Here is a 122,824-nt window from a genome sequence, read left to right as displayed (position 1 = left end):
ACGCCTCCACCGTTCCCGGAAAAGCATCCGCGGAGGAGCCGTGGAGGAACCATGGTTGCGTTCCGATAATCCAAAAAGCAGCTCCTAAGTTCTAACCCTATCTCCTATTCCTTGACCTCTGAGTGAAACGTCACGAGGTTAAGGGATAGTGGATAGGAGAATTCAAAAGGACTTAGGAGAAGAGACTGCGGTACTTTAGAGAATCCGAATGCACTTTCACTATCCGACATGTTTAAGATGCGCCAGCGGACGTCATGAATGTGCGTCTGCTGCTGTGGGGAAACTATGGAAACTACAGTTTTCTATACAGCGGACTACAACATGGATGTTTAATAAGAAGGAGGGACTACTGTAAACTCATCTAGAGACTCTGCACCGTGCTCTGGTGCTGTTGTTTTATGCTTTATGAACGTGGACAACAGAGAAACATATTCTTCATGACCAAAGTTGGAATTGAAATAAAAAAGGAAAGTGAAACTTATGCTCATCACCCTCTCCCTCCGGTCCACATTAATACAAATGATCCAAATACGTATGATTGTATGAAAATATCTTAAAATCAATACAAATGTATTTATTATAAACGTTAGTCCTTAACATCTATCACTGTGTATATCACCATTCAAACATCTTTTAAAAGTTGACCAAACTCTACACAGCTCAGTAAAGACTGTGAAATGTTGACTTTATTTGATAATTTCAGTAAAAACTAACGTTCATATTTCTCTTTTTGATTATAATACTGATGAACGTTCAGAACAAAGCACTTTGGCAACTTACCACCTATGTTTTAAAATGCTTAATAGGCACCGTAACGTTCATGATATAATTTCTCGGTCATAATCGGTTGTTTCCGTGAACGGCGACTGTTGAGTGACGGCAAATGCTGCGGCTGCAATGCATTGTGGGGCAGCATTTTCTCCTCTCCTTTCATCAAGGGAGGTCCAGTGGTTCCTAAGCTAAAGGAGGTTATAAAGGAAGTTTGAAACCTCCTTTCCTTTCATTTGGAGAATTAGAATGGCACTTAACATGGCTGCCATTGACGTACTTCCGGGTCATTTCACTTGGTTAGGAAGGTTCCTAAACTAAATGGACTATTGGAACGCAACCCATCAGTTAGAAATTAGAGAAATGAGATGTCCTTCAAAATGGCAAGCTGAAATTCATTTCCGGGTCACTACCGGAGGACCGAGGAGTCGAGGAGTCGAGGAGGGGAAATTTGAGTATTGAGAAGCCTCTAATGTCTTCTGTAACAAGTTGTTCCTGCTGTGCCCATCTCATTAGGTTGAACATAGAAAACAAAATGTCCCCAACAGGAGAGGGCTCTTGTTTACAGAACAACCTTGACAGTGTTGGAATGAAATACATTGACAGTGTTGGAATGAAATGAAGGACATTTACTCAAGATCTGTAAGAACACATTTTAGGTACACCATTTTTATTTTATGCTACTTTATATTTCTAATTTGCTAAAATGTTTAAGCAAATGTTGGACTTCTTTCTCCAATACATGTATTTGATAGCTTGCGTTACTATAGTTACTTAACAGATCCAGGTTATAAGCTAATACAGAATGTAAATAAATGAATAAGTAACATGTTGACATATAATTATAGGTTACGATAGCCAGCAGCAGTATATAAAGTAATTAAAATGTGCTCTATCACAAGTACTTCTGTACTCTTATTTAAACATTTACTTATAACTGGGTATTTGTACGTTTACTTTAGTATTGCTATAAGCAATCTGAGTACTTCCTTCACCTCATACATTGTTAATATAACATAATGCTTTTCCTGTCTGTGTTATAACAGTTTGTTGTTTGCTCAGCATGGACACATGTGAACGCCCTGCAGTGTGAGACTGTTGCTCTGCGTTTCTGCAGCCCTCCATTATTGATTATGTACTCACCATGTACTTAGCTGCATCTGGGCCGGTCACACTAATCACTCTTATTACACAGGCAGAAATACTGGACTGCACACAAAGGCTCATCCCAGGCACTGAGGTTACAGCCCACTATTGATGAACAATAAGTTTGGTAAGATATCTGCAGGGCTTTTATGTGTAACGGATGTTGAATATTTAATCATGTGTTCTGTTTCAATATCTCTGTCCAATTGCCCTCTTTTTGTTTGTACTGTAGGTGACCAGCAGCCGGGAGATTGACATACTGCCAATAGAGACGACAGGCATTTAAAATCTTCACTGAACGCAATTGTGAAAAATAATATATTGATAACAAATTAGAAAACAAGATACTTTGATCAGAAATAGTTACTCCAAAAGTTTTAAAATTCATTAAAGGTGCAGTCAGTGATTTAAATCCCATAGCTCTGTAAAATTCAGCTAATATTTCCTCACAATTGCTAGCTGTTTGAGCTGAAAAATTAATGAAGTTATTTGCTTTGGTGTTAAGTTCAAATATCAGAAATGTATCTCCAGAATCACTGACTCTACCTTTTTAATACACTGACAATGAAGATCGATTCCCGAAGTATAGATGAACAGAGATGTGCTTCCATTTTATGAAACGTATTAATCTACACATTATTTGTGAGATGCACCCCAACTTTTGACTTCTTAGGTCCATTTTAGTTAAAATAAAGAGCAGTCTGTACGGGAGCTTGCTGGTTTATGCAATTTCCTTTTGCTTGGAATGATTCACTATACCAAAGCTGTTGATTTCTTCCCACTGAGCCGACATGTAAACTATTTCGGTTTAGTAAACAGCAGCTTGTGAAGGCAGGTTACCCAACCAACAGACACAAAGTTGGTGTGGATTCGATGATAGAAAGCTTACACACCGCTCATGTCTCGCTTTCTACCGAAGGGGATTCCCAGTTGCTGTCAAATTAGTTGAATTGTTTCCTATGAAAGGAAAAAAAACTAACAAAACAAAGAACAGTAGGCTATCACCACTGAAAGATCAGGATTAAGTTCAGTAATTGATTAAGCTAACCTATGGACTATAGGCCACAATTTTTGAAATACTGTCCTGCAGCCCCCCTCCACCCTTGATAGCCATTACATTACTGCTCCAGTGAGGTGTTGATAAAAGATGCGTGGCAATTTATTTGCTTTGTCACGAATCTGACAAAAAGGTTGATGTAACAGCTTTAGCTTAACTGCTATGAAACTGTGCCAGTAGGAGTAGCTATAGCAACATGTTCAAATAAAGCAGACTGCTATTCATTGAAATGCTGATATTGAAATACAAAACTCTGTGTTACTCCAATGCGTGTCCCACAAGAAGTGAATCACTTGGGTGCAGTCTCGGATATTGACTTTCATCTCCGGTCTCAAGTGTGAACATGAACATGTGAGAAGGTGTCCATGCACACACACATACACAGGGACACACACACAGCATACTGTATGTCGTCTCCTACATACATTCACAGAGCAATTGTTATACTTCCTGATGCAGTCACCCTATCCCTCTTCGTTAATTATGCACACAAAGAAGGGCCCCCGTCTGAGGTTTGGGTCCAGGTGATGCTGCTCCTTGGTCTGCCTGTTTATTGTCAGCACCTTCTGGAGTTAACTGCGCGTCTTTATTTTCAATATTATTATTATTCTTTTTTTTAAATTCCTCCTATAATTAATCTACTGTCCCATTGCTCGTGATTTCACAGTTCCTGGATATATTGTAAGTACTGCATGCTTTCATATATTGAAGTATTATATTATCAGATCTTCAAGGTAATGTTAAGAGATGGAACTCGAGAAAAATGATTGTGTATTTGCAAATGACAAATAGATTTTGAATCTATTTTATTTGAATTAAAAATACTTTCTTGACAGTTTACATTTGATATTTATTAACCATCAAAGCCTTACTTAGATATAAAACAATGTTTTAATGTCATGCGTATTGGAAACCATTGCCATTAACAGTTGGAATGAAAGCAACAGATTGCTAAGGGTACTAAATAAAATGTATCTGGCAAATAAAACAATCAAATGTATTTCAAAGGTTTTACAGGTTTATATTTGGTGACAAATTAACTTAATATGACCTATACGATATTACTTTATTTGTCAGATCAAGTCTGAAATTTGACTTGCGTCACAGCAGCTCCATGTCCAACATCAACAGACAAATATCCAGACACAATACATGAAACACAAACAACAAACATTTAACATAACAGCACAATCAGTGAGAGAAAACATGCTCAAAGAGCCTTCAGCGTGCATTTGATCTGGGATTTAGCTCTGTATTTACTGTGAGGATTGACTGATGCACAAAGGAGTGCTTCAGTTATCTTTTAAAACTCTAATTATGTTAGTTGTTCACAAAGCTTCTAATCTAACTTCTTGCATATACATCTAATTAGGACCAACATCTAATTGTCTGTGTAGTATTTATGCTTTAGAATGGCATGGAGCCTGTGAGAAATCAGGAAGGTTACCTGAAGCAGGATATCATGTCTCTCATAACTCTAAGAACACTTTCTCCTGCACTCTGTGCGGGCTACGCTACTGATGCTGACGGGGCTCCTGTTTCACCACATCTTGTTTTTTATCCAAGTACTACAAGCTGCGGCCTGAGTTTGTTATATTGACCATGTGGTATCAAGGAGGTCTCTTTGAAGATTACTTTGAAATCGTTTATTTACTCACTGCTGTGTGATACTCTGTGTCGCATTTCTCTCCAGAAGGGGTCCTCTTTTGCTCATTTGATCTAGTTTTTGTCACATGTTGTTATTCTTAATGTCATTTTCAGAAAGAGGAGTTCCTGTTGCTTCCAGAAGACCAGACTGTGACTGAGCAGAGCCAACATGGAGAACAGCAAGGTGAACAATCATCAGTGCAGCGATAGACAATTACAGTAGGAGAATATAACCTGGCAAACTAATAGAATCACTAATTCCTTCAAAGGTGCTGTTAATAATATGACCTGCTTTTTTTGCTATGACAGGTCAAAATGTATTCAGCATCCCAAGGGGAGCAAGGAGGACATTAATGAGAACTAATGCATTTGAGAACATCTAAATAATCTGCTTGCAGTGCCCACACCCAAAATATTATCAGCTATCAAAACATTTCCAAATTGGGATCAATAAAGTACATCTTATCTTATCCAACATCATTATTTTATAAAGAATATCAGCAAACCTTGTAATATTCACAATCTCATTCAACACCTCCCTATACTGTAAACGGTAATTACCAATGTAACCAAAAGTGAAAATAATTCCTAGAGAAAGGCATTTGAAGTGTTCCACTAAGCAGAACTGTCCCTTCAATGATGGATCACCCCGGCTGTGTGTGTCCCCAGCAGCCAATGAAAGAGGTGCTCCCCCTGCCTCGCAACCCTTCACCACTTCCTGGGACCTCACCCTCTGTGACCCCTGCCGCCCCTTCAAAGAAATACCACTCAGACACCATGCAGAATGTGCAGATGGCCTCCTCAGGTGATTAACAGGGACTATTACGTTATATAAAATGACATTAAACTGACACAACCACCATAAATTACACATACACAAATAATAATATTGATTCATTTTAAGATACAATTGTTGACATTTAGCCTTTGTTATGTTACAGTGGTGACATCGTTCAGCTACCTGAAGCCTCCAGACAGGGATCTCACCCTGATGTCCCACATGAAGTCCATTAAGTCTCTGAAGAATGCTGCCATCTTCACTGGACAAACGGTGATAACAACCTTCAAGATAAACAGTACTTTGTGCATAACAACATAAAAGATGGCTGCCTTCAGGATCAATAGGAATGATTAACAGGGTAATGTACATTAGATTACATGACAAAACCCTATATTATCTGAGACTAAATTGGACAATCACTGGTGTCCAATTATAGCTAGGGGAGGGATGGGAACATATTTAATTAGGCCTCGTATTCAAAATGACAACACTGTATCAAAACTAGTAAGTAATAATAACTGTGTGGATGTACAATGGGTGTTACATTAATAATGTTTTAGTTTTGACACATGGTATACAAAAAATGAAAGAACATCAGAAAAAATACTTGTTATTATTTATGTTATTTCACAAACCTTTAACACTGGCACCTACTGTCTCAGATGGTTGTGCAGTGTAATAGTCATGAACTGTTGGAGGAGGTACTGAACGCTGATGTGATCCTGGCTGACATTGACTCCCTGGTGCCGACTCACGATGAAGCCGGCCGGCCCATCGCGGAGTGGAAACGACAGGTGATGGTGCGGCAGCTGCAGGTCAGGCTGCAGGACGAGGAGGAGCAGAGGAGACAGGTATGTTTACTTTAGTGTTAACTCAGTAAAATCTGTGGTCGATGTATGTTATTGGATATGTCTGCATCTGCATACCCAATCCTATTTGGTAAGATTAAAAGGGAGGCGTGTAGTGCAGCGGATTGTGTGTTGGTGTTCGGATCAGGGGAGCACAGGTTCAAACCCCACTGCAGTCAGCATGTCGTTGTGTCCCTGGGCAAGACACTTCACCCCAAATTGCTCCTGTTGGGATTGCCCACAGTATTGAGTATGTAAGTCGCTTTGGATAAAAGCGTCTAACAAGTGACATGTAATGTAATAATGCAATTAAAAGAGGTAGGGAGTAGTTGGATCAATCAATCAATCAATCAATACATCAATAAACCAGTAAATGAATAAATCAATCAATACAAAAATCAATCAATCAATACAAATATAGCCACATAACAAATTAAACATTTGTCTCAGGGTGAATCACAGTGTGTACAGCATATGTCCTGAGTCATCGCAGTGGATCCTGAAAAACTCCTAAGAAACCCCATAGCTATTGGAGAAAAGATTTAAGAAACATCTGGGAGAGTGAAAGAGGAGGTATACCTCTAGGGTTGGACACACCAGGGTGATAATTGAGCTTTAAAAGACATGAACAAGGGGAACAAATAAAGAGCATGTAGAGTAGGCTTGTAGACCAAATATCAGCTAGAATCCTATCACTCAACATTATTCTGAACATCTATTCGTTCCCCTAACAGGACATGACTAATGGCTACACACCAGTGGACGGCTGGAAGTACTCCCAAACCCACAACGCCGTCTTGGGGCCCTTTGGAGAGCTCCTAACAGAGGATGATCTGGTGTACCTGCAGCAACAAATTGAGACTGTTTCACTGCAGAAACGCTGCCAGGCTTACGAGCTGGAGCTGACCAGGCTCACCGAGGAGCTGCGGTCCATTTTACCTGATTCCATCTTGAACATCTCCCTCAACAAAGAGGTCCTACAAAAGATGGACACTGAGGGGAAAATGCACCCTACTTTGCCAATGTGGTGCAGTCGTGTCTCAGAGATTGTTAAGAGTATGTCGTTGCTGGTGGCCAACCTGACGCAAACGACAGAAGAAGGGGGTGAGAGGAGCGTAATGAATGGAATAATGGGAGAGATGAAGGGTTTGCAGGGGGTTAGCAACAGTTTAGGAATTGAATTGGACCAGGGATTGGTGCAACACGAGCAAGAGGTAGTGCCTGCACATGATGAGACCTCCAGTGGTCCTAGGATTCCTCACATAGGAATGGCATCTACTTTCAGCCATCGACTGGAATCCAACAGCTACAGCCGAGCTCGGAGGGAGAGAGTGGTGAGGGAGATCCAACAGTCCGGGGTGTCGGTCAGAAACCTAAGATCCAACTTTGAGGGTCAGATTGGCAGCATTTATCCCTTTGCTGGGGTTATGAAAGGAGGACAGGTAATGTTTGGAGCTCCAGAAGTAAACAACCTGAATAGTCACTGCGATCCTCCCAAAACAATGAAACCTGTGATGGAGACTACCAGCCTAAGGAAAGAACGTATCGTGGTGCTGTTCCTGAGCCACTGGAAGAAATCTGCATATGCTATTTCAGTGAGAGCAGCGAGGCAGAGACAGGGACAGGAAGCACTGCCAGAGAGAGTGACAGACGCTTTGCCCCAACAGAAAATCACCTCCATGTTTCAATTCTGCCAACAACGACGTGCTGTAGACAAGGTGCTTCACTGCTGGAGAAGTAAACTAGGACTCAAAGAAAAAAAAAAGTCCTGTGTGTCCTCCTCAAACTGCTCTCGAGTAATATTCTCCCCAGAGCAATTTCTGCCAGACGTGGACGGTGTTGCAGTGACCCACGACAGCTTGACCCTTGACCTCTTCATGGTGGGATACTTCCACATTTTGGAACAAGAGCTTCTGCCCGAGGAGAGGAAGATGAGGCATCTACTCTGCTTCGAAGTCTTTGACCATGTCGGCAGTTTCTCGTGGGAGATGGTGAAGGACTTCCACAAGGCCGTTCTCCAGGAAATCCAGTCAGGGAGTCGACAGTGGAGCGACGGCTTCGAGGACATCAAAGTTCGCTTCTTTGGGGACTCCAGACCGTGCCACTGCCCATCATCATCCTTATTGGCAGATACCAGACTCCTACCCAAAGTTGTGGTTCAAACTGTGGCTGCAGATGAGTGCGGCAGGGACTCCAACTTCTCTTGTTTCAACAACCAAGACATTTGTAAATATATTGACCGTAGCTTTGCTTTCTGGAAGGAGAAGGAGGCTGAGCTGTTTGAATTTGCACATTAGTATTAAGGTTCCATTTGATAATTTTGCACAAAATAATGACATGTTGGTGTGTTTACAAAAGCTGAATAAAACGTTGTTGAGAATGCCTTATCGATGCATTATTACTGCAAACTGAGTTGATGATTACAGTTATTATTTGTTTATATCCAAATGATTGACAAGGCCTCCAAGAAAGGCATTGAATTCAACATCTATTTACTGAAAACAAACACTAAATCCTATTCATTTAATTTGATATCTAATGTGTGTATTCTGACAGCAGGACCACGGTAAACATCATACAATTCAATGACTTCGTTAAGATCTCAGATAATTTATAGAATGAGTAAGCACCCTATATTCAAATATTTTAAGTAAAAGTAGCAAAACAGTGATATAAAATGACTCCAATATATGTAATTACATGTTTGTATTGCTGTACTATATTTATGGATTATTGTCATTAATGCATAAACTCACATTGCAATTTTCAGCTTGTTTGTTTTCATCTTTCAAAAAGCATACAATTATGAAACATTTGATCACAAATGTTTTAATTTGTAAATCAAAAAATGTTATAGTAAAGTTAAAAGTATAATATTCGTCTTAGAAATAGGTTGAACCCTAACCCTATCATTAACTTAAAAAAACGTACAATGACTAAACAAATTACAATAACTGAAAATAAACCATTGACATTTGTTCTGTAATCGACCAAACATTTATTTACTTATGTTTCACAGTCGTGCACGTTGTTATTATCTTAAATAATACTACACTAAAAACAGTTTCGTTCGATTTCCTATAGAAAGGTGACGAATTAAAATAGGTGAGGTCGCGCAGGCGCAGTAGCTCTGCAGATTGACAGGAGGATGCTGAGCTGCATTCCCATCATTCTGAGAGGAGAGGAGGATCCCCCTGCGCACCCACAACGAAGGAGACGCCGAACAATAAGAACATATCAAATAATCCAAGTTGAGCTCTTTATCTGCCACCATGTCAGCTGGAGGAGATTTGGGGAACCCCCTGAGGAAATTTAAACTCGTATTTTTGGGCGAGCAGAGCGGTGAGTCAGATCTTTTGGGAGGTTTCGGTGTTGTCTTCCCATCTATTGCTTAACATGCGTATATGTAGAAGGCCATGTATGTTATCCTTGTTGATTTACAAAGTTTCAGCTGAATCTGAAAGATGTGGCCGGCTTTGTGTAATTTCACGCCCATGGACCCTTGGGCACAATATGTGACTGTAGAAAATCTGATTACCCGAAGAAGTAGAAAAAAAACCGCCTGCATGTAAATGTCACCCTTGGATTTGCTATAACTATCATGACCACTCACTGCTCATTGTACTGAATATCCCTAATGATTGTTTAGTTGGCGCAAATTGTCATAATTCGCATCCTAGCAGGCGATATGAATTCAGATGTTTTGATGTACTGCAGTGACCGACAAAATGCTCAGCCTGTTTTCAGATAACAGCTATAATTCCCTCACATCGCTTATTTCTAACGAGAACAATTGTTTAATCCATTACATGACAGTGTGTAATAATTTCCTCTTCCTCTGGGGTATTTATTTCATTTGGAAAAGATAATAAACAGTCCCTCATGTGTCAGTTCGGGACACACCCTAGGCTGGCGATGTCTGTAGCATCTCTAAAGCTCGCAGTCTCCGGTTCGCTCCCACACATAATAAAATATAAACGAGCTTGACAGCGCCACAGCATTATTTCTATGGTTTCAATAAGCCATCTTTTTTTAGGGTGGGGATGACTGTGTGTTATTTAATGTGATGGCACAAATTCGGGAGATCGATAATGGTTTAGCGCTGTAAATCTGCCTGAATACGTGTTCAGACAGCAGACATCCAGAGTGGTAGCAAAGGAACAAACATCCCATACAATACAGCTGTAGAAAACACATAAATAGGCTTAATATGACAACAGCTTGACTGGTGTGTGTGTGCTGCATGTCTATGAGGAGGCTGTGTGTCGACTTCGAGCCTCCCTGTGTGTGTGTGTGTGTGTGTGTGTGTGTGTGTGTGTGTGTGTGTGTGTGTGTGTGTGTGTGTGTGTGTGTGTGTATGTGTGTGTGTGTGTGTGTGTGTGTGTGTGTGTGTGTGTGTGTGTGTGTGTGTGTGTGTGTGTGTGTGTGTGTGTGTGTGTGTGTGTGTTTGTGTGGCCTGCGCTGCAATGTTGCTGTCCACGGGTGCTGTATCAAGGCCTGGTGTGGCCACTGCCCATCTCTGGATTCAAAAGCACAGCTGTCTGCCCTGAGAGGCTCTGCATGAGGGCCTGGGGCCTGCTGCAGAAGTCCACTGCTCAGTCACGTTGTAGATGTGAAGTAAAATGGTGCTAAAGATGGTGGTAAAATGGGATGTAAATAAGATCCGGCTCACCTTGATCCTCTGAGGAGTCACCATGACTAACACTGCCACACATCCGTCTGCTTTAGGAGGGCCTTGTGCATTTTTTTGTGATAATTATTAGAAACAACTGATGTTTTCCTCGTTTTTCTTTCATACAAATGTTCGTGATCACCATAAAAGAAAATAGAGCTGAGTCATTAGCCCATCAATCAATCAGGTGGTTAGCAGAAAATAAATCTGCAACTATTTTTTTCAATATCTAATCTATAATGTTATATTTATAGGGACAATTAGATATATAGGTTGGACTAAGGCCACATACCACAGCATATGGGCCATTATAAAAACATACAACATTTGAAAGTACATACAAAACAAAACATAAAACATCATACAATAATACAAAATATAAATTAATTTGGTAATCAACAATTCCTTTAAATTAATAGATTGAGTAAAAATGTAATGTGAGGGGTTAGCCTCTTTAAGGTGAGGATTGCCTGCTAATCTATGTTTTGTATCACTTTAAACTTCTCAGTGTTGATGCGACAAAACATAACATTTGAATTAGTCACCATGGTCGACATTTAAAAGGCATTGACTATGATGAATGGAATAATTAAAAAAATGATCTATAGATACTGATGTTAGTTTTAGCACATTTATTTCTTACTTCTTCTCTTTAGAACAGACAATGTAGTCATTTCTTTGGTCTACTAACATTACAATGAAATGCATTGTGTTGTCATGAAAGGGAGGTTACTTAAAATTAGGTTATTATCACAGATCTTAGCCAACTTAACTCCATATAATATGCATTGTGGATATATTGTAGACACTGAAATGGCAGATTTTTACTTTTCATGTAATATTCTTATTTTGAAATAGAAATGAAATATATTCTTTCTTTTAAAAGTGAAGGTTACAATGACAGTGATTGAATGCTATTGCACATCTTTTAATATCTTTCTGTCACTTCCTGAACACACCAACTGTCATATCGTTATGTTCAATTTACTCAGGAAATTGTGTTTTCATTAGAAACCCATATTACTGTTTATTATCTGAAATAACACATAACTAAAAATATACTTCTGTTTCTATTCCAGTGGGGAAAACATCTCTCATTACTAGATTCATGTATGACAGTTTCGACAACACGTATCAGGTAAGACTCGGGCCAGCCTCACAAAAAAGAAGATAATGCATAATACTGCACTGAAGAAGTTACCAAGGACTCCTTGCCATATTTCTCTAGACAATAGTCTTCTGATGATAGATTAGAATAACACTAGTTATAAGTTATTAAATAAAGCTTTCAATTATATTAAGCTCTTTTTGGTCAAATGGGCAGACTAACAGAATAATGTCAAGTCTGATGTGCAAATTCCAAATCAGGGTTTTTATAAAATAATGTAATTTGCACTGCAGTTATCAAAAGGAAATGCTATGCAATAATAGACTGTTATTAAAAAGAGAAAACAGATTATTCTGTCTCTGCCTTTCTTAGGAGTTCGCTACATAACAAGTCTGAATGATTGAGCCCTGAGGGTAATACAAATTATATTAGTTTTTCAGTCTGATTCAATTTCAAGGCTTATTTGCTGTTCTTCTTGTGTTTTCCTTCATCTAAACAACAGTCAATCTGCTTTGAACAACTGATAGTGCAGGGAGACATTTAGCTTTTAAAGTCTGTGTAATACTGATGATCTTTTTTGCCCTCCTTTGTTCTTTCTCCACCGCAGGCTACCATTGGAATAGACTTCCTATCTAAGACAATGTACCTGGAAGACCGAACAGTAGGAAGCTTTTAATATCATTTAAAATTCATGTAAACATGTAAAGATGAATTCATGTTTTATAACTAGTGTCGTTTTAAGCCAGCAAACCTCCTGAGCAAGACATTTCCCAATTTCCACTCTGGTTTCACTAATCTCTGATTTAATTTCCTTAATAACTTCTCACTTCACAGACTAACACGATTATACTTAGCTTATTTCTGCTATTAATAGTCTTTGCTCTTCTAGCCCTAAGAAGTCAAAGTCCTTTCCTGCATGGATCATCCATTTAGCTTGTATTAATAATATATTTTTTGTCAGGATATAAAGCTCTGTAAGCCTGCACGGGAGCTGATACTGGCTTATCACTTTGGATGTGTACTTATACTAAGGCCTGGGTAGTCTATGTGTAGTATGATGTTGAAACAGCTACTGAAGTGTGTGTGTGTGTGTGTGTGTGTGCGTGTGTGTGTGTGTGTGTGTGTGTGTGTGTGTGTGTGTGTGTGTGTGTGTGTGTGTGTGTGTGTGTTTGTCTATGGTGTAAATGCAGGTAAGGCTGCAGCTGTGGGATACTGCTGGGCAGGAGCGTTTCAGGAGTCTCATCCCGAGCTACATTAGAGACTCTACTGTAGCTGTAGTCGTTTATGACATTACAAGTGAGTGGTAATTTACTTATGAGCACGTATGCATTGTCTTGTATGTGTTGATCTGTCTGAAAAACATAAAAACCCAGCAAAGAAGCACTATTTTTCCATGGGATTCTAACATAACAACACAAAAAAAGACTGGATTTGAACGAAGAGTCTTGTCTATGCAGATGTGAACTCGTTCCAGCAGACCTGCAAATGGATCGATGACGTCCGGACAGAGAGAGGAAGTGACGTCATCATCATGTTAGTCGGCAACAAAACAGATCTGGAAGAGAAGAGGTGAGTATGTCAAGTACAACATTTAGCTAATGTAGTCTTTGACAGGAGGATATTTTGTTTACTGAGCAGAAAGCAAGTCGTAAAAGTCAACATGTCAGTACTGAATAAATTATGCTTCGATGTCATGTTGCTGAGCCTGGCCTGATTTTCTTGCAGGCAAATCATGATCGAGGAAGGAGAGCAGAGAGCCAAAGAGTTGAACGTCATGTTCATCGAGACCAGTGCCAAGACAGGCTGCAATGTCAAACAGGTGAACCCCGCAGTTTCACCATATTTCTCAGCATTTTGACCAAGCTTTTTCTGCCACTCCTTTGTCTATCCAAGGCGATTCAGATACCAACTTGAGTAGATAAAGAAAGATGTACATATGTAAAAAAGTCTTAACTATAGCGTGGATGGTGTGCACATACGATAATAGTGGGTGCGGTGCAAACGTAGCAAACAAAGGAAAAAGACAGTTAGCCTATACATATTGCAACCTCTACAAAACAGAGCTGGAATGTTACTTAAGACTTGATAAAAAGATTAAATGATTCATTCTATATGTAAAACTAATTATATCTTCACAAAAAGGCTGGAGTTCATAAAGGATAAATGTAACCCTACTCTTGCTATCTCTTCAATGCTCTCTCCGTTTACTTTGCCCTCTATGTTCATCTTCTTTTTGAATCCCTAACCCTCCCTCCTCTCCTCCTTTTCTCTCCTCATAGCTGTTTCGTCGTGTTGCAGCAGCCCTACCTGGAATGGAAAGTTTGGACGATGCAAATCCTGAAGGCAGTATCCTTTATAGCCGCTGTGAATTGCTGTGCCAAGAGCTACACAGCCACAGCTAATCTCTTAGAGGTTGTTGGCACTAGTACAAACAGACCGCCCAGCCTACTGTCTACTGAGGCATCAGCCATTAAAGCTTTTTTGCCTAATTGAGGAAATGCATAGAGCCAAGAAAGTAGTGTGGATGCACAGGAACAGCACCACATAGTGGTCGTCTGGGAAGTGACACACATTGAGGATATGTGATGGAGGATGGATAAGGGAGTAATTGAAAAGAGATACTTATCAATACATGTAAATTATTAATGGAAACATTATACATGGGACTACTTCATTCAATTCCTGTAATCTGATCATTCAAAGCTCTATAACTAGTTTTTTCCTTTTTTATTACAGCCGATCAAATATTCAGTACATACTATGCAGAGAATGTACATACATGAGGAGTATTATGCAAAACAAAAGCTCTATAAAGCCTTTTGTATGTACAGAATAAACATGTCAAGGAGAAGCAACATACATTCATAATGGTTTAGGAACATATGCAATTGAAGCACATTTTAGGCACTAATTTAAAGCATCTCCCATCAATAATATTTGACATTTCTCTCACCTATCCCCTGACTTTCCTTAACTCCTTTCTTCCCAGTGATTGACATCAAGCTGGACAAACCGGCAGAGCCCTCTGTCCCCGAGGGCGGGTGCTCTTGTTAATGCAGAGCTGAAATCGGACAGCTCCCTTCACACCATAGGCTTGTTGTGTTGCTTACTACTGGTTAGTTTCCAGTTGACTTCTCTAATTGGATATAGGATGCGGGCCTTGTATCTGATTGGACAAATCAAATGTTATCTTTCAGTCTTGTTCAGTTGTAAAATATTGTATACTTTGTCAATATGTAAGTGACTGGAGGAGAAAAGAAAAAAAAAAAAAGCCCAACCAAATGAGGAAATAAAAAACGAACAAAAACAGTTTTGGAAAAATGAAAAACGGGACAACCAACGGAATTCTTTTCGCTGTTATGTTTTGTATTTTTTATATATAAAAAGGGAAATCACCGAAAATGATGCCTGAACACAGAGGAAGAAATAGTGGGGGGTCGGCCACTCTCAATGGCCGAACACATTTGAATGTCTGCAGCACGCATGCACGTTGATCTGATCTTTGACCTTTGGCCTGCCATCCAGGGTCTCCACACTCTGGAAGGAGGTTGACTATCTTAGAATGTTTTATAGCATCTCTCTATAGCATCTCATGACAAAATGTATCTCACTTGATATTCCCACAAGAGTCAACTTTCAGTAGGTTCACCTTACAGTAGCTGTGAAAATGTGGCACTCTATCTCTCTATGGGTTTAACTTTTATAGAACAAACTGTACTGTGGTTGAAAAAAAAAAAGTAATACAATACAACTTAATATCACAACTCCCACTCCCTTCAAACACTCCTGTACCCTTTCCTCAAACCCTCTCTCCTTCCCAGTCTCCCGATCCCTTCATCCCGTTAATACACATATAACGATCCACTGTAATGCACTGCACTGTATATAATAATGTAATATGTATGTTGTGAACGTCCCTCTGTAGAAGTGGTCCTTGTTCACCAGTATGAATAATGTAATAATGTTTAATGATTAATAAATTACAGATTAAAGGGCTTCACTCTCCTAACCATTTACCTGAAAGCAAAATGGTCTATTTAATCTATGATTTTATGTTTGGTTTTATGGATACTTCTTACACACAGTTTTACATCCCTGTAGTAGGCTATTTAGGAAACAACTAAGACAAATAGAATAGGCCTACCTCATATAAGTAGCCTATAGGCTTTCTCTAAAAACACACATTTCATAAGGTAGGCCTACATGTTTTTGAGTAACAAATGCCCCTTTACGATTTTGATTAGCTGTTTGCCAAGCAGCACTTGTCATTTGCTCATAGTTAGCAAACGTTAGTAGTTAATTAGCTAGTTCATTACAGTATCCACATGTTAACCTTGATACAAACAGACACAGTTAAACTATTTTACATTCTCGGAAGTAAACTTTTCTGCTATATCACCTAGACTCCTAGAGGTTGACGAGAAGGAAGACCACTCTCATATCTGTCAATTCAACTGGACATGGTTAGCTTAGCTTAGCAAAAATACTGAAAACGGTGAAATAGCTAGCCTGGTGACACTATCCAGAGTCAATACATGTTGGGGTAAGTCACTGGCTGCTGCAAGAACGTTTTGCACATAAGCAATTAGGCATTTATGCTAGCCTATAGTATGGAAGCCTGTTTGCGCCACAGGAAAAAATTAAGAAATCCTGTAAGTCAATATAATGACTTATTATAATTTGTATTTTATTTTTTATTGAAACAATGTCAAATACAGAATAAATAGACATACATAGACATCAATGTTCATCATATAAGTGGTACAACTTTATATTAAGGTACACAAATTCACCATCAACTAGTTGTTAATTAACATGCATATTAGCAGTATATTGGCTCTTTATTAGTCATTATAAAACACTTATTAATACCTTATTGTTACAAACTCAGACACTTAGGATGTAGGACCCAATTGCAAGACCCGGGAGACAGAGGTAAAGTATTGGTAGGATACTTTATTTTCCAAAATACAGCAAAAAAAGGGTCACTAACTAATCTCAGGATGAGATGACCTGACCAAGGCAAAAGACAAGGAGCATAGATGACCTGACCAAGGCCATAGACAAAACGTATAGACCTGAACATGACATGAGACAAAAACGAACTGACACTGAACACTGGGAGAGAGGGGAATTTAAACACAGGGTAACAAGACACAGGTGGGAACAATCAGGGGCGGGGCTGACGCTGATGAGCAGAGACACAGAAGGGATGACAGGTGAAAACAATCAGGAAATTAGACACACCAGGGAAACTAACGACAGACAGGAAAACACGGGGAGAAAGACCAGACAATACACAGGGAGGAAAACATGACAAGGAGAACAGAAAAACACCCACTACCAGACACACAAACTTAAAACCGTGACACTCATTCTACATGATCCTATTCTACAAGTAATCTGTGTATGTTACACTTGCATGTATGAGATCATTAAGTGCCTTGTTACTTATTTTTTTATAGTTTCACTGCGTTTGAATGTCAGTGGACTGCAAATAAGTCAATAAAGGAGCATGGCTGCTCATTCCCATGGCTCTCAAAAGAGTTTGGCTGGCTGTTTAATCTATGTTCACACTGAGACAGTACAACACAGAGAGAGAACAGTACACCTATTGTGTAAGTACATACAAGCAGGTCACACGGTATGATCACAAATACATAAACTCTGTTAAAAATGAGTTTTATTAAAAAGTACAGGCATATATGTTCTCAGCTTTGGAGAAACTTGACATGTTTTGGTATGTGTCTGAACCTCTCTTTAGTGGTTTATTAATAAAACAGATATTTCAACGTGGGCCTACTTTGTTCATGTACTGTTGAGGTTAATTCCAGTAGTTGTGTGCTATAATGTATTTACAAAGTGTGAGTGTGAAGAGGAGGCGACTTTAGAATAGGGAACCTGTTCAGGTCAATTAAAGTCAAACTACTAGCTTATTGTTTATGAACAAGACTTCACTTTAAAATAGGGAACATGTTCTTAGATAGAAATACCTTATAGCACACAACTACTGGAATTAACCTCAACAGTACATGAACAAAGTAGGCCCACGTTGAAATATCTGTTTGTGTACCTCATTTTGAGTTAGACATATTGAGCAGAGCATATTAAGACCAAAACTCATGTACAACAACAACAACTTCCTTACTTGCAATAAATAAGGACTAATTAGAGGGTTATTGAGGGAAAACTCTCAACTAATGGCTTATTACTTGTAGAATATGGTCATGTAGAATAAGGCATTAATACATGTTTTATAATGACTAATAAAGAGCCAATTTACTGCTAATATGCATGTTAATTAACAACTAGTTGATGGTTAATTAAGTCAATATATTGAGATGGCTAAGTCAATATAATGAGATAGCTAAGTAAATATAATGAGATAGCTAAGTAGATATATTGAGATAGATAAGTAAATATATTGAGATAGCTAAGTCAATATAATGAGATAGCTAAGTCAATATAATGACTTCCTGTGGCGCAAACAGGCTTCCATACTATAGTGAGCCTTAACTGATTTTTGAATGACAATTAACTGAAACATTAGAGCATCATTGGAATAATGCAAATATGTTTGACGTTGTGTTGAAACATCCATGCTAAAGAAACTGATACGGTCAAAGTGCAGGTGAAGTAGTTTTGGGACTCTATGGTATGCCCACTACTTAATGACCATTTGCAATGGCTTTCAAAGATAACCTTAACAATGTTTTTGTATCTTTAGTGAGAGCCCTGTGGTCCCTTATGAACATTTAAATAAAGTGATACATTGTTTGACAGATAACAGCAATCATCAGAAAAGTACCCTAACATTCATTTTAATTTAGAAAAGGCTCGCAAGAAGAAACATAATAGAACATATTGCTCCAGTGTCTTTTATTGTTGTTAAGTATTGGCTTCAATCAAAACAACAATAATGAAAATAATATAATAGAAGAAACTGCACAGTTTGGAAAGGCTGTCTTTATTGGTCTTGACTGAACGAAGAATAAAGTTACACAGCAACAGCAACCAACCATTTCATCAATATGTCGATCAGTGAATTGTTTACAGTGTTAATTTTGTCATAATTATTGCACCAATCCTGAGCTCCACGCAGTGAGTCAGTGTCTGCACATCTGATAGTTATGGGGAAGTTGTGGTGGAAAGAACCTTTTAAGAAGGAAACTGTCACATGACATTTTAAAGACACTTACACCAAGTCTTCCCAATACAAGAGGACAGGTATTCCCCTAGATGGACAGCTTCTCATACAACCCCCATGAGGGTCAACAGATGGAAGGAGACAGTTAGTGCTGTTAGTGGACACATGAACTCCGCAGAGAAACACTCAGACAAGAGGTCGAGGGGGAATTGGTTCGATTTCCACAATGGTGAAACCTTTGTGAAAACCTCAGCCAGTCGAAATCAGTGGCATCAGTGCTATACATTTGCATGGTAATGTGTATACGTTAGAGTTGCAACAAATGCCCCTCAAATATGGCGATGTATTTCTTTTTTTATGACGGCCAAAAAATAAAACATTTAAAGACATCGCCTTGGACAAGCTGATGGCATTTTTCAGTTTTTACTAACATTATTTATATTTCATATATTAGTAAATAATGAATCTTGAAAATAATCAGCAAATGTATCAATAATGAAGTAATTGTTAGCAGGAAACGACACACCTGTGCACAATGTTGTTCCTCCCTGAAGGACACACCTCTTCCATCCATAGTACTTCTTGTATGATCTCGGATCACTTTGGAGTTGATTCACACACAAAGTGGATCATGTCCAGAGTGGAAGCTTTTCGGGACACAAACCTCCGCTCCATGCTGAGGGGGCTGCGGACAGATATCGCCATGGCTGTAGATGACCCTTTCCCTCTTGTCTACGGGTTGGTGGACACAAATATCATCACTGACCAACTACTGAAGGTAAGTACAACATTATTTTTTCACTTTGATTACAATCATTTGCCATTTTCGACACAATCACACACTGAAAAGCAATGTCATGACTAAGTGATAAGGATGCCTTTTTCCTCTTTATTATTCTCCTGTTGTTTTGTAATTTAGACGATGATCCAGGAACACCTTTTTAGATTGTGACATCAATTCAGACTGAAGAGTTCACACACCCCCTGTTGTTTATAGGACACTCTGGAGAAGGAAGGCAGTGAGGGGATCCATAAGGCCATGTACACCCTGCTGTCCTGGGTCCTGGAGCAGAGCAGATCCACCATCCAGGCCTTCTGGAGCAACCTGTCAAAAGACTACAACCTGGACAGCTACCCTAAACTGCAGACGCTGCTCACTAACCTACACTCCAGTGCGTAACATTCAAGTTTCACCAACATATTTATCAAAAGTTATAGTATGCATTTATCATTTGCTGACATTTTTTGGACAGAATGGGATGCTGCAGGTGCCAGAGGTGAGAAGAAATTGTCTAAAAACACAAAAACACCTCACATCAAGAAGAGGAGCCACGAGGACAGAAAGACAAACTCACACAATCTGCAACCTCAGTATCATGCCAAGACAAGCGATGGAACAGGTTATTTCCCATAATGCATCTCCTCTGACTCTGATTTCTAACTAAGAACATGTTAAAGCTGCTGATGATGATGATGATGATGATGATGATGATGATGATGATGATGATGATGATGATGATGATGATGATGATGATGATGATGGTGATGATGATGATGATGATGTGTGATTTTTCCAGGGGGCAAAGTAAGACTGTACAGAGTGAAGAGTGGAGCTGCAGCCCCACGGCCAACATCTGGAAATAGTAATTACAAATCAGTTATATTTTCTACATTAGATGTAAATATAATTATTTAATGTTACCGAAACATTGAACCCTAGTTCTGCCACAGATGCGGTGTCGTCTTCTGTCCAGAGACCAGTCACTCTGTCCTCCTCTTCCTCCTTAGCTGAGCTGCCAGTCAGCCATGAAGCCACAGAGAAGATCCATATCCAACAGATGTTTGTTTCACATGGTAAGCCTGGTTACTTTTATGGCTACAAATATCGATAGAACTACCCAGCAGGTTGGAAGGGTAACTTTACAAAAGGAATCCAAGACATTTACTTATTACCTGTTGAAAAATAAAATCATAAACCTTATCCAACACTCACCATATAAAAGTATCCTGAATACTTGATTTACATGTAGGCTGGTGATGGATTTTTTTGGAGTATTAAAGGCTCTGAATGTGTCGCACAGATCTAACCATCACTTGTCTGGACTGGTGAACTAACATGCAATGATATGACCTTACAACAAAAGGAGAATCTGCAGAATAACTAATCTTTCTGTATCGCCTGGCCTTAACAAGAAAAAGATAGTGTAGCAAACTTTAGATTTTGTGTATATTCTGTTTGATACAAGTACAAAATAAAAAAAACTGCAAATCCACAACTTAGTGAAAGTAAATGTGTATCGTTCTGATGATTATGATATTCAAATCAAGAATTTGACTTTGCTTAAATCATATTGAATCATTGAAATGATGCATCGATCTAGATCTAATGGCGAAATAAGCAACTACTATTTTTAAAATAAATGTTAAAAAACCGTTGTCATTTAACAGGAACTGTCAGACAGTGCATACAAGTTGGTGAACAGTTTTACCCTGAGCAGACAAATGGAGCATCCCAAGCTGCTGAGAACATGTTTCACCACCAGGGGGAGACACACACAGGCATGGTAGAGATCCTCTCAGCATTCACTCATTCACATGTCTGTCCTTTGAAGCTGCTTTTGTGTCCTAAGTGTTTTGTATCTCTGTGTTTAGGCTCAGTATAATGATGATGAGTGTGCAGTGTGTAAGGACGGGGGGGGAGCTGATTTGTTGTGATGGATGTCCTCGAGCTTTTCATCTGACCTGCCTTCTCCCTCCACTCACGTCTATACCGTGGTGAAAAACCAAAGATTTTAATCACTCTCGTTCTCTGTGTCATTTGTTGTTATGTCAAGTTCTGCTTTGTAAAGAAGTTTAAATCTTAAGTTACATGTTTTATTTGCAGTGGCACGTGGCAGTGTGACTGGTGCTGTGGCAACACAGTAAAACGAGAGAATTCCCATCTGCCTTTACAAGTAAGTATCTGAAGGATATATAAAAAACAAATATATATATATATTTAATCCATACATTATAATTGTTTGTATTTAGTGATTATATTTGTATTAAAAAGTTTCCACACAACATGATGTATAATATTTTCAGATCATAATGGTTATTCTTAATGATCTGCTTCCTAAAATAAATATATACAGTTATCTTCATGATGTTGAGATAGTTGGTTAGTTAATCAGTTGTTTAATTGGTTTTGTATTCTAGTATAATACATTTATTTTGGTTGTTATGGACATCACAGTAGCATTGAATACTCTCCTTTTAAAATATTTACTATCTGATGATATTGTATTACAAAATTAGTTTTTAGACTGAATGGTTTGTGCTCTATATTTTTCCACTACTGATCATGGTCATAATATTTTATATTACAGCCACTCATTGCCCAGACGCAGCACACCACCACAAGCTCCAGTAACTCCATCATGGACGTCTCCTTCTTCTCCTCGCTCTCATCCTCGGCTCTTACGGCTGTCGCAGCTCCTACAAATGAGCTGAGTGGCATGAGCCAGGTAAAGACTCGGTGATCTGCTCGGTGACCCTTCATATTGTCACCCATTTTGTCACACTTGTTAAACAATAACTCTGCTATTACTTCCTCTGACCATTTGGTAATTCTGTGCTGTTCTCTAAAATTGCATCACATGTGAGTCCAGTGTTCAGGTGGAGAACTGCTCAGTGTGAGGGAGGTGTGCGGTGTTTGTAACCGAGGAGGAGAGCTGACTCACTGCCTCCAGTGTTTGCAGCGCTTCCACACACACTGCCTCTCCTCCAAGTAAGACACACACTCCTCACTATCATCTCCTCTATACCTTTTCAGAAGATGACATGCATACTTCCCACAAACGTGACATTTCTAATCTCAGCCTCAATGTAATCCATGCATCAGTGTGTAAATATGTCCTCACTGATAAAGACCTTCCTCTGGACTCCTGTTTGTGTTTGTATTGATCAACAATGTGCATTAACGCTCTGATCCTTATCTTGCTAATGGTGACTAATGGGTTTAAAATGGACAGTTGCAGCAGGGTGTGCAGTACACTGTATCCTCATGATCTGATTATGAGACAATGGGCCCCTGGGCACAAACATGTAAAAGGACCCCACCCCTCCTACATACAGTAAGAACAAGAGCCAGAGATGTGGTTGTTTGGGTCTTGGCTTGTTGTGTGCCTCTTTGTGGACTTTCTGTGTCTCTTGTGACTTCCCGATAAGAAATCTCTGCAGTAACTTCAATCAGAGGCTCTGGCCCACTAGGTCCTTTAAGTAATCTGTCTATGTGTATAATGCAGATAAAGATCAATGATATATCTCAATATTACCAGAGAAACAGAGAACAAATGAAACTTTGGTGATGATCTCATGTACACATTTGACTGTTGTCTAAGTGCTTTTGTGTGATAGTTGGTGATGAAGTTAAGATTCCTTTACCATTTTTAGCAGAGCATGAAATGTTACCTGAAACCTTTTTTGGAGTTTGCAGCATTTTATCAATGCCATTTGATTTAATATCATTGCATACTACGTTTGACATGATGAGCAAACAGTTCAGTCTTCCATCTGAAACCTATTGCTCTGTTATCCTCAGGAGTGTTGCTCATCACATATTGATTGAAGGTAACATTCTTTACATAGAAACACTCTGACTCACCATCTGTGTCTCTGTGTGTGTTAGAGGGAGATCCATCTGCTCGTCCTGCTCCGGGCCCTGGGGCGGCTCCGCAGGGAGGGAGGCTGAATCATCCAGAGTCCTACAGGTGTGTCTGCACGTGTGTGTACACATGATATATACACCTTCATTATCTGAATGTGATTGATTGTAATCTCGTGTGTGTGTCCAGCTCGCCCCAGGGGTTCATGATCAGAGCCCCCCCGTCCCTGAGCCCGGTCTCCACAAAGATGAGCTGGACTCCATCCTGGGAGACGTGAGTGAGACACAGTTATGTCGATAAAACAGATGTAGACATGATATATGAATACATCATACAGCCATGCATGTCACAGACAAGATGACTGCACAGGGAGGGAGTTATCATGAAGCTGCTTGTGTTTCCACAAAACAGCACCTCTTTATCAAACTGCAAATAAAAACACATCATAGGTAGTGTGTGCTGAGAAAGATTCAAACAGTTTTAAATATTACGCATTTATTTTGTACTATAAGCTAACACTGCTGCGTTTAAGGTGTGATGATTAAGTTCTTACCCATGCAATATTACAACAGTTTCATTAAGTTTAGGTAACATTTAATGAATGTCAGGAATGCCAGATTCATTAACAGCCATTGTTCTAATAGTACCAATATCCTCTTTGTTAGTTGTTGAAAACAGAATATATAATTAGTGTTTCTCTCCTTCTGGTTGTAAAAATGATTTTGCACTCAAAAAACTATAATTTCTTAACCAAATTTATATATAAGGATTAGACCTTTTCAGGGCCTCATATTCACCTCATCTATCTAAAGTTGTGGTTCAAATACATAACTCTAACACATTAAGGATGTAAGATGATTATAACGAGGACATATTTGATTTTCTTTCCTGGCTGAACCTTTCAGTTGACTCAGATCCACATAGAGAACTTGGAGTTTCAGGCTCTGCACTTTCCCTCCTCACCTCATACCTCAAAGACCGCACCTACAGGGTAACTTGGAGAGGGTCCGAGTCCGACCCTTGTCAATTAACTACAGGGGTCCCTCAGGGCTCTGTTCTTGGTCCCCTCCTCTTCTCCCTGTACACAAACTCGCTCGGATCTGTCATTAGCCCGCATGGTTTTTCATACCACTGCTACGCTGACGACACCCAATTAATTCTGTCCTTTCCCCGCTCAGAGACCCAGGTCGTCGCACGCATCTCTGCTTGTCTAGCTGACATCTCTCAGTGGATGTCCGCTCATCACCTCAAGCTCAACCTTGACAAAACTGAACTGCTTTTCCTTCCGGGAAAAGATTGTCCCTCTCTTGACCTGACTATCAACATCGGCACCTCTGTTGTTTCCCCGACTCAGACTGCAAGGAATCTGGGTGTGATCCTAGATAACAACCTGTCCTTCACGGCAAACATCGCTGCTACAACCCGCTGCTGCAGATACACGCTTTACAACATCAGGAGGATGCATCCCCAGCTGACCCAGAAAGCGACACAGCTTCTGGTCCAGGCTCTCGTCATCTCACGCCTAGACTACTGCAACTCCCTCCTGGCTGGTCTACCTGCATGTGCCATCCGACCTCTGCAGCTCATCCAGAATGCAGCGGCTCGTCTGGTCTTCAACCTTCCTAAATTTTCCCACACCACTCCGCTCCTCCGCTCCCTTCACTGGCTTCCGGTAACTGCTAGAATTCACTTCAAGACACTGGTACTTGCGTACCATGCTGCAAATGGATCTGGCCCCTCCTACATCCAGGACATGGTTAAACTGTACACCCCAGCGCGTGCACTACGCTCTGCATCAGCCAAACGACTCGCTGCACCCTCGCTGCGAGGGGGACCCAAGTTCCCATCAGCAAAAACACGTGGGTTTGCTATCCTGGCTCCTAAATGGTGGAATGAGCTCCCCATTGACATCAGGACAGCAGAAAGCTTACACACCTTCCGGCGCAGACTGAAAACTCATCTCTTTCGACTCCACCTCGAGCGATATAATTCCTAACAAAGAACTGCTAACAGAGCACTTATATACTAATAAAGGACTGGCTTATCTACAGCCAGTTGAGTAGCACTTGAAATGCTTGGCTCTATGAAACCTGATGTACTTATATGATTCTGTTTTCTTCAAGGTTGTGTCTTCCTGGTCGAATGTACTTATTGTAAGTCGCTTTGGATAAAAGCGTCAGCTAAATGCAATGTAATGTAATGTAATGTAATGGAGGGAGAGTGCATGTGCTGACCGAATGACCTACAACTTCAAACATGCCCTGATGTACTGTCATTTGATAACAGCAGTAATAATCTGATAAAGATTGTAGCATTATCGTTGTCATGGACATCATATTGTACATGTTTTCCAAATGACGTCACCAGGACTCTGCCTTTTGTCCAGAGATTGATCCGGCTGTTTGTTTCTGCTCTCTGGGTCTCAGCAGGGGTCCATTGACAGCATCTTGCAGTGGGCTTTCCACAACATCTCTCGGCCCCTCCCCGACTCCCAAGGGTACTTCCAGTGACCGACAGACCACCTGCTCTCATGTAGGAAATCTCACATGGGGAGGTTATGCCGTAAAGTAACAATAATGATAATTAAATGCAGACTATGAAGTAAATGTCTGTTAGGGGCTGATTTCACGTCATTATTTGTTTTAATATTTTTTAAATCTCTTTCTTTTTCAAGTTAAAACATTGCATCCTCTCAAATCACACATTTTAGATAATATGTTTGTTCATAGATATTTTATCGGGGACCCTTCTGACCCTCCTGCTCCTGCCCTCTGTGCAATGTGTTTGTACCATGATGCCTTTGAGTTCCACTCGCTTTATTTCAAACAGCACTCAGCAGTGTTTGAATAACACTAGTATTCTTTTTCTGGAGCTTTTACTTGAACAAATCTTATTTAGGAACATGAACCATGTGGGCAATGTATGGACGGAAATAACAGAGCTCTTAAAACGCTTGATTTTCAACATTCAACCCTCTGCAAGAAAACATTTCCTAATACCGCAGGACATACTTTTGTTGATATTGTTATACGTGTCACAAGTCCGCGATAAATCTAACTATTGAAACAAACTGAGATATAGTGAGCTTTGTACTTTGTGTCTCAGATGTTGTGCGCCTTGCCTGGTTGTTATAATGCTTGAACCAAAGGACATTATTGCGTGATATGAAGTTAGATCGACTTTTTTTTCATGCTTTTCAGCTTCAATCTTCACTCCATCCTATTTAAGAATCGTCACAACAAGACTTATCGTGCAGGACGTGGGGTCAGCATTAACGTAGGGGGCTGTCAGTTAGCCTTGGACATCTTTTGCAAACTTTGCTTATCAAACTGGAATTCATGTACGTTTAAAAAAACATTTCTAAAAAGCCATACAACTAGAAGTGAATCATTTATGTTTTCTTATGTCTTACCTGTTCCCCCGTGTGTGAATGTGTTTATTTTGAAGAAGGCAGTGTTGGAGAAGTTATTTTTCTCACTGGTTAACAATTTAAAATCAGTTAGCACACTAATGTCAGAGGACATCGGTTTCTCATCCCAGAAAATTATAATAAAGACAAAGCAAACTTTCACACATGCACAAAGATTCCAGATTCACACGTTACACCAGATGGTTTCAATAGGATGAGGTATGCAAGCTGAGAAATGCCTCTGTTTAACAGGAATTCCTTGAAGACTATCACTTAGATGTGGAATGTTGTTTTTGTCATGGGATTCAAGAGTTTTAGCATGACTGCCAGAGGGATGGAGCTCGGCCAGGCAGATTTTTCTCCCCTCGGTATTCGGTTGCCATGGCTCTCAGCTCCTACAGGCCCAAAACAGAGGATGATAAACACGTTCCTCTGTGTGTCTGTTTGTTTATGAATCCACTTTCTAAATGGTTCATGAAACATCCTGCATACTTTAGAGCTGTGGATCCCTGCAGGGAAAGCAACATCACTGACAGAGATACAAAAGTTTTATTTGAATCTTTCATATAGAGAACATCTGACATACATTGGTGTCAATTCTGTGTAAATGTCACTTAGTTAGCACTGCTGTACTCTGTCTTAATAAGTCACTAAACTAACAATATTTCTCCTTCTGTTTTTTTCTCCTGGCAAACCCCTTCTCACCACTAGATGGCATCCACCTGATTGATGGGATGTAACACTCATCTATTCTGCAGTACGTCACTGAACTCAAGCAACCGTCAAACCGTGATCAGGAAAGTATTTCCTTTTACAAAACAATGTTTGTGTCGAGTTGTGTGAATTTCTCTGATTTAATCAAAAATAAAGAGATACTTGTCCCAACTATTTAGAACAAACTATATGTCCTACTTTGTGTTTGTCTAATTTAATAGATTTGCGAAAAATGAATTCTAAGACAATACAATATACACAGTAAATGTATTGATGCATAAGTTATAGCAATAACACAATACTCTGGAATAGGCTGCTGTCTTAGCAAACATGCTTTTACTTTTAAATGTTTTGCTCCTAATTATTTTGTACTTATATTTAAATTGTAAAATATCTTATGTCTGCAGCTGTTTTTTTTCCTGTGAATTGATGCTTTTGACTGATGTTCACTTTATCACAGAGTTTTAAAGTATTTAGAAGTCTGAGTGCATAAATATATGGTGTATAATAACATATACATTTGGTATACTCTCAGAGTATTATGATGTACTTTGTGTTAGGATTCTTGCTTATCACCTCTGTTGCATCATCTCTTCCTTCTAATCTTGCATATCTTATGTCCCACCCTGCTGCATTCCTGTATGATGTCCAATGAAACAAACATGTCACCAATAGTGTTATGTGTAGTTCATGGCCTCGGTCATCATGTACGCACTTCTGCCAGATGCTGCTTTGAAGAAATAGTTTTGTGCCCCATGCTTTCTTTCCAAGAGTTGATGACACAACCTCTAAAGCTCACACATTTGTATGTCAAAACTACACATTTAAAGACTTGGATACACAGATTTCTTAAATATGGTAATGGTTTACAAAAAAGAAAATACACAACACTTTCAACAGGCTTAATCTAAATCTCTTAACATGTACATTCTGTCTGTTCCATTAGTGTAAAGACATATTTTTGAATTTATATTGGGAGTGATTCTCAGACCGTTTCTTGTTTGGAAAGTCAAAAAGCTGGAGTTCCAATAATTAGTAAGACACGTATAAACAGTCAGTTTCTGTGAAGGTTAAATTCCTTGAACACACATATCCTGTTACAACTCTATTGGCCACAGGCGAGGAATTCTTTGGAAAACTGTAATAGATGAAATTCCCACGCTTTGGGCATCCTCTTCTCACATTTTTGTGCACTTCATAAGTGTGGGCAGCGGTCCAGTGTGTGTTCCTGGCTGCTGATGGTTTCTGAGAGGTGAAGCCTGCACTTCCAGTCAGGACCCTTCGCCTTTCCCTCATGCTATTGTTGTGGGCAGGAAACGGCGAGAGGCCCTCCATTGTCTTGGCTCAATCTTCAGAGCAGAAAGTGTAACTCCCTGAAAGTCATAAGAGCTGGAACACTTTGGAAGTTACTTTGCAGTAGCAAAATATTGGCAAACTAGACAGTCTACTTTTTCATAATATGTGAAATATCTTCATAGCTAAAGGAACCTTTTTTGTCAATATATTTTTCCACAAAGCAGTCATCTGAAGGTCATTTTTATGTTCCCCCTTTTGAAGAGAACATATAGGATGTTTATTAGATAGGTTGCTTTATTTATTATTTACATTCTCTAAGAGCTGTCTTTTGTTATAAACAGGCTTTTAAAGTTATTTTGGCTCAGTGCTTTCTCTGAAGTCACAGAAGGCTGAGGTGATAGACACTTTAATGACAGGATAATAAAAAATGACTTAGATAATATCAATTCATAAAATGTGATTAGCAAACAGTATATTAAGCTGTCAAACCCCTATCACCACCGGCTGAAATCATTTTCTTGAGCATTAATAATGCAGTAATATAATGTAAATATGTATGCAACGTGCTGAAAGGGGCCAATCTGCAAAGTGAGAATTTAAAATTTTGATAACAAATATATGTAATAAATATTTCAAAGTCTATTAGTGTATTTTATTGCAATTCATTTGAAAGTTTTCCTTTGCAACATTTGTATCTAGTGAAATGTTCCAGGTCCAACATTCCTGCGTTACATAAGAGAGGTCTGAAGTCAATAAGGTCTGAGTTCTTATTTGTGTTTCTGATTTCACTGAAGTATATCAGAACATAATGTGAGCTGGGGGTGTGAACGAACACACACACACACACACACACACACACACACACACACACACACACACACACACACACACACGTCACACGCTTTTCCTTTTCTGCCAAGAACCATTAAGCGTGTTCTCTCTTCTGACGTGAAGTTTCAACTTTTAGTCAAATGTCAGGGTCAGCTTGTCTTCTTGGGTGGGTGATGTTCTATGTGTAGCCCAACATAAGGCACAAGTCCAAAAACAATAACCACTTTACTTAGCTAAACAATGATTAAGTGTCTTTTCTTTCACCAAGCAGAGCAGCCAAGAACACTAAGTATCTGTGACGCAAAATAATAAAGTGGCATGACAGTGGCTGCTCAGCATCTATTCGTCTAGACATCTGACTAATTGCACAGCAATTTATTAGAACTAATTTACCACTGTCTGTGGTCGCCTCTTGTCTCTGTCTTCAGAGCTGACCATTTTGCTCTAAACAGCAAAAACGAAGACAAACATCTAAAATATCTACTTAGGGGGAAGAAAGCTCCTCAAACTCTCCCTGAGTCCCCAGAGAGGCCAGATAATGATACGCTGGCAGCACAGATTGCAGGGTTGTCATCGGGCTGGAACTGTAAACACAGCGGCGAAACCTCGTTAGGACATTCCAGAAAGATCCTCAACTGGGAATTTCTTGGAAGAGCTTCTCTAGTGTTTGCATTCTTCCTTTGGGACAGCAGTGCTAACAGCGTCTCCTGTGATCACGGCCCTGTCCCGAGAATTATATGAGGAGGAATAGAGGTGAGCAGATGTTGAACATTCCTCTGCAAACTGTGAACTGTGGACAGCAGGTACATGTCAGTACAGTAGATGTTTGTCCTGCTTTTTTAGATTTAAAAAAAAAAAAAACTAGGGCCACCTGGGTGGGTGGAGGGGGTCAGGAGGACGGGTTTGGGCTGACAACCCAGGAGCACCGCGGAGGACCCGGAAGGGATCTCGGGCAGACGGCCCGGGGGCAAGGCAGAAGCCGAGAAGGGGGACTCGGGTGGACGGCCCGGGGGCAAGACAGAGTCCAAGGTGGGGGTTATGGAGGGGCGAAGGCCACCGCGGGCGAACTCAGGGGGCCGAGCATGAGGGCGAGGACCGCGGACGGAAAAGTCAGGGGGCCGAGCATGAGGGCGAGGACCGTGGCCCTCCGGGTGCCGGGCTCGAGGGCGAAGACCGCGGCTCTTAGGGGGCCGGGCTCGAGGGCGAAGACCGCGGCTCTCAGGGGGCCGGGCAGGAAGACGCCGACGGGACAACGCCGGAGGCCGGGCAGAACCCGGTGTCGGCCGGACAGGAACCGGCGCCGGTGGGACAGGCCTCGGCAGGATCCCCCACGGAAGAGGACCAGGAGTTGGCAGGACCCCCGGCAGGAGGGCAGTCGGCGGGACAGGACACCGGATTGGCAGAATCCCCGGCAGGAGAGCAGTCGGCGGGACCTCCAACAGGACAGGACACAGGGTTGGCAGGACCCCCGGCAGAAGCGCAGTCGGCGGGACCCCCAACGGGACAGGACATAGGGTTGGCTGGACCCCTGGCAGGAGAGTAGTCGGCGGGACCTCCAACGGGACCGTACATAGGGTTGGCAGGACCCCCGGCAGGAGAGTAGTCGGCGGGACCCCCAACGGGACAGAATATAGGGTTGGCAGGACCCCCGGCAGGAGAGTAGTCGGCGGGACCCCCAACGGGACAGGACATGGAGTTGGCAGGACCCCTGGCAGGAGAGTAGTCGGCGGGACCTCCAACGGGACCGTACATAGGGTTGGCAGGACCCCCGGCAGGAGAGTAGTCGGCGGGACCCCCAACGGGACAGGATATAGGGTTGGCAGGACCCCCGGCAGGAGAGTAGTCGGCGGGACCCCCAACGGGACAAGACATGGAGTTGGCGGGACCCCCAACGGGACAAGACATGGAGTTGGCAGGACCCCCAGCGGAACCTCCAACGGCACTTCAGTAGGAACTTGAATTGGGACTTGAGTAGGAACTTGAGTTGGGACTGGAGAGGGAACTCAACAGGGGACTCGAGAGGGGGCTTGAGAGGAAAACTGGAGAGGGGACTCGAGAGGAAACTGGAGAGGGGACTCGAGAGGAAACTTGAGATGGGACTAGAGTTGGGATTTGAGAAGTGACTAGAGGAGGGACTAGAGAAGAGACAAGAGATGGGACTATGGCAGCTGGGGCAAGAGCTGGGTCTGGAACCATGGCTGCGGGGGCCGGAATAGAAGCCAGAATCATGGCTGTAAGGACCGGTTCTGGAGCCGGAAACATGGCTGTAAGGTCCGGTTCTGGAGCCGGAAACATGGCTGTAAGGTCCGGCTCTGGAGCCGAATCCATGGCTGCCTGGACCGGTTCTGGAGCAAGGACCATGGCTGCTGGGGCCAGAACTGGGTCTGTAACCATGGCTTCTGGGGGCTGAACTGGTTCTGGAACCATGGCCCTTTGGGCTCGTGCTGCTAATCTGGCCTTGCGACTCCTTCCTTTAGGAGCCGTTTGGAGGCTCCGTGGACCTCCAAAAGCCAGACGAGTACCAGCGAATGGCTCCTGGACTGTAGCAAACACTGGGGCAGAAGCCAGGGTTGACTCCAAACGGACCACACCGATGCGTGTGGTGTCATAACGGGAGTTGGGAGGCCTGGGGCTGTCAGGCAGGGGATAACACACCATGAGGAAATCCAAAATCCCGCCCGGCACGAATCTCACCAAGCCTGGTTTCTCCATAGTTATCTGGCGCGCCGCTGCCAGAGCAGCCTCTCACTGCTGAACCCCGGACGCTCCCATCCATTGATCAGAGCAGGTAGCCAAAGAAAAAGTAAAATCCAACAATTCCTGCTCAAAAGGATCTGCTGGGCACATATTTGGTGAGTTCCTTCTGTCAGGGTTGAGTGAGGCAAGCAGGACCCAAATGCAGATGAACAGAAAAAATACCTTTATTTCAAGGCTACTGGAACAAACTTCGACAAAACAGTACTCTCACCCCGTGAACAACGTCCAAATACGACAAGGAACTCACAAAGACTAACAGAAAACACAGAACCTAAATACACTCAGGACTAATCAAACAAACAAGAGACAGGTGAGGAGAGAGGAGAAAACACAGGGGCACCAGGTGAACACAATCAGACAACTAGACACACCAGGGAAACTAACGACAGGAGGACACAGGGAAAAGGACCAGACAATATACCAAGAGGAAAACATGACAGGGAGAACAGCAAAACACCCAAAACAAGACATACAAAACGTGACATAACACAATAATCGTAACAAATAACAATTATTCATTAGAAAGATTCAATGATTTCGAAATCGAAATCGAAAGCATTTTCTGATTCTGTTTTCCAACAACAACACAGCTGACCTTTATCTATCTGGATCAATGCATAATGTGTCCTTTCATTAACTTTGAAGCGTTTCAAATTATTTATTTTTCATTTCGTATTTATGGCTATTTGAATTTGTCTCAGAATAGAAACTTTCCTCTGGCTTTCCCCCCTAGCCTTAAAAATAGACATTCTGTGTATAACAAGACAATAGCCTTCTTTTGATCGACACAATGCTGTCTTTGTGTGTCAGCAGACCCTACAGGCCTTGAGTTGCACCATTAGCATATCTCACAGCTGAATCATCTTCACTTACTGGCAAAAGCTAGAAGTCATTCATACGATAATGGATTTTTCCAGTTGACACTTTAAGAAATTCTTTGGTTTACACAATACTTAAAGCAAGTCAAGCCGAAGAACAAGCTGCCAGAGGAAGTTAACTGTTACAACACTTCTGCGGTGTGTAAGTGTTAAACATGTCATTTAAGGCCCAAACTACTTTCCAGTGTCAATCAAAGAAAAGTAAAAGAAACAGTTGGGTTCATTTGGTGACTTTGAATGCCATAGCATATCAGTTTAATCCTCATTAAACCATTTAGTAAAGTCTTGTGTACAGACGCATTTGTTACATTTCTTCACATAGGCAGTTTTTCTTATAAATTGACACCACTTATGTATCATAAATGTCTTTTACAGTATAATAGCTTATTGGTAAAAATAAAAAGGTTTAGGTCAAGTGGTTGTTCAGAGTTTGATGGCTCAGTATATATGGTTTTATTGCACAATATAACCACCCAGTATTGCACAATGTCAGTATGACAGTTGAAGGAGTGTAAATAGCTGAATAGTCGCCAGTAAAGAGACATAATATAAAACAGGTTAATGTTTCAACTGTAGATTTAAATGCACCCAAAATTCCTGAAGTGCACATTATTGATTCAAGATGGGTTTAGTTTTCCCCTTGTCCCTGAAAAGGTGCACACTTCCCTCTGTGCTGTGGAACAGTCAGCAGGTGGTGGAAAAAAAATAATGACTAAATGAAACTGCTTAAAATAAATTCTGTGGATTTTCTTGAGGAACCATGTTTTCTGGAAAGACTCAGTGCAGTTGGTACCACAAGCCTGATGCCTTCTAGTTCCATAATAATGAAGAGAAGGCAGACATCTCTTCGGCTGATATCTCCTTCACTTGGCACTCACACGAGCCATCTAGTTTGATAAATAGCACCAAGAGTAAGAGGAAAAATATGTTAAGCTTACAACATGTCCTTTATTGAGAACATGCCATACTTTTGAAAATACATCTATATGACATAACCAATGCTGTAAACTGTAATGTCACGATCACATTTTCTGCTTATTTCGGAGTTAGGGGCTCAAACTCACCTTGCTTAAATGACCATCCTTCCATCAACTTGAACCCCCCCTTCAGTCTACTATGATCATTACCTACCTGCCTTTCCTCTCACACTCAAACACACACCACACCCAGCTCAGCATCCCACCCAACATTCCCCTCATTGCTGGACCATGGAAAGCCCCTGGTACATTTTCAGAGCTGCTGAGCGGTATACAGACACAGAGACCCCTCTCTCTCTTTCCACATTGCCACTGGCCAAAGCCAGCCATCAGATCACATGCTATGTGCAGCCTCAGCAGCACAGGAGCTATTCGCTGGGGGCACACATGCTGGGGCCCGAATGAATGACTGGCATTCTTGTGACCTCCCAGGATGGCAGCGGACCCCCGGGGTGCAGGGCTGTTTTAGGACAGGGTGTCAGGGCTGGTTGCTGTGTCATTTGTCTGCAGTATGCATGTTGTCTCCAGGGCCAAAGGCAGCGAATATGTTTTCACACCTCTAAATGGCAGCTACGGCTGGTATTTATAAAGGGCCTCGGAGCTTTGCCTCAGATTAACGGTGCTCAGTTTGGTGCAGTCTCGCCCTGAAGGTCAGGATGACTGAGACTGAGGTGGGTCCAGAGACTAAATTATTAGTCACTCTACAAGATGAACAACGTCTGTCTGCTAGCCCTGTGGCAGAACAGCTTTTGTTTTACAACTTTATGACTTGTTTGCATCTTGACGCTTGACCTTTCAATTTTCCTGTCACATACCAGAAATACAGTTAACCTAAAGCTATGCTGAGTAAACTCAAAGAGAACTGACATAAATGAGGCATGAGAAATAAAGGGATGGGAAGAAAATGGAAAAGGAACATGATTACAGTGACACTCAGCTATTTGTATGAGTAATGCGTCTGAGAGCAGAGGCCAAATATTCAGAGTGTTTTCAGACAGAAAAGAAACAGTCAAATTGCCATGGCAGTATAAACATGTACATCTCATAATATGTTTAAGCTGCAACATGTAAGCGTTGAATGACCCAACAGCAAAACAAATCCAATAAATCTTATGTGAAACAGCGATGGTGATAAATACCTCCATTATTAGTAAACCAGATCTGTGAGAGTGCTTGGTTTGAAAAGTCTACATTGTTTGTTTTGTTCCATCAAAATTTCACATTTACAACCGCCCAAACAATAATTAAAGGATGTGGGTGGCCAGTGTCACAGGACATTTTGAAAAGGCAGAACATAAGTGCAGTTTTCTAATGCATGTTTTGTGAAGTATGTAACCATACTTTCTGTTGACCATCTGATCTAACTAGCTTGCTCCTCTCTGTTGAATTCTGAGACCATGTTGTGTTTTGTTGGTTCATATTACGGTCTTTCATTTGCCAAGAAGTTCCCCACAGCATTGTTAGCTTTTTTTTTTTTTTTTCAAATGGAGCATATCTCATTTAGTCCTTTCACTTTCAGATGCTGGTAACACAGGCTTCTCAGCAGTAACAAGAAGACTTCTCCAATATCATGGATGAGGAGAAAAATGTGGAATTTCAGGTCCAGCAGGCAGTTGGGGTTGGGTGCATGTGGTCTTTATGAAAACACACCTGAGCATTATAGATAGGGTCTACTGAAGCAATTCAATAATGTTAGATTTAAACATATTATGTCAACAAAAGTTACTATTGCCGTACAAAATTCTTAGTTGTACATAGCAATACTCAGTCATTTCCAAATTCATAATTCTTTTGAAAAGGGTTTTATTTGTATTTTTTATGTTTTCTTAAATTTGATGAGAATATAAATACCCCTCTCTGAATATATGCAGCTACAGCCAGACATTTAACGTATCAAGAGAAAACTGACAGCCTCGATTCATCCAAATCTACCAGCACCTTAATCTTACCAATACACACTTTTAGTTCAATACAAAAACTGCCTCAAACATTAAACACAAAATAACAAGAAAACTCCAAGGTTTCATCAAGAAGTACAAATAATCCTTATAGTGGACTCCTGATGCCAAAACATGTTGGACTTTCTCTTCATGCCATGACAATAATTGCTTTTTAGTTTGTTTAAAATAGTATTGCTGGTATTTTCTGTTCTGCGTGTATTCGTATTCAAAGAGAACATCAAACAAACTTTATTTGAGAGGAAGAAGCAACTGTTCCCAAACATTTTTTGTTGTGGCTTCATGGAAGGGTTACAGTATGTGCTGTTTCCAGTATTTCTGCTAAGCTAAGCTAACTGGCTGGATGTACCTTGATATTTACTATTTATTTTTAATTATATTACACAAAATGCAATTTTTAAGCAACATCTGTTGCACAGAATCAGATTGATTGCTTTCATCTCACTTTCAATCAGCTCTTAAGCTGCCTTATTCACATCTGTTTTGTACAGTTTGCACACTTAACAGATTCATCTCCCGTGACTCATGTCTGAAGTCTGTTTGCTATGAACGTCTGGAAATTCCCATGAATGCAGCCTTACCTGCTGCAACATGCAAAGAGTCCCGGACTCATCAGTTTAGGCGAATACTTAACCGCTGGACTATTTTTATTTTACTTCTGCTCTTCACATGTGTATTAATGATATAATAACATGCCTTTGCCTGCTTGCCTTGGCAAATATGAATCTAAAAATCAGCCCTGGCATCACAACCCTGGCTGTGGCGAAATACGAATACATGGGAAGCTGGTTGTCAGTTGTTTCCTGAGAACAGGATACCGCTTGAATGCAGCTCACCTTGTCCTTGTCTATTGTATACTGTGTGAATGAGGAAGCCCTCCATGGATGTGAGAGCCAGGGAGAGGAATCCATCCCACTCCTTCCAACACTATCAATTACATTCCTCACCAATCCTTCCATATCGGATGGCCTTGTCTGCTGTTCTGTGTCTATTCTTTCCCACAGGGCCCGACACCGTAACATACATCCTGTTAAAAAAACAACAGTCCCTTTAAATCTTGTCTAAAGCCAGATACCGTCACTCTCAGATTGTCTGGAGTAATCTACTCAAATGCATGAGGGAAACATCTTGTTGTTTGGTCTTTACTTTAACACTGTGACTAATCTCTCTTTAAATAACCACGTATCTTAACTATGACAAGTGAAACAGCCTTCAGCTTCTATATATCGTTTTGTGATATATGAGCCTCCATCTCTTTTTAAAACATCCCAGATTAGAATACATAAAATAGGTCTTAATTACAACGGGGTGTAGGTTATTACACGCTTGTTGAGTTGTTGTCTCAACTGTGTTAAGGATTGATTGTTTGTCAATACCTTGATGTGGTTAAACAACTGCAGCTCTTAGTTGACAGGAAAGTAATTGCCATCATCATGTGCTATACATATCTCCACATGTGAAGCCTCAACTGCAGCAAACAATCTTACATTTAGAAGTAAGGATATTTTCATCACAGTTGAAAGTGTTCCTACATATTTCATGCACTATAAGTATCATAATCAAATTCTGTTTTTAACCTATGTTTTAAACATATGCACAACAATTACAGTGAATTAGATGTTGGCCATTACAATCCTTAGATCTCAGGCTCCCTCCAACACCTAATTAAATATGTAAAAAAAGGAACAATTATTTTACAAATACAGAAATAGTAGTTTGTACATTTAAGGGCTCCCCCACCCACGTTGTCTTCTTCACTCCCTCCCTTTGACCAAGACATTTTTATACTGACGGGTCAGACGATTACATTTAGACCCAGACAGTTTCCAAATGTGTAACTGGTAGTTTGAATACTGTCACTGTTGCCTCATTTGTGCTCATGTTTCCACCAAAACCACCAAAACCAAAAGAGCAATATGATTTTACACAATTGTGTTTAATTTTCCTCCAACCCACTCTTCTTTTAACAAACAAGGCATAACTCATGAACGTTTTGTCTGCTTTGGGGTTTTCTACAGACAGTTAGAAAGGTATTTTAGTGGTACGCCATTTTAGATGTTCATCTCCTGTAATGACTTTTTGAAAGCGTCTATAATTTTCAAAGGGTCAGCCTTGCATTCCTTTGGAAGTTCACAGGAAATGTGGTACAATGGAGGACAAAATGGCCAGAGGCGTTATCCACCAGCACACACGCACACGCACACGCACACAGAATAGAGGAAGTCGTGAGGTGGTGTTAAATGACATGAGCAGACTTTTAAAAAGGTGGAGACTGTGCTGCTTCACAGTTTGGATCTGAAGGGGAAATGCAAACATGTTCCACTTTGCTGACCATTCGCCTCAGTGTGAGTGCCGCCCACAGAGACACAGTGTCTGCATGTTTTTTTAAAAGGAGCCCGTTTAAGAGTATGCAGCATCTGAAACATGATGGGAATGTGTGTGTGTGTGTGTGTGTGTGTGTGTGTGTGTGTGTGTGTGTGTGTGTGTGTGTGTGTGTGTGTGTGTGTGTGTGTGTGTGTGTGTGTGTGTGTGTGTGTGTGTGTGTGTGTGTGTGTGTGTGTGTGTGTTAAGTAGGAAAAGGCCAGAGAGTAGATGTAGGCACATACCATGGTGAGTTTGTAGCAACTCATTGGGTCTATAGATTTTTGGGATTACTGAGATAATCAGCCTGAGGCCAGCGGCCACATGCTTTAGAGACAATCAATGACAGTTGTGCTTTGATTTCACCCCATTCTTTACCAATTCAATTTGCATGTGTTTGCTCATGCTTTGGCTTCTGGTGGGAAAAATGTAGATTATGCAAAAGAAGGATAGCATCTGCAACCCTCCCTATTGGTCGCTTCCTCCACTGCCTGAAGACATGATTAGTCTGTTATGACTAAAATCTCTGCTATTTAAAGGGCCCTCAGTAAAAGGCCCTGTCTAAAGTCCTCAATATAGCCGTTAGGTTTAAGCGGGTAATAAATAGCTCAGTCTTGTCATTTGGCTCAGACATAAATAAGACCTATCATAAAGATTTGCTTCTTCCTCCAGGCGGGAATTTTATATCTTCAAGGAACGACAAATGGATGTTCATGATGTTGTTTGGTCAATAATCTGGGGGAGATTTAGAAATATATTAAACTGTAAGACCAATTAGATCGAACTGCACCCTATATAAACTATAACATTATAGTGGATATTTTTATATGATTTAACTGTCAATTTTAAGGGCAGTTTGTTCCCTTTCTCATTCACAACCAATGAGAGTTGCAGATTGAGTTAGGAGTTGCAATCTTTATCCATAAAGCTACTTTGAACTAACTGTTAAAAGGATTTACTCAATAACTTTTACATGTAACCTACGGGTCTGAAGGAACCGGATACAGGTTAAACAGGGGCAAGCACACAACAAAGCTAACAATAAGGGGACCTTCAGCTATGCATAGAAAATGGAAATTCAAGGACTTGTGGCTCACCAAAGACTTTTACAAAGACTGGCTTGTTAAGAATCCACGGGACATTCATATGGCCCGATTGCAGAGCCTGGAGCAAGTCAATTAAGGTAATGTCCTTAATCGGTGTCTCAAACAATGTCGTGTGAGGTCCAAGAATTTGATGTTTTCAGTGGCGGATAAGAACGCTATTTAGACTTTTGGCTATTACATTAGGTGGATACTTTTACCATTCTAGCTAGCTTTTTTGTTTATTTATATTTCTTCCTTTTTTGTTTCATACACTTACACGTGGTTAGTGTTGTTATTGACTGACTGTGAATTTGTATATTATTTAGATTGATCAATTTATTTCAAATTAGTTGAGTTTATCCCAATTTGTAAAAGTACTTCCTGGAATGTAAGATTCCCCCAGGGTACAAGAACCCCTGGTTGGGAATTAGTGAATGCCATTACCTAATATGTAAATGGATATAGGGTTGACTGTCCTCCAGCCATCCACACATGTTGTGATTCGAGTAACCTGGTCTCAGCAGGAGCACGACCCCTGCATGTTTGGGATTTGTGCCCATGTGTGGCATTCTCCAGGCTCTGCTCTGCACCGTGTAGTGTGATGTCGGGTACAAAGAGCCACTGTGTTTGTAGTAATGGGGCACATGCAGACCTCAGATTCCAGTGGACAGCTGCCACACACCACACAGACACACACACACACACACACACACACACACACACACACACACACACACACACACACACACACACACACACACACACACACACACACACACACACACACACACACACACACACACACACACACACACACACACACACACACACACACACACACACACACACACACACCATTAAGGCATGCATAGTCTCAACACACTTTCACAGACAAGAATACTTTTTACTCGTGTCCAGCAGTGAAGAGGATCTTGAATTCCTCCAGGATACTAAATTACAAGCAACCAAACTTTAGGGGTGCAAAGGTCTAAATTGTAGCGCTTTAACTTTAGTATGTCCATTGTATGCCTCTTTATATTTTTACTACTGGTTTTCAGAGATAAATGTTATTTTCTTTAATCAACTATGAACAGCCAGTATAATTTCTCAGATTAAGATTCTAAAACATTGTGATGATTAAAAAAACAATGGTGTATAGATCAAATTAGGTTCACCTTGACCAACAACAACATTCAAGTCAAACTATCAATCATAAAGATCTAAGGTAACACTTGTTTAAGGTAGTGTTAGGTCATTATTTCCATGTTACTTTATACTTTATATAGGGAAATTATTGTAAATAAATGTTTTTAATCTACCACGTGGGCTATATTTATAATGACAGTTTTCAAATTAAAATTCTACATGCACAACATATAATCAGTTAATAAAACATGAGCTTTAACAGGGGGCATTGAGCGTATTGAGAACTATTACTAATACTTGTGTTGTACTACACAAGTCAAATATTGTTCAGATATTCCAACATTCCACTTTAAATTATCTGAATACCCCTTCCACAAAGTTCTTTATAGCAACACAACACAAATGGTGCTAGGAAGTAGATTGTGTGCCAGATAACGACACAGCTATGTTTCCCTTTCACTGAGCATTAAAGCATTTATTTCCAAGGCTCAAATGTCCTCTCCTAAACTTCTTTTTAACTCCTCATTGGTAATGCTAAGCGCAGTGCGGCCTCTCCCCCCTCCGTGTGGTTTTACGCTTTTGATCCCAGAGGGACCTCGCGTTTTACATTCCTGGCATTCCGACCTCAGTCCCTCCTCGGTTACTTATTATCGCCGCCTGCTCTTCACATTCATTTCACAGCGAGAGAGCAGCCCGTCGAGGGGGAGCAACATGAGACAAGTTTGACTCTATAAACTCATGGAAAAAGTGGAATTACTCTGACTTTTTTTACTTCGACATCGAGAACAACGTTTTGTTATCATGAGAGTGTGAGCTGGTAAGAAAAGCCTGTTTTAATCTTCCTTTTTAAACAATAGAAAAAACCGATCACAAACATGACGAAAGTAGCTTCATCGTAACTTCTGGTTCGAGTTTTTGGGAGTATTGTTTGTTGTGAAGGAGTTTCGAGTAGTTCACATTGTTTAAAATGGACAATTGTGTTTAAACTCCAAAGATGAAGTTATTTTAAAATGCGGTTTTGTGTATTTTTGCTCCCCCGTGAGATCGGAATGTTTGGCGCATGCATTTTTGTGCCTGCTGTGTAAAATGTCTCCACATCTCTATGTTGTCGCTGTTTGTAAAGTAGACAATGTTTTAATGTTATACTCCAGCTAAACATCAATCACAGATTTTGTATTAATGAGATCTAAAAAAGGAAATCTACAATCTCAGTGTTGATAGTGTTGTTGTTATTCCAAAATCCTACATTCCTCAAACACTGCCATTCATCTGTATATGAATCCATTAGTGTTAGTTTTTTTTGTTCAGTTGTCTCGTGTTTTATTTATTTGTTTCACTGATTATACTTAATCCCTTTTATTTTTTGCTCTGTTTCAGATTTACAGCTGATTTAAAAGATATATTTTCAAGAAAAACTCAACTCAAGTGCTAGAGAAGATAAACATACTCGAAACAATATGTCATCCACTGAAGAACCGTCTGGCACGGTCCTGCACCGGCTGATCCAGGAGCAGCTGCGCTATGGAAACCCCACAGACACCCGCACTTTATTAGCCATCCAGCAGCAGGCCCTGCGTGGAGGCAGTGGGAGCAACAGTGGACCCAGCAGTGGATGTGAACTGGGCAGGAGCCCACGCTCCTCTCTGGAGAGTCTCACCCAGGAGGAGCCTCCGTTCCCTCAGCTCTCTGCCAGGCAGGAGCCCCAGGGCCAGGAGCACCAGGGAGACTACCTTCACTCAGAGAGTGGCTACCAGCTCTACCAGCTGCACGGCGAGGAGCTGCCAACATACGAGCAGGCCAAGGTGCACTCTCAGTATCTGGCCTCTAACTGGGCCCCTACAGGCCCCGTCAGGCAGCTCCACGAGGGGCTCCTGCATGAGGGAGCCTTCCATGAAGAGGCAGATATGATGGAGCTGAAGTGCAGCCATGTTCGGTCTCTCAGTGAGCATTGCATGCAGATATCTCTGGAGAGGAATGATGCAGCTGCTAAAGCGGAGGCCCTCAGGAGCACCTCTCACAGCTACCCTGAGCTGCCGTACTACACACCGCCGGCCCTCCAGAGCCCGAGGCAGAGCATGGACAAACGCAGCCCCCCTCCAGACTACTCAGCCCCCATCCAGGGCCAAGGATTTATTCCTCACCAGAGCCAGGAGGTGCAAGCACAGCAGCACAGGTACAAAGGCCTCACTGTCATTGTGTGTATGTTTTTTAAACTCCTTTAACATTACATCATATTCTGTGGAGTAGTTTTTGTACTAGAGCCAATCAACTAGTACTCGTCATGGTGTTTTCACATGCGTAAACACATACTTATCAATGTGAGTCACACCATAGCCTGCGAGCCGATTGGCTTCTTGAAATACTTAACAGGAGAACAAGTCCAACCCTGCAGGTGTTTGTAATGCCAGGCATAGTGGAACAAGATATTTTCACATGCTTGTGTTCCCTGGGATGCTTTTACAAAAGTATGTTCCTCATATAGGCTTTGACATTCTTTGCAGCCACTGGAGTCGGCTTGTCTGCTCGCGGATAGGAGGAAATAGAGTGATATTTCACATGTGTTGCTCAAAAAGGAAGTTCTCATACCTTAAAGTTTAGCTGGCTACAATCTCTTTATTTACTCAGAAATGTGTCTCTCATAGGTATGTCCAGTCTGTCCAGCAAGCTGAACTGCCCTGCTACAGCACATTCAGCAGCCTGCCACCTGCTGGCTTGGAGGAGCCCAACCAGGTGGAGCTGCTGCTGATGGAGAACGAGAGGCTGAGGCAAGAGCTGGAAGCACACAGGGAGAAGACTGGCCGTATTCAGAAGGTAAGGAGAGGAAATCATATTATTTATTGCATTTGACATATCTCACAGATCTTGCTGAAGGAGTGAGAACAGACAAACTCAAGCTACATTTACATTTCATTCAGGTGAGTTAGACAATAACAAACACACTCATAAGAATATGAGTGGTTGGCACAACCACAACTCAATTCCAGAGGGACATAATCCAAAGTTCTTAAATGGTTGACCAGACAGACATCACCCTAAAAACTCAGCCACCTGTCTCCGAAACACAACCCCGGTCAACAGTTGTCTCCCAACGTCCAACTCCAGCCACACTCCCTCATCTGGAAGGGACAGAGGAGATCAGCAGCTGCTACCCTCCATACCACAGAGGCACAAACATAGGTCACAGCCTGCTTCTGTGTTTACACACTCCTCTCATTGTGGAGCTGACCTTGTGGAGGCCAGAGAGAGTGTGTGTGCGCGCATGCTTTAGTTTCATGGAGGCCATAGATTTTCAGCCTAATCTAGGGCTTGTCAGACAGCAGTCGATCGGGTTGTGACCCGCACACACAGCTGATGGGGGGTGGGGCGGGAGTCCGTGGCAGGTGGTGAGCTGCTTTGTAAAAAGTGAAGGTCCCTTTAGTTTTTTCCACCAAATAACAACCATTCCACCTTCTCTCTTCTGGTTTTTACTTTTTGATTGAATCTGGCCTGGTGGAACAACAGCTTCAGAGATATTTGACACCTCAGCCAAATTTTGTAAAAATCCACCCGGCTCTCTATTGGAGTTATGTCACATGGCCGTTGCCTCAGCCGTAAAGAATGATAATTGCCAGGGTTGGAAAGTTTTCTCCGTCAGGCCGCAGCCCTGGGTAAACATGCCTGTGTGACTGCTATAATGGTGGGTTTCTCTGTGCCGTTTCCTCAACCCAGGCACAGGCATGCACACCTTCCCTCCGCTGGCAGCCTTCCCAGACCTCTGTTTGTGTGGTTGCGTGTTAACTTGTGCGTTGTGGTGTGTACGTGCGCGCTCCTGTGCGCTCTCACACCTGGAACTAGAGCTATCAGCCCTCAGGAATGTAGATATAAATCAGTCTCTCAGGGAGTGGTGCGGGCTTGAATTCCTTCTCAGAACTATACCACATAGACACACACTGAGTGTACTGTATACACAGTCCCATATGTACCCATACAGGCCTATATGTATACTATATGCATGTACTGTAACAACACGATTCAACATTCCAGCTCCTCCCTGGCATGTGAAGTAAGTTAACCAAAATTCCTCTTCTTCTTTTCTGCGCTCCTTTCCTCCAATCCTCTCCATCTCCTCTTTCCTTGCTACTTATTCTTCCCCCTTTCAGCTGGAGCAGGAGATCCATCGTATTTCCGATGCCTATGAGACAATGATGCAGGGCAGCTGTAAGAGGGAAAACCTGGAGCAGACACTGAGGAAGAGGCTAGTGTCTGAGATCAGGAGGCTACAGGATTTCAACAGAGACCTAAGAGGTATGGATAAAGTGCTGCCACACATACACAAAGCTATGAAGTATTCTGCCATAATATCAGATCCAGTTTACAACATTACCTAATTCTCAAACTTTCTTGCTATACAGAAAACTTGGAAAATGCCAGATCACATGTTGCTAAAGAAGTAGAAGCAGCTGACCACAACCAGCACATCATGGCGAAACTCCTTGAACAAAGTGAGTATGTCCTTCTGTTTGGCTAGACCTCCCCCAATCCCCAGCTCTGTTATATCCTTCTTTGTTATCAACAGGCTTGATTCGATCAGATGGTAGCATAGCATGAGGCCCTTTTCGTAGCTAAGGGATCCTGCATGAAGGAATTTCACTTGCATAACCTCAGCTTATTTGGTGAGAAGGCTTGATTATAGGGAATTCGATCCACACACCTCTTTGCAAAGGGAAGCGAGCGGCCTCTAAATCCCACAGCAGCAGTGGAAATGAGGTTCCCCCACCTGTTGTTAGTGTGATTTATGTTGTCTGTTGAAGGAACTGGACTCAAGCAGGGTGTTGGTGTTTGTATGGCCTTGATGAGGAATGCAATGCGCTATGTGGGTCAAAGGGATAGGGCGGCTTTCTCCCCCTTCCTCCTCCTCCTTCCTCTCAGCATTCCAGGAGTGCTTCGCTAAATGAAGAACACCGGCCACCATGTAGCAACTCTGGTACTTATTACTGTGATTGGATTTAGGAGGGAGTAATTATGGATTGATGCACATACGTATTTGAGAAGGAACATCAGATAGATTGGGAATTATTTCACATTTCATACAATAGCACTTATGTCCAAACTGCTATAAAAAAAAAAATCATGCCGACGTTTATAAAACATGCAACTAACCGTCCCATCCATCTTTTTCTTTCCTTCAGATGAGGAGCAGAACTTTGAGAAGGAGCGCGTAGAGCGGGAGTTGGAGCGATTGCGATCCACAGTGGAGGAGCAGAACAAAAGGTCAAAGCATCTCGAGGACGCGCTGGACACAGCTCGTGGACGAGGCCGCCAGCTTGAAGACGAGTTGAGGAGGAAGAGGGCTTATGTGGAGAAGGTTGAGAGACTTCAGAGTGCGCTGGCTCAGCTGCAGTCCACCTGTGAGAAGAGGGAGACCCTGGAGATGAAGCTGAGGACGCGACTAGAGCAGGAGCTGAGGACTCTGAGGGCACAACAGGTAAACATCCTGTCTTAGGAAAACTAGGAAAAACGTTGATATCTCTAGTAGTAGTTTTTAGTTGTTTTTTGGCGTCTGTATTCAATATTTTCTCTCTCCACCTCAGAGGCAGACTCAGCCACCAGGAGTGACAATGGGCTCCCTCCAAGAGCGCCTGCATGAGCGCGAGGAGCGAATCCTGGCCCTCGAGGCCGACATGGTGCGCTGGGAGCAGAAGTACCTGGAAGAAAGCACCATGAGGCAGTTTGCCATGGAGGTGGCTGCCACCGCCGCTGCACAGAGGTAAAGAACTTAGCTTCACATTTCTCAAAACATTACAAGTACACGTTGTTGCTCATTTGAATTGGAGTTAACATCTGCACGTTGTCATTTCCTTTTGCAGAGACACCACCATCATTAACCACTCGCCTTGCCACTCCTCCAACAACAGCTTCAACGAGGACCTGCCGGTGGCCGACTACAGGAATCAGGAGATGGAGAACAGGATCCGTGCCCTTTACGCTCAGATCTTGGAGAAGGACGCTGTGATCAAGATCCTCAACCAGCGGCTGCACCAGGACCAAGGGAGGAAGGACGAGCACAGCCCCCGCCCAAACCTCCTGAATACAGTGGGGGCATCTCTCCGACCCGCCTCCTCCACCCCCTCCATCAGCACCGCCTTGAGCAACACAAGGAGTCGAGGTAAGCAGCAAAACGTAGCCTAAGGGTCAACTCTGTACATTATATTCAAACATTGTTTGTGGGTAAAAATGCGGATAAAAGACGAAAGCACTTCTGACAGACACTGTTGTTCTTTAGGTAAGAGTCTCTCAGACGATCAGACTTTGCCAAGCCATCAGTTCTCCGCTCAGTCTGAGCCTGGAACGCTCGAGCTGCAGGTGGAGGGGACGAAAGCCAAAGAGGCTGCCAGCACGACTAAGCTCAACAGTGGTGAGTGATCTATCAAATATGCATACGTGAGTTTGTTTACGATGCCAAGAAACCATCAGAGAATGCTCTCAGTATAAAACCTGAATGATAAATTATTTGCAAACATGAATAAACAAGCGTTCACAAGCTCAGAGTCCGCTATACAAAGCATACACACACACAGCTTTTTAATACTCTTCATGAAAGGAGTTTTGGACCCCGGCTTCATGGATTTTCAGATTGATTAACCACACTGCTGCTTAACCAGCCAATCAGATACCATCTGTCCAGGTCATGGTTCATAATGTGGGCTTTGAGGAATGTGCATGGTTAGGAAATAATGTGGATCTGTTGACTGAGCATATTTACCAGAGAGTGTGGAAAGTCTCTGTTAACCTTTAGTCATTAATAGCTGAGCTGTATGTGGGACATTTTTCCACTGGTTTAGCTTAAAAGGATTTCTAAAATTATTCATTCTCTCTCTTTTTTTTTTTCAGACAAGGCAGCGCCTAAGAAGTTGCTATTAAACCCCTTCAGAGGCCTGGATGAGCTGGATTCAGAGGCTGTGGAAATCTTCATTTAAAGAACCGGGAGGTGGATTTTGAATGATAAAAAATAACAATTCTGAGAATCTGTGAAGAGTGCAAGTCTTTGAAAAGAGTGGATTGAATATTGGATTCAAGAATGTCGTGGAAAGAGGCCAATGCACGAAAAAAATGAGGACCATTTTCACATTATTAGAGACAGAGCTGTGCTCCGCCTCACTCCCTCTCACTAAGCTGGACAGCTGCAGGCAGTCTGCCCGGCTGGGTGAGAAAAGACTAATCTTCTGAGGTACTTGGACAGTATTGTGGATTGTAATAGGGCAACATGTTTTCAGAGAGTGAATGCCTGAATATTTATATAAATATATATATTTGCTGCTTTCCCCCTTCATAACCCCCTTTATCTCTTCTCCCAACCCAGTGAATTAAGAAGCTACATATTTATCTTATCTGGTTTCCACATTCCCCAAATATTAACTTAAGCCTCCTGCTCTTCAAGACAAATATTCAATAAAAGGTTATCTATGTGACCTCTATTCCCCCCCTCTCCAATAAGAATTGTCAATCTGAGTAACCTCATTCCCATCACTTGGATCTTATCTGTGTGTAAGACTTCCCTGTGTTCAATAATTTAAGCTTATAACACATGAGACACTGCTGATTTAAATGCTCTTGCTGTCCATATTGCTGAAGCCCGAGCAGCTGGTTCTGCAAAGGTTTAGAGGTGTGTGTGAACTGTGAGATGCATAATATATTAAAGACAAACTGAAACAGACATGGTGTTGTTTGTGATTTTGAAAGGGTGTTGAATCTTGGTGTTGATTTCATCTGTTTTTCTGATTACTTTTTCCTTAACAAAGTATGTTTGCATGTGTGATTACAGTATGTGAGTGTGTTCCCTGATGTGGTGATTCTGCTGGTTTGGTCACCATTGTGGGATAAAAGCTGAAAAACGACACTGTGTTGTTTTGTTTGTTTACTGTGAGCTTTGAACTAACAAGCAGGTTTATTATTATTATATATTTTCTACAGATTTGTTTGTATTGTTATTTTAGGTTCGATAGGGCTTTGAGCAGGATGCCAAAGAGTTTATGTATGTTTGTCGTAAGTTATGTGCCGACAATCACGGTCATGTCAAGCTGTACACAACCAACCTAGTGTTGACTTCAAACAGACATTTCTGTGAACTTCAAACAATATGAAGGCTTTTACAGTTGAATTCATGCAACATTTCATAAAGCAATAAAATATTCTAATATACATTACCTGGCTCATTGACTTGTGTTTCTTTTTCATTTAGAGGATTTTGGCGAAACATATCTTCCATCTATTTGCTAGCATAAAGATGATCTCAACTTCGTTCATACTTCTTTAAAAAGGTTATTCTGGTAAATGTTGCCTTCCTTTTTCACTCCCTTCTCTCTCACTTTGTCACCCTATCTCCTCATTCTTGTCCTCGCTCCACCACAGAGAAGAGTGCTCTTCATTAATGAATACCAGAGCCGCATTCTTTTGGGTTCAACTTTCTCGGGTGGCCTGCTCTCTTGTTCTCTTCTTGCCATGAAGAGCATGCTTGACATAGATCACATTCTCATTGGGACACGTAACCCAATAATTGACAAAGACAGGTTTCTCCCAGATTAGCCGCTAATGCCTTTTGAAATTCCTGCATGCCTCCATCCACCTTGGCTAACATGTGCTGCAGTCATAAACGCTTTTATTGTCTCCATTTTAACTCACCCCCAGAGGTGTTTATGAACAATGTCAGGACACGCCATTGGATATGAAGATGAGAGAATGGAGAGCTCTGTTATGTGGTGTCTGTTTCAGGATGGATGCTTCTCTCTCTTTCTCTCTGTCTCTCTCTCACACTCTCACACACACAGAGCCACTGATATCGACTTGTACCAGTTTGGGGCGGTTGAGCAGCGCTGGCTGACAATGAGACCTCACAATGTTGCAGGACAATGAGAATAACAATGAATGTTATGGTGTCATCCAGGTCCACTCACATGTTTCACTAGTCATCCCACTGCATGCATTATGTGTGTGCAACACAAAATGTGCCTGTGGGAGAAAGATTTCACACATTTTACATGATATATGCAAAGCTGTTTCATTAATCAACATGTAACAGTCATATAGTGTTTCATTACAGAGACAGAGACAACAAAAGGGCTAGAGTTTTCATGTGCACTTCCACAAAAGCCCGGTGGGACCTTTGTATCAAATCAGGGGTGGCCAACCAGTCAGAGGTTAAGAGCCACATTTTTTCTCTGTTACTGCAAAGAGCCACATCAAACACACAGTCACTGATACCGCTTGTTTCAGTTTTTTGTTTTCTGGAGACAAGATTTCAACCACGTCACTGATGCATTTGTGTGGCATTGGGATATATTTTTTTTAAATCCTCTGGAGCAGAGAGAGGAGCTGTGGATTATTGTTATTGATTGAAACATCAGTGTTTCTTAGGGTCAAAAACACTAAACTCACAACTTCAAATGAAAGCGTTTAGTTTATTTAATGAAAGAGCACATGTTTCAATGTGAAAAGTGACAGTAGTTATAGATTATTTGCAATTTGGTGCTACATATATATTTAAAAAAAAGAAATTATATATATTTTTTAAACACCTTGAATTTCAGCGGGGGGCTCCGTTGGCGGGGCGCAGCGCCCCTCCAAGACAATGGTAGGGGAAACACTGGATAGTGTTTAATCAAAGATAGGTTTCCCCCCCCTCAAAGGTGATTGGTTCACTGCATCGCAGGTATTATTGTGATTGGCTCTTGGGCAATTAGACGCGCTGTCATCCTCTCATACTGACACCTGACACCACACATACACATGTAGGGAGAGCCGGGACGAAAGTAACACGGGACGAAAGTAATGGAGCAATTTTATCCGAGCCCAAACTACTTTGATCGGCCAAATTACGTCAGAATGATCAGCATTTAATACTTAACAGAACTACTAAATATCAGGTTTAACTGTCAGGAGTAGCTAGTGTTGTCACGGTACCAACATTTTGGTTTCTATACCAAGTCAAGAATTGCGATTCCGATTCTTTTTCGATACTTTTCTTAAAAAAAGGGAAACAGTCTTAAATGTAATTATTGTGCTTTATTTCACACCAGAACCATAACCATAACACAAACTTTTAAACAATGAGAACAATAAATGAAATAAATGACAATAATTCGTATTAAATAAAATATATTTCTTACAGACAGGCCTCGTGGTGTCCGTAGGAGGCTTGCCCTCACTGTCAGAGATATAGCTAAAATACTTCCACATTTCGCTTCTGGCGTCTTTTTTGTCAACAAGCCGAGGTGCAGCGGCAGTTGCACTCCCACTTGCAGCCATGCTTCTCGTTTTCTCACATGATCTGGCCGCTAGCGCGTGCACGAGAGAGGGGAGGGACTTAGAGCGTGCTTGAGAGGGAGGGACTGCAGGTAGGGCTGCAGTGCAGGGAGTGGAAGCAGAGCGCTGAACACACACGGCTCTTAAAACGGCGCTTTCTCACCGGAGTACTTTTCCCCGTCATTCTTAAAGTACAGATACTAATGAAACGGCGGAATCGTAGCGTTTTTAACGGCAGAGTATCGCGGTACCTTTCAAGTATCGGTACACCGTGCAACACTAGTCAGGAGTCAGTGTCTCTCCCCCAAACTCACACATATACAATTCGATATGAACTGAAGAGCCACATGAAACTAGGCAAAGAGCCGCATGCGGCTCGAAAGCCGCGGGTTGGCCACCCCTGGGCTAGCGGGTCCTAATTCACAGTTGTTCTGGCCCCATACAATCGTGGTTCTAGGGCCAGGAACAACCAGGCTGAGTATGCTAAACTAGAGAGAGAATTGCTGGCAAGGGGGCTACAACTAAAGCCAAACTACTCTTTGCTAAGCCCCGCCCCCCCCCCCCCCAAGCAACATCAGGGCCAAAAGTCTGAAAGCAAAAAAAAAAGATCTGAAAGCGAAAAAAACGATCTGAAAGTGAAAAACGATCTGAAGGTGAAAAGCTATGTGAAACCTGAAAAAACAAGATTTGAAACTGAAAAAATAATTGTTTTGAATCTGAAAACGAAAAATCTGCAACTGAAAAAAATAAGGATTCAAATATCAAAATATGTATAAAAGTAAAATCTGAAAATAAATATTTTATTCAAAAAAATTGCTGAACTGAATCAAAATAATATTCAACCTGAACAATTATTTCAAATACTTATTTTTATTTTGAATACATCATTGTATTTTTCAAAAGTTCAGGATAAAAACTTGAACTTTCAAATAAATTGTATTTTTTCGAATGATCAAAATGTATGACCCTGAAATATGAGGAGCTGTGAGCTCTGAGTGCTAACAGCTAACGGCTGTGTTGTGGGGCTCTCATCGAAGATGAGTCACGGCTCCGCCTACACTGCGTTACTATAGATACTACCCCAGTTCCTAAACTGTAATGGAAAATGCGCCATAAAGTGAGCCAGTCCTAACGAGGCCTAGCCATACCGAGCGAGGCCGTGTAGTGGAAATGCGCCATTAATGTCTCCTGTGTTGTGGTTTGATAGTTGGATGGGGAATATGTTAAAATGACTAAGCATGCCTGGGCTTGGGCAGAGAGGATATGAACTTGTGAGATAGTGCGGATGCTTGTATGGGAAAACACAGAGCGGGAACTGGTGGTATGTGAAACACCATCAATCTTATTTATGAACTCAGAGCTCTTATCTTGGCATACTGACTGACAATATTGTGAGGACACGCCAACATTCCTCTGTGGATGTGAAATGTAGCTTCCATGTTTCGACTGCAGCCCTCTCTCTTTCCCAGAATTAACATGATGAAGGAGGATAGAACGTAAATGGGAGTCAGGGGTCAAATTCCTGTTGTGCTCAAACACTCAAAAGAAATGTCATTTTCTACACTTCTCGCAACAGTTTTTCCTCCATTCTATGGCTTCAGTCACATGGGATTTTAATTGTGGCTGTGATCACCATGAAAGGGATGGGTTTGTTGCTGTGTAAACCGTGGAATTATATATTTTCACGCTGGGTGTTTGTGTGAACTGACGGGTTTATTGCCCCATCCTAATGTTTACAGTTTTACAGCACATTCCTGCTAAGCATCAGCCTTTGAAGTTCCAGCACATTCAGAAAATATGCTGATGGGGAATGATGATACCAAAGTAAGAGAGTTAAGAGGGATATTTTGAAATGCAGATTGTCCTTGACTCATAGTTCTATTGTAGTACTAGTCAGTTGACTAAACAATATGTCTACATATCACAAGCAAATAACCAAACCCAAGGATACAAATGAATTTTGATTAGTGCTGCTACTAATGATATTTGTTATTGTTGATTAAACTGCTCATTTGTTTTTTATATAGGGCTATAGGGGATCTGATATTCACTTCAATATAAAATAAACCTGAGAAAAACAGTATATCTCAATTTAAGTGGCTGAAGACACAATATATGCAGTACTCAAGTTGTAAAAAAAAATCAGGGGGGGATGGTGGATTTTATCATATGGGGACATCATTTGTGCTGATAACCCGCCGAGGGTGGGAGACCAACCAGCATAAAGATAATTATTATACTCCTAAAACAACATGCATGTTATGGATGTTCAGATACTCCTTTCATTGCTCTTGACCAAGGCACTTCAGAATTAGAGTCGGACCCCGGGCTGCCATGGCACCACTAACATTTAGGGTCAAATGCAGAGGACAATTAGTGCAAAAATCTTTTTTTCACTTTAATTTAAAGGTGGGGAGGGGATACAAAAATGTGGTTATAATGGAAGTCTATGGTACAAATCTTGTAGGTTAACAGTCCCTCATTTATTATTCAGATTGATCAACTGATTATACTAATAATAAAGTCAAAATAGTTTTTAGAATATTGAATTATAGTGTATTTTTTCAAAAAAGCAGTTACTGGTATACGATCAAAACTGGTATCTAACGGGTTACATTTGTATCGTAATTAATTAAAGGTGGGGTAGGTAATTTTGGAGAAACCAGCTCGAGTGCGCTAGAATTTGAAATTACACAGCCGGAAAAAATCTGCCACTTCCTTACAGAGCCCCTCCTCCAACACACACGAACGGCACATGACCAATGAGGGCACGAGATAAATGTGTGCACAGATGGAAGGCTGACAGGCAGGTAGGCCATCCAGTTATTTTAGCCGGGCCGGCTCAGATGATTGGTCGTGCTTTTTACAGTACTACGGCTTCCACAGATGACATTTTTTTATGGATTTTTTGTCAAAGCACTTAAGATATTCATTGCTATCGGGATGTTAAGAACATTCCATGGAATATAACACAAAGTGTATCTCGAGCCGGTTTCTAAAACTTACCAACCCCACCTTTAAATCATTATGTAAATTAAACACTTCATAAAAAATGTGAGGAAAAAAATTAGAAAAATATTGATCTGTCATCATTTTATTGCAGTTCAAATACAAATATTTTATGTTAACATTCCCAATGTTACTTTTTTTAACAGGGCATTAAGTGCAAATTGAAATTGTTTACAAAATATGAAAATATATTAAAAGATTATACAGATAATACAAAATAGGACCAATGTTGTCAATGGCTGCCTACTCCACTCTCCCCCATCTCATAGAAGTTTCCAAAGATTTTCATAATCATGCTTTTTGGTCTTTGAAGCCAAGTCTTGACATATACATCTGGTCTGAAGTTCTGAACTTGTTCAGTGGAGGGCCAACACACTTGATGAAAAGCAAGGCTGACATGCTTTTTACCTCTAGGGAGCTTCTAGTTGTGGTTAAAATGTTCATCTGACTTAACCCACGTTCACACTCAGCTGTGGAGATGACCAGAGTGTTCACTGCTTGAAGGAGGGGTTTCAGCTCTTCTGGTGCTGGTGGTATCATTTCATCAACAGTTTTGAGTCTTACCAGCTAGCTAACACGAGAGAAAAACGTAGCTAAACTCCAAACTAAGTTGTTATTGCTGCTTATGTCCATATATTCTACCTTTGGTGACTAAAGTAATGAGTAATGACTAAGATTACTGACTCTTGACTTAGCTGAAATGTTATTTTTAGTATTTTTAAATATGAAGTCCCTCAGATCGCGTTGTCCTCCTGGTCGCTTGGCCATTGTGATGACCGTTACCTGCGCTTCTGGCATCGATCAAACAGGCGCATCACGGCGCTCTGGCGCCCTCTAGGGCACTCGCATAGTATAGCGTCAGTGACTTGGTAAAAATGTCATTGCGTGTGTGCGTGCTCCCTCGCCCACAGTATTTTACTCAAAATGCGCAAAAATAATGTTGAAATAGCAGTAATGCCAGTGCCACGTTCATTGATAAAATTACATAAGGGATGGAAAGGGGGAATGGCAGTTTTAGAAGGGGGATGATTTTGACCGTTTTTATTTCAGGGGGGATGCCATCCCCCCTCATCCCCCCTCAACTCGAGTACTGAATATATAAAAAAAAAAAAAAAAGTTAAAAAAGCCTTTTATTGTCACTATACACAAAGTATAACGAGATGCAGAGTGCAACTCTGTCCCGGTATGTCATATATGTCATTTTTGCATAGGAAACTGACTAAATATGAATCGATCATCACGATTGTTGCTGCTCTAACATTGTTGCAGTGTGATGAGGTATTGATCGACTGGCCACCTAAGGGTGGATATGTTGCTATGATTAATGGACACATGGAACAACTTGTCAGATCTGCAGGAAGCAGACATCCTCCAACACCCTGAGGGAAAGTAAGTCAATCCACAAAGCCCTATCATTTCTTTCACATGTCATAAAGCCCTCTTATGTTTTTCGGACATTGGTGATGTCATCCCCAGAGGGACTCAGGAGAGTAACTTCACCACCTGCTACAAGCCTGATATAAAGGCTGCAGTTTGATTGGCATTCCTGTTTGTTTAGGGGCCGTGTGTTGTAACCCAGAAACCTGACTCTGAGTATATATTTTAACCACACGTCAGTGAAAAGTCAATATTATAAGATGTAACATCAGGCCAAGATATATACTGATTGAAAAGTAAGCAGGAGTGCTTAAGGTTACAGCCGCTCAACAAAAACATGCTTTTTAAAAGTTAAAAATAATTTCAGTGGAGTTTAAAACTGGGGCTCTTCACACTCCTATGTATACATTTTAGGATTCTAAACACATTTGTATGTTGAAATTAAAGGTGGGGTAAATAAGTTTGAGAAATAGGCTCGAGATACACTTTTTGTTATATTCCATGGAATGCTCTTAACATCCCGATAGCAATGAAGATCCATAAAAAAAAAATGTCATCTGTCGAAGCCGTAGTACTGTAAAAAGCCGTAAAAAGCACAACCAATCATTTTAGCCGGCCCGGCTAAAATAACTGGATGGCCTACCTGCCTGTCAGCCTTCCATCTGTGCACAAACTTATCTCGTGCCCTCATTGGCCATGTGTGTGTTGGAGGAGGGGCTCTGTAAGGAAGTGGCAGATTTTCTCCGGCTGTGTGTTTTCTAGTGATGGGAATTCCGGCTCTTCTTGGTGAGCCGGATCATTTGGCTCGGCTCACCAAGAAAAGCCGGCTCAAAGAGCCGGCTTTTGCTTTTTGGCATTCGCGACCGACACATCACTAGTATTTTCAAATTCTAGCGCACTCGAGCTGGTTTCTCCAAAATTACCTACCCCATCTTTAACCTTCAGCAAAACATTTAGGTACGATACATTACAGGAAAATGAGGACATGAATACAATGATAAAAATGGTCAAGTATGGTCAAGTTTTGGTTCTACAGACATTAAAAAGTTAAAAGATGGAATGTATTGACTCTTGAGGATTATTAATATTTACAGTTCCTCTGAGACACAAAACATGAGGCATGCACTGTAGATACAGTATGCTCCACCTCATGGAAAACAGATGTTTCTTGACTTGGGGGGGATTGAATCTGTTAACTGCTTTACAGTACAGAGCTACACAGTTCACCTTTTGGGAATGTATGACTAGGGAACTCAGGGGGTGTATTTAAACAGAGTAGGACATTGTGAGTTAAAACTGCGTATGTAGTTATTTGAAATCCAGGTGACTTTAAAAAGCCAATGCAGTATCACCATAGTACCATAGTAACTGCTGACTGGCCATGCTGACCCGTCCACACTACAGCGTCGACAACTCCAATCTGCCCATTCACTTTGAATGGGGTGACGTCACGTTGCCTCGCTTTTTTGCCGAACTGAATTGTGGGTAGCATAGCGGTCTGTCTCCGTCAGCCAGCGCCAGCCAATCAAATCCCGTTTCGGAAAATCTGACAGCTCAAGCCGTAGCCAATCAAACCGTGTCTAAGCTGGGAGAGATATCCCGCCGTTCATTTCTATATTTCAAAAAAAGTTGGAGGAGAAACTAATTATCGCTGTAGCAAATCACCCGGTTTTGTATGACCAGACCCTCTTCACCTATACCGGGATACAAACCGGAGGAACCAGGCATGAAGGGAGGTGGCAGAGACAGTGGGTGAAACTGGTAGGTTTTCGCCTGTTTGGGGAGTTATATATATATATATATTGCTCCCATAAAATCCCCGGGGTTTTTTGCTTTGTATGTCGGGGGCGGGAGATTCATGTGATTGGTTGTTGGTCGTGTTGCTTGAATAAAATCCCCAAGCTACAGACACGCCCATCTCCAAGCTTTTTTTGAAGCTGTAGTGTGGACGCTCCGTTAATGCGTGTGTGCTAGCTGTAAACACGGTCGGATGGGGGACCAAAACGTCCCTGTTTTCCGGGCAGAGTCCCTGTTTTCCGGGCAGAGTCCCTGTTTCCGGTGGCTGATACCCGGTTGAAACTCCCGAAAATGTTCTCGTTTTTGAACGTGCGTTAAAAAAAATAGAGCAAGGTGAAATCAAATGTTACATGTCAGTAAAAACAGAGTAACAGTGTTGTGCCTGTTTGTAGCGTTAGCTATTTCTTCTTCTTCTACTACTTCTTCTTCTTCTTTTTTCTTTAATGGCGAATCGCTTCCACTTGGAGCATATATCGCCACCTACTGTTGATTTATTAAATGTTTATATTAAATGCTTGTCCTCAGACCAGTGTTTTTGAGGAACTTGAAGATCAGCTTATTGACTTCATTTCTTGATTTACTTTCGTGTATTGACTTGAAATCCATGTCCTTGAAGTTAAGTTGTTCCAGTGCAGTTTTCAGAATGAGTCTTTGTCTGTTATAATACGGGCAGCTAAAAAATACATGATGTCATTTTTCTCCCCAATTTTCGGCGCCCCCGATGGGTTCATGCGCCCTTAGCATTTGCCTATACTGCCTATACCAAGGGCCGGCCCTGGTGAAAACAATATGACATCAACAAAAAATAAGACAGACAACTACAGATAGCACCACACATGATGGTTACTTGTTATTATTTAGGGCTGCCGGTATGGATCAGGTTTTTGCCAAAGCGAGCCCTTTTACTATAGTAATAATATGTTATGTATTATATCAACCGTATTGGTACAATGAGCGACATCTAGTGACGGATTTTAGAACATTAATTTGATATTTCTCATGGCAGTTAGACTCCAGAGACAAACCAAGGCAAGGCAATTTTATTTCTATAGCACTTTTCAGCACGTGGCGATTCAAAGTGCTTTACAGATTAAAAGCAAAAGACATTTAAGAACAAATACAGCATGAATACATTATTAAAAAGGCATTTAAAAACAGGCATAATAAGCAAAGGTAATGAAATAAATTAAATAAATAAACACAGCAGGTACAGAATACATGACTAAAAAGGCATACTGTAGTGAGTATGGGCAGCTCAATTGAAAGCAGCGGCAAATAGGTGCGGTTTTAGTCGGGATTTTAAAATAGGAATTGTTTCAGCGGACGTGCACGATTTCGGCAGTTTGTTCCAAATTGTTGGGGCATAATAACTCAAAGCTGCTTTTCCATGTTTAGTGGTTATTCTCGGAACAGAGAGCAGACCCGACCATGGGGACTTTATTTTTATTTTGAATCTGTGTCTGTCCATTTGGTGCAGTATTTGATCCAATATTACATTTGTTTTATATATTAGTCACTTTCTTATGAAATGCCAGGTTTTAGGCCTCGATTTGAACATTCAATCCTGGAAATAAAAAATCAACCAGATTAATGTTTCTTTAATCCTGACCTGACTAGAGGTAAGTAAATCTGTATATGAAGAGGAGTTAAGGGATAGAGGAGAAAAGGTTATGGTATAATTACAGAGCCTGTCAATTTATGAATTGAGGAAATCAAAGTTAGTCTGTTAACCAAAGTGCAACCATCTGATAATGGACTATCTATTATTAAAGATCAGAGGAAAAGAACGGAATGAGAGGGGCAAATTCGGAATAAAAATAAAGAAGCAAAGAGATTGTAGAGCAGTGAGAAGGAAAAAAGCTTGGTGTGTCAATTCATTACATTGCCAGTATTTTTTCGTTGTTGTGAAAAATAAACGCCCACTCGGATTTTTTATCAGCCCCCTCAGTCATTTCATCCTGGAGCCGGGCCTGACAGACACACACACACACACACACACACACACACACACACACACACACACACACACACACACACACACACACACACACACACACACACACACACACACACACACACACACACACACACACACACACACACACACACACACACACACACACACACACACACACACACACACACACACACACACACACACACACACACACACACACACACACACACACACACACACACACACACACACACACACACACACACACACACACACACACACACACACACACACACACACCAACACGTTCTCACTCCCATCCCGTCACATATTGACGGACGGTCAGGGCCCCTCCCCGTCGCTATATTACGTACAGGGTACCCCTTGCCCGTCAGGCTTCTACGGGCAGGGCGTCCCATAGACCTTCATTGCGGACAGCAGACCCCTTGACCGTCAGGCTTCTACGGGCAGGGCGTCCCATAGACCTTCATAGACCACGTGATCAACAACGATGGCCGACCTTCGTGTTATTCTCGGTGGGAAATGCCTATTTTAAGGTTCATTTGGCCATTAAAATGTGTTTTGATGTCATTTTATGCGAGTAATGAGTTTTTATTTCTGATTATTTGTGCAGTACATGTACATGATGTTTAGTTTGCTAGTTATGACGAAGATTACTTCATGAATGTGTACACATTCATGGTTGCTAAGGTGGTTGCTATGGACGCTGCAACAGCTCCCAGACCACGTGATCAACAACAATGGCCGACCTTCGTGTTATTCTCGGTGGAAAATGCCTATTTTAAGGTTCATTTGGCCATTAAAATATGTTTTGATGTCATTTTATGCGAGTAATGAGTTTTTATTTCCGATTATTTGTGCAGTACATGTACATGATGTTTAGTTTGCTAGTTATGATGAAGATTACTTCACGAATGCTAACGTTTTTTTGGTGGAACTGTGCAAAGTCACCCTCTGTACTTGGACTTATTGGGAGAATCTAAAGGCAAGAACATCCCAAATATTCATTTAGGTCTTTATTGTAGACCTTTAGTGTTGCCGTCTGTGAGGAAAATACATGGGGCTCAGAGCCTCGTATTTTTAAAATCTTTTTTTCCTTCTAATTTGTTATTCTTTTCAAAATAACACACTGTTATTTACTCACCAATAACACACAATTATCCTTGCTTTTATTTATTGGTTTAATTCCATAATCTCGGTCTTTTTTGGTGTTCGTCAGGAACTGAATTTCAAAATAAAAATAACCGGAAACAGACGTAGACCTATAAGGGACATTTCGAGCATCATTGCGATTGTCAACATTTTTGAGTTTAGGATGGCCGAAGACACTACACTACCCATAATCCCCAGCTATCGTTTAGGACTACAGTCCCCGTGATTACTCTTCAAGGTCTGGGATTGGATGTTGGAGTGGCAGTGCGCCAAGGTTACGCAGCGTCAAACAGCTGTTTGAAATGGAACGAAACCACGCCAGACTATCCAAAACTGGAATCGAACGCCCCCCAGAACTACACACTACACTATTGTGTTTCGCAAAATGTTCTATGGGACGTCTCTACTGAACGTTTTCGTTTTTCCCACAATTAGAAGTTGCCAGTATTAAACACATTGGTGTTATCAAATGTAAAACATATAATTAATAAATGGGTGAAAATCGCTGTCCATAATGCGCAGCATTAATATATAGCATTAATATATACCCACATGACAGCTCATTGATACTTTGTAATTCTACTCCACTACAATTCAGAGGTTAACCTGGTATTTTTACTCCACTACACTTATTTGAGTTACTTTGCAGATTCTGATTAATTATGTGAAATATAAACAACCCTTAAATCAGACTTTAGTTACACCTGAGTACAATTCAGGGAAGGTGATTGTCAAGTGCCAACAATCAGAAGAGATATTTGATAGTTGGTGCTTGAGAAGACTAAACATGTATCTGCAATTGACATGAATGAAAACGAGTAATAAAGTATATTAATTACTCGTTATTCTCTACTAATAGTTAATTAAAGACTATATATTATGGCTATTTTGCACATCCCTTTCAAGATTTCAAGATTTTAAAGGTGTATTGACATATCATGTACACAACTAGGTGTAGTTATGCAATGAATGAAAAACTTGGGTCACAGGTCTCTCAACAGTGCATTACAAGACATCTATCAATATGTGTGTACCTCCACCATTAAATTGTCATATTCTGCACATTTCTTATTCTATCTACATACATAAGAGTATAATCCATATGTATAATATCAGTTAAAATAAGTGCTTCAACATAGTTAACATTGCAGGAAAGCAATATATTAGACGTTAAGTACTTTGTCAGGCTTACTATTTATCTGTAGATAGATACCCCGAAAGTTTTTTTCTTATTTAAAAGAAGACCTTAATCTGTTATTTAATGTATAAATAAAGGTTAATTCGTTTTTCTGTTTTGCACCTCCTCCTATTCATATCGTTGTATATCCTGTACTAAACTGTTTTATTGTAGAGATCACTTACAGTATCTTCTTGATTTTTTATATTCTATATTTCTATCACAGACCTTCTACTTTCCCCCTATGAAAGTATGTACTCTTAATATTTTTTTAATAAAATATAACACATAAAAACAATAATTCAATAACGTGCTTTAACCACTAGGCCAGGGGTCTGCAACCTTTTTGACCAAAAGAGCCATTTCGCTCCTTTTTCCCAAAAAATGTTTTGTCTAGAGCCGCAAAACATATTTCATAGTTTTTTTATTGTTATATCAGACAAAAACTACAGTTTTTTTGCATTTATTAGGCTATTTATTACATGATATAAAACTGTTAACCTCTAATAAGAAACAAAGAACTTTTATAAGGAGAATTAAAAATAATACACAGGCCTACTTTAAAATAAATTAAACACAGCACTTGGGGAGTCCTCTGCACATTTGAAGGGGAAACAAATATGATTAAATGGGCCCACTTTGAAATAAATAAAACATATATCTGCACCCTAAAAAGAGTTAAAGGTAAGAATGGAGAAACCAGCTAGAATTTGAAAGTACACAACCGGAAAAAATATGCCTCTTCCTTCAGACCTTCTGGTCCCTCCTCCAACACACACGAACGCACACATGACCAATGAGGGCACGATATAAGTGTGTGCCCAGATGGAAGGCTGACAGGCAGGTAGGCCATCCAGTTATTTTAGCCGGGCCGGCTCAGATGATTGGTCGTGCTTTTTACAGCGCTCCGGCTTCCAGAGATTAATTTTTGTATGTATTTATTGTCAAAGCATTTAATATATTCATTGCTATCGGGACGTTAAGAGCATTCCATGGAATATAACAAAAAGTGTTTTCTGAAATAAATTACATACCCCATTGAATTATGACTGACGATCGTCAGCTGTCTTCCTCTCCCTCGTAAAGGCTGCACCACCGTTGACAACTTCTCTCTACATATCAAACATACCGGTAAACCAGCATGGTTTGCTGTGAAAGCATACAACTCTGTCCACGCAGAATTAAATCCTGTGTTCCTCCGGTACTTTTCTTTGATTTATCCATAGTTCGCTCATCGAGCCGGGGGTCAGGTTATTCGCCTCCAAGAAAAGGCGCTCGCGCGGGACCGGAGCAGGATGTGACGCATATTTTAGTTGACCTAATTAAAACCGTTTTGTTTTTTATTTATGTGTCACAGTATCACCTCAAAATACAACATACGAAACATTTTCAACCATGCAACAAAATATAAATAGTCCTACAAATACTTTTATTTTATTTCCTTCTTATTTTTGTCTAAGCTCATGGGAGCCAGAGCAGAGGGCTTAAAGGGCCGCATGCGGCCCGTGGGCCGCGGGTTGCCGACCCCTGCACTAGGCGGTGCACACAAGGTACACACAGCCATAATAACTTTGTATTATTAGTGTAGTACAACATCTGAAGATGTGTAGTTTTATTCATGCTTTCACATAATTTTACAGCATATTGCTATACTATTTCAGACTCAGTATTTACATTCTTACATTCAAAATTCAATCCAAATCAGTAATATCTTTAAAAACTACAAGTCGTTTTATATCAGCTGTGCACCGTTATGGAGTAAATATAACCTATCTATGAATTATATCAAATGTAAAAGTCATCCGAATTAGTGTTGATACTGCAAGGAGACGTATTGTGTGAAGAGAAATTGAAGATGTTTTTTAATTGTTGATAAATGTATGATCCACGTCAAGTATTCAGTTTCGGCGGCATTTCTTCAGTTTTTCCAAAGGTCTTCTCATCAGGGCTCTATAAATAAATAACTATGGCAGATCTGTAATATTTAATGCAGCCGAACCGTGTATTACAATGCCCTTATGTGATGACTTTCAAAGAGAAAAGCAAGAGCTCTCGGAATTAAGTATTATTTTTATTCTTTTAAAATGTTTTCCGGATTTCATATAATATAAACACCAAATCCCAGCATGCATTGCAGCTAAAACATCCAATCAGCGTAGCTGAGGATCTTGGGTAAGCCTGACGGTCAAGGGGTCCGCTGTCCGTGGTCTATGGGACGCCCTGTCCGTAGAAGCCTGACGGGCAAGGGGTACCCTGTACGTAATATAGCGACGGGGAGGGGCCCTGACCGTCCGTCAGCCGCGTTCACACTGCGGTACTTTTCCCACAAAGGTTCATGCGAACTTAGTTCATGATCGCGTTCACACCAAAAGAGCCGGTACTAAAAGTAGTTCATGCGAACCTTTTTACCCCCTCGCAAGTCCCTGCTAGAGAGCAGGGACTTTCGAACGGCTCTTTTTTGGAGATGGGTCTGTCTGCAGACCGCAGCAAGGAGGCGTTTCCTATAGGGGCGTTTCCTATAGGGGCGTTTCCTAACTTTTTTTATCCAATAGCAACTTAAGGGATTCCAGCTGCTTTTATAAATCCTCGCAGAAGAAGTCATTGTTCTAGTGATGGGAATTCCGGCTCTTCTTGCTGAGCCGGATCATTTGGCTCACCAAGAAGAGCCGGCTCTTTCGGCTCCCAAAGGGCTCTTCAGTTTACCACATATTATACCTTTTAATTAAATCAAATGTAGCGCTGTTTTGACTAATGATTTATATGTGTACACATATATCACTTAAATTATTCAAGACATATTGTACTAAAGTATTCAAAAGTAAAAATTACATGTTTAATGTAAATTATTTGCTGTGGCCAATTGTTTTCATTGCATTTACAGACCCGTGTAACTCTCTGATACCACCCAATTAATGCATTGACTTGCTTGTAGAACCACGCTACACAAAACAGATGGCAACACCTATAAAAACTATTTAAAAAAAGGGGCTACTGTATCAACCTATATAAAGTATATAAATATAGTTTTTCTCCCTGCAGGAGAGGGGAGCGTGCTTTGAGATCAACTGCTAGGCTGCAGCGGGGAGAAGAGGGGGACAAAAAGTAGGAAGAGAAGTAATGGGTCAGAAACCCTCCTTTTTACGCAGCGGTCCAGACATAGACATCATAGCTACGGCGACATATATTCAGTTGCCAGTTACTTTTGGCATTAGGGCAGGGATATCTTTCAAGGTTTGACATAATGAATTGTGCTACTTTTAAAGCAAGCAACGATGTTTTCAAATCTGTAATCAAAAAGCTCCTCAAAAACACTATAGAAGCAGTTCCTGCCGTTGTTACGTTAGTTCAAACAGTAACAACGGACTACTTTTCTTAGCGGATGCATGTCAATTTAAATCAATACTAAAAAACTATTTTTTAAATCAATAAAATCTTTTTCTAAATCCATAAAAGCATTTCAATTATTATTGGGAGTCATGTCGTTACTTTGTTGAGAATGTGGCCATGTGTAATAAGCGGGATAATGTCCACATTGCACATTGCATAATGTGCCTTCATGCCGATCTAGATCCCTCCGCAAAAACAAAACAAAAAACGTCTCGTTCGCGGACGAGAGCCGGCTCCCGTGAGATGGGTCTGTCTGCAGACCGCAGCAAGGAGGCGTTTCCTATAGGGGCGTTTCCTATAGGGGCGTTTCCTAACTTTTTTTATCCAGCTGCTTTTATAAATCCTCGCAGAAGAAGTCATTGTTCTAGTGATGGGAATTCCGGCTCTTCTTGGTGAGCCGGATCATTTGGCTCACCAAGAAGAGCCGGCTCTTTCGGCTCCCAAAGGGCTCTTCAGTTTACCACATATTATACCTTTTAATTAAATCAAATGTAGCGCTGTTTTGACTAATTATTTATATGTGTACACATATATCACTTAAATTATTCAAGACATCCTTTGTACTAAAGTATTCAAAAGTAAAAATTACATGTTTAATATAAATTATTTGCTGTGGCCAATTGTTTTCATTGCATTTACACACCCGTGTAACTCTCTGATACCACCCAATTAATGCATTGACTTGCTTGTAGAACCACGCTACACAAAACAGATGGCAACACCTATAAAAACTATTTAAAAAAAGGGGCTACTGTATCAACCTATATAAAGTATATAAATATAGTTTTTCTCCCTGCAGGAGAGGGGAGCGTGCTTTGAGATCAACTGCTAGGCTGCAGCGGGGAGAAGAGGGGGACAAAAAGTAGGAAGAGAAGTAATGGGTCAGAAACCCTCCTTTTTACGCAGCGGTCCAGACATAGACATCATAGCTACGGCGACATAGTTGCCAGTTACTTTTGGCATTAGGGCAGGGATATCTTTCAAGGTTTGACATAATGAATTGTGCTACTTTTAAAGCAAGCAACGATGTTTTCAAATCTGTAATCAAAAAGCTCCTCAAAAACACTATAGAAGCAGTTCCTGCCGTTGTTACGTTAGTTCAAACAGTAACAACGGACTACTTTTCTTAGCGGATGCATGTCAATTTAAATCAATACAAAAAACTATTTTTTAAATCAATAAAATCTTTTTCTAAATCCATAAAAGCATTTCAATTATTATTGGGAGTCATGTCGTTACTTTGTTGGGAATGTGGCCGTGTGTAATAAGCGGGATAATGTCCACATTGCACATTGCATAATGTGCCTTCATGCCGATCTAGATCCCTCCGCAAAAACAAAACAAAAAACGTCTCGTTCGCGGGCGAGAGCCGGCTCCCGTCGTTCACTATAGGAAACGCCCCTATAGGAAACGCCCTATAGGTAACGCCCCTATAGGAAACGCCTCCTTGCTGCGGTCTGCAGACAGACTCTATTGGCTCCCGTCGTTCACTATAGGAAACGCCCCTATAGGAAACGCCCCTATAGGAAACGCGTCCTTGCTGCGGTCTGCAGACAGACTCTATAGAGAGGCGAAGTCCCTCCCTTTCCGGGAGCCTCCATGGGACCCCGGAAGCGTAAAATTATACATTGAAGTCAATGGAGAGAGAAAGGTTATCTTTTGATCCTGTTTGAATTGTGCCACGAATGACACATATGATGTTTGTCAATTTAAAAGAATATTTTGCAATTCAAAAAAATTAAAATGTGTCGTAAAACTGTGAAGTTACACATTTTTTTGTGTGAAACCGCTGAGTGAACTACAGGTCTCTTGGTCTCGCACAATACGCGTCACCATCACAAAGATGGCCGTCACGTTAGCAAATGTCACCTGTTTCTTTCAGAATGAGAATAAAAGTATAAAACGAGGTGACTACAAGTCTGGACACGTTGAGAGCTGTACATACACGAAAGGGGAGTTATTCGGTTCTGTAAGAGCAGCGGGACCGGCTTTACAAGATGTTGGTGAGTAATATGAGTGCAATGTGTAACGTTAATGTCAGCTAGCTAACATTAGCTAACAAGGTACACTAACGTGTTTTGTTTCAGTAACTAGTGTTCTCCTTTAGAACTTCGTGGTCTCTGTGTATGCTGTGGATAACATTAGTGTTCACAAGAACAAGGTATACTCCCGTGTTTTGTTTTAGTTGCTCTTCAGATTGAAACGGACAGTTTTATATCGACTATACTGTATGTGTGATCTCCTTTTACATCTCGTTGTGTCATTTGAGTTTATTTGCTGTGTGTAGATTCAAGGGTTTTGGTTATCTTGTCAATTTGTTTGGTTATCCAGGCACAGCTGTGTGTGACTCCCTCGGGTACACTGGTATGTGTTTTCCTAATGTAGAGAGCATTGATTAATTAATAAACTACACACTGAGTCTAGATCCTGACCAAGTCCTTTTTTATTGTTGATCAAATGTTTTTCAAAAATGTATTCATACACATTTAGAAAAATACAATGTACAATCACAACCAGTACAACACACATTACAAAAAATACAGAAAAAACAAACAATAACAACAATCAGACAAAACTATGGAAAAATAACCCCTCCCACCCCAGATCCGGACCATCCTTGTATTATTGCTCATTCAATCTATTATAGCATGCTAACAAACATGGTACTTTCTTTATTTGTACAGATCTGCATGGGAGGCGATGGCGCGATGCAGAGCGCTGTCTGTGATTTTGCACGGGGGATGTACAAATGCAGCCACGCTGCAGCATTGGCAATATGTGCCATGTGGCAGATCGCTCCACAGATGTTGAGTGCCAGTGGAGGAAGCCTGGCACTTCCAAAGTAGTCCAGCCGGTGTCTCAACTCTACCAACAGTGAGAGGAGACATACAACCCACTGGCCAGAGACATCGCCACTCAGGATGTAGACTGGTTCAGGTCTGCACTGAGGGGCATGGCTTTTGTCACCTGAGCTAGAGCCGCGGCCTCAACATCAGGCCATTGTCACCGTGCCGGAGCTGGTGAAGGGGGTCGGGGGCTTGAGGCAATTCTTGCCTCAATGCGACTGAGCAGAGACCAGCAAGCTGCCATCCAGACAGCCACCGGAGGACAGCGGACAAAGTGGCAGTTACACAGGCGGGGCAGGTTGACAGCCAGCAAGTTTGGTTCTGTGCTGCGGTCGGGACTTTCATCCACTCCATGCGCGTCCCTCATGAAGAGGGTGCTCGGGGGGTACAACTTGGACGGAGTCATGGCTGTCAACTGGGGGGTTGTAAACGAGGCCGAAGCGGTGAAGGCTTTTGTGCAGGCCTATCAGGAGACAGTGTTCGAGTCTGGTCTCTTTGTGAGTGAGTCGGTGTTTTGGGAGCATCCCCCGATGGACTTGTGCAGCCATCTGCCCTGCTGGAGGTGAAGTGTCCACCATCATTATATAGGATATATATATATATATATATTTGTATACATATCTGTAAATTGTATAATTTTATTTGATTTAAAAGTATTTTTGATCTCTGTCTATAAACACAAACTGAGTAAGATTGACAATAAAGTTGACTTTGAAAAATATATATATTCTTTATGAAAATAGTTGACTGTTGGAGAAATGAATCCAAATGAAACGTTGGACTGAACTACAACGACGCCTTTAAATCTCTACGGACTGTTTTTCAGTGGGATGGCAAGTTCCTATCTTTAAACATTTATTAGTTTTTTCTCAGAACAGATTTGATTTTCTGAAGTTAACTTAACCATGTAAGGTCATTATTAAAAAGGTACAATCAATTTGTTTAGGGTTGAATAAAATAATGATAAACATTTCATTTGGATAATTTACTGACAGAATAAGAAACTCAATGATGCTCTACTCACCTGTTCCTTTTTATAAAGTGAAACAGTTGAAACGATAGATTTTAGTAAACTTAAAAACAACCTTCTCCAAAAGCTATCAAGGAATATACCTAATACTTGTTTTAGAACTTTATTACATATTTTTATATAAATAGTTTGAGTGATCCATAATTGACAGAAGCTTGTGTTTACACTGACCTGTCACTCATATATTAATGTCTTTGTAACTTCAGTAAACCACGACCTCACTCATTTCTTTCATCACGGTTCAGTAAACTAAGTGACACATAAACCAGTTTAATCATTATAATAACGTAGGATTGCAACTCTTTGAAACTGTAGGTGGCTCTTAAAAGAGCCGTTGTGTTTGGGTGTGCTGGTCTCAGGTCAGTCTAAGCCCTCTCTCGCGGATGCGGCGGGCCAGCTGGATGTCCTTAGGCATGATGTTGACCCTCTTTGCTTGGTTCATCTTACTGAGGGGCAGCTACATGGATGTCGGTGCAGTCCACAATCATTGTGCAGTTGAAGGCAGAATTAATGTATTATCGACTCAGAATGAAGCACAACTTCATGTCATACAACACATTGACTTTATTTGTAATTGTGTAAAAAAATAAAGCATTGATTAGCAAGCAGGACCTGCAGGAACAGAGCACGGTGATGGATGGAGCTGGGAAGAGAGAAGAATAAAGAAAACAGATCAACTTCATTATCGGATATTAAAAATTCAATTTCAAAACAAGTTGCCGCTCCTACAGTTTTCTAGTATGTAAAGATGATTTCACTTGACCTATGCACAATATCACACTCAATACATGTGTGTCTCTGGGGGGTGCATTGTGCCTTTGATGTATATAAATAATATACCATAACCAAATACTATTACGTACAGTGGAAATCAGGTTGCCAGAGCAGGTCAGTCCAGTGTGCATGTTCCTCAGGGTCTCAGCAGTTACAGGTGAGGTAAAGGAAATAAAAGAGAAAAAGGTCAGTAACAACACTTTGAAGTAACAACACTTTGAATAATTATCTCTTTTAATAATGTTCTATCAGTAATCACTCAACTACTGTCTTTCCAACAAACAGATTGACTCACTATCATCACAATGAAACACGTCCAGAAGAATGGACCACAGATGGAAATTAGCTATAATCTGGCATATTGCATCTCTTCTCTTTGCTGAGATTAATGTTTTTGTATGCATGGTCCTTCTATAAATAAATACATGTCATGCAAAGCTGCCTGCCTGCCTTCCTTCCTTCGACTCTCCCTGAACTGCCTGATCTTTTAATGTTCAATGTTAACCATTTGAGCAGATAGCATTAAGTAGAAAAGATCGCAGATGCTAATCTGCCGTTAGCCTACCTCCCGCCCCCTTAGCACCTGGCGATAGGTTCCTCTTCAAATGTTTCAGAAAATACTTAACATCATGACTACTCTTACTGTTTAACATTTGAGTTCACTTCATGTTAAGGCTAATACAAATGACAAGGCTAAGTAATGTGATGCTAACTAACGTGCTCGCTACTAGCTATGTAGCTAGCTTGACTGTGTTCCATGCACAACATGTGTATTACCTGAGATCTCTGATCCAGCGACTCCTGGTCCTTTCATCAGACGGGAAGTGATAGAACGAGCTATGATCTATAAGTATGATCACTTATGTGATTGCAACCTGGTACAAAGCACACAGGCATCTTGTAAAATTGAATTTATTTTTAGCAATCTCTTATTTATTGGAGGGAATAAATCAGTTATGAGATCTTCTTCTTTAATTACGAGTCGCAACCACTTGGAGCATTATCGCCTGTGACATCACTTATGCGAGCCAGAATGGGATTTGGGATTTGTAGTCTTTGTAGTCGCGTATTTTTCATAGTCTTATATTTCAACAGTTTTACGACAAAATGTGACTTTTTTTACATGGAACTTATTGTTTAAGATTGACAAACATCATATGTGTAGTTCGTGGCACAATTCAAACGGGATCAAAAGATACGTGTTCTCTCTCCATTGAATTCAATGTTAATTTTTCGCTTCCGGGGTCCCATGGGCCGGAAGTAGATGGGCGTGACTTCGCCTCTCTATTGCTTTTTTGAGAAAAGAGCTATATTTCTGATTGGCTGGGCGAATTGCAAACCACGCCCCGTAAAACTCCCAAAAAGTTTTGTGAAGCCGCCATTTTATTATCCTCGCATTAGCATTATTAGCATCAGCCCAGCGCAGAAACGCAGAGAGACTAACTTATGGTAACACAAAATAAAACATGGGAGCGGTGGAGATGAGGAGGTGTCGGCGTTCTGGCGATTTACTCGGAAGGCTTCAGTAGAAGCTGCTGGGACTCCCAGCAGCTTCTACTGAAGCCAGTCCACAACTCCGGGGACTTCCGGCCGGGGACTTTGGGCGGCAGTATACGCCGTGAAGTGGTTTTCGGCCTGCCAGTAAACCCAAAGCAGAAGAAGAAGAAGTGACGTCAGCGGCTTCATTTGCCTAATCCACCCCCAGGGACTTTTCCGGTGTGAACGCGATCTGTACTTAGTTCATGCGAACTAAAGAGTTCGCATGAACCTTTGTGGGAAAAGTACCGCAATATGTGACGGGATGGGAGTGAGAACGTGTTGCAACCACACACACACACACACACACACACACACACACACACACACACACACACACACACACACACACACACACACACACACACACACACACACACACACACACACACACACACACACACACACACACACACACACACACACACACACACACACACACACACACACACACACACACACACAGAGTGGGCCAAGGATGTGTACATACAATGGTAATTCCCTTGATTCCAACATGGGATTCCAACAAACCGGGATACGCCTTAAACCAAACCAAGCCAACCCCGCTATTCAACCCGGCCCACCCATGGATAAGAGCCAACCCAGCCGGAAAGGATCCGTCTTGTGTAAATATGACGTCACGTTCTCGTTGTAACTCTCGTTGTAATCGGAGCTGCTCGGAAACACATCTCCAGCAGTAACATGCAACATACACATTAATGCAGCAGCAATATTAAGAGAAACATCAGACATAATAGTGAAACACTGAAAGGGAACATTTTATTGCACCAGGAGCTATCTTGGGACTTTTACTCCGACAACGTTGACTTGCCTGTGAATAAAAAATAAACCATAGTGTTGGTGATCTACAGTGTTGTCATTCTTCTTTGAACAGCAAGATAACACCCTATTTCAACAATCACACTCCCTGTAATTGACATAATTAATAGATAGTTTAGCTTCTCACCATCATTTGCTGTGGCCCACTGATGTTAACGATCATAACTGAAAGGCTGCCTGCCAAACGTAAACATTCAGCCAAGTGACTTGCAAACTCTCGCGAGAGCTCTACACAAGGCGCGCGGATCCTTTCTAGCCATAAGCCGCGAAACCACCAGCTAGCCCTTAAGCTTTTTACTGTTTGGGACCTTGCGAGTCTTGCAGTCCCTGTACACATTACATTAACCCGCCACATTAAAACGGGAAGAGATCCTTTACCTCCAGGATGTGCTCCGTCCTCGGATGTGATTCATGGCGTCGTGGTGCCAGACGGTTTAAGATACCGGAGGATCCGGAGAGGAGGCTGCAGTGGGTTCAGTTCATCCTGGAAGCCAATGAACAGCGACTTAAGGAATCGTGCTGGACTAAAATCACCATTTGCAATGAACACTTTAATGGAGACTGTTTTGAACCCCTGCCTGGCACGGCCCAGCTCAGGTCCAGTGCTGTCCCATCAGTGTGTGCCAAGCATGGTGTCAAGTCAGAACCAGAGGAACCTCTGGAGAGCCCACAATATGTGGTGAGTCTGTATTTATAATAGACACACACATACACAAGTTACTCATTCCTATTTAACAGCACATCAACGAAATGCCATATATTACTTTTTACCATAGCTATTGACACTGCATTCCGTTTTTGGTGTGTTTGTTTTAATACCACATCTGACTGGGTAGATTGGGATATCCTCACTAGTGAGCACAGAGTTTATCATTACACAGGTTTTTTAAAAGGTTTTTACATTGCCATTCATTTCTCAATTAATACATAAATCATTTATATCTATCATGTGGCCAGAACACATATAATGTGCACATATAATTGTCAAGAAGAGCAATTTGGTTTGTTCATTATTTTATCAATTAAAGTGATGACACTGTGATATTAATGTGTGTGGGCTATATGCAACATGTAGAGTACATTGTATCCAAATGATTCACTCACTTTTCATTGTTATATGTTTGTATTGACATGTCTCAAATCATTGTAATAACCCCTATGACAGTTGATGTTGTATATTGAGCATTTGTCATGTCTTTGTTGGAGACAGTGAATTAAATTAGCAACTGCCACTTGCCAAATACAGGATGAATGTTGGCTGTAGCAGTGAGAAGAATTAGGCCATCTAGGCATATTTTAATTTAGTTTAGGTAATACACTTTTTGTAAAGCAATTCCTGAGTTTAAATGGTCAATTTCTAGTCTGGTTCCACTTATTCAGTCTTTACATCCTACATAGATTTCAGAAGTGACAGAAAATATTGTGTTAGTGGACGGCAGAAATGTTCAGTGACCTGCCATACTGCCATGTGATGACACATGTATTACCTGTGTGTAACCCTGTGTGTTACTTTGTGTAGAAGCCTGAAGAACTAAGAACATGTGATCGTCCATCTTACAATCCTGAAGAATCAGAACTAACTTCAAGGGGTAAGGTTTAACAATACAATTGGTTTTAATTCAAATGTATTTTTTTCATGTTTATAATGGTGAAGGTTACATTTAATCTGCAGATGATCAAGAAAACCCAGCACCAAGTTCTGCTTCAGAGATATCTGATTATGGGCAAATGCTACACAACATTGTGAACATTGATATGATTAGGAAAAAGTAAGTGAATCCTTCTTTACAGTTTACTTTGATAACACTAGATGAGACTTTCTAATGTTGTATCTCATATTTTTGATTCACTGATTCCTCAGAGCTGCACTTCTGCAGATGAAAGGGAGGTACGTTGTGAATGAAAAATGTCTCCTCCAGTTGTTCAGCCACAAGTGCCCGTCATGTGGCTCTAAAGTAAAGACAGAAAAGGTCATCTATGGGGTGCTCATCGTTGTGAACCAAGAGTGCCTTCAGTGTGAGTACAGGAACCAGTGGAAAAGCCAAGTCAATGCCAGTGTCCCCACAGCTGAAGTAGACGCAACTTCAGAGACCCAACAGGTAGGACTTCAATTGTCAGACAAACTAAAACATAACCAAACACTCTGCTAAGAGTTAAGTCTCCTTTTGTAATAGATTTGTGCATTCCAATTTTTTTTAATTAAATTAATATGCAAGATACACTCCAATATTTTCACAATTATGTTTTTTATTATTGGAATTTTATGCAGTGGATTTTTGTGTTGACTATTGTAGCCTAAATAGGTAGAGCTTAAACAATCGGTCAATTGACATACATTTATACAACAGTCAGTGTGGATTTTAGGACCATATTGTAAATCCGATAGTTAAAGTAATTGATCAAGCAGTGAAAAGATGCTTGAACTTCTCAATGGGAGGTTTTGATGATTCTACCTGTCATATAAAACTGTAAACTGAATATCCTTGGGTTTTGGACCTTCGGTTGCTTTGGACAGTTGTGAGTAGAACTAGTTTTGTACTATTATTTGATATTTCAAAGACTGAATGATAAATGAATGAATCAACTCTTTTTTTGTCTAGCTGTAATATTAATCCTGTACTGAACATGTTCACTTTTACTCATACCCATTCTTGTCCTTAAAACTTTTAAGAGCACTGTGGAGAGTGATCCCATGGAGGAATCAGAGGAGTCAGATGATGAAAGTGACTCAGACCAGGATTGGGTTCCAGAGGAGGAACTTTTACTGCTGAACGAGCTTCATGGAGAATCTGAAGGGGAAACCGAATCTGAAGAGGAAATGGATGGGGTTTGTCCTCCACTTGCCCTCAAACACAGTCAGCTCTGCACCGAGTGTGGCACGTTTTTTAATAAACAGAAATCTCACACATGTAAACACAAAACAAGACCCTATGCTTGCAATACTTGTGGCAGGAGATGTGTTAGTGAGGTCGCACTAAACGCTCACAACAGAATCCACGATGAAAACTATGAACATCCATGCAAATACTGCAATGTTACATTCAAAACAAAAGTGGACAAAATCACTCACGAGCAGATCCACATAACTGAACGAAAACCCTACAAATGTTCTGACTGTTCAGAGACATTTACCACAAATAACGCACGCAGATCCCACCTGAGAGTTCACCGCGTCTTAAAATGTCACATCTGCAATCTTGACTTTGCCGAGTCCAATGCTCTTCAGAGGCACTTAGCTGTGCACACAGGAGTGAAGCGCTATAAGTGTTCAGTGTGCCAACGTGACTTCAGCCAGGCAAGCCACCTGCAATCCCATATGCGTCTTCACACAGGGGAGAGGCCTTTTAAATGCCAGCATTGTGAGCAAAGTTTTAATCACAATGTGAGCCTGAAGAGTCATGTCCAGCGTTACCACTCATCCAGCTCAGGACCTAAACCGAAGAAGGGTAAAAGAATAAAAACGGTAAGCAACCCTGGTGATGGTCAGAAGTATGGAAACAAGAGAGACTCTGGGTTAGACAACAATATGGAAGAACATGATGAAGAAGAGGAGGTGCAGAAGAGGAGAACAGTTAAGCCAAAACGTAAAAAGAAGAGCACAGGTAGACCCGTAGGAAGGCCAAAGAGAAATGAAGCAGGGACTAATGCAAGGCCAGCGAAGAGAAGGCGCTGCAGTGAAAAAGAAAGTGAAGATGAGCCAACAGAAAACAACACGTCCTTTGACTCAACAAAGACTGATTGACCCCAAACATTGACTCTGATTTTGAAAAAAATGGCACAGCAGCCAGAACAATAACATATTAGTGAAGCAAAGGGGAGACCAGGAAATGATTGAAGTGAAGAAACCTAACATTAAAAAAAAAGGTTATTGAGTTGAGTATTTCTTATGGCAAAATCAGTTTAGGGTGCCATACAAAAGTGTGCTGTTTAATGTTGTATATTTGAACCAATCTTGAGCACAGTTTCTCTTTTCAAACTTTATTGTTTTTAAATTTTAAGACTCAATGACTTTAATGCAACACACATGCATGAATCCTGTTCACTGTTGTGTATAGAGACTGAGTACAAATTAAACTGCTTATGCACAGTGCTTGTTGGTTTTCTTTTTGGTTCTAAATGTGAAATATTTCACAATGTTGTTATTTAAAGTTAATCTCATATTTGTATTGGAAATGCTTTATAATTCTACATTGGTTTGGTGTAATTTGTTCTTGAATTTGTTTCAATAGTAATACAATCTACCAAATCAATGCAGCGTTATGACACGCAACTGGACAAATAGGAACAACTCACTAGTTAATTCTATATTTGAATGAATATTGTTATGAGAATATCAATGTTTACACATTAAAACATCACATTTATTTATACATAACAGCTTCCATGATAAGTGATCCACTGACTCCAAATCAATACTGCTTTACGAACTACACGAGACAAGTAGAAACACCTATTTTCATAAGATTTTAGTGGTTTTCCTAATTTAAATGAATATTTTCATGAACATTCTGCTGTTTTTTTTAATGAAAAAAATTAATTGAAATATCATGTTACCCAATGACTCGAAATAAATGCAGCATTATAGTAGGCCTACAATACTGGACAAATACTACAGGTTGATATGATCGAACATAAACCCTGCACAGGCTATTCTGATAAGATATTTAAAACGTCTTTTGTTTTTCCTGAAAACGACATTTGAGAATACACACATGCTATAAACACCAGTAATACAATCTCAGGACACTTCGATATGGCTTTGATTACAGGATCGTTTACTTCCAGTCAACAAATCCTTTGGAAAGACAAAAAACAACTATTCAATATCCTGCTTTACCGCGACCGCACTGCCGAAGATGAAGTCTATGACGCTATCGCGTAGAGCTACGTCGATCCTTGCGTAATGCGGAAGTGGGCGTGGTTAAATCTAAACTGGGTTGGAAAAACTATAGACGCAGCCGGGATACGGCTCTGAGCAAACCAAGCTGCCCCAGCCATACAACCCCGCCCCTTCCGTTACCTTAGCCACTAGCTAAATGTCCAACTGTTAGCTTGCAACTGTAAGTAGTGGAAGGCAGTCAAGTCCTCGTAAATTGTAAACATTAAACTGTCCGGCACTTTTAAATCTGGAGGGCAGATCTAACCCATAGACTGTATATATAAAGGTCTAACCCCAGCATGTGCTCCGTCCTCGGATGTTGTTCTTTGAGTCGCCATGCGCAACGCTTCAAGTTACCCGAGGATCCGGACAGGAGGCTGGAGTGGGTTCAGTTTATTTTTGAAGCAAACAAGCAACAACTTAAAGAATCGTGCTGGACTGACATCACCATATGTAAAGAACACTTTACTGATGACTGTTTTGAGCACCCGAGTACGGCGGCAGACACGGTCCAGCTGAAGCCCAGTGCTGTCCCCTCAGTGAGGGTCAAGGCAGAGCCAGAAGAGCTGCTGGAGAGCCCACACTATGTGGTGAGTCTAGTTTGATAAAGTCACGACATTCTAATAAAGCTCGATATATGCGGAATGTTAATCTAATAATCATATACATACCTTTGGGAGTTTTGCATGTTTTCCTTTAGTATAATATGCTAGATCAATTGTTAAATTAATTGTGTGTATGCCGTTTAAACTGAGTAAATCCATACCTCTTTTCCCGATAAAATCAGTTTAGAATTAATATCTGAGACCTATTAAATGGAATAACTAATGTAACTAAGTCCTTTTTGCATTCACGTCATAAACACTCAACATGCTTCATGACGCAATAACCACAGTGCAATGTGGCAATCAACATCTTTCATTTAAAACAGATTTGCTGTCCACTGTCAAGTACATCACGTCCACATTGTTTAACATTCTTAAATGAGTGTGCTAATTCACTTAACGTGGGGCACAGCCCGGTTTAAAGGCTGCTTGTACTCTGACAGGTGCTTAATGGCACATTGCCTCATTCCAACAGTGCTGTTGAGGTCACACACCGTGTAATGAGCACTTACCGTGTTACTGCTGCCCAGTCTGTGCAATTCTGTCATCCCACTGCCCTACAGGCTAATGTAGCCATTAACCATGATGTTGTTTAGTATACATTTTGTCCAGTTAGTACACACATATTCATGGTGCTCTCAGGTGTTCTGAAACAAATGTTTAATGTCCTAGTGTGCTGCTTGTTAGGAATGGAATGAATGCTTGGCTTGTGATTTTGCTGAGAACACCAGGGGCAAACTTTACCATTAAGCAAGGTAGGGACCTGCCTTTATTGTACAAATCTTTGTTCAACTACAATCCTTTACTTTTGTCATTTGTGTAGAAGCCTGTGGATAACCAAGGTGCTGCTCCTCAGTGTGGTGACCTTAATGATTCAACTTTAAATCCACCTGCTGCTTTGAATGCTGTCTCTTCTGCATACCCCCAGATACAACTCAAAGTTAAGAAAGTGGATCTGAACAATCAGGAGTGAGTTAAACGTTCTCAACGGTTTGTGGAGTTTTTTCAGTTTGCATTACATTTAACAATTGTTTTAATTTCCTTTCAGAGCTGCTCCTCTGCAGATAAAAGCAAAGCATGTTGTGAATGAACGCTGCCTCTTCCAGTTGTTCCGCCGTAAGTGCCCGTCATGTGGATGCAAACTTCAGATGGAGAAGGTCACCTATGGCGAGCTCATCATCTTGAACCAACAGTGTGCTCAGTGTGACTACAGACACCAGTGGAAAAGCCAAGTCAATGCCAGCGTGCCCACAGCTGAAGATCAACCCCTAACAGAAGATATAGACGTAACGCCAGAGACCCATCAGGTAGGATTATAATCACACAACATATCCACACTGACTGTAAATAATGACCTCCTAACCTACTCCATCCTAAAGCCCTAGAAGGACAAGAATATGTTTTTGCGTTTTTGCTTTGCTTTCCTTGTGATCTTGAGAGAAAGACTGATTAAAATAATGATGTATTATTTAGTAGACTGCCACTATGCCTTGGTTGTTATGCTAATGACTAGTTTACAGTATTACTTGTGTAACACTAAGTAAATGCAGGGCTTATTCTTGCTGAAGTTACTGTTTTCCTGAAGTTCTGTGGTGTATTAATACATCTGTTGCATCTAGTAGAAGCTCTGAAGGGTAAAATCAAAATGCCTGAATAATGTTTATTGTCTAATGTAAATAGCAGTTAAGAGTAGTACAATCCTGCTACCGTAGCCTTACCTATAGCATCATGGATACATCTACAAACCTGAGCACTAAGCATATTCATAGCCGAACAGAGCAGCTGCAGCTGTGCTCACAGTGGCTGTCTACTGTCAGGCTCATTATGAAAGGAGTGATAAGAAATAAATACATAATGTATAGTGTCACATCATCCCTGTTATCTGTAGTATCTGCAGAGCGTTTTCCTAAACTGGCAGTCTATTATGGCCTGAACTGTTTGCACATGGGCTGACTTCTCATATATACTGTATTTGAATACTAAATCATTAAGGTGACTGCCTCCTTCTTGGTCATTTGTCCATAATATCCTGGGCTGTATAGACTTTGACACTTTTCCTATTCCAGGTTGTCATTCTTGTCGTTGTATTGTTCACAGAAAATGTCTACTGATGGCAACCCCAGCAACACAGTTCGCTCTGAGATTGTTACGTTCAGTGATGAAGAAAGCGATCCGTCGGATGAAGGAGAGCAAGGGGATGAAGGTGGGGTGAGTTCAGATTTCGAATGGGAACCAACTGAGGATTTCACTGAAAAGCTCACAAAGGAGTCTGAAGAGGAAAGAGAAAGCGGAGAGGAACAAGATTTGTATAATAAAGGGCTCTGCACAGAGTGTGGACGTTTTTTTATGAAGTCTCACACATGTGAGCACAAAATAAAGCCCTATTCCTGCAATATATGTGGCAAAAGATGTGTTAATGAGCTGTCTCTGAAATCTCACAGCAGAATCCACGATGAAACATATGACCATCTGTGTAAATACTGCCACGTTGCCTTCAAAACAAAGCTGGACAAACTAAAACATCAGCAGACTCATGAAGATAGCACAGATCCCTATAAATGTCCTCACTGTCCAGAGACATTTTCCACCTATAAAAGACGCTTGTACCACTTGGCAAAACACAGATTATTAAAGAAGCCCACATGTGAAGTTTGTGGGAATGAATTTAGGAGTGCACGTCATCTTCGGAGACACTCTATTGTGCACACAGGATTGAAACCGCATAAATGTTCAGAGTGCGAACGCAGCTTCAACCAGGCGGGACACCTGAAGTCCCACATGCGTCTGCACACAGGAGAGAGGCCTTTTAAGTGTCTGCAATGTGACAAAAGCTTCAATCACAACGTGAGCTTGAAGAGTCATTTGCAGAGTTACCACTTGTCAAGCTCTGGCCTGGACGGAAGAATTGTAAGTTAGAAAAAACAGTCATGTCAACACAGCCACTGATGGTGATGCTGACGACAGTAGAAATGAGAGAGGCACGACTCTAGGTTTGACAATGTGGAAAGAGAAGAAGATACGGAAGAAGAGAAATGAAGACTGTGCAAAAAAGAAGGAGAAATACAGGAACACCTAAAGGAAGGTCTGAGAGAAATTCTGCAGGCAAACGTTGAAACTCTAAGACTGTAACATCTAGGAAAACAGGTTCCAGCGATGAGAAAAGTGAAGACAAGCAATCAGACTGTGACATATCCTTTGACTTGGCAGAGTGTGAAGAAGAGGATGAGAGTGAGACCTTCAGGAAGAGCATCAACGAAAAGGAGACACAGCAGCCAGAGCAGCGGTAAAAGCACGAGGAAACTTAAGGGAAGAACAACAAATAAATACAGTTTCCAGCATTGATAAAACTTGATATAATCAAACATTCACCAGTGCTATTTAGTAGCTTTTGGTACATTTCGGAAAATAAAATAAGTTTTTAGGCTTGCTTTATATCAAATATAGTGAAAATGGGTTGGTCAAAAATATTAGCTCCCATGTGAATTCTTGCTTTCAAAACACACCTAATCAATCAATCAGCTTTCAAACCACACCTGAGCATTCAATCAGCATAAAAGGACTCCAAGAAACAGGCACTTGAATACCTTATTGAGGGGGACTATACTACTACTCCTACTCACCATGCCAAAGACAAAGGAAATCAGTCTTGAGCTCAGAAAGAAGATAGTGGAGGCTCATGATAAGGGGGAAGGCTATACTGCTATTTCCAAACGCTTCACAGTGTCTAGAACTGCTGTACGTTGCATCATTGCGAATTACAAGGAGACAAATTCTGTAAGAAACAAACCTAGGCGTGGTCGAAAGCGCAAGATTTCAAGGACTCTGGAGAGGAAAATAGTCAGAGATGTCAGCAAGAATCCCCGGACATCTGCCAAGATGATTGTTGCTGACCTGGCCTCTTCTGGAGTTGATGTTTCAAGGAACACAGTGGTGGCTTCAGGACCATCGTCCCAGAAGAACCCCTTTACTCAAAGAGTGGCACATCAGAGCCAGACTGAGGTTTGCCGGTGAACATTTGAAAGGTAAAGATGAGTTCTCATTCATAACACTCCGTTCGATGTCTCACTATGGGATGCGCCTCATCGCGGAGCAAACAGAAACATCAATCTCATTACGCCAATCCTGATTGGCGTAATGAGATTGATGCTTCTGTTTGCTCCGCGATGAGGCGCAAACAGAAGCATCAATCTCATTACGCCAATCCTGATTGGCTGGTGATCTTGACGTCAGCGTCAGGGGAAATCACCCCCTATAAGTAGCTTGCGCCACAACGCATGCGTCATTCAAACACCTCTTCTCGCTTTAGAGCACATCTCACAGTAGCCGGGCAAGCTTCACTGTCCACAGACTGAACCCAAATACCCCTTTCGGTCGACGGGCGCTCGCCGGCTACTCCTTCTGCTTCGCAGGAAGACGGTAGTACTAACGCTGTTAGTATTTAAAATCGACCTCGCCCTTCTCTTCCCGGGAAAGTAAGGTAGGTCCGATTTTTTTTTAAGCTAGCAGCACACCTGTTGCTAGCTCGCTGTAGTGGCACTACACCCGACTTTTCTAGTGCGGGACGCGCCTACGGGTGCTGTCCTTTCACGGAAGGTGGTCACCACGGACGCATGTCAGACAGGCTGATATGGTATTTACGAAGGCCGCCCGATGAGGTCCCTAGAGCAGAGACCTCCAGCGGGCGCACGTAAATCACCTGGAGCTTTTAGCGGTGTTCCCCAACCTAAAACGCTTCCTGCCTTCTCTCAGAGGACACCATGTCCTCGTGAGGACAGACAACACGATATCGTGTATGAACCGCCAGGGGAGATTGCCTTGTCTCCAGTCACACACACTGGCACACAAACTGATCCCTTGGAGCGGCAGACGTCTCCTCTCTCTGAGAGCGACACAGGTACCGGGAGTGATGCAGCTCGCTCGGGACAGAATTACTGTTCTCTTTAATGCACGATTTAAACGCACTGTTAGACGGGGACGCACTCGTACATGATTGACCTCCGGGTCCTCTGTACGCGTTCCCACCCCTGGCTCTGTTACCCCCAACTCTGGCCAGAGTGAAGGAGCAACGCCACACACTTACTCTGATGTTTCCGCCCTAGCCTGCAACGTACGGGCTGGCGGAGATATATCAGCTGTTGTGCGGGCAGCCATGGCAGCCTCCACCACGCAGGGACAGATTGTCTCAGGCGGGGGGGCGATCCTTCACCCACGCCCAGAGCGCGGGGCACTATGGGCCTGACCCGTGAGTGGTACAATCTGAATACAGTGGGACTCCCTCAGAAGGTGATAAACACTATTCAGAGTGCGAGAGCTTCATCCACCAGGTCTCTTTACGACTGTAAGTGGAGGGTGTTTGAGGAGTGGTGCCTTCAAGAAGGACACATCTCTTTTCAATGTCCTGTCGGGGTGATTTTATCATTCCTACAGGACTTGATCGATAAACACAGAGCTTTCTCCACGATCAAGGTGTACCTGGCTGCTATTGCTGCATGCCATGTGGGCTTTGAGGGTAAGACGGCTAGCAAACATCCTTTGGTCTGCCGTTTTATGAAGGGAGCTCGCAGGCTCCTCCCTGTCTCCAGGTCGCTGGTGCCCTTATGGGACCTGGCAGTGGTTTTAAATGGGCTCAGAATTACCCCATTTGAACCCCTGGAAGGAGCTGACATGAAACATCTGTCACTCAAGACAGTGCTGTTACTGACCCTGGCATCCGCCAAGCAGGTCAGCGATATTCATGCACTGTCTGTACATCCCTCATGCACTCAGTTCGCCCCAGGGCAAACGAGAGTGTTGTTGAAGCCCAACCCTGCCTTTACACCAAAGGTGGTTGGTTCGTGTACCCCAATTGACATTGAGGCATTTCTTCCGCCGCTGGTTTCCTCCGGGGAGCAGCAGCAGGATCTGTTGTGTCCAGTCCGGGCTTTACACACATATATGGACAGATCAAAGGAGCTTCGTCTTACTGACCAACTCTTCGTGTCCTGGGCTAACGCTCACAAGGGCAAGCCTGTTACCAAGCAACGGCTCTCCCACTGGATTGTGGAGGCAATTGCTTTGGCCTATACGAGTCAGAATCTGCAAGCACCTTCGGGTCTGCGGGCTCACTCTACTCGGGGCCTGGCTACATCCTGGGCTTTGTTCAAGGGTGTTTCCATCCAAGACATCTGTGCAGCGGCGAGCTGGTCCTCGCCGCTCACTTTTGTCCGCTTTTACAGGCTAGACGTCTCTGCTCCAAGCGTGGCCCGAGCAGTGCTGGGCACCTTGTTGAGTCAGGACTCTACCTGTTAAATTCTGGTTGATCGGTGATTTTCGAGATAAGCTCGTCTGGCAATACGGGAGCTACAATATCCCATAGTGAGACATCGAACGGAGTGTTATGAATGAGAACTATAGGTTACTTACGTAACCCCAGTCTCAGAGTAACATGAAGTGAGATGTCTCACCAGACGGCCCTCCTTGCTATGGTGAAGCGAGAAGAGGTGCTTATTTTGAATGACGCATGCGTTGTGGCGCAAGCTACTTATAGGGGGTGATTTCCCCTGACGCTGACGTCAAGATCACCAGCCAATCAGGATTGGCGTAATGAGATTGATGCTTCTGTTTGCTCCGCGATGAGGCGCATCCCATAGTGAGACATCTCACTTCATGTTACTCTGAGGGCTGGGGTTACGTAAGTAACCTATAGTTTTGTAAGTCTGTGCTTTGATCTGATGAGACTAAACTGGAACTGTTTGGGCACATGGATGTTGCTCATGTTTGGCGAAGAAAGGGAGAGGCCTTCAACCCTAAGAACACATCATGCCGTGGGGCTGTTTTGCAGCCTCAGGCACAGGGTGCCTTGTTCGGGTGCAAGGCATCATGAATAATTAAAATTATGTTGACATTTTGAGGGATATTATGAACAAATCTGCTCTTAGTCTTCGCTTAGGTCGTCGCTGGGTCTTCCAACAAGTCAATGACCCAAAGCACACATCAAAATCCAACCGTTCCTAAAGGACACCAAAACCAAGGTGCTGGAGTGGACCGCACAGAGCCCAGATCTGAATCCTATTGAGAATCTGGCGGGTGCTCAAAGTGAATGTCCATGCTCGGAAACCATGCAATTTGGACCAGCTGGAACAATTTGCAATGGAAGAATGGGCCAAAATCCCTCAAGAGACCTGTGCCAAGCTAGTAAAGAACTACTCTAAGAGGTTGTTGTCAGTTGTGGCTCAGAAAGGGTACACTATTGACTATTAATGGCCTGGGGACTAATCTTTTTTGACCAACCCATTTTTCACTATATTTGATATAAAGCAAGCCTAAAAACTTATTTTATGTTCCAAAATATACCAAAAGCTACTAAATAGCACTGGTGAATGTTTGATTATATCAAGTTGTATCAATGCTGAAAACATTGGGAAGAATTTTAGGAAAATGTTCCATAACTCCTGGGGGGCTAATAATTTAGGCCTCAACTGTATGTGGTCTAAAAATGCTTAAAACACACAAATCTGATCATTTGGTTGTGCTGTTGTGAAAAGAAAGAAGACATAGAAAACTGGATTGATTTATCTTGAGTCTATAAAAGTATTAAGCACTATATTTTGTTTCGTAAAACTGTATTCCAAAATCAATGATAATGTTTTTACAAAATGCGTTCAAAGTTATAGAAACTAAGGACAGTTTGCTTGTATCCTTGTTTTCTAAGTTTGTATGTTTGATTCTCCTATTAAGCCTGAGCTTCAGTGAAATGAAGTGTGTGGCCTCAGATATTTGTTACAGAACATCCTCCTACCTCGTTCAAGGAGGGTCCCTGAATGCACCGCTGAGTCATGCTTTTCGTCCCTGCAACTCTTTTAGCCCAGCAGTACATAATAATTGTATACAGGTTAAGTAATAGTTGGACAGTTTGTATATAGTTAAAGTCTCTGTAATTGTTTTGCCATACCATACAAACAATATAACATGCAGAATACATATAGTTAAGGCCTTAAAGGCATTGCAGATGTGTACATTGATGTCAAAATAAAAGTGTAAAAACTGTCATATTGAGTCAGTTATCTTTGTTCCTTAGCTTGGTGTGGTTGAGAAAGAGAAGGTTTTTCACATTTCCAATTAAAACTCTCAAACTCGTCCGTGGTCAACTCTAATGTAGCTGCTGTGTGTTGAGTATCTTGCCAAATATACTAAACAACTAACAGTTGATTTTTTCCCTTATGTTGCAATTCTTGAATTCAAATGTGTTTCTGTTTTCAGATTTCCCACTTTGATCAAAAGCCCTGAATGGATCCCCCGGCTTATATGTTTATCCCTATGGTTTATCCTCTCCCTCTGTGTGCGTGCCAGGGCTTAAGCTGCCTTCAAGGCCCATCAAGTTTTTATAAGTGTTGGTGGAACTTCTTGAGCTTTGCCTGTTGCTGGGCAAGCCAAAGGCAGCTGAGTGGATTAGCTCTGCAGACAGATTTACAGGTATAATCATGGACTAATGTTTAGAGAACTAAAAGATAATAATGTATTTAGACTTTTAATGAGCCAAAAAGATGGGTACTTTAAGTGCAAGTGGTACAGTAGATATCCCATATTTTAAATCCTCATTTAACCAGTTGTGTGAATCGAAAGAGCTTATTTAAATCTTTGAATATATGACAAACCCTCAGGAAACTACCACTCAGCTGCAGTTTTGATAAAGGTCAAAGGAACAGAACAGAACACAAAGTCAGCCTCTTTATTTGTCCTATCAATTTGTCATGTATTTGTCACATGGAGTTTAGTTAAGACTTACATTTTTTTGGCTCATGAGTAATTTTCCATCACTGAGGTTTGAAACCTAAGCAGAGACTGCTTGTAAATTATAAATCGCTAATTGGTTCAGTGTGCATTATAGAATAATTCAGCAAAATGTATTTTCACTTCATCTCCATAGGATGATTAGCATATTGTTTTAAGACACAGTATAATTGAATAAAAGTGAAACTAGGCAGGCTTCTGAAATCAGAAATATAAATGTTAGATTACTAGGTATTTTGGAATTGATAGAAATTGGCTCAGTATTGTCACAACATTACAAAACAGTAATATTATTGAATTCAGGTGACATCCATACATTTCCTCTTCAACGCACCTTTGCAACAGCAGCTTTATTCCTAACCTATGAGAGGGGAAATGCAAGGTGAGAGTCCAGTTGATCTTTGGAGATCCTTAAATCCAATCCACTGAAACACTGAACCCAGCCTCTGTTAGTCCGAGGTGATAATCTTGTCCTGTTAGTTACTGGGTTACCACCAGAGGTCCTCCTTGTGTCACAAATCCTGACTCTCTTTTCATAATAATGGGTCAGACCACAGCCATCTGTCCAACACGATTACTATGGTAACTGTTATTCCTGCTGCAGTACCTGTTCTTCTTTTTTTTATCTTTTATCTTCCCTGTGAGCCAGTGTTTTCCCCTGGGAGAAACTAGGTTTTTAGTGCAGTATCTCTCCCTTTCCACTTCCTCTCTATGGGTGACCTCCTGGTTTCAGGTATCCTAAATCCATCCCTCAAAGAGTGTGTTAGTTTTAAATAAGAGCTAAGACGTCAGAGGCAGCTGCTGAGGCCTGCAGAATGGATGTCATTTACTAACGTTACAAGGACAGCTATTTTCTCTACTTCTTTCAATTAGTTTGTTTATTCGGTCATGGCTGTTTTCCTGTTTTCTATCGTTTGCTCCTCTTTTACCTAGTTTAACTCTCCCTCTCTGGCTCGGATGATTTGAAGCTTGTCTTTGTAACATGGCAGTTAGATAATCTGAGCTGCTCTCTGTTGACAGAAGACTGGATTGATGCTTTGAGAAGAGTTGAGATGAAGAGGGCGTTGTGGAGGAAATAACTGTTGTGGCATCATAAATTCACTCAGTAAGAGTTCATATCCAACAGTCAGAGGGAAGGCAACCCCAGGGAAAAGAAAAGTGATGAAAGGACTTGAGCTGAGATTAGGAAGATTCCTGCATTTTGTCTTGTGGGAACCACTCTTTATTTTTTTCACACTCTATCCAAGCTGCACATTTGGGGCAAGACACAATAAATAAAGCTTCGCCAGTTTGGGTGCTTATCACAACTGATCAAAGGCAGCGGGTACACCAGACCCACGCACACTGGCTGAGTAACAAAACACCACACAAGGGTTACAAGTATTTTATAGTTTCTTTATTTGCTTTAGAAATCAGATTTGAAAATGGGTTTACATCACAAGAACTTGAATGTCTACCAAACAGATGGATATCCACTCGGCCAAATAACATTTTGTCCCTCACCAATTCACAGACAACCTTTTTTATTGTATTTATTGAAATACTCTTACTTTTGGACTGTTCTTCTTTTCAATCTTCTTCTTTGTACTGAAAAGGAAAAGAAAACCACAGGATTCCTAAACAACTCCATTGAATTATTCTCCTATTAAATAAAGAGTTTGACATTTTTGGATACATGCTTTTAGAGCTGCACTACATGAGGACATTTAAACATTGGTAAATACAGAGATCACACTAACACTTGCAATAATAAAATAGTTGTTGAATGAAGCGAAATAAGAGAAAATAAATCAAAACATTATTTGATTAAACTAAATAAACATTGAAGTGAACACAAAAGCCACGAATAGAAAAGAGATTGAAGGTCACGTTTTCAAGTACATCTCTTTAACTGATGCTTTCTTTCAACTAATAAATCCTTCAGCTTCAGTCAGAATGGCATCGTTCTTTGCAGAGTTTCATAGGGAAGACAGTGCTGTCACATAGTATTTAACAATCACACAGCATTTGTATTCTGTTATTCATCGTAGCCCCCCCTCCTCCATCCACCCCCTATCTGTGCAGAATTACCCCCATCAACAGTGTAATCACTTGTCTGCTACTATCCATCTGACTGGCAAGAATACGTTTTCTCTCCATGTCATAGTGCGGCATCGTCAATCCAACACAGCGGGGACTGAGTAGTATGTCAAAGATGTCGGATGGTTTTTCTCCCTGAGTCGTGAGATGTGTTAGATCTTACTCACTGCCGAGAATACATTTGACGGTAGAGGGGCCGAACAAATCCATAACCTACTGTTGTCAGTTCTGAATTTAAATCCAAATGTGAAAGACACACTCTGTCACAGCTTCTGTTTCACGGTCAGGTTGTCAATTACACTGTTTACAGCAGAGATACAAAACCATGCATTTGGCTCCCTCAAAATTCAACATGAAGGATACGGTTACTTTCCCATGCATTCCTGAAGTATTGACAACCAGCAACAGTCGACTACGCTAATGTCTTGCCTTACCTAATCTATTCACGTCACGGACATTTCAAGATTTAAAATTGAATGATTTAATCCGACAGGTGATTTTTTAAAGTTATTTTGCTGCATAGTCCTTTGTGAAGTTCACAAGGACAGCTGAACAATCGATTTTCTTGGTCGACAAGTTGCCAGCGTCAAAGCAATGATACCTGACAGATAATAACACCATGCAGGATCTCCAGCATATTGCTTTCATTTGGCATCCTGTTCTCAGCAGGGATAAACACTTACACACAAGCAGATAAAGATATCCAGCGCCGGGGAAATTCATAATACAAAACCATTTAGCACTCAATGGCTTGCATACTAATGCACTCTGACTACAAGCGAAACAGAGAAAGAAGTCATTTAAAGTTATAACTCATGTGTAATGATAACAGCCAAACTGCTGAGATATGTCTTTTATATTATTATTATTAGTATGTCTGAATTTTAAAAGAATTTCACTCGTGCTCATGATCATTAAACGTTTTACTCATTTGGTTTGTAGAGCAAGAAAATAAATTGTCACCCTCCCTTTTTTTCTGCACAGTTTGTAGTACTTCAAACGTGATAAATCAGAAGCAAAATATGTTATCTTTATTTTCACAGTAGGGAGCATACATGAATATGGGACGATAAGTAGTGAGAGAGGTGTGAATGTTGGTGAGACCTGACATCTGCTTCCTGTTTCTCCTCCCTTTCCAAAGTTCATTTGAATCTAAAGTAGATTATTAATCAACCCCTTTCTCCTGTTACTCACAAGCACATGCATGCAGAATGCAGAGTGGATAATCAGAGGCGACAGAAAGCCCCAAGTGGCTGTGACACTGCCAGACTGAGAGTTATCTGTTCAAGTCACCGTGTTCCTCCAAATCGACAAAGGCATGTTACATTCACACTCTCCGCCTCGCAGCAGATTAATACGTCCCTCCAGGAGTCACACACATACAGCCGCTGTCGCTTCTCTGTGTGCAATTTGTTTTGAAATATTGCCTTGAGACAATTCAGTCACAAGTAAACATTTGTCTCACAGCTGAAACATCATGTCACTTGTGTTTTTGAGCAATGAGAGTGATGACTTTAGGATGGTGAGTCAGTCAGAAAATCTGTAAGGTCCAGGTGGTCACCTTTTAATTTGGTGTAGACATTCATGTTCCCCAGAGGATGAATCCTACTCACTTTGCAAGCCTTTCGTCCAAGATTAAAATACATATTTAATGTTTTTTAAAGTTAAACTGACCAGAATAAGTTAAATCTAGTTTACGGCAGGTTTTTGTTTGGGAGATGAAGACAGAATCCCTCCAAAAAACTCAAGCGAGCTAACATGATATTTGTCATGTCTTGTTGTCTTTTTATTACCACCTTAAATCCGATGTGTAGACTAGACATAAGTTTTGACTCCTCAGACCTTTTGTATGATTTGTTTTGTATTTCATTATGTGCACCCCATCGTATTTTATCTCAATTAGTTTGACCAGGTTTAATAGATCAAATCCACACAAACATCATTTTTTCACCTTAACTTCAATTATAATTGCTACCACAAAGTCTCTGTCCTCCTGTGGTGTAAATGATGTCCTAAGTTCATGCAATATAGATTGGATCTCCAACATCTTCCATAAAAAGGGCTGCTTTTTGTTCTCTTGCATTTTGTCTTCTTTTAAATTGAACTTTAATGAAAAAATGTAGGAAGTCCATAGATATGGTGGATGGGAACATGTCTTGTATGATGTTGAAATGCTGCTCATAGGAGCATAATGTTACAGGAGGATCTACTCCAAAGATGGGAGTTATCTTTTTTGTGTAGCCTTAGTTATACGTTATATATCTGCACCAACCCCATCACCTTCTTCTCTAATATCTTCATTTATAGATATAGATATAATTTCATCCCATATTACAAAATTGAATTTGAGTATTGCTTTGATCCACATTTACAACATTGAAACTATATCGCGTTCTTTTTTCCTGAGGAGGCTGAAAGGTTTTAAAGCCTGACAGGACATTTTAACAGCAGTATAGCTGTCAATCATCGATCATTACATTTCATGCTGGTATAACTTCCTCACAGACATATGAAAAAAAGAACAACTCAAAGGATGCAACCAAAATGAGCAGCTCCATTCAAACCTCTTAGACCTTTACAGTCAGGCATAAAAAGAAAGACGGACTTCATCATTATGTAATGACCCTTTCACCACTCCTCTCAGCTCCTTTCATCAGACAGCCCTTTGAAAGCACCATGGCCAAAAGGACTTGCTGAACTCTTTATTTTACACTGGAAAATCCATTTTAAACCAGGACAAATTGACTGTCAGTACTCCTTAATGCTGTTATTTATTTAAAGGATTGTTTTTGTAATTTTATGCAAGTCTTTTATTTGTATGTTTTTTACGTTGTTCTTTAACTGACCTACGATAATTTTCTATCATTATGTGCTAGACAATACATAATTTTTTATTTAATCCACATGTTGTTGTTCCTTGTATCTCCTCAATGCAAGGAATTTCTCCTCATCAAGAATAGCCATTATTGACTACATTATTTGATTACCACACGTTATTCCGGTCAAGGCTCTGTGTGTGTGTGTGTGTGTGTGTGTGTGTGTGTGTGTGTGTGTGTGTGTGTGTGTGCGTGTGCGTGCGCGTGTGTGTGTGTGTGTGTGATCATATTCGCTGCAGATAAGTTAGAAAGCAGCGCTGTTATCTTTCCATCTCAATGCAGTTGCTCAGATATATGTATAGTGCATGCTGAATTTCTACACGAATGTCTACTGATTTATTCTTATTCTCTTAATAGAGGTCAACCGTGTTAGGACATGAGGGGATGTTACTGCTCCATGCAAATGTGGAAGACCGACGCCTCTCCTTGTAAAATACCATTTTGAATAATATTATGGGTATTGCTGACCACACAAATGTATGCTCAAAATATTGTTGGCAATAACTGTTGTCAAAATGGCCCATTTCCATGCCTCCTGATGCTGCTTATTACATCCTGAAGGTTTGTAGAAGTGTTGAGTGATATGAAGAGCTTGAATATTATTTACTCTCAAACGACATCTATTCAAGGTCCCTGGGTCTTTTCCTCGCATTGAACGCCGGCAGTGAAATAACGGTGATGACCTTACCAGCATACTTGCTGCTCGGCTGTGTGCAGAGCGAGAGAGAGGAATGCGATACATCAGGCACATTACGGTGTCTGTTGCAGCGACTCTATCAACTTACACTGTCATTAAACCAAGGACAAAGTGGACATCCTCCTCCCTGAAGTCCATTCACAGATCATATAAAATAATATATGGTGTGTGTAATGGCGTTTGATAAGCACTCTAAAATGATTATCATTGGCCCGGCCTGACCTTGTTGGCATAATACTGCTTTTCAATGCACTGCACTCAGATGAACTTCTACTGTACACCTGCTTTAAAATTCAGAATACACCTAAAAAGTGGAACAAGTGACCACAGGTTCAGAGGTTATCAAGTAAATCCATCTTAAGCTATACATACTTTATGAACTGTGTGGATCCCATAAATCTGTTTCCTCAGTTCCCTGTCTCTATTACTCTTGCAGGTAATGTTTTGCTTGAGTGTGTTGCATACATAGCACACAGCTCCCAGTGGCATAACATGCACTTAAACCACATCTGTTCCACTGTAACAGATCCAGTTTAGTCGAGATATTAACAATCAAGCCAAGATCCACTTACTCGTAAAGACCCAGGGATGTGGAAGCCAATGCGGAAGTACCTTAAACTCGTCTTATTTCTAGTGACCAGCAGGAGGCGTCTCCTCTGGTTGCAAAAAGAGTGTATGAATAAACGACCTTACTGTTTACTTAATTTCAGTGAACACTTTCCTACTGAGGTTATATTCTCAATTGCTTATTTAAACTTTTTTCAATTTCTACACGAATGTTGACGAACGCAACATTTTGGTGATCCCCTGACTTTCTCTCTAGTTGAATGTATGTATTTATTTGAACAAGGACCATGCATATTACAAATACATTAAAGGTGGGGTAGGTAAGTTTGAGAAACCGGCTCGAGATACACTTTGTGTTATATTCCATGGAATGCTCTTAATATCCCGATAGCAATGAATATCTTAAGTGCTTTGACAAAAGATCCATAAAAAAAATGTCATCTGTGGAAGCCGTAGTACTGTAAAAAGCACGACCAATCATCTGAGCCGGCCCGGCTAAAATAACTGGATGGCCTACCTGCCTGTCAGCCTTCCATCTGTTCACAAACTTATCTCGTGCCCTCATTGGTCATGTGCGCGTTCGTGTGTGTTGGAGGAGGGGCTCTGTAAGGAAGTGGCAGATTTTTTCCGGTTGTGTATTTTCAAATTCTAGTGCACTCGAGCTGGTTTCTCCAAGATTACCTACCCCACCTTTAATCTCAGAAAAGAAAATAGATGATTTATACCAGATTTGAGCTAATAGCTCATTTCCATCTGCAGTCCTGGTACATACAAACCAACAAACAGTAAAAACATTGCATAATCTCTCTCACACAAAAAAGTATAAAGCAAATTAAAGTACAGGTCAATAAAGTAATAGGCTACATCCTACAGTTAAAATATAATATTTCAATACATATCAAGTGAAAAACTCAGATGACAGTACAAGTAAGGTTTTATTTGGTATTTAAATCTAAATGTCTTGAACACTATTGGATGGATTTTAATTACATTTTATATCGCCATTCATTTCCCCCCTCAGGATGAATTGTAATAACTTTTTGTGATCTCTGACTTAAGATTTAAATATGTAACAGTCTAATTGTAGTCATTTTCAATGCGCCTGAATTTTAATTAAAGAATATGCTGGTTTAAAACATTTATGATTGAATGTCGAGAGTACACTGATGAGTGATGTAACGTATGGCAACACTCTGAAATACACTTACATATTCAATCACTCACACTGTGATTAAAAGAGCAGCTTGTTGTGCATGTGTGGACATTACACATTCAGCACTTCAGATTGAATCAAAATGCAAAATATGTCGCATCTTATTATCACTTCTCTGTGAAATAGACATAAAAAGGCTCAGTGCCAGTTTTGGATCTGCTGTAAGTGATTGACATGGCGCCAAAATGTCTGTCCCATTTGGCTCATGAGTGTTACATCAACTCTTGCAGCCTCAGATCCCTCCCTTGCAACACGGAGGTATGAGTTTGACTGCAGGCTGGAGAGTGAGAGAAGAGGAGGAGAGGGATGATGTTTGAGAATAAGCTAGAAGAGGAAGGAGGAGGAAAGAGGGGGGATAAATGGAAGCACTATTTGAAATTATAATTAGTTTTTTCCAACACTTTGCTTCTTCTCACCTGGAGCTCAGTGTTGCTCATAGTTTACTATTTGTACTATTTCCTTATTACAGGGCTGTTATGATAAATCCAGAAGGCAAATCCCTGTTTATTAAACAAGCTTCTAAAGCTTTTTGTGTGTGTGTTTGTGTGTACATTTATTCATGCACTTATGTGTGTGTTTCTGTGAACTGTATATTGTCTGTCTGTTTTTCACAGTTTATTTTCTCCTCATCACTAGGGTAGACACTTTAGATAAGAGGCATGTTTTTTACATTTTAGATTATGCATGTTGTTAGGGGCTGCTTGAATGATCCCTGACAAGTGAAAAAATCCTGGTGGGGTTTTGAACTGACAAAAAAAACCAACCTGCTAAGTGGATTAAGAGCTTGTTATCGTCAAGTAGGGGAGAGCAGATGGGCAGAATTAATGTATTTTTTATTTCAGCTTGGATTCAGTTTTCCCATGAAGTGAGGTTGGAAAATAAAATGTATTCTCGCTCCCTTACTCTTAAAGCCGATATTTGGCTGCGGCGCTTCCTGAAGGAATATCTAAGAATTACGTTGAGCTGCGGCCCAGGGCGCATCATTAATGTTTTCTGTCAGTCAGAAACTGAAACGTTTTAGGCCTGTCTGAAAGGAAGAGACTGTGAAGAAAGTCTAAGAGAGGTAGTATGAAGGAGAGATGAAGAAAGAGAAAAAGAAAAAAGTTTAGGCCTCATCTCCATTACATCCCTTTATCTCCCCTCTATAGCAGAAAGTCCCTTCAGGACTCACACACACGCATCCACAAATACATACTGTGGTGTCACTGCTGCTGGACATTAAGATTGATGGTTTCCTATCTGAATTCAGAGGAGGTAGCCGGGGCATTTAGGGCACACTCTCTGTACCTCTGTCACACTCAGACTTTGCTCCATTACCTTAATGGTGAAACAGCTCTGAGGAGAGAGGAGAACGGACAGAAGAGTGAGACAAAAAGAAGGAGATGTTCTTTTTTTTCTCAGTAAAAAGAAGAGAAGCAAGGTCAGTCCTTATCATGTTATTTCATTTCAGTTAGTCATTTGGAGCTCATCAGCACGTCAGGTCATCCATGGAAATGTCTGAAGAGTGGTTCATGGAGCTAAAGTGGAATGCTCAGGGTCGGTGAGTAGCCTGGAGAGTTTAACTGATTTCTGTGAATCTAATAGTTAAAGACCCTTTGACCCCCTGAAAGGTAACCACATCCAATATATGTTACCAATTCAAACCACTGGGATGTTCCCTTCTCAGATTGTTTAAATGGTTCAATATAGACTACTAAGAAAATACAGTAAGAAGAAAAGACAGTTGAACATATGAATTACATTAAGTGGTTTGTATTTTGTTTGGTGACCTCTAAAAGTGAATGTCTAAAATAAATGCAGATTTCATGAATGTCTGAACAAATCCTTTTATGTATCTTACTTCTTGTTCTGCTTTTCTATCCCGTCAATCTCGAAAAATCTGCATTACTTTAGCCACTCTACGATTTGCAAACAGGTCCTGTTTTTGGGTCACTGGTGAAAGAGGGTGTAGCCTATGAGAACAAAGGAAGTAGAATCGTTTGGGGTGGGGTGAAGATGAAATGCTTTTGGATGGAAACAGAGGAGTTTTGTATGATCCTGGCCACCTACAACGAAAATAGCATGTTGTTCTTTTTTCTATGCTGATGCCTCATCCATGTGAAGAACATAGGGTTTCTTTGAGATGTGAGGACCGTAACAATTGCATACTAGATATCAAATCTAGGTCGGACCACCTGTTCCAGGGCCAATTCTGGTGAATTTGAATCTTTTGCAATGCAATGCTGCTTCTGATTTATATTTCTGCATTTTGATGCACATTTTTTGATGCACATTTGCACATAACTGGTGCGCATGCGCACCTCCCGCCAAAAAAAGAGCACCGGATCATTTGAAAAAAGGTCCGGTCAACATAGAGAGCTCACTAGCATACTCACGAGAGAGAGCTCACTAGCATACTCACTAACATGCTCACTAGCATGCTCGCGAGAGAGTTCACTAGAATGCTCATGAGCATGTTCACGAGAGAGCTCACGAGTATACTCGCAAGAGAGCTCGCTAGTATGCTCACTAGCATGTTCGCTAGTATGCTCACAAGCATACTCACTAGTATGCTCGCGAGAGAGCTCGCTAGTATGCTCAGTAATATGCTCGCGAGAGAGCTCGCTAGTATGCTCGCGAGAGAGCTCGCTAGCATGCCCCCCCGCGTTCATAAAGTCAAGTACCCCTCAAAAGGTCAGGTTTATTTCATTTTAAGGATGCGCACCAAGCAACATCTCCAGGTGCTCCTTTGAGAACCTGGGCAAAAAAGTTATGTGCACCCCTGCATATAATCCCTTTTTTCATATCCAGACATCTTGTTGTACTATGTGGGCTAAAAAGGACAATTTTGAGTTGGACAAACCTCAAAGGTGGGGTAGGCAATTCACTTCAGAAACACTTTTTGTTATATTCCATGGAATGCTCTTAACATCCCGATAGCAATGAATACATTAAATGCTTTGACCAGGGCCGGCCCTGTCCAATTTGCCGCCCTAGGCGAGATTTTAGATGGCATTTGGTCATGTGCGCGTTCGTGTGTGTTGGAGGAGGGGCTCTGTAAGAAAGTCTGAAGGAAGGGGCAGATTTCTTTCGGTTGTGTACTTTAAAATTCTAGCTTACTCGAGCTGGTTTCCTACCTTTAAGGACAATGTGTATTTGTTGTTGGATTGTTTTCAGACAATTGAATTGTGTTTCATTTAGTTTGTTCCTTTGTTGATGTCAGAATGTCTTTTATTTGTTGGTTTTGTCAGGTTTGCAGGTTTTACTCTAAATAGCTCTTGGTTTTTCAGGTGTTACAGCAGAAAGGAAGATTCTTTGATCAGATTAAAAATAAATAAATCAAAAGGGCTATTTTTAAGGCATATTTATTACATTACGTATACTGTTCAGATACAAGATGGGCGAAGAGTGTACCCCGGGTCTACACAGAAAGAATGCAGAGCCAGTTTTATATAGGAAGCATGTATGAAAAATACACGCAGTTAGTATGGAATGTCTTTGTCTGCAGTGAAAATATTTCTTTCGTGATACCAGATTCTATGTCTGGCTTTCAGCTCAATATAAGGACATATTTTCTGGTCTTTTTAAACATAAACATAGCCTTTTCATGAATGCAGATATGGTATTTTAATTAACACAGCCTTTCCAAAGTTTACATGGAGTTTCTATAACATTTTGCATGAATATGAAATATAGGTTTTTAAATACAATTTTAGTATACACATACTTAAAATGAGACTTCTTGTACTTATCTTTAACTATTTGCCCTTCGAACCAACATCAATAATGCAGGTTGTTGTGAGAAACATCTTTGAGATCATATCTTTGTATTGTTTTTTTCTTCCCAAACACACATATAGGTGTAATACTTCATTCTAAAAACAAATCATAGTCTCTCATTTCCAAATCAGCTGAGTTACTCCACAATCTTTCCACGTATGCTCTGCTACCTGCAGAAGTACCCCCTGGGGTACTCATACCTCTAATTGGGCATCACTGATAGTGAGTATAAAGCAGCTCGTTATCACTTTGGTTAATGCCTCAGTGCCTCTACAAGCAAACCATCATACGGGGAGACTAAGAAGAATGAGAAGTGCATGGTTAAATCTAACTTTACTCAAATCATCTACTTTTCAAACATTTCCTTAAACCATTGTGTCCTTGGTGAGGAGAATAATCAGAAAACATATTCACTTACACTAACAGTTTGACAGTGTAATACATTACATTACATTGCATTTAGCTGAAGCTTTTATCCAAAGCGACTTACAATAAGTGCGTTCGACCAACAAAATACAAACTTGAAGAAAACAGAATCATATAAGTACATCAGGTTTCATAGAGCAAAAATATTTCAAGTGCTACTCAACTGGCTTTAGGTAAGCCAGTCCTTTATTAGTATATAAGTGCTTTGTTAATAGTTCTATTGAGAGCAGAGAGCAGAAAATACACAAGCTTTCACAAAAAGAAAAAGTCATTGCAGAATATAATTGTTCAGACGGGAAGCTTTGATGTGCAGGACATTTGGAGCATATTTCTGCCGTTTGTTCTACAGGCTGTTCATTACTGTCCTATCGGCTACAAAACAGATCAATAGCTGTCTGGAGTCACTCTCTCACATGTGTGCGTGACAGAGAGCATGTGGGAGAGAGAGTGTGTGTGTGTGTGTGTGTGTGTGTGTGTGTGTGTGTGTGTGTGTGTGTGTGTGTGTGTGTGTGTGTGTGTGTGTGTGTGTGTGTGTGTGTGTGTGTGTGTGTGTGTGTGTGTGTGTGTGTGTGTGTGTGTGTGTGTGTGTGTGTGTGTGTGTCAGTGTGTGTGTTTGAGTGACAGAGAGAGAATCAGTCTGAACGACACAGCGTTAACCACGCAGCACTGAGAGCTGTCCCTGTGCCTCGGGATGGGCGGGATAAAGGGACAGACGCAGGGAGAGATGGACGGGTGAATGACAGATGGGAGGCGGGGGGGGGGGGGTTTGCTTTCGTGATCAGAGCTTTGACATCTGTAAATGTAATTACAGCTGTGTGTGTGAGGGAGTGTATGTATTTTTGTGTCCGCGTGTGTTCCCCTCTTGAGTCGCCTGCAGGCACATTGCTGCTCTGTCGATGGTTCGTCCTTCATCAGACGGCCCAAGGTTGACTAATGAGGACTGTGGCACATGCACATTTCCTCTCTCCCTCTTCATCCATTGTTCTCATTTATCTTAATTTCAATTTTGTTTTTCAACCCCTGCTTCTTTGCCTTTTTTATACATTTGCAGCAGTTATACTGTATAATAATAATAATAATGGCACTCACTCTCGATTACAGCTTGTCATGATCCCCTCTTGACCATTAGGGCACTCTGAATATCTATAATGAAGCCTGCTGGCTGCAGAGCCAGGTCTAGTATTTGGCACTATGAGACTCCATTTTCAGTTTGTATTGACAGAACATTACTTCAAATGCGAATGAACACACATATTTTCCTCATCTTAAACTTGTTTTAAATTGACTGTAAGAAAAACAGTCACATCATGGCTTTGGTTTAAATAACCTTCAGCAGTCCTTTTTACAGCCATGGTGAAATATGCAAGCATGCATTTAAAGTGTCCTTTATAGCTGGGTCTAATTGAGTGGTCATTCAAATAGGACAAATTATCTTCATCTATTTTGGTCCAGGTCTCAGTAGTGAGTAAATCATTCCTATCACCAGACAATAACATTAAATAGGACAAGTCTGCAAACCCTGAATTATGTCCAGATACAGTATAGTGTGTTATTAAACTAAGCAAGCAGGATGATTCAAGCCATCTTGTCAGGGTTCGTACGGGTGCTTGAAATCCTTGAAAATGCTTGAAATTTGACGTGGTGTTTTCAAGGTTGGGAAAGTGCTTGAATTTTGGGAATGGTGTTTGAAATTGAGATAAAGTGCTTGAAAATGTAAATGCTTTACTTTTACAATAAATTGCTGTCTGACTGAATAGTTCGCTTTTTAGATTAAAAGAAAAGAATTGCTTCGCTTCTACATGAAACAGCTCCGCTGCACCTTCCCGCGATATGCGCGCGACCTGCAGGTGTTTGTGTTACGTGACCTGGGCATTCTGATGAGTGATAGATGACTGTGTGCCAGGAGGTTGCAGTTTCAACGAGCGTTGGCTAGCAGAAGACAAATACAATATAAGACGAGGGTCAAGCCCACGAGTAGCCTCCTGCAAAGTTTGCAAAAATAACGATGCGAGAGTCTGCGCTGACGAGCCACATGAAAGGTACGCCGTAGTAGAGCATTTTATATTAGGCTAACGTTGCATGTTACGTTTGTTTAAGCTAACGTTAGCTAGCTGAATAGCGAACTCGATGAGGGATAATAATAATTGTAGGAGGGGACAATCATTTCAGAGGAGCGTACCTATGGTATGTGCGTTACAGTCGCCATCCTGTGGTTTTCAGAGGATGAAGCACTCACGGCATTTCGTGTTATAGTCACGAAATATAATCTATTGATTCGACACAGTGCGATTTTGAAAGCAATGTATTTCTACTGGTAGTATGTTTCGTGCCTAAACCAAATGTGACTTGATCTATCGAAATTAGTCACATTGACCCGAAGACACATTTTCGTTTGTATTTCTGGTCTGGGGGAAGCTCGCGAGTGTGTTTGTGTATTTTTGCGTTTGTGTACCGGGGAAACACTCACAAGAAACACCGGCTGTTGTTTTGCTTGCTGTGATGTTACATTAGTCCGTTCTCTGCTTGTAATTATGCCTTTACAAGCTTCAAAGTTGTATTTATCATCTGAATTTGCCGAAACAAGTTTAATATTCTGAAAGCCAAGACTTTGTTTATTTGAAAACAGATGAAAATAAACTGTCTTTTATATAAAATTGAAGTATTATACAAGTAAAACTACATTTTGCTTTAATCCCATGTAATTGTAGAATGAACACAGTCTTCCTTTGAAGATTTATAAGACGGGTGTCTTGAGTAGTCACAATTATCTACAAATAATTGTACACATTTGTAAATATTATTTTCCACTTGTTACCATTGTGAGTCTATTTGTATGCAGCTCTGCGTGATTTTGTGGCTACAATTCAAACTAATATGCTACCAGAGGTGGAATAAGTACTCAGATATTGTACTTGAGTAAAAGTACAAGTACTCAGATCTTGTAGTGAAATTATAAGTACTCAGATCTTGTACTTGAGTAAAAGTAGAAGTACCAGAGTGTAATACTCTGTCACAGTAAAAGTCCTGCATTCAAAATGTTCCTCAAGTAAAAGTAGAAAAGTATTCTCATCAAAATATAGTGAAAGACAGTGAAAGTAGTCGTTGTGCAGATTGGTCCATTTCAGAATAATATATATGATATATTTTATAAAGATTGATCATCAAAGTGTTCTCAAAGCTGGTAAAGGTGCAGCTAGTTTGAATGGCTTTGTATACTGCAGGGTAGCTGGTGAAGGTGCAGCTAGTCTGAAGTACTTTGTAGACTGCAGGGTAGCTTGTGGATTTACTCCAGGTGGAACTAAAGTCTGATTCAACACTTGGTTATACTTCACATCATTCATCCACATCTGTGAAGTAACTAAAGGTATTAAATACATGTAGTGGAGCAAAAGTACACCATGTACCTCTGATTTATGTTTACTGCCAACCTAAAAGTACCTCAAAAATAGTAATCAATAATGTATTGAAAAGTTATTTGGCTGATTGTCTTATATTGGCTCAGACAGGTTATATGGGAGGCCTAGTCTACGTACAGATCACTCATTTTGAAATATTAAACTTAGTTTTCTTTTCATTTTTTTCATTTTTCATCCTTGTGTAGAATGCTATCACGAAACACACATTTGGTTGTTTATAGCATAAAGAACATCTGATTTAATGTGAGATAGGGAAATAATCATTTGAGTATGTGTATATAAATATGTAATTTACAACAGCTGTAAGATGCTTGAAAAGCTGGAAAATGCACCTTGAAAATGCTTGAAAAGTGCTTGAATTTGACTTTGGAAAAGGTGTAAGAACCCTGTCTTGTGAAAATCCCCTCGTGTGTCCAGGGTCAGCACATCCCAGTCAGACTCTACCAGTGAGAAGTGGCCACAATGCAGCGTTATGAGGAGTCTGGGCATCCTGAAGTATTCTCACCTGAGAGGATAAGTGGATTAACAATAAGATGACAAACTAAAAGGACAAATCTTTTGACACAGCAGAGCAGGATTTCACCGAAAGAAAATAGCCTTTCTGTGATTAGTTTAACCAACATTTATATAATCTTTTATCATCCAAAATATGTGACCTCATTGTAGTGTGTATTATGAAAAATCATAATACCCAATACAATGTGTGTAATTATTGCAGTTGCTGGACTTAATGGTAAATTCCACAATCATTTTATCCCTAACCCATGAATTAAATCCAGAGAAAACTGACTACTGTCGCACTAAATGTGACAGGCCAACTTTTTGCTGGTGAATTAACAGAGACAGAGAACCAACTGCATCAAAACAATTACATGTGCAACCAAAACACAGACCATGACCTTTCCTATTCCACGTATAGTTACTGAATCATGGGGCAAAATCTACAATAACATGTCTGGTTTGGAGGCAGATTTTCTACGTTTGGACCAGCTTGTGGACTTCTTCGCAGCTCATATGTGACGCATACAAATACAGTTCAAAGGACCACGGTTTAGACATTTTAGAAATGGACTCCAAGGTGCCGTAGTGACCACAGCCTCTGACCGCAGTGTGTTGAAATACTCGATAGCAGTTGCCCTTATTCAACATCATCGGCTTGGTGACAGTGCTCTCCAGAGGGGGCAGTGAGAGATGTTCTGCATGATTTTCCTTCTCTCTGATGGCCTGCATGGCATGAAACTCACTTCAGACATCTAGTAACTGAGTGTAAAATTCATATTTGCAGTTGCAGTGTCGGCTGGGAGAGTCCCCACTGAAACATCTTTGCCACCAACAGTTGACAAATGTCACTGTAAAGAAGCAAGTGCACCCCCTGGATAAATGGAAGAAATCCAACAACATACAATGGTTTTGCATCTATTCCCTGGATTGCTAAATAATTTTGTACAGGATTCTTTTCCTCGGCCGAGTTACCTTTTATATTCAGGCAAGCATTAGAGATGAATTTGAACTCAAAGCACTGGGTTTATGTGGCAGCTTGCTACATTGTAATGACATCTAAAGTGCTTAGCTGATGTTGGTTTACACTGCTGCTACACTTGGCTGCACCCATTGCCCTTTTATATATCCTTGTGAGGATGGTCATCAACACTACATGACATTTAATAAGAGATAGATGCAACCAGCCATCAATTCTTGCAGGAGTTAAAGCGGCACTAATGAGTATTTTTTATATAATAACAATGAATCAAACTGGACTATTAAAGGTGCTTGTGAGAACATTCAGAATCATCACCGAACTGAATAGTATCTCTCAAAATGGTTTGACGTCTTTTAGCTCACGGTTTTTGGTTTCACGCCCCTCACCTCTTTCCAAAGTTAGCTGGTGAGCATGGAGCAGAGTTAAGCAGCGAAAAAAGCCACATAAGCTATTTTCCTCAGGGCTTGGTGGAGACCAAAGCAGAGCAAATATCAATACTGCATGTATCATGTGGCCACAAACACGACTCCAGATTGATATCAATGTTACTCCATAAGCTCTTGATGCATAAATAAGAAAATACAATGTTTGACTTGATGACTTTGTGGTTACATGTCAGTGTTTACAAAACTAAATCAATAAATAATTAACTTTTGCATGACGGATGTGTGTGCTTTTGCACATCAGGTGGATCTGTTGGTTAAGTTTTATTCTCATCAATTAGCAAGACAATATACTTCTGGAAATGATCAGAGCTTGCATGCTGCAGACTGGTCACATGCAAGTCCTAACTTCTTTAGTAAGTAGTTGACCCTGGTCTGAGATGTGCAGTATGGAAACATAACCTTTATGTTGATGCTCTGTCCTCTCTGTATCCACAGTCTAAAGTCATGCAGGTCAGGTGAACTGCTTGTCAAACAATCACTCACACAAACTCATAATTGTTTATTTATGTTAGCTTGGTGAGGGGGTGGTGGGTTATACAGGACAATTTGTTATTTTATATTCAATATATTCCTGGATAGGCTGCAGCCCTCCAGCCCCCCTACGGACCTGAAATGGCATGAATGTATTTTTAATAGCAATGTTTAATATTCAAACTGCAGGTCTGCAGAATGACAACTTTCACAAACCAATTGCAACTTAATCTATTTCAGACTTTACCTGACTAAATATTGTATTTTTATTGTACAATATCACTTTTAAAATTGTCTTAAATGTGTATAACTTGCCTACTGTAGCTTGACATTTAAGTGTGAGTGTGTGTCAGCTACCTTATGTGCCCCGCACTGACACTAATGCAAATAGCCACCTCAAGGGCAACATACAGTAGGAGGGCGGGGGCATGTCATCACTAAAAAAAGCCTCTGCGCGCACACACACACACACACACACACACACACACACACACACACACACACACACACACACACACACACACACACACACACACACACACACACACACACACACACACACACACACACACACACACACACACACACACACACACACACACACACACACACACACACACACACACACACACACACACACACTATTGCTTATGCCACCGAGCAGCCCAGTGTCCAAATTAATTACAGCCATCCCACGTGAGAACCGAGCGGCTGGCAGAGGCCTTGACTGCTGCGCCTCCCCTCCACTCAACTCTCTTCTCTTCTCTTCCTCTAACAAACACTTAACTCCCAGACAAAGGCTGCTGACTGTTTTAATCACTTTGTCGCCTATTCTCTCCTGAAAATGTCAGTTCTTTAACTCCTCCACATTTCAGCCTGTGGCCTTCCAAAAGGAGTGCACCTTAGTTTTTTATGTTGCCGTTGTAACGTGTTGATAAGTGACTTTTAGAATTTAGAGGTGCTGCTAGGTGGAGTTTGTAACATCTGGACTAAGCCAGGCTAACTCTTTTCTACCTGTGGTTAGCCTCGAGCTACACTAAGCTAACCTGGTGGTTACACATTGTACAAATCTAAGTTGTATCTTCTCATGTAATCATTGGTAAAGAAGCAAATAATAGTATTTACCAGAATGCATATCAAAATAGCAGCAAGACGAGCTGTTTTGTTCAAATCCTTGTCTCCAACGTAGTAAAAGATTACCCAGTTGAGCTTGTTGAGTCCAGGGTGTTAATCCTGTACATGTTGTTGCTTTTAGAAGGCTACACGAGGCCAAACAGAGCTCACATATCTACACGGTCAGCCAGTTCTGAGTGGAAAAAGCCCTCCGGAGTTACACGATGGTGGCAGAAATCCCTGCTGCTCACTTCAACACAGCAACAACACACAACACCGCTGGAACCAGAGTGGCTGCTGTTAGATCTCAGCTCTAGTTCACCACTCTCTAAAAAATAATGGCAGTTCTACTGACCTAAAAAAACTATCTGGCAACACCTTTTAGAATTTTCTATTTATACAATTAAAAAATGTTAGAAAAAGGGAATTCAATTGATATTATTTTAGAATTATTTTGCTCTAGATATGCATGACTACAGCATACTGTAGCCAGATTAGATGCTCATTTGCATTTGTGAAGTTTTATGGTTCCTCTCACCATCTGCCACATTAAAGCCACCCTCCTCACTTTGACACCTGCTTACTTATATGATTTCTCTAACAAGCAATGAAATCAGCTTTCCTATCAGGTGTGCACGTGCTTGTGTGTATCTGCACTAATTACACATGCAGATTACTGCGTTCTCCGGAGATGAACCTTCAGTCAGCACTTCAGCAGGAATGCAAATCATGCCGAGTTGGCTCAATTCTGCTGTGAAGAGTTTTCAGATTTCTCCATTATTTGCACACTGTGAGTGAAGAGTGTTATTTCGCAGCAATCACAAATGTGTGATGTTTGAATTGTGTGCGGTTGGATGGAGTTGAAGTTCAAATATTCCTTTTTTTTAAATATTACGTTCTTTCATCACAAGGTTCATCCCTGATAATCAGGCATGGTGATTCTGTGTCAGGCTTTAACATATTTTTAAATATTTTGGGAAAAACACACATTTTACTTGCTGAGTTATTTCAGAAGATCAACACCACTGCTACGGTATGTTAATGAAGGGGTTGTGGGAAATAAAGGTATTAGATTCAGTAATTTAAGCATTGATTTAGTGATGTCAATGTAAGTGTTTCTACTTGGGTATTTCTTCGCGGCTCAGCAGCTCGCTGCAGTGGCTTCCTGTCAAACATTTCAGTTTGTTTTTATGGAGCTGTTTGTTTCCCCCTGTTCTACAGTCTTTGTGCTAAGCTAGGTTCATATTCCCTGCGTAATCATGCATGATGTTAAGCTGTTCCATTATGTATAGAAAATCCACAATTCAGAAATAATCTGGTTATAAATCAATAAACTTAGTTATGGCCTCTGATTATTAACTTGAGACACAATGTTGAGAGGTGACGTCTACAATCTTTGCACCCCCTTAATAGTTCATCTGAATCAACACATTGTATGACCTCTTTTTCTCTTCACACAATGTTTGAATACAGGAAACCAAGTCCGGCTCAAATGTGATCGATCAATGCCGTTTTTGCCGTATTTGTTTTATTGTGTGTAAAATAAAGCTCACTACACATCACATTAAGGAAGAAGATGAAGAAGTAACCAGAAAAATAAAACTTGTCAAACTTTTGTCAGGCAAATAAATGAAACCGTCTGCTGTTGCTTTCGGTGCCTTTAGTAATTCATATTTGGAAGCAGGTCCAACCTCGGTGCTCGTAGATATCCATCTCTGCTCAACCAACCATCATCAGATACACATAATGGAGAGCTGGGCTTTTGGAGGTGTGAACATTAGCTCCCTTGGGAGTCTCTGGGAGCTCCAGTTTCTCAAACATCCATTCTCTCTATCCATAACTAAACCACATAAGCCAGTTTCCGCCTGAAGACATCCCTGGTGTAACCTTTATCAGCCAACTTCGTCTTTAAAGGTTGTATTTTTCTTCAGGGTGTGTGAACCGCCAAACCACCATTCTGTCATTCAAAACATTTTAATAACAAAGATGCCTCTTAACACACGGTTACATTTGAACTAATCACAGCTGAATTATTCGCTCCATCAGGAGATGTCAATCTTCAAGTTTTTAGGGAAATGTTTCTCATCAGAAACCTGCTGCTGCTTCTTCTTCTTCTTCTTCTTCTTCTTCTTCTTCTTCTTCTTCTTCTTCTTCTTCTGTGGTGGAGGTGTGTTTTTGAAGAGGGAAGAGGGATTTTCATTTTTAGTTCGTTTGTTTCTGTTTCAATCGTTTTCTTTCACTGTATGATCTTACGTGGGGATATTTGTACTCTTTCCAAGTACGGTTAATTTGTTTTTCCGTGCCTCGTGGCTGGGATGGCGTCCTTCGGGGCGCCGCCGGTGTCTCTGAGACACGGAGTGCGTTTGGTGGCTCAGGCCGCAAGCACAGTGGAGCAGGTGCTGCTGGCTGTGGGGGAGCAGGTAGGCCATGTAAACATCTCCTATGCTTCCCGCATGAACAAAGCGGTCGTGGTCTTTTTGAAAGACCAGAAATATGTAACCGAACTTATTGAGAGCGGATTAATGGTAAACGAGGAATATATCCAAGTTTCGCCGTTGGCGACACCGTCCACGCGGATCACTGTGTCTGGTGTTCCTCCATTCATCCCGAATGAGGCGCTGGAACGGGAGCTGAAGCGGTTCGGTAAGTTTGCCAGTAATCTCCGCACTGTTACTCTGGGGTGTAAAGATGAAAAGTTAAAACATGTCCAATCTCTACGGAGACAGGTGTTCATGTTTCTGACTTGTCCCACTCAGACACTGGATGTGTCTTTCCGGGTGAGGCATGAAGAGGGGTTTTATATGGTTTATGCGAGCTCAGGGAACGTAAAGTGTTTTGAGTGTGGGGAGTCGGGTCACAAACGTGTTGCATGTCCACAGAGACGGCACGCCGCTCCGCCGGGTGCGGCCGAGCCCGAGGCCGCCGAGCCCGGGGCGGTGGAGCCCGTGGCGGCCGAGCCCGTGGCCGCCGAGCCCGTGGCCGCCGAGCCAGTCGCTGGGGCGGCCGGGGCCGCTGGGGCGGCGGCCGCGGAGCCCGGTGTCGCGGGGGCTGCTGTTGCACCCGCCGGGGCCCCAGGGGCTGCGGATGAAGTAGAGATGAATATCGGGAGAGATGAAACGGGGATTGTAGAGAATGTGGTGAGTGTGAGAGGAGAACATGTGGAAACAGGTAAACGGGTGGGAGATGATGTAGCGGGACAGGTGAGGACCGGGGCTGTGGGACAGGTGGAGGCTGTTGGCACGCAGCAGGAGCTGCCGTCTGGCTCTGGGAGGCAAAAAGAGCTTCAACAGGCTGCAGACATTAATGAGGTGACAGAGATGGACACAGACGGTGAGGGGGATTCTGACTGTGTTTCAATTGCAGATAGTCTCTCTCATAACGCAGAGATATATTCTTTGGAAGAAATTAATGTCTTTTTAGATGAGTCCTTTGGCAAGGCAGTGGAAGTGAGAGAGTTTTTCCCTGACACTAACAAGTTTCTTCACACGGTGAGCACTCTTCAGAAAGTTGTAGGGTTAGACCTGCTGGATGAAAAGAAACGCTATCGTCTCAGGAAGCATGTGACTAATATGAGAAAAGTTCCGAAAGGAAGCAAAAAAGGGGGGAAACTGAAAAGGTCTAAATAATGTCAACATGATCATGCAACACTGGGTGTCTCCTCTCTGCTGTGTGTACCTGTCTGTTATCTTTCTCTATCTCCTTCCTCTGATGCAGGCTTTAAGGGTTGCTTCTTTAAACATTAACGGGGGTAGAAGTGCACAGAAAAGAGCTTTAGTGCTGGAGGTCTTTAATCAGAAAAAATTAGATGTGATATTTCTGCAGGAAACGCACAGTGATAGCCTGAATGAGACGGACTGGGGGATGTGGTGGGGGGGTCAGTATGTACTCAGTCATGGCTCAAACCTCAGTGCTGGAGTAGCTGTTTTTTTCTCCCCCTCTTTAAATGTTAAGATTGTATCCAGCACAGAGATAGTGGCAAGTCGAGCCTTGATGGTGAAGGTGGAACTGTTAGAGTTCTTTTTCACTTTTATTAATGTTTATGCACCCAATCAGGGCCCTGCACGTGTATCTGTGTTTCAGTTATTAAAAGATGAGTTGGACACTAGTGTACAGGGGGAGTGTGTGATACTGGGGGGGGACTGGAACGCTTGCACTAATGTCACTTTAGACAGAATAGGACGGGAGCCGCATCCTCAGTCGTCCCTTTTACTGTCACAGGTGATGAGAGAGGCTGACTTAGTGGATGTGTGGAGGACGAAACACCCCTCTGTTAAACAATACACCTGGATGAGAATGCTAGATGGGGGCGTCAGTGCAGCCAGGCTAGACAGATTTTACATGTCTGCTTCTTCTATTACTCGTGCAGTGAACTGTCACATCCAACCGGTTGGTTTCACAGACCATCAGCTAGTTTCTTTAGATTTAGTTTTATCCAACACAGAGAAGCCGAGATCGTTCTGGCAGTTTAATGTTAAAATTTTACAAGATTTGACTTTTTGTGAGAATTTTAAATTATTTTGGATCAACTGGAAATCAAAGAAAGAGTCTTTTCCCTCCCTGAGTCAGTGGTGGGAGGTAGGAAAGGCTCAGATTAGAGTGTTCTGCCAACATTATACAGCCTACTCCACTGCAAACATTAGGAGAGCTATAGAGCAGTTAGAGAGGGAGATCAGAGAGTTAGAGAGTGTGTCTGCTCGAATATAGAACAGTCCCTCCTAAAACAACAACAGCTTAACTGTTTTCTTCAGGAGAAGGCCAAGGGAGCCCTGATCAGAGCCCGTTTCACTTCCATGAGAGACATTGATGCACCAACCACCTTCTTCTTCAACCTGGAGAGGTCTGTGGGCCAAAGGAAGCAGATGGTATGTCTGCGTCTCCCCGATGGACAGGTAACCTCTGAGCCTGCTGAGATGAGGAGGCATGCAGTGTCCTTCTACACGGACCTGTTCAAAGCTGAAGGTTGTGACGTGGAAGCTGCTGATGAACTTCTTCAGGGTCTTCCACAGCTGAGTCCAGCCGAAAGTGACACCCTGGGCTCTGACATTACGCTGGAGGAACTGACCTCTGCGGTGACACAGATGGCCTCCGGCAAGGCTCCCGGCATAGACGGTTTACCTGCAGACTTTTTTAAACATTTCTGGAGTATTCTGGGACATGACTTGCTAGAAGTGTTGATGGAGTCCTTTGGGAAAGGGACTCTTCCAGCTTCCTGTAGGCGTGCAGTGATCTCACTGTTGCCTAAGAAAGGAGATCTAACCCTGCTGAAGAACTGGAGACCTGTGGCTCTCCTATGTACGGACTATAAGATACTGTCAAAGGTCTTAGCTAACAGACTGAAGGTTTTTATCGAACTTCTTATCGGTCCTGATCAGACATATTGCATCCCTGGCAGATCAATTGTGGACAATTTGTTTTTGATGAGAGACACTTTTGATGTTTGTAAACTGTATAATATAAATGTTGGTATTATTTCTATTGACCAGGAGAAGGCGTTTGATCGTGTGGATCACACGTTTCTGGCGGCCACATTGCAGGCTTTTGGTGTTGGGGAGCATTTTGTGTCCTGGGTGAAGTGTTTGTACAGTGATGCATGTTGTGTTGTGAAGGTGGGGGGAGGGCTGAGCAGACCTGTACCAGTTAAAAGGGGGATCAGGCAGGGCTGCCCTATCTCAGGCCTATTGTATAGTATTGCCATCGAGCCGCTTTTGTGCAGACTTAGAAACCGGCTGAGGGGCCTGTGTCTGCCAGAGTCAGCTCAGGCCCCCCCGGTGGTTGTATCAGCTTATGCTGATGATGTCAGTGTTTTTGTCCAGGGTCAGCGAGATATCCAGGAGCTACAGGACAGTCTAGCTTTGTACAGGAAGGCTGCTTCAGCCAAAGTTAATTGGGAGAAGAGTGAGGCAGTTTTGGTAGGTCAGTGGAGTTTTGAAAATAGGCCCAGTCTTCCTGGTAACCTTAGCTGGGGAAACAAGGGTTTAAAGGTCCTGGGAGTTTGGTTGGGGTCCGAGGACATGGTGGCACAGAACTGGGTGGGATTGCTGGAAAAGGTGCAAGCAAAATTAGCCAAATGGAAATGGCTGCTCCCCCAGCTGTCCTACAGGGGAAGAGTTCTTGTCGCCAACAATCTGGTTGCCTCGTCTCTGTGGCACAGACTGCAGGTGTTAACCCCACCGCCGGGCCTCATGAAACAACTGCAGCGGCTCCTCGTGGATTTCTTCTGGTCGGGTCATCACTGGGTGCCAGCATCGGTCCTGTACCTGCCTGTGGCGGAGGGGGGGCAGGGCCTCGTGGACATTACTGCAAGGACTGCTGCTTTTAGACTGCAGGCAGCTCAGCGGCTGCTGTATGGTGCCTCTCCCTGCTGGCTGGCTATGGCCCGGCTGTTGCTCTGGAGGGCGGGGGGCTTTGGTTTTGATAAACACCTGTTTCTGCTGAAGGCCCCTGCGTACAAGATAACTGGACTTACACCTTTTTACTGCTCAGTCATCAATGCCTGGAAGATTCTGAGTTTTACCAGACCACCCGACCCCCGGCCTGGGATGTGGCTGTTTGAGGAGCCACTGTTTGACACTGGTTTTCTTTCTGGAACCCTTTTCTCTTCAGCCACCCTAAAGAACGCCTTCATTGAAGCGGGAGTGGTAAAACTTGGCCATTTGACGGGGGTCTCCATGGAAACACTGGCTGAGGTGACGGGCATTCGATCAACCCGAGTTCTGGAGAACCTGGTAGATGAGGTGTGGCAGTCGCTGTCGCCATCCCACCTGACCTTTGCTCTGGATGCAGATCTGGCTGACCAGTGGAGAAAGGGACATGAGTATGTCTTTCCTGCCTTGAGTGTGGGTCCTGCGGTGGGGGAATGGAGAGAGGAGGAGGGTCTCCTGCTATCACTGGGGACTCTAACACCTGGAACGTTCAGCGCCTGCAATGGGAAGAAGCTATACCTTAGCTGCGTAAAGGTGTTAAACCTCAGCTCGCTTGCAGGCGTCAGAGAGTCGAGGTGGACGGATGTGTTTGGCTTGGGCTCTTCCCCTCAGGGCAGCTGGCGGATCCTGTATAAATCTCCGGTTGAAAAACGGATGGCTGACATCCAATGGAGAATTATACACGGTGCAATAGCCACTAACAAATACAGAGCTCATTTTGACCCAGGCACAAGGGGAGGCTGTCCGTTCTGTTTTATGGCAGAAACATTGGAGCATTTAGTCGTGTCCTGTCCCAGATTGGCTGGTCTTAAAAAAATGTTACAGGGGTGGGTGGAAGGGTTCGGGGAGGTTTTCTCCATACCACTTTTTGTCCATGGCCCCAAATACATCCTGAAAAAGAAGGAAACCCTACAGTTGATGAATTTCTTGTTTGCTAATGCAAAATTAGCGATCTGGAAAAGTAGGAAGAACCAACTTGCTGGAGTGGGATGGACGGATGCAGTGCTCTGTCTGAGGGGGCTGGTGGCAGCGCGTCTGAGGGTGGAGCATGCGTACTATACGCTGATCAATCACCTGCAGGGGTTTCTGGATGTGTGGGCTGTGGGGCGGGTTCTGTGCTCGCTGGGGGAGAATGACTCTCTCATATTGAAGTTTTAAAGGATAGGTGTAGTTTTTGTTTTTAAAGTGTGTAAAAGAGGATGTTTTTAAATGGGTAAAACGCTTTTCAAATGATATTTATTTGGTAGTCATGAAAATCTGTTTATTTATTTGATTGTGTAATGTTTTAGTTTTGTTCCGACTCTGTTGCAGGGTGGGTGTATGTTTAAAACAAATGCAAATAAAATTTGTTTTAAAAATCAAAAATCTTCTTCTTCTTCTTCTCCTCCTCCTCCAGGGGCTCCACTTTATTCTGTGAAATGATATGCTAATCCATTAGGAACTGAGGTGTGTGCTGGTGTGTGTGTGCCTCCATGCTGACACCACCAACTGCATGTCATTACACACAGTGTGTAGTTCTGTGTGTGTATGTTCAACATTTTCTGCTGAACCAAGTACGTGATAGATGGAAGGAACTAATTGGCCCATAATGCTGAACAAAAATGAAACAGTGTCTGCAGTAACTTGTTTCCCTCCACAGTTTCCCATGAATACATTTGTGAGAAGTTTACACTTGAAATGCTTTTGTGTTAAAGTGATTAAACGTTTAGAGTTGTGTTTGACTTGTGTTTTTTTTTTAATTAACAATGATGATGAGATGATTGTCTCCCATGAATACAGTTGGGAGGAAATATTGTTCAACTGCAAATGTCAGTAGTGGCTGTTTGACAACGTTCTGAGATGACTTTAATCAAAGTTTCTGCTCTATCAATTTTGTCTTTAACAATGGTACTACTGTCTAAGTGTTTGGTTTCATTTCCTTTCCATTTGTCATATTCAAATAAAATCCATTTATATGTCCCATTATAGTAATCTACCCTTGTTTGTCGTCCTCTGCATCAATACTCTCGGGTGCACAAGAACTTTGAAAAAGTCTTTTGGCCCTTTTTTCTTTTTTTTACTTTCCTCATTAGTTTGAGTCCAACAGACTGCTGGTAAATGTAAAAAAAAAAAATAGGAATGGCAAGTTTTTGTATTTTCTCAAGTCCAATTTATTTGATATATTTTTCATGCTTTTTTATATATATCTCAATATGAGAAAATGTTCTATATGATGTACATGTTTTATGTGCTATGCTTGAACAAACATATTTGTTTTATTTGCCAAACAGTCATTCACAGACAACACAATGCACTGTATATTTTACTGAATAGCTGGAGAGTCAGCAAGTTGCATTTGTTTTTCTTCCGCCAGGCATCCCCCTTTCATGTCAATCCTCAACTTGCTTTTAGAAAGCTTGAACACAAACACAACATATCCACTATGAGCTCTTCTTAGTGACATTTTATTTTTCACACCAACATCATTAGTCTCTTTCCATTCATGTGTGCCAGTACAGCAGGGCCTGCTATTGTTCAAGTGGCTCTGACTGATATTAGCAAAGAGCCATCGTTCATGCTTTTAGTTCATCTGGTAATCACATTTTTTTTTAACAAATCTTTCCCGTTTATTGACTTGTGACGTTGCAATCATATAACACCAGAACTATTGAAGGGATAGATACAGTATCTGTGTATATAACAATCAGTTTACCAATTTCTTTAGAGTTGAAAGTACATTATCATATTACGCAATCCTTTTGAAGAGATTGGTCTCATATTGGATTACTCTAAACCCTGGCTGAGAGAACTTTATCGGATGTAATCTGATTAAATGGCCACTTTGGTCTGAAGAGGAAAACCAGCACAGTGCAATTTGAACCATACCTGGCTCTCCTTCAGTTCTCACTCATAGCCATGTTGTTCTTCCATGAAATAAATGTCCAACATCAGGGAGAAATAATCAAATTTAGTTTGAGAAAAGAGACAAGATTCATGTTATATTTTTAAGGATTATAACCTGAATAAAGTTTTTCCTTTTTTGTAGTTATGATCACTTACCTTAATCTCATTTGGACAACAGCAATCCTTTTGTTCTGGGTTTATCCACAATCAGTCCCCCTCCTTCCAGCTGACCAATACTGCTGTTAGGCTTTTCATCTAATTACAGGAGACAGGACACTTATTGCATCCCTTTCTTCTCTGTTTCCATGCATCAATTTAAAAACATTTGCTGATAAAACAATAAATGTTTGAGTTACTTTTAAGATTTGCTATGTAACTTTTCTGAGCATCTTTCAATCAAAACTCATTCACTTTCATTGTGAGGCTTTAGTTGCAGTTATCAGGTTTTAGTTTTGTTGTTTTTTTTCCATTCCTTCTTATCAGGCTGATTTGTTATTCAGAATAATGATAACAATCATTAGCGCCCTCACATTCTCATCTATAACCTATATTTGAACCAGCAGAACCAAATATAAGTCTGTTGTCACAGTGGAGAGTTTTTCTACAACAGCAGAAAACCCATTCATGTGAAGAAAAATGCAAAATATTTGTATTTGCGAGACTGTTGGCGCTGACTGTAGCTCTGCTCTGAATCCATTTCTGGCCTTTGATGAGATTGGAAACTATTTGTTTTTATCATCTGCTCGCAGAAGCACTTGTTTACTGTCACCAGCGCTGCGAGTGAGCATTTCAAATCTCAAAGCAAGCAAGGCAGCCATAACAGCTGTTGTTTGGACATCTCTTCACTGGAAACAGTGTCATCAATCCTGCTGCATTATGATTGTGACAGAAAAAGGACAAAAAGTGACAAAAATTCTCTTCCCCAGCTGAAGGAAAGTGATCTATTGTCACTTTGGAGTATAAATAACAAGTGAAAGGAATCTGGACCGTGCATGTTTTTGTCGCTTCTAATTAAATTATAAATTATACACATATCAGGAGTAATGGAGCCTCTTTGTATGACCTATTTTGTTCTGTTTTTTGGTAACATTGAGTGCAGGTGTTTCTTTTTTTGAGCTTACAGTCTCCTGACAATAGAGACTGTGTGTGTGTGTGTGTGTGTGTGTGTGTGTGTGTGTGTGTGTTTGTGTGTGTGTGTGTGTGTGTGTGTGTGTGTGTGTGTGTGTGTGTGTGTGTGTGTGTGTGTGTGTGTGTGTGTGTGTGTGTGTGTGTGTGTGTGTGTGTGTGTGTGTGTGTGTGTGTGTGTGTGTGTGTGTGTGTGTGTGTGTGTGTGTGTGTGTGTGTGTGTGTGTGTGTGTGTGTGTGTGTGTGTGTGTGTGTGCTGCACGTGAACACCACTAAACAATTTACTTTATTGAACGACAGTTTCATAATCTCCTCTGGGGTTTCTGAGAGCCTTTAATTATTCATAGATTAATAGACTGTAAAAATGTCTGTGTTCCTAGATGGCCACTTTATGTCGTATATCTCTAACTAGCTATTTTTCTTCAGCCGTGCACCGGAAAATAGCCTTATTAAAGGGCCGGTGTGTAGTATTTATTGGGGTCGATTATCAGAGAGGTAATATTATCTTCATAAATATGTTTTCATTATGTGTACAGTATAATCTTTTAGGATGACCCCTTTCATATAGCGATATAAAAGATGTTGTATAAAAACAAAACCTTGGGGTAAAATAAATAACTATTTCTGTGAAATGCTTTGAATAGACAGCTTCTTCTGATGCAGATGTTGTAGATCTGACTGTGTTGTCATAATTACAGTACACAAGGTTGCACCAGCTAATGTAGAAGTCTTCGATGCATTTTAATCCAACACATCAGCACACAGCCTGCTCTCATAGCAAACAACAGGTGCTGACGAGCAAATAACAGCTTATTGTGATTACTGACCAGAAGTGAAGGAGTTGATTTTAAAGGTCCCCTATTATACTGTTTTTCATCAATATATTATAGGTCTCAGATATATACAAACATGTCTCTGAAGTCTTTGGCTCCAAATACCAAATAGATCATGAATTGTAGCATCCCATAATCCCCTCTGTTTCAGCCCCGTTTCAAAAGTGCTGATTCTCTGTCTGTTACTTTAGATGAAAATAAGGAGCCACTCCCCACGCCCCTCTGAGAGATATTTGGTTAAAAATAACACAATGGTGCTCTAGGAGGAGATTCAGGTGATAAGGTGGTGGGGGGGGGGGGGGGGGGGGGGGGGGGTTACCTTGGTTGGGGATTGGCTAATGGTTACACAAGCCAACAAATCGTTATGACATCATAAAGTGCCCAAAATCTGATCAGCTCATTTTCAGACAGGTTTTTATATAAATGGATCAGGACAAAAAGTGAGCGAATCTTTTTTCCTGAAACTTTCAGAGTCTCTTTACACAGAGGGGACACATGTTTATCTATAAAATACATGGAAAAGTGGATTTTGCATAATAGTTGCCTTTAAAGAAAGTGGAGTATTTTACTATTACTAATTTCTGCTGAAAAAACTATAAAACTATATAAAATATAACCAGTGCCCATGTGATCATTGAATCATACAAACAACCAATAGTATACTTCTATGTGTGCAGAGGTAAGGGGCATTTTTATGAGGCACCAAGGGATTTCCTCCCTTATCAAAGGAGTCTTCTGTTCCTCTCGCTGGGCGTTGTGCACTTTATCAATTCTTCGAGTGACTTCCCTGCCTTTATTAGGCCTGTAGCAGCAGCTCTGAGGAGAAAGCATGCATCTGTTTTGGGGGATTTGTTTTCTTCCTCTGGAAAAATGAAATCCAATTATTTTCTGTGAGCTCTCTCCTCTGGCATAAGCTGCTCAGAAAGAAATTCATGTTGCTCTCAAGTCTTCTCCTCTCCGATATGTTTCGTGATATTCTCTCTTTCGCCCCCCACCGCTGCTCATCCAATAGACTTAAATCATCAAATCACTGCTCATCAAAAGAGGATGTGATCAGTTTCAGAATGAAAGGAGATGAATTGTTGAAAAAGGATTTTCTTGCAATTGTGTCTTTTTCTCATTTACTCCACCTACTCCCACTTTTTAACCTCCAATTTTCTTATTTCACTCCATGTGTCCTCTCATTAATAATATCCCTCATCATATTTTTTTTAATTCTTTTCTTCTGTGTCACATCTCATTCTGCTGTTTGTATTTTTTTGATCAATTTTCTCCTTTGATTTCCTCTCGCATTTTCACTCCCTTTCTGTTACATCTCCTGGCTCCTTTTCCAATACCCTTCACTCAGTCATGTTTTCTCTTCACTTCTCTCATTTTATTGAGTTGTTCTTTAATTCCTCCTCATTTGATCCTCATCCTTTAATCTTTCATCATTTTTGCACTCAATTGATTTAGCTAATTTTGCCAGAATACAAACTGGCAGAGTCACTAATGTAGGAAGGATATATTTAAAAGCTTCATTGATGGTGACCAGAAGATAAAATGAAATAGCTTATACTTTTAGTTTAATTTACATAAAGTTGTAGACATGTTGATAGGGATGTGTTCAAAGCTCCTAACTGCCATTATAACGGCACATTGCAGGGACTCTTGTCGTGCAGAATTCACAATAGATCCTATTTGTCTCCTGTGTTGTCCGTAGCTGCAGAAAGCACCAAAGACAACACCCAGATATCTGGATGAACAGACAAGATCTTTCGTACACAAATATTAGGAAACTATATTATTTTTTTGATTGCAGAGCTGTGTGTAATTTTGTTTGGATGAGGTTTTTCTTTTACACACAGTCACTACGCTCTGGTTGCTGTGTGAAGAGGGAACAAACAGAACTAACAACTGTGCCACAAGGCAGTTTGCATAACATACATGCATAATCTAACATTGCTACATGTATGATGCACTGGCAGTCATTTTGTCTGTGCGGTGATATTTATAATATTTATTATACTAACAAGCCCATTTGAAATTAATTTTCATCCCCCCCTCCTCTGCACGTCAGCCGGAGCTGGGAGCGAGCGGCTGAATGTCAGCAGGTCGCTCCGTGCACACCTGGCCTGATTCTCAAATATAAACGCTGATATCGATCTGGAGAAAACTAAACAGGGAATTCAATTTGTTGGTCTCGTTCAGATATTCACATTTGGATTGTTAATGGAACAAAGCTAGGCAATCGCTGCCCTGAAGGCCCGTATTAATTGTATATTTGATGACTTGTGAGCAATTGGATTTAATTGCACATTTGTTTGGGAATATGCACCACAGAAGCATAATATTAACTGTAACGATATGAGCCCCTAAAGGCAGAATCTGCATTATCTGCACGTGTTTTTCTTGTATTGTGTCAAACTCATACAGAAGGTCAACATGTACACAATGCATGTCTGGTTTCTTTTGCCATATCCCAGTGTCTTCCAAACAGGGGACAGTTTGTGGCTGGGGGTGTTAAGCAGGTTCACATTTAATTAGCAGAGCTTTATATAAGCTAAGGAAAAGGTCTTACTGTAATACAGTGTTATTTTATATGTTAGTAAGAGATAACTAATTGGCTGTTGAGTTGTTGTTAGAATATATAAAAAATAAACACTAATTACATTTACAACAACATTAAAAAAGTATCTGGTTAAATGTAGAAATATGTCAACTCTAACTTAAAGTATAATAGAATCAAAAGTGCAGTTATTAGCAGGATCACACAAGTTGACATTTCATTTACTTGTAAGAACGTTTGCATCTCTACGTGGTTCATAAGGGAATATAAACTATGGAGAGAATTTAATTGGCTATGAATAACTAAATAACAACTTAATGTGTTGCCCTTGTTATATACACCTGAGAGTGGTAAGGTATTATTTACCTCTGTCCTACTTTAAGTTTCCTTATCAGGCTAAACTCATACATCTTTTCAAACATAGCCATAAAAGGAGTACAATGAAACACACAAAGCAGATTTCATAAACTTTTATAAACTTTGAGGCAACTTTACAAGCTGCCGAACTCAAACTATACCACCATCGTTATTATGATTTTCATCACTTTTAGATTATTACTGTTTCTATAGATCAATTCTTATGGCTACCGTATGAGAAGAACGTGTAACGTCAGGATTTGAAATATTACACAGTAACTTCTGGCTCCCACAGCAGATTGTGTGTTTTTGGTGCAGTGATTTTCAGCCTCAGGGTCAAAGTTCAATGATTTCCTCTTCTCCCTCTGAGCTGCCTGCTTACTGTTTGCTATCAGCACTCCAGTCATGCCCAGTGCAGCTCGCTGCTCCTCACACAGCCATCTGCAGACTCTGGATCCTGTGTGGCCTCCTCAGAGTCAGAGATGACAGGGGAGAGGAGACAACACCTCCATAATTTCACCCAGCCGCATCTCGCCTACAGTAGCTCTCACTCTTTGTCTATTTATATTCCTCCACGTGTGTTGATGGCTTTCTTGTCCACAGAAATACCATCTAAAATATTTGCTGTTAGAAATTGCATTACTATTCAAATATCACGGAAAATTGAGTATGGAGTGCGATGAAACAATGGTATGTGTATTTTGTGTATGCATAACATTCCCTGGTGTAAACAACTGAGCAAGAATTTCTTAGTATGAGAGATGCGAGCTTCCTGGACAAACACAACCCCAAAAAGCATAACCTTCTCTTGTGCCCGACTGCAAGGTAGATGGTTAAAATAATGAACTGTTTGATAGAATAATCACAAATGATGGCGAGTTACGTTAGGGAACGGCAAAGCATAAGCTCACATATATTGTATTTTGTATAGTAGATAACAAATGTAATTTGTAATTTAATTTTTATATTAATTTACTTGAATTGAGCACAAGGTCATGTTGATTTACATTTGTGATAAACAGTTTTCATCCAATGTTAGCACAATCTGCTTGTCATGGCATAATCAATCTTTATTTTAGCAGACAACATGCAGTACATGCAGACCATGTAAGTGTGTACTGAGTAAGTATTTCAAACACAGCTTCTGCAAGCTTGCATATGTTTGTGTTGTGTGTGTGTGCTTGAATAATTGCCGTAGTTTGTAGTGCGGTTGCGGTTTATGTGCATGTATGACTCTGCTGTGCTGAGAAGTTGCCAACTCTACAAAAAGGAAACAACTGTGGAAGTCATTGTGTGAGAGAAAACTGTGCTTCTGCTGCTGCTGCTGTCAACATTGTGGACTTCAAGGGAAACGCAGCAGGGGCGCAGAGAGGAGGCACTTTAATTGGACACAGTCTGAGAATTTCAATTTGCATAGAAACCTGTACAGGCAGGGACACACACACACAATCACATACATGCATTCAAGCAAACGCACACTAACATACGGGCTGTCACTTCAATGGAGCTGATTAATCCTCATGTTTTCTGATTATAGTGGAGCTGCAGATTACAATATTAAGTTCAGTGTGACAAGCTTTTGCAAAGGTTTCTCTTGTCTTAGATTTGAAGTAGTGCATTTGATTTTTCTTGTCAGACACAGTGGCACAATAAATAACACATTTTACAATCTTGTAAATAATGCAGTTATTATTCCTGTTGCATAAGGGTGTGAAAAGGGGACCATATTATAAATATGATCAGAAATACCTACTGTGACAACTTGGAAATTGCTTCAGCATGTTTTCTTTTCGTTGATGTATCACACATATCCATAGGTCTAATTGCAAACTTGAGAGTTGATGTTTTAGTTTAGTGCAGGGAAAAAAAGAGTAAACCAATCTCTGAGCAAGATAGGGATTAAATCTGCAGGCCACAAAAAATAAACGACATACCTCTGGATACAACACACGGAGCCACAGGCACAACGATAAAACATTCAGGAGTGGGCTGTGCTGTCTGACAGTCAGCGACAGTTGCTGCCAACAGAGAGGAGCTTGAAACTGTCGTACTGTCCTTCACTCGAAGTAAAGGCTGAGCGCAGTCTGATTCAATTTCAGTCCTTCCGGTCCCGGACTGCTTCCCCATTGAGCACATTAATCTTTTTTATTTAGCTAGCGCTTTTCAACAGACAGTTATAAAGAGCTTTACCATGGAGCAAATGAGTACAATAAATAAAAATTGTAATAAAAGCGATAAGCATATACAGTAGATCGTGAAGGAGAAACTTTATAAAGAGAGTTTAAAACAATATGTTTACAAGATAATGCTGATTTAGTTTCTTAGTTTTAGTACATTCTCAGTATTGCATTGAATGTAATCAAATACAGCAGGGAGCGTGAATATAAGACTGTGTACTACAAACAATATAACCCTATATATTGAAGATCTTTTGAGAATTAGATTATTAACAACATTAATCTTGCACAGGTTTTTTTCTTTCGAAATAACGGTAAGGTTTGATTTTTTTTTTCAAACAGTAACATACCTGTTGCTAGTTTATCCCTCCACGCCGACACCCCGGCAAACGAGGATGGACCCTTCTCTCCCTCACACCAGAGGAGTCGGAGGCTCGGCTCTGCGGCTGCGGGTTTAAGATCTCGGGCACGGACTCACACCAGGTCTGCTCGTCCTGCCTTGGGCTGGAACACGCCCAGGAAGCTATCGATACCCCCGGTTCGTGCGGGAATTGTGCCTGCTTCACCATCAAGAGCCTCCGCCGACGGCTAGCGTGCCAAGCTAGCCTGTCGGGACGGGACCCCTTCATGTCCGTTGATTCGCCGGCCGGCAATCGGGACATGGTAGCGACCGCTGCGGAATCGGAGGCCCGCGCCGTGTCAGGCTGGGGCTCCCAACTGGACCTCACCGTGGTTCCACCCGCGGAGGATGTCCTACAGCTGGATTATATGGAGGAGGATGAAGAGGATGCCTCTGAGTTCCTCTTATCCGACTCGGATGAGCACGAAGATGACATCTTCGTTTCATCTGCCCAGGCTGCCAAGCCGGAGGCGATGTCCGCTCCTCCGGGCGACTTGCAGGCCGTGTGCCAACGCGCTGCGTCCAGGCTGGACATCCCCTGGCCTGAAGTGGCCAAGGAGACCTCCAGATCTCGCTATGAGGGGAAGAACTTGCCCCAAGCAGCGAGGATGAAGAAGCAGCTTCTCCCAGTCTTTCCAGAGATGCTGGACGAGGTGTCGGTCTCGTGGAGAGACCGCCCTTTCAGCAACAAGGCCCCAATCCAGGGTGCCTCCTCTTTGGACTGTGACGGCATGGAGAAGCTCGGCCTGCTCCGCATGCCGCCCATGGAGCCGCTGGTGGCAGCCCACCTCCAACCGCGGCTGGCTTCGGCACCGAGCAGGAACCCCACGCTACCGGCAAAGGCAGACCGCTTCCAGTCAGCAATGACCG

At 41.2% G+C, this 122,824-nt stretch overlaps 6 protein-coding genes and 1 long non-coding RNA gene across 8 annotated transcripts; 6 read left to right on the top strand and 1 right to left on the bottom strand.

The window, feature by feature from the left end:
- Positions 1-5,257: 5,257 nt before the first annotated feature.
- On the top strand, positions 5,258-8,544 carry LOC117462586 (espin-like protein). The gene is made up of 5 exons (XM_034104862.1): positions 5,258-5,423; positions 5,560-5,669; positions 6,062-6,250; positions 6,982-7,393; positions 7,514-8,544. The coding sequence occupies exons 1-5, from the start codon at positions 5,258-5,260 to the stop codon at positions 8,542-8,544; spliced, it is 1,908 nt and encodes a 635-aa protein (XP_033960753.1).
- An 852-nt stretch (positions 8,545-9,396) lies between these two features.
- Positions 9,397-16,041, top strand: LOC117461835 (ras-related protein Rab-6B-like). The gene is made up of 8 exons (XM_034103800.2): positions 9,397-9,589; positions 11,999-12,057; positions 12,635-12,688; positions 13,218-13,323; positions 13,485-13,596; positions 13,753-13,846; positions 14,307-14,373; positions 15,017-16,041. The coding sequence occupies exons 1-8, from the start codon at positions 9,520-9,522 to the stop codon at positions 15,079-15,081; spliced, it is 627 nt and encodes a 208-aa protein (XP_033959691.1). The 5' UTR covers positions 9,397-9,519; the 3' UTR covers positions 15,082-16,041.
- A 3,764-nt stretch (positions 16,042-19,805) lies between these two features.
- On the top strand, positions 19,806-28,019 carry aire (autoimmune regulator). Its single transcript, XM_034103801.1, is given in 15 exon segments — positions 19,806-19,952; positions 20,172-20,346; positions 20,428-20,574; positions 20,752-20,817; positions 20,906-21,028; positions 21,623-21,738; positions 21,827-21,865; positions 21,867-21,949; positions 22,059-22,128; positions 22,543-22,680; positions 22,825-22,943; positions 23,844-23,925; positions 24,010-24,100; positions 26,245-26,352; positions 27,941-28,019. Coding segments are annotated over 14 exon segments (1,482 nt in total). The 3' UTR covers positions 26,331-26,352; positions 27,941-28,019.
- A 13,872-nt stretch (positions 28,020-41,891) lies between these two features.
- On the top strand, positions 41,892-49,415 carry LOC117462305 (angiomotin-like 2a). The gene is made up of 10 exons (XM_034104469.2): positions 41,892-42,049; positions 42,610-43,405; positions 43,875-44,043; positions 45,372-45,516; positions 45,624-45,713; positions 46,401-46,696; positions 46,803-46,978; positions 47,079-47,377; positions 47,495-47,626; positions 48,103-49,415. Exons 2-10 carry the CDS (start codon positions 42,690-42,692, stop codon positions 48,186-48,188), a joined length of 2,109 nt encoding a protein of 702 aa, XP_033960360.1. The 5' UTR covers positions 41,892-42,049; positions 42,610-42,689; the 3' UTR covers positions 48,189-49,415.
- Positions 49,416-69,807: 20,392 nt separating this feature from the next.
- Positions 69,808-70,905, bottom strand: LOC139435599 (uncharacterized). The gene is made up of 2 exons (XR_011644825.1): positions 70,127-70,905; positions 69,808-69,906 (listed from the first exon to the last, which is right to left on the bottom strand). It is a non-coding gene; the product is annotated as an uncharacterized lncRNA (long non-coding RNA).
- A 1,731-nt stretch (positions 70,906-72,636) lies between these two features.
- LOC117462419 (uncharacterized) lies at positions 72,637-76,492 on the top strand. The gene is made up of 5 exons (XM_034104646.1): positions 72,637-73,092; positions 73,933-74,002; positions 74,086-74,182; positions 74,275-74,512; positions 75,085-76,492. Exons 1-5 carry the CDS (start codon positions 72,799-72,801, stop codon positions 76,153-76,155), a joined length of 1,770 nt encoding a protein of 589 aa, XP_033960537.1. The 5' UTR covers positions 72,637-72,798; the 3' UTR covers positions 76,156-76,492.
- An 899-nt stretch (positions 76,493-77,391) lies between these two features.
- On the top strand, positions 77,392-81,989 carry LOC117462346 (zinc finger protein with KRAB and SCAN domains 8-like). 2 transcript variants are annotated; one of them, XM_034104536.2, is made up of 4 exons: positions 77,392-77,882; positions 78,826-78,866; positions 78,946-79,204; positions 79,995-81,989. In XM_034104536.2, the coding sequence occupies exons 1-4, from the start codon at positions 77,592-77,594 to the stop codon at positions 80,811-80,813; spliced, it is 1,410 nt and encodes a 469-aa protein (XP_033960427.1). In that variant the 5' UTR covers positions 77,392-77,591; the 3' UTR covers positions 80,814-81,989. The 2 variants fall into 2 exon arrangements, with proteins under 2 accessions (XP_033960427.1, XP_033960426.1); XM_034104535.2 differs by having other exon boundaries at positions 77,394-77,882; positions 78,721-78,866.
- Positions 81,990-122,824: the final 40,835 nt, after the last annotated feature.

This window comes from Pseudochaenichthys georgianus, chromosome 17, assembly GCF_902827115.2.
Source record: "Pseudochaenichthys georgianus chromosome 17, fPseGeo1.2, whole genome shotgun sequence".
Classification (NCBI taxonomy): Eukaryota; Metazoa; Chordata; class Actinopteri; order Perciformes; family Channichthyidae; genus Pseudochaenichthys; species Pseudochaenichthys georgianus.
The sequence above is the reverse complement of the archived record's forward strand: the minus strand, read 5'-3'. Positions and strand labels throughout refer to the sequence as shown.

What these genes read in the sequence shown, in the direction of transcription:
- LOC117462586 (XM_034104862.1), top strand. Translation starts at nt 5,258, where the DNA reads ATGGATCACCCCGGCTGTGTGTGTCCCCAGCAGCCAATGAAAGAGGTG. An exon ending in TGTGCAGATGGCCTCCTCAG is followed by an intron (nt 5,424 to 5,559) that starts GTGATTAACAGG and finishes GTTATGTTACAG; the next exon opens with TGGTGACATCGTTCAGCTAC. An exon ending in AGGAGGAGCAGAGGAGACAG is followed by an intron (nt 6,251 to 6,981) that starts GTATGTTTACTT and finishes TTCCCCTAACAG; the next exon opens with GACATGACTAATGGCTACAC.
- LOC117461835 (XM_034103800.2), top strand. Translation starts at nt 9,520, where the DNA reads ATGTCAGCTGGAGGAGATTTGGGGAACCCCCTGAGGAAATTTAAACTC. An exon ending in GTTTCGACAACACGTATCAG is followed by an intron (nt 12,058 to 12,634) that starts GTAAGACTCGGG and finishes TCTCCACCGCAG; the next exon opens with GCTACCATTGGAATAGACTT. An exon ending in ACAGATCTGGAAGAGAAGAG is followed by an intron (nt 13,597 to 13,752) that starts GTGAGTATGTCA and finishes ATTTTCTTGCAG; the next exon opens with GCAAATCATGATCGAGGAAG.
- LOC117462346 (XM_034104535.2), top strand. Translation starts at nt 77,592, where the DNA reads ATGTGCTCCGTCCTCGGATGTTGTTCTTTGAGTCGCCATGCGCAACGC. An exon ending in TGGAGAGCCCACACTATGTG is followed by an intron (nt 77,883 to 78,720) that starts GTGAGTCTAGTT and finishes TCATTTGTGTAG; the next exon opens with AAGCCTGTGGATAACCAAGG. An exon ending in TAACGCCAGAGACCCATCAG is followed by an intron (nt 79,205 to 79,994) that starts GTAGGATTATAA and finishes TATTGTTCACAG; the next exon opens with AAAATGTCTACTGATGGCAA.
- LOC117462305 (XM_034104469.2), top strand. Translation starts at nt 42,690, where the DNA reads ATGTCATCCACTGAAGAACCGTCTGGCACGGTCCTGCACCGGCTGATC. An exon ending in AGACTGGCCGTATTCAGAAG is followed by an intron (nt 44,044 to 45,371) that starts GTAAGGAGAGGA and finishes TCCCCCTTTCAG; the next exon opens with CTGGAGCAGGAGATCCATCG. An exon ending in GAGCAACACAAGGAGTCGAG is followed by an intron (nt 47,378 to 47,494) that starts GTAAGCAGCAAA and finishes GTTGTTCTTTAG; the next exon opens with GTAAGAGTCTCTCAGACGAT.
- LOC117462419 (XM_034104646.1), top strand. Translation starts at nt 72,799, where the DNA reads ATGTGCTCCGTCCTCGGATGTGATTCATGGCGTCGTGGTGCCAGACGG. An exon ending in TGGAGAGCCCACAATATGTG is followed by an intron (nt 73,093 to 73,932) that starts GTGAGTCTGTAT and finishes TACTTTGTGTAG; the next exon opens with AAGCCTGAAGAACTAAGAAC. An exon ending in CAACTTCAGAGACCCAACAG is followed by an intron (nt 74,513 to 75,084) that starts GTAGGACTTCAA and finishes AAAACTTTTAAG; the next exon opens with AGCACTGTGGAGAGTGATCC.